Source organism: Pseudophryne corroboree, chromosome 8, assembly GCF_028390025.1.
Source record: "Pseudophryne corroboree isolate aPseCor3 chromosome 8, aPseCor3.hap2, whole genome shotgun sequence".
NCBI classification, from domain to species: Eukaryota; Metazoa; Chordata; class Amphibia; order Anura; family Myobatrachidae; genus Pseudophryne; species Pseudophryne corroboree.
This window is the reverse complement of record NC_086451.1, coordinates 195,052,705-195,196,883: the sequence shown is the minus strand read 5'-3', so window position 1 is coordinate 195,196,883 and position 144,179 is coordinate 195,052,705. Positions and strand designations below refer to the sequence as shown.

Sequence of the window (144,179 nt, the reverse complement as noted above, 5' to 3'; positions counted from 1 at the left end):
AGAATGTCGATCGCCAATTCTGGGGCTATCCCCAAATATGCAATGACTATGGATGTTACAGCAGCATTGGGGGACACCTTTTGTTATACAGAGGCACAAGCAGCAGAGATTTTGTTTGATGAAAATCTACTCAGCGGACAGGACAATGTCACTATGGATGAAGTATACCATAATCTGTTAAGATTAAAGAAGAAAGAAATCGATTATTTATTACATGGAACATCGTTATCAGATTACTATAGAGCAAAAAGGATACCGAGGGGATTCCGGATTAGGAACACCCCAACTATCGGACGGAGTAACCCGGAGTTCTGCCATCGGTGGATCTCTATTTTAAACAAATGTAGTATGGATCTGATTCTATTGGTTACGGAAGAGGCTGGAAAAGAGTTAAAGAAATATCGTACTAAAATTGCGTCTGTGACCTTGGAGCATAAAGAGATGTTGGAGGATGCTAAATTTCTACCGACTTGGGAGAAATTAGAAGCTCAGGTCAATAAATACAAACAGGAACTTATCAACTTTAAAAAGGCCAAACTCCATACAGTCAACATAGACTATGAAGATCACAGAGTCTATCGGTGGCTCCAAGGGATGGAATCAGACCCTCCACGTTATACGAGGAGACGACCCACTTGGAGAGATAGGCGGGGTAGATTTCAGAAAAATCCTAATTCTTCTAATAGTGATAGTGATTTTTACGTGAATGATTCTGATGAACCACGAACCCCTGGTTCAGGCCCTTTAGGGGTGATGACACGGGCCCGCCTGGATACCCCAGGATCAAACAAACAAGACGTGGGGGGCAAAACGAAAGGCTCCGGAAAGCCTCCAACAAATCAAAAGGAAAAGAAAAAGAATTGATTTTTAATTTGTCTGACCGGATTCTGTCTGAGACTGAGATACAGGTTTTAAATAAGGGTCTATCTTTTATCCCTACCAACAAACATGATCAGTTTAAGTGGAAGGTGGAAGAATACCGTTTTGCGAGGAACCTTCGACTAAAAGAACATTTTCAACATAGACCTGAGGTACCCATAACTGATGTTGGTGCAGTAAAGAAAAAAATCCAAATTTGACCCTGTCTCCACTAATCCGGCATTAAAAACCTTTTCAAGACTGCTTGACGAATCTGTGATGAAGTATTCTGCAGTACAACCTAAAATCTTTAAAAACATCACCGAGCAGGAAGTCCAAGCCATCAAAGATCTCCAGTCTTATTCTGACATTACCATCCGCCCGGCGGATAAGGGCGGGGCTATTGTGGTCCAGAATAAGTCTGAGTATATTGCCGAGATTGATAAACAGCTAGCAGATTCTGGGACGTATAAAAAGCTACATAACAACCCCACTGACCGTTATAAGAAGCAATTGGATACTATTTTGGCGACAGCAGAAAGGAATGGTCTTATCGACACACATCTGAGAACATCACTAACACAGGTGGCTCCGATCACCCCAGTGTTATACACATTGCCAAAATTGCACAAGGATCCTGTATCCCCCCCGGGCAGGCCGATTATTTCGGCCAGAGGATCATTGACCCAACCAGTTTCACAGTATCTTGATAGATTGTTACAACCGTTGGTTATGTCACAGGGCACGTTTTTGAAGGACACTACACATTTACTTAATTTACTGGATGGACTAACACATGTACCAACAGATATGATTATGTGCACCATGGACGTAAAAAGTTTATACACCATTATTCCACATGAGGCTGGGTTAAGGGCTGTTAAGGAATTTTTGTGTAACAATCACTTTAAAGGAATGGACATCCCTTTGTTTATACAACTGTTGGAATTTATTTTGACTCACAATTATTTTATTCACAATGGTGATTATTATTTACAGCTCACTGGGTGTGCGATGGGGTCACCGGTAGCCCCCATGTACGCCAATGTGTATATGTTTTCACAAGAACATGCTTTCTTTTTTTCATCCCCTGTGATAATGTCCAACATCATTCTATACCGACGGTATATTGATGATTTGATTCTGTTCTGGGGGGGTACACAAGTAGCACTAGAGTCTCTAATTAAATCAATTAATGATAGTGATACACCTGTTAAACTAACAGCTTGCTTTAGTTCCAAGAGTATTAATTATTTAGATGTGGTTATTGGCATTGAACATAATGGTATCACTACGGGAGTATTCTACAAACCAACGGACCGAAATACTCTGTTAATACACAGTAGTTTCCATCCACCTTCTTTAAAGAGGGGCCTTCCAAAATCACAACTTATAAGAGCAGCACGTATTACTAATGATAGATCTAAATTGGAGTCGGCCTTAGAAGAAGTAGTACAGAAATTCCTGGTACGAGGATATGATAGGAAGAATCTGATGAGGCTCAAAAATGAGGTGATGATGATCCCTAGGGACCAACTTTTGAATCCATGCACGAAGCAAATGTCTAATAAGATTCCGTTGGTTACTGAATATACCACCGCCAGTGGGGTTCTCCCCAGAGCAACCAAGGCCTTATGGCCTATTGTCACCTCTGATAGGGACCTACCAAGTTTTAAGAACAAGACTATCATGCCAAGCTATAAAAGGGGTAGGAATCTCCGTGATCTACTGGTAAAAACTGATGTGACCCCTAAACGAATAACGATCAATACTAAAGGATGCTTAAAATTTTTATCATATGAGACCTGTTGCTACATGGAAACGGGCCCCTGTTTTATACATCCAATTACACGGAGATCTCATCGGATCCAACATTATGTGACCTGTACAACTCATTTTGTAATTTACGCTATCTTCTGCCCATGTGGACTTTTGTATGTAGGTCAGACTATTAGGACATTTAGGGAGCGCATGGCCCTACATCGCTCCGCGATCAGGGGGGCCCTTGATGGGAAGAAAAATGATCAGCCGGTGGCTCGCCATTTTAAAGCGGCTAATCATAAATGATCTGATTTGCGATATAAAATCTTGGATCATGTACCGGTATTGACACGTGGTGGTGATAGAGCGAAAGTACTTGCACAAAAAGAAGCCAGATGGATTTTTATCTTGAATTCACTTACCCCACACGGTCTTAATGAACAAATGCCTTGGAATGTCTTTTTATAATCCACAACCATGTGTATACCTTGTCCTATAGTTCTGGGCACTGTGATAGGCTGCTATGGATGGGATCCTTAATTTAATATAATTTATGTTATGTTTTGTGAACATCTTACTTCTGGTGCCTGTGCTTGGTCTGAAGGGTATTGGAGTGTATGTTTGCTCTATGGTGATTATGATTATCTTTCATGCATGATGACTGTCTTATAAGGTGTCTACTCATATTGCTGCATGCCTTTATTACTCATTCTCCTGTTTTTAATCTTTTAGTACCTTCCTAGTTTTTAGCACTGATGCACTTTCTGGTTAAGTATACGTAACTGTCTCTCTCCAGTGTTCAGCTTCTTGGAGCCGCGGCTGGAGAACACATTGCGTCTGGTTCCCTGGCAACGGTATGACGTCATTGACTCAGTCCCGGAGCGCGTGTGTGGCTCTCCACGGGCGTCCGGAAGTGTGAAGAGGCGAGACCTTACACGAGGTGGCTATTTAGGTGAGTACACTTGTGGTTTCTGTTCTTTGGTTTGTTTTTTGTTTTTTCTTTGTTCTTCTAGCACTGTGCACCTTGAAAAAAACGCCTGTGAGGCGTTGAAACGTCGGTTTTGCTTTCTTGCACTATGTATTGAATTTTTTGGAGCATATTTATAAAAGCTACTTTTCTTTAAAAAAATCCGTGGAGTGCCGCCTGGTCTCTGGAGGGTGATTGAGTGTACATAGCTACACCCAGGGGACTGCATTAACGATATATATATATATATATATATATATATATACAGTTAATCAATTGTGTAAAGGCTATGTATAACTCATTGTGTAGGGAACAGGTCAGTGCTGTGTAAACCATAAAGCCAGAATACATAATACATATGACATATCACTATTAATTCAAGTATCAATATCTGGTTTGTATTTTATTGAATTGAGTATAACTTCATGGTCACCTGGCTTCTTGTTTGTTAGTGACAATGACAACAATTGAGGCAAACAATGGTATTTGCACATGCAATCAGTCAAAGGTCTATCTAACATGGACACAATGCCTGTTTGGACGAAACAATCTGATATGTTTTAGACACTATTTGATTTGTATTCCTGGATGTACAACATTTGAGTGTATGTAAGAAATATTTGCTATTTTGTTACAAGTTGATATTTATTAACAAATGCGTCTTCTGATAGCATGCGTATTTGACGCATGCATCGTAGACGCATCCGTCAGTAAATTCCGTAGTGTATTCTAAATATTGAAACATGCAATTTGACTTTGACAGACCATCCTTTGATAGTAAACAAAAACTATCAAATTTTTCTAATATTAATACATACAAATACAATTGCTCTGTGTGAATAGGCCATTGTCTGATTGTTCCTGATTACCTTCCAATTTCCTGATATCCTGAAATTGGTGAGATTTAAACATACCAGGGATCTATCTATATGGTACTGGTGGATTTTAAGACTAGGGGGTCTAGTTATATTATATTCCTTGTCCACTGGTACCCCCCTCTGTATAATTCAAGTACCTCAAGCTAATTTTAATGGATATGGCACTAATCCCGCATAATTTTGTCTTTCAGGTGCCTATGAGCACACCCAACATTCCGTTTGATTGAAAACCTTACCCACTGATGAATGATAATCACTCAAAGGATGTCAGTCAAATTCAACCTTACTACTTGACTGACATCTCTGGATGCACTCATTTTAAATAATTGGGTCACAATAACTACAAAATACAGTATTCCTCAGACAATAGCCTATCACGTTACCTCCGAACTCCGTAACTACTAGACCTCTGATTTTACTCTGGCTTTAAACAAAGTGATAGGCTGATCCTGGGATCCTATAAAGACATCACTCCTTTCTCCAGAACCAGGTCCAGTCCCACTCTCGACTCCTCAGGTACCCTGGAACCCTCACAAAAATAGAATGTCCTGGAAAAAAATGTTTATCAAAAGAAAAAAAGAAAAATAGAACTAAACAAATCTTGCTTATAGAAAATCCATCTTACAATGACTGATCTTTTTGTAATCCTTTAGTATGCTCAGGTAGTGTTCAACAGTGGCACCTCTCAGTCTCAACAGAACAGATTCTCAAGTGATATTTCTGCGATTTCACTCCCTTTATGTGTTCCTTCCGGACTAGCGACTTTCTTGCAATGGGAAGCGTGGTCCCAAGTCTCTCTCTCTGCTATTTTCACTGAAATCATACTGTCAACAAAACTTGATACGATCCTTCCCACCTGTCTATTAGGCAACCTGAGCATAAGAATAATCACACAGTCTCTTGGTTCACAATCAAGACAGTTAGTAGTTGCCATATCAGGAATCAATAGTTTCAAGTTCTTTGCTAAGTTCTCAAATGCTGGCTCATCTTGATAAGGTACTGTCACCTCATTGTTGTATTTTAAATCATGGTGCGGATCGATCATAACATGAGGTTGTCTTCCAAAAAGCAAAACAAAAATTTCAAAGAGGGTGATAATATAAACGGGGATCTGGGAGTGGTTCCGATGCTACATGACACTTGTGGCAGTGTCTATGACCACAATAGTCCAGTTTCAGCTATCACTTTGCTCCTAATCCTAGGGATACCATTGCTACAACCAAATTTTGCATGATTTTCTTTACAGTTGAAACAGTATTGCCAGTGGCATCTGGAAATGTTTCTACCAAACTTGAAAATACATCCAGTGCAAATACCAATACATTTTTACATTCCTACAGGGTGTTAACTGTACAAAGTCGATTTGTATTACCTGAAAAGGTCAGTCTGCAGGAGGAATATGGGATGGCTCTGTTGGTACTACCTTACCAAATGTTCTTACTCATGCAAGTAAGACAGTTGATTTCCTGCTCGCCTGAGGAGAGAACCCTGGCACACTCCAGTAAACTCTTACCAATTTGCACATACCTTCCTTACTCTAGGTGAGTCAGACCATGTGCCATCTCATCTAAGCTTAGGAGGTATGCTCTGGGGGCTACTGGTTTACCTTTTCCATCACTCCACAGTCCAGAGGACTCTTGGCCATATCCATTCGCCTTCCGGACCTCCTTTTCCTGTAGGTAACACAAATTTTGCATCTCACTTTAATTGGTGTGTGTTTGCAATGTAGAGTACCATGAGCATCACTCCAAAAACATCTCTAGAGTCGGTATATGTATTGGCTGACGCCTCTTCTGCCAACTCGCATGCCCTGGTTAGTGAGACCAGCTGAGCGGCCAGTGCTGCATTCGGCCTGCCCAAGGGTTTCAGCTTCTATAATACCTCAGTCGTCTACAACAGCATATCCTGTGCATAAGTCTCCTGAGTCTGTGGTAACTATCGTCAGTCTAGAAAAAAATCAGGTCTGCGTTCACTAACAGGCTGTCACTTATGTCTGGTCTCGTAGTAAAAGTCTGATTCAGATATTCCATACAATCATGCATATCAGTGTCCATACAAAATTTTCCTTCACCAGTATTCTCATCCTCCACCCTTTGTGCATTACAAGGCACATGCAGTAATATACTGGTGTCATCAGTGACAGCTCCCATTTTGTAACTTGTGCTGATGAGATATGCCGGGTTTGGGCAGAGTTTTGAAGGACCGATACGGCATGTGGTGTATGAACTGTCAAATCATGTATCAGTAATACGTCCTCACTTTTACTTACCAACAATGCTATTTCGGCTACATTTCTTCTACAAGTGGGGAGTGCACATGCCACAGTGTCCAATTGGGCGCTATAGTAAGCTACTGGTCAGCTGGCATCCCCATGTCTCTGTGTTAAAACCCCTATCATGCACCTAGCAGTCTCTGTACTGTGTAACTCCAAATATTTCTCGTAATCAGGCATTTCCAGCACAGGGGCTCTTGTCAAGAACTCCTTTAGCTTCTCAAATGCCAGATCAGATTCATCAGTATGAGAAACCCTTTCTGGTTTGTTTGAGGAAACCATTTCCTGTAATGACAATGCCAAAATAGAGAAACCTGGGATTAAAGTGGTAGTGTCGTGTCCTGTATTCTGTCTTTCGTTAAATGTCTGAGATCTTCATGTGTGTCAGTGTCCTAAGTATTTGACTCTTGTCCTACACAACTGCAGTTTATCCTTTGAGACCTTGTGTCCTGTCTGGAAGAGATGGAACAAAAGTTTTTAGTATCCGCCAGTGAAGACACAAATGTATCGTAGCACAGTAATAAAGTCATCTACATATCATATCAATACCGATCTCATATCAGGCTTAAAGGATAGTAAGCAGTCATGCAAGGCCTGGGAGAAAATACTCAGGCTGTCATTGAAACCTTGGGAGAGTCGGGTCCATGTATTGTACCCCCTTTGTGAAAGCAAAGATGAAGAGAAAACAGTGAAGAAAACAGAATAGAGATTGGTGACAGTAAAGTTAGTAGAGGTGGAGAGGATTTTATTAAACTGACAGCTGGATTGGGCACTATGGGGAATTGATTCTTAACTACTTGGGTTTACCCCCCTTAAGTCTTGCGCTTACTGTGTCACTACTGGTACTACCTCAGCCATCAATCCAGTGTCCTGTCCATTCTCAGTTCATAGGGAACCCAGTATCTACAAGAAAATTTACTCTACCTGTGATGGACATGAATATAGAACAGTGGAATGCAATATTAGTCTTTGAGGAGTATCTAACATACCTTGTACTTCCTGAGCAGGAGTACAATATATGTATTACACATTTAAATTTACACAACAAAATCTCTGTCGAGTAAGTTAGTCAGGGGCCACTGCTGCCAGGAGAAAAGAAAAGAGTTTAGCATCATAGAGGCCCAATTGTAACTTCTGCAGGTTTTGTCAAAGGGTAATGTTGCACTTCTCTCGTTACTCCCATTTGCCGAAATAGTGTTTACCAGTGATCTTCAATCCTAATCCTAACAGAATTTTCTAGTTCTACATAAAGCTTCTAGGTCATGCGAAGTATTAATTTAATCCTTCTCATCCCGTATTAAGGGTCTGTACATGTTCCAACAAACATTACCAAGCTTTTCTAGACAAGGGCATTCCTAGCTGCCCTCATCTCGATAACCTATTTCCTAGAAATGAATACTTCTTAAGTGATAGTTACAAAAAAAGCACCCTGGGGGTTACCCCTTCACTGTCCGCTTTCCTACTGGGAACTACTAATGTGTGGATAGGATATTCTCCATTTATGTCATTACTTTTCTGATTTTTATTTTTGGGTCTTACTATATATGTACTTGAATCTCACCATAATTACCAGTTCCACTGGTCTCAGCCACTTCCCCTGCAGGCTATATCTCCTCATTTACCTTCATTTAGTTGAATATTACTCATCTGAGTGCCTGAGAAATGGCCAAAACCAGAGTTGGGTCATCATCTCCTCCTGAATAACATTTTTGACATACGCTAGTACATAGTATAGGTTACATTACTTTTTCATATTTTTTTACATTTTCTAACTGCTTCCCCATCCACATATGGCGGTGGTGGTGTACCTGCTTTCCCTTTTTTCTTCTTAATGTTGCCACAAATTCAAACAGTTATTATGTTTTCGTTCTTATCTTATATGACTTTGGTCAAACATATTTGTTTTCATACTACCTGCAATACCACTGGATCAAAACCACCAATCATTGGAAATTATATTTCACTCAATCATCGTCATTTTTTCCCAATCATTACCATAAGCAAATGTGTACTTACCATTCCGCATTACCTTCAGACCCTCTAGGCCCTTCACCAACCTGAATCATGGTCGGGTCACTCATTTCACAGAGACAATTTCACATGGCTACGTCCCTACCACCTTGAAGCCGGCAGACCCTTTGGGTCTGTCATGCTCCTGATCCCTACGTAGCATGGTCTCCCTGTATGAACCTCTATTTCCCATTGTGATGAGATAAGAAGTTCCCTGTCAGGAGAGCCGGTGGGCGATTTTCCGAGGACCCCCAAAGACCCCTTCCTCAGTAGGCACAGCTATTCCGACAACTAAGCGAGCAGCGCACGCTATGAGGGAATTGTAATTCTCAATCACGTCCGTAGCTCACCTATGGCCATGCGGACCAATCGTACAGCACAAGGATACTTGTTCTCCTTGTACCCTGCAATTGAGGAAACTGTATGAACTCGGCAGACCCTTTGGGTCTGCTGTGTTCTGGATCTAGTGTCTCTTAGCCAACACTATCGATTTTGGGAGTCAGTTTAACTAGGCTACGCCCCCTGTCCCTGGATAATCGGTTTCAAATGGGCTATGATTCTAACACCCTCATCCTTGAACCTCACTATCGCTTCTTAACTAGTGTCACCTCTAACCAGCTTTTAATGAAGAGTGAATGTGAATGTGAGTCCCAAACAATACCTTCTACCATTAACTTTCAATCTTCACACAAACAATATTTTTCTGTACAGAAAAGGAATCATTTACCAGTGATCGGTAGCATCCCTGTAGAGGTACTACACTTCAATTCATTTTTGCTATTAACTATAATTTAAATGCTATGATTCAGATTGGATAGCTATCTTGCAGAACATACAATGATATAAATATACATACATTTATATAATATATAATATGTATATATATGTACACATTCATTTATTACACTCTATGAAACTCTCATACAGCATATATATATATATATATATATACAGTGGGGGGATAAGGGTACCGGCGACTACTGTTGTGTGAACGCGCAAAAGGTTACTATTAAAAACGTATGATTCATGAGCCAAAAAATATAAAATCGAACAAACAGTTTTAATAGCAGATATAGGTAAGATACATAAAAGGTCATAAAAGATCCAAAAACACGTAAAAAGGGTAAAAAGATAAAAAGGTAAGGACTTAGCTTTTAAAATAGGCAAGGGGGTCACTGCAGGGAACCCAACGCGTTTCGTCACATCAGACTTCTTCACCCTTTGAACATGTAAAGGAGAGATAAATTTGACATAGTGTGTACTGTTTTAAAATTTCACAGGTGTTTAAAAACCAATTTAGGAACTATGCTGGTTCCAAATTTTTAGTAAAAAACTATATTGGTTAAAAACGATAACAATTTAATGAACACACTCCTGCCATACATGCAGGTTACATATATAGACAATAAACAGGCGGCCTCACAAACAGATGACATAGACAAATTATTTTGGGAAACAGAGAGATTATTAACCAAAGAAATTAAAACTTGGTGGGAAATTAAAGGACTGGAACATTATATTGCAGCCAACAGAGTTCCTAGGGGTCTCCGGATACAAAAAAACCCCACTTTTGGTATCGAAGATCAGGAATTTATATCCAGTTGGGATAAAATACTACATGAGTGTTCTATTAACTTAATGAAATTAATTATTACTGAAAAATCTAAGACACTCCAGAAATTGGAAGAAGAATTACTACTGAAAGAAACACTCTTGGTACCCCATAAAGATAAAGAAATCTTCAAGGCTAATGATCTGACCCTCACCAAGAAACTTGAAAGAATTGAAGAAGTCATAAAAGGGAAGGAAAAAAAGTTTCAACGAGATAAACAGGATTATCTTAACAACAGAATAAAGAATTGGAGTAGATTTAATTTAAATAGAACGGAAAAAATTCCGATTTATCAAGATCCAAGAAAGCGAGGCTGGAAAATTACACCCCGCCAACCCAGAATGAGACAAAATCTGGGAATACAGAGAACATACACACCACAACAAAAAAAACTCACCATGACTAATAGATTCACTGCACTCCGACGACAGGACTCAAACAGTGACTCGGATTTTTTATCCCCCGATCCACACACCACCAACCTAGAGTCACAGAAAAAAACGTTCTTCAGGGAACGGTTCAAGAAACCATCACCAATAAAAAGAACCTTCCAAGAAGAAGAGGTACCCGAGGCAGCGGGCGGACAAAACGCGAAAAGGAAATACCAACAGAACTAGAAAATATGTCTAATGGAATCTTCAACCTTTCGCAACACAAACTTAAGGAATCCGAAATTTCACTATTGAGCAAAGGACTAAAATTCGCACCATCAAATCAGATGAATAAGTTTAACACCTTCATAGATCTTCACAAATTCACTAGGAACCTCACATTGAAAAGACATTTTGCGAAAAAGGAAACTGAAAAGAACCCTATTCCTGAATCGAAATCAGGCTTGAAAAGAAAATCAAAATATTATCCGTTGGAATCCAAAGGACATTATATCTCCATATTCCAAGACTTAGTCAAGAAAGACCTGTGTGAACAAGATCTTCCACCCATAAAGCAGAGCAACTTGAAGAACCATGAAAAGCAAGCCCTCAAAAACCTCAAGACCAACCCTGAAATCGTAATTAAGCAGGCCGACAAAGGAGGAGGAGTAGTCATTCTAGATAGACCAGCTTATGAGAAAGAAGCGACCCGCCTCCTAAGCGACATCAATTCCTATAAAAAATTGTCTCAAGATCCCACACAACAATACACTGAAGACCTGAGAACTTTGCTGATACATTACCTACATTGTCATGTCCTGGAGAAAGAAGAATACCAGTTCCTGATGATAACATCTCCAATTATTCCAATTTTTTATTATCTCCCAAAGATACATAAAAATATGACAAATCCCCCAGGTAGACCAATCATTGCGGGTATCGATTCCCTAACCTCACACCTATCTGAATACATCGACCTCTTTTTGAAAAAATATGTAACGGAATTACCATCCTACCTGAAGGACACAAACAGTGTACTGGAAATTGTGAGAAATACAACCTGGAAAGAAACCTATTTATGGGTCACTATCGATGTAGAAAGTCTGTACACGTGTATTATACACGAAACTGGAATTACTGCCTGTAAAAAAATTCTTGATAGGGATACTGGTCTAACTGTTGTACACAAAAAAGCTATCTGTGACTTCATCAGATTTATTCTGAGTCACAATTATTTTAAATTCAAAGAGTCTTTTTATTTACAAACACGCGGAACAGCTATGGGGACTATTTTTGCCCCTAGCTTTGCTAACCTTCTAATGGGTAGTTGGGAAGAAGAAAATATTTTTTCTAATAACATATTTGCCGACCAACTGGTGATTTATAAAAGGTATATTGATGATATACTGATCATTTGGGAAGGGACAGAATCCTCATTTCTTGACTTCTTTCAGAAGATATCTGTAAATAAATACAATCTGAAATTCACAGAGAAGCACAACAAAGACAGGATCGAGTTTCTGGATCTAGTACTTTCATCAAAAGAAACAGAAATCATCACGTGCAATTTTGTGAAAAAGGTTGACACAAACAGCTACCTGCACTATAAAAGCTGTCATCAGAAGAATTGGAAGCAAAACATCCCATATTCACAATTCCATCGGATAAAAAGAAACTGCAGGCGAAAAGAAGACCAGGATCGCCAACTACAGATGTATGCCAATAGATTTGAGGAAAGGGATTATCCTGAAGAAATTGTTTCAAAAGCTCTGGAGAAGATTAGGAACAACTCAACACAAAACGCACAAACTACAAGTAACCAGGCTCCCTCACGGTACTCCACCCCCTTTGTCACAACCTACAGTTGCCATGAAACCATCATCAAACAATCATTAAATAAACATTGGAACATCCTTATGATGGACCCTATCCTTAAGGACATTCTCCCTCCTCAACCACAGATAGTATATAGGAAAAGCAATAACCTGAAAGAAATCCTAGCACCAAGCCTACTGAAAACCAAAACACCTACTTCGACATTGAAATGTCAAGGAAGCTACAAATGCGGAAATTGCATAATTTGCAAACTAGTTCATAGGAACCGAAAAACGTTCTCTAATAACGACAATTCACGAGAATACACCATCAAAACTTTTATCAATTGCAACTCCACTATGGTGATTTATTTGTTGGAATGCACGTGCGGCCAAAAATATGTCGGAAAGACCAAGAGATGTCTAAAAATACGTATTCAAGAACACGTAAGAAATATAAAAAATAAAATTTCAATGCACGCGATTTACAGACACTTTCATGAAGTACACAACTCCAACCCCGATAACCTCACCTTCAAAGGTATAGAAAATGTGACCTTGGGCGAAAGGGGCGGAGATATCTTGAATAAATTGTCGCAAAGAGAAATGTTCTGGATTTTCGAACTGAGAACTATGGCACCTCTAGGATTCAACGAGGGATTTGAAATTGCTCCTTTTTTATGAACCTCCCCCCTCCCCCCTCCCCCTTCTTTAACTTAAATATTTTTATATATTTTATTCAGAATTATATCCTATGCTCTCATTGTTCACTTTTATAACTATTAATGTCTAAACACAACACTTATTACTATAAATATAACACTGCTTCTAAAGCACTTTATCACTAGTCACTTTAAAGTCTCTTTTCCTTTTAAAATCAACTACTTATAATTTTATAAATATTAAGTATTTATGAACATAAGAATTTTGCGTTCCACAGACTAAACTTATTTGGCAAAGATGGCCGTGCATTCCAATAACCGGATATGATGTCGGCGGAAATGGACTGTCCGTATTCTACTATATCATCCAGGCCGGAAATGACGTCGCGCTACGGCGCCTCCTGCGAGATAATACACATATAATTATACTAATACACTAAGCCGCAATGAACGTTTCATATGCCTCTACCAACTAATGCATCGCCTCCCCCGCCTGTCTTTTGCTTGAACTGAATTTTACCGCTGGCGGAAGTGACGCAATGCGTTCCACCACGATAAGCGGAAGTGACGTTTTTTGCATTCCAACACCGCTCTACATGATTTTCCAATACTTGTTCTCTCTATGAATTTATTGTAAAGATATGAGTTACTGTTACTACATCCTCGTTATGTATATAATACAGATATTATAGATATACATTTAAAAAAAAAACCATTTTTTAAATCCAGAAGGATACACAGGAAGTGAGCTCACTTCCTAACATGTGACCACCTATTCTAGTATAAAAATCCTGCAATTCCCACAGTATGTTATCCCCTTGAAGAAGTCCTCATATCAGGACGAAACGCGTTGGGACAGGGACTGGATGCTCACCCCTCTGACTTCCCATCCGTGGACAGATAAGCTATGCTTTTATATTTTATCTTGTACGTTTGATACTTGCATTTACGGATGAATTCTATCCCAAAATTTCTATATGTGGACAGATAAGCCTGCTATACTTAATAATCTTGTACGATTAATACCTACATTTACAACTGAATGAGCTGCTATATACGTCCTTAAACCTTTTTTTTACTGTTTATTGTCTATATATGTAACCTGCATGTATGGCAGGAGTGTGTTCATTAAATTGTTATCGTTTTTAACCAATATTGTTTTTTTACTAAAAATTTGGAACCAGCATAGTTCCTAAATTGGTTTTTAAACACCTGTGACATTTTAAAACAGTACACACTATGTCAAATGTATCTCTCCTTTACATGTCCGGCTTCTAAGAGTCATCTACCAGAAATATCCGCAGCTAAGTTGTTATACTTTGTCTGTTTTATCATCACGTTTATATTCACGAAGAGTGATTCACCGACACTATTAGGCGCTTTTTATACTTCATTTTTTAAATATATATATATATATATATATACACATATACTGAATGTAGCTTCCATAGCAGCCTAATTTGCATCTCAACAAATGTCCACATACTCTTGTTCCAGAGTAGTTCAGCAAGGTCATTAACATTTCAATTACTTAGCCCTTGTAACAGACAAAGGGTTTCACCTTAAACAATAAGCCTGTGTCTACAAGTATTTACACACTCATTATCTCCAGCTCTGAGGCAAAACATAGTATATATATATATATATATATATATATATATATATATTGTCAAAGTCAAAAAAATATTACATAGAGAGAACATACAAACCACACACACATTTAAGTCGCTATACTTGCAAATATGCGCAGCGAGCACAGCAATATATGGAAACACACGCATTTGCTCGGACATGGCACGGAGATGGATTCGGCGCTTGTTTCATACAGTACATGGTTATAATAATGCCAAGCACCAGACATCATGGAGATTTAGAATTAGCTGATGAATTGATGTCATGAATATGTATTATCTGAACAGAACCAGATGCGCCCATCATGTTTGGTATTGAAGCAAGCAGAATGATGTGTGGGTTAGTTTGATGCTGGTTGTGAAGTTGTGGGACATTGCAGCGGATAGATATGATTATATGTATAAAAGCTGGGATCACTTTGTCGGGAACAATGGATGATCAAGCCAACCCTTTACTAAGATTTTTAGGGCTGAACCTGATCAGCATATACAAAGCTAGAGAGACCCCTCCCCCAGGTACTGGTCAAACAGGAAGGTAGTCTTTCAGTGTTGCTGGTTGCATCAGAGAGCAGATGTGATGTGGCTGCACTCAGAACAGAGCTCTCAGAAGCATGGCTGGATCATCGCCAGGCACCAAAGGCTAAGTATCATAATCTCAATATCTCATGGCTGATTGGCATAGAGTAGTTTTAAATGTGTGTTTTGTGGTGGGGTAGTTGTGGAATGATGGGTAAGCATAGAGTGGTTGGTTTGGAGATACAAATGGCTTGGGGATGGTGAGGCTTGCGCAGCTGTGTGATTGTTGGGTGTTTGTGTTGGTGCCCTGTGGAGTCTGTGATGAAGTGGAACATTAGACAACCTGTAGCATAGCATTTGTGGTATTTGTTTGCCTATGGTGATTTAAAATAGATTGTGCTGGTTTGTTATAATATATCTTGTTAATCATGAATAAGACCATGCAGTACTTTTGAATATGTGCTTGTAGCAATGGCAGGCTGATACTTGTGGGTACCTGGTGGTCTGGTCTTGTGATAGCTCATATGCTCTGGTTATTGAGATACTGTGTTTGCTTGAAATTATGAAAGGTGATTTAGATGGTTTGGAATTGTAAAATCAGATCATATGCATTGTTTTGAGGCTTGGACATTTTGGAATAAAATGGAGTCTTGTGTCTTCTGCTATGTGATTGTGGTGTAGCAGAGAGTGCCATGTGTTTGGACCTGCAAATCTAAAATGGCTGCTGCCGGGTGTTTTCCCCTCCCCCTTTCAACCATGTGTTGCAGTCTTGGGAATCATGGGAGTTTTCTCAAAATGGAGTCTAGCTTCCATCCCATGCGGTATTCAGCATTGACTAACTGCACAGCGATTGTCTCTCACATGTGTAGTTTTATCTACAACCATATTGTCTCTTATTTAATGTTATAAGCCATTCTCTCTCTCCTTCCCCTTTTAAAAGTAATTGTGTCTTTATTGTATTTTATGTGTAGTAACTTGGTTAGATATTCTATGTTATTTTGGTAGTGTATAGCTTATATTGTATTATTCTTTTTGAACGTTCATTCTCTCACTAAAGGCGTTAGAACCTTAGACCGATATTTGATTGGTTATTATAAATGCATAAAGGTTTCTCAGAGCGTCATAGTCGCACATACAGCTTTTAAGCTAACAAGGTTACACTGCATTACATCTACACATTGTCACTGCACAAATGTTTACAGTATAAGTACATTTCTTAAGGTATAGTTAAGGGAGTACCCTTGCTGTACTTTTTGCGCCAATTGCGTACTGTGTTCTTTAACCTTTAACGTGTTTTTAATAGGACAAATATATTCAGCTTTAGCAATATATATATATATATATACAAGCAGAGATGAATCGGCACTCTCTCCTATCCCAGTTTTACTGACCTGGTGCCATCCTGAAAAATCCTATACAAAATACATCCAGCAGCGGCGGCACTCACGGGTCTTACTTACAGTCAGTAAAGTGCATAAAGTGCTTTTATTTCATCACTCAGTGTCCGAAGTTTCGGGGCCACAACACCCCTTTTTCGAGGTGATACACCAAACATAAGTGAACACTACATACCTTTTATACAGAAAAAGAACACCCGCGAACGGGACGAGCTCCCAGCCCCGTGCGTGAGACATACTCCCGGCCTGGCTCTGCAGTGCTGTGCAATGACGTACTTCCGCCCTGGAGTCGTGGAGACGTCGGCTTCCTGGAGACCAGGGTTGGTAGTGTCGCCTAGGCAACCAATGCGTACTGGCAACCGGGTGCATGACGGACCCCTCGCCCCGGGCTGGAATGATACAGAAGTGTAATAATTAAATAGACATTTAACATTGTTGTGAAACCATAAATACTTGGGACAGTATCAATCATGTATAATAATAGTTAAACCATCAACAGTACCAATAATACATCACATATGGAAGAACAATTAAAACTTTATATCGAATCAAGAACCTGTAAATACGACCTAGCTGGATGATAGCTGCATGTTCTTTATTACTTTACTGAAATGTACTCCATAAAATTTTATCATTAAGCCCAGCCGGCTTAATGGTGCCGAGGGTGTAGATCCATCTAGCCTCCATCCTTAAGAGGAGGCTCCCCCGATCACCCCCCCTCACTGATTTAGGAACGTGATCAATAATTTGAAATCTTAAGTCGCTTAAAGTATGTTTTTTCTCCACGTAGTGTCTAGCCACAGGTTGGTCAGACACCTTGCCTGAACAACTAATCTATTCAGTGCTTGTCTCTCTCTGGCAGTTCGCACCGTTTTGCCTACATATTGCAAATGACAGGGACAAGTAATAACATATATAATGTACGGTGTAGTACAGGTAAGGACATGTTTAATTTTAAAAGATCTACCTGTCACACTTGAAGTAAAAGTTGGCCCTGTCAATAGACTATTGCAAGTTTTGCACCCTAGGCACCGATAACAGCCAGGTGGTTTGGTTAGAAAATTAGTAACTGGGGAGACTTCAAATCCTGTGATGTCAGTATGCACCACATGATCTTTAATGCTCTTTCCTTTAGTAAAACAGGTGAGTGGTCGTTTAAATTTAAATGTCGGTAAATTCTTATCAGTAGCTACTATAGGCCATAAGGCCTTAAGTGCCCTGGGAACTACCGGACTAGACGTGTTGTACTTAGTAAGTCTTAGTAAGTCTTAGAAGTACAACACGTCTAGTCCGGTAGTTCCCAGGGCACTTAAGGCCTTATGGCCTATAGTAGCTACTGATAAGAATTTACCGACATTTAAATTTAAACAACCACTCACCTGTTTTACTAAAGGAAAGAGCATTAAAGATCATGTGGTGCATACTGACATCACAGGATTTGAAGTCTCCCCAGTTACTAATTTTCTAACCAAACCACATGGCTGTTATCGGTGCCTAGGTTGCAAAACTTGCAATAGTCTATTGACAGGGCCAACTTTTACTTCAAGTGTGACAGGTAGATCTTTTAAAATTAAACATGTCCTTACCTGTACTACACCGTACATTATATATGTTATTACTTGTCCCTGTCATTTGCAATATGTAGGCAAAACGGTGCTAACTGCCAGAGAGAGACAAGCACTGCATAGATCAGCTGTTAAAAGTGCGCTATCAGGCAAGGTGTCTGACCAACCTGTGGCTAGACACTACGCGGAGAAAAAACATACTTTAAGCGACTTAAGATTTCAAATTATTGATCACGTTCCTAAATCAGTGAGGGGGGGTGATCGGGGGAGCCTCCTTTAAGGATGGAGGCTAGATGGATCTACACCCTCGGCACCATTAAGCCGGCTGGGCTTAATGATAAAATTTTATGGAGTACATTTCAGTAAAGTAATAAAGAACATGCAGCTATCATCCAGCTAGGTCGTATTTACAGGTTCTTGATTCGATATAAAGTTTTAATTGTTCTTCCATATGTGATGTATTATTGGTACTGTTGATGGTTTAACTATTATTATACATGATTGATACTGTCCCAAGTATTTATGGTTTCACAACAATGTTAAATGTCTATTTAATTATTACACTTCTGTATCATTCCAGCCCGGGGAGAGGGGTCCGTCATGCACCCGGTTACCAGGACGCATTGGTTGCCTAGGCGACGCTACCAACCCTGGTCTCCAGGAAGCCGACGCCTCCACGACTCCAGTACGTCATTGCACAGCACTACAGAGCCAGGCCGGGGGTGTGTCTCACGCACGGGGCCGGGAGCTCGTCCCGTTCGCGGGTCTTCTTTTTCTGTATAAAAGGTATGTAGTGTTCACTTATGTTTGTTGTATCACCTCGAAAAAGGGGCGTTGTGGCCCCGAAACGTCGGACACTGAGTGATGAAATAAAAGCACTTTTTGCACTTTACTGACTGTAAGTAAGACCCGTGAGTGTCGCCGCTGCTGGATGTGTTTTGTATATATATATATATATATATATATATATATATACAAAAATGAAGTGCAAAGGAGCGCCTAATGGTGTTTAGAGCGAAAGGTGATAAATCACCCTGTGGAACGTGAGAAAGTGTAGAATTACAAAGTATAACTTATCTCTTTACACGTCTTCAATTCTGATGACACTTTGATGCATGTAAAAACAGAAAGAGAAACATAGTGTGTACTGTATAAAACCAGTAACTCTTAATTAGGAACCTAGCTGGTCCCAATAACCGAATAAGAGTATGCATGCCATAGGACGAAACGCGTTGGGATTGGGACTTGCTGCTTAACCCTGAACTTCCCAGAGTGGACAGATAAGCTGTTTTTATTCTATTATCCTGTACGTTTGTTACCTGCATTTGCGTCAGGAATTTTACTTATTCGCCATAATGTTATGAAACTGGGATTTACTGCTTAACCGTGAATGGTCCCAGAGTGGACTGATAAGCTGATTTTATCCATTTATCCTGTACGTTTGTTACCTGCATGTGCTTCAGGACTGTATATTAAATCTATATATTTTTTTATGTCAACATACTCTTATTCGGTTATTGGGACCAACTTATTATTATTATTATTGGGCAACTTAGGTAAAATAAAGCCAGTTTGTGCAAGGGCCTCCAAATTGCCTCTTTTTCCTGCCAGTATACGTATGGACTGTCTGACGTGCCTACGGTCACTCATATAATCCTCCACCATTCTTTCAATGGTGACAGAATCATATGCAGTGACAGTAGACGACATGTCAGTAATCATTGGCAGGTCCTTCAGTCCGGACCAGATGTCAGCACTCGCTCCAGACTGCCCTGCATCACCGCAAGCGGGTGGGCTAGAAATTCTTAGTCTTTTCCTCGCTGCCCCAGTTGCGGGAGAATGTGAAGGAGGAGCTGTTGGCGAGTCACGTTCCGCTTGACTTGACAAGTGTCTCAGCATCAGGTCTTTTAACATCTGCAGACTTGTGTCTGCCGGAAAGAGAGATACAACGTAGGCTTTAAACCTAGGATCAAGCACGGTGGCGAAAATGTAGTGCTCTGATTTCAACAGATTGACCACCTGTGAATCCTGGTTAAGCGAATTAAGGGCTCCATCCACAAGTCCCACATGCCTAGCGGAATCGCTCCATTTTAGCTCCTCCTTCAATCTCTCCAGCTTCTTCTGCAAAATCCTGGTGAGGGGAATGACCTGACTCAGGCTGGCAGTGTCTGAACTGACTTCACGTGTGGCAAGTTCAAAGGGTTGCAGAACCTTGCACAACGTTGAAATCATTCTCCACTGCGCTTGAGTCAGGTGCATTCCCCCTCCTTTGCCTATATCGTAGGTAGATGTAAAGGTTTGAATGGCCTTTTGCTGCTCCTCCATCCTCTGAAGCAAATAGAGGGATGAATTCCACCTCGTTACCACCTCTTGCTTCAGCTGATGGCGGGGCAGGTTCAGGAGTGTTTGCTGGTGCTCCAGTCTTCGGCACGCGGTGCTGAATGCAGAAAGTGGCCCGCAATTCTTCGGGCCACCGACAGCATCTCTTGCACGCCCCTGTCGTTTTTTTCTAAATTCTGCACCACCAAATTCAATGTATGTGCAAAACATGGGACGTGCTGGAATTTGCCCACATGTAATGCACGCACAATATTGGTGGCGTTGTCCGATGTCACAAATCCCCAGGAGAGTCCAATTGGGGTAAGCCAATCTGCGATGATGTTCCTCGGTTTCCGTAAAAGGTTGTCAGCTGTGTGCCTCTTATGGAAAGCGGTGATACAAAGCGTAGCCTGCCTAGGAACGAGTTAGCGTTTGCGAGATGCTACTACTGGTGCCGCCGCTGCTGTTCTTGCTGCGGGAGGCAATATATCTACCCAGTGGGCTGTCACTTGTCCACATGTCCGTGGTTAAGTGGACATTGGGTACAACTGTATTTTTTAGGACACTGGTGACTCTTTTTCTGACGTCTGTGTACATTCTCGGTATCGCCTGCCTAGAGAAATGGAACCTACATGGTATTTGGTACCGGGGACACAGTACCTCATGCAATTCTCTAATTTCACACGTTTAACACCACCGCAGCTGCCAAGACCTGAGTTATCCACTTTGCAGCAGGATGACTGCTGTGATATTTCATCTTTCTCGCAAAGGACTGTTGGACAGTCAATTGCTTACTGGAAGTAGTACAAGTGGTCTTCCGACTTCCCCACTGGGATGGCGATCGACTCCCAGCAGCAACAACAGCAGCGCCAGCAGTAGGCGTTACACTCAAGGATGCATCGGAGGAATCCCCGGCAGGAGAGGACTCGTCAGACTTGCCAGTGAAATGGCCTGCAGGACTATTGGCTTTCCTGTCTAAGGAGAAAATTGACATTTAGGGAGTTGGTGGTGTGGTTTGCAGGAGCTTGGTTAAAAGAGGAAGGGATTTAGTTGTAAGTGGACTGCTTCCGCTGTCACCCAAAGTTTTTGAACTTGTCAATGACTTCTGATGAATGCGCTCCAGGTGACGTGTAAGGGAGGATGTTCCTAGGTGGTTAACGTCCTTACCCCTACTTATTACAGCATGACAAAGGCAACACACGGCTTGACACCTGTTGTCCGCATTTATGTTAAAATAATTACACACCGAAGAGGTGATTTTTTTTGTAATTTGACCAGGCATGTCAATGGCCATATTCGTCCCACGGACAACAGGTGTCTCCCCGGGTTCCTGACTTAAACAAACCATCTCACCATCAGAATCCTCCTTGTCAATTTCCTCCTCAGCGCCAGCAACACCCATATCCTCATCCTGGTGTACTTCAACAGGGACATCTTCAATTTGACTATCAGGAACTGGACTGCGGGTGCTCCTTCCAGCACTTGCAGGGGGCGTGCAAATGGTGGAAGGCGCCACCTCTCCCCATCCAGTGTTGGGAAGGTCAGGCATCGCAACCAACACAATTGGACTCTCCGTGGGGATTTGTGATTTAGAAGAACGCACAGTTCTTTGCTGTGCTTTTGCCAGCTTAAGTCTTTTCATTTTTCAAGCGGGAGGATGAGTGCTTCCATCCTCATGTGAAGCTGAACCACTAGCCATGAACATAGGCCAGGATCTCAGCCGTTCCTTGCCACTCCGTGTTGTAAATTGCATATTGGCAAGTTTACGCTTCTCCTCAGATGCTTTTACTTTAGATTTTTGGATCATTTTACTGAACTTTTGTTTTTTGGATTTTCATGCTCTCTACTATGCCATTGGGCATCGGCCTTGGCAGATGATGTTGATGGCATTTCATCGTCTCGGCCATAACTAGTGGCAGCAGCTTCAGCACGAGGTGGAAGTGGATCTTGATCTTTCCCTATTTTACCCTCCACATTTGTGTTCTCCATCTTTTAATGTGTGGAATTATATGCCAGTAATATATCAATAGCAATGGCCTACTGTACCGTACTGCTATGTATATATATATATATATATATATATATATATATATATATATACTGGTGGTCAGCAAAATTCTGCACTGTCCTCCTACTATATACTGCACACAACTACAATGCAGCACAGATTTGGATAGTATACTTGATGACACAGAGGTAGAGCAATGGACTACTGTACCGTACTCCTATATATATATATATATATATATATATATATATTGGTGGCCAGCAAAATTCTGCACTGTCCTCCTGCTATATACTGCGCACAACTGCAATGCAGCACAGATATGGATAGTATACTAGATGACACAGAGGTAAAGCAATGGACTACTGTACCGTACTGCTACATATATATATATATATATATATATATATATATATATATAGAAACAGAAAAAAGGAAGGCGCACAAATGAGCAAAGTTTGAAATCTTTACTAGTAAAAGAGTAAAAGCTCACGTACATCGAAGTAAAATAATATCGGGAACCCTTCTCCAAAACCCCACAAGAAACGTCTGCGGATCGCACCCAGCAGTGTTTCAGACAGGGGAACTTTTAGCGGTTCGCATTCAGCTGTGCTTCCATCCAAGCACTCAGTCACAATGCATGCGGCTGCTCGTTCAGCACTTGGTGTAGGCGTCCCGACCGGTTTCGTCACAATAGACTTCGTCAGGGGGCGTGTGGCCAAACGGAGTTTCCGTGTAACATTTATAGCACATCAGATATCAATTAGATCTTTCAATAAACTCATCAATGTCACATTCTAATACACTTGTTCCTTTGCGCATTCTATAACCATCATTAAAACAGATTAATTTAATAACAATTCATATTTATAAGAACCGAGGATAATCCATAGCCAATCAGACAGCAATATATTTCATCACCCTTAATTAACTAGACCAGCTGTTCACAGTCTTCACATAAAAATCACCAGCTATTTGTTGCTTTACAGATATACAAATAGTCCATTTGGAGTACTCTCTTTAACCATTTATTATTAACTAATTAGACATAGAGGTATTTTATTTTGCGTCTGTCAGTTTTATGTTTTATCCTTGGCTATAACACATTTGAATAAATCCAAATACATAAATGTACCATTATACAAATATCAGACAAATTGATACAGTCACAATTTTTTTAGTCACAGTTTTTTTACATTATCAAAAAGGTATATCTCTCCACTTAACTACTGATTAATTTTCTATATATATGATACCAATAGTGTATTTCTACAGCACACAGTAAGAGGAAACATTATTCACAAATAAGTGCCAAGGTGTACATATAATAGAAACCATACATGTATGTATAACCACAAAATTTATTCTTAAAAGTAAAGATGAATATAACTAGACATTGAATATTGTACCATGTTATGCATCTCACCATGCACCCTATCGATGTCATGAAGGGGTGAAACACCCAACCAACAAAATAACATCAGTGTGCATGATCATCAGCACTCCATTAGTGCAAAAAAGGAACAATGTCAAAGGTCTCATTAAGCCCATTTGGGCTCAATGTTTTCAGTTTGTGGATCCAGTATGTTTCACTTCTTCCTAGCTTCTTTAAGAGGTCACCACCTCTATCATCTAAAACAACATGTACTATAGGTTTAAAAGAAAAATTGTTTAAATTACCACCTCCACACTCCACGAAATGATGGGACACACTATGATTAGTCATTTTGTTATTTATACTCCTCATATGTTCAAGGATTCTGGTTTTTAACATTCTTTTTGTTCTACCTATATAACTGACCCCACATTTACATTCCAGCTGATATATCACATGGGTAGTTACACAATTAGCAAAGCCTTTTATTTTCCATGATTCTGTCTGTTCCCTATTCCAAATCATCTTTCTATCTTTGCTCATATATTTACATATTTTACAATGGCTACAAGGTGCACATCCGTTCAGATCTCTTAACCAGTTATTATCATCCTCATTTTGTAGATTAGTAGGGGCCAGGGCTGCCTTGAGTGTTTTTGCTCTCTTAAATATTACTTTAGGCTTATCGGGAAGTACTTTATTCAGAACAGGGTCCAGCATTAGGACATCCCAATGCTTGAATAATATACCTTCAATTTGTTTATTCTTAGTATTGAAATTAGTTACAAAAGGGACCATTTCTTTATTTTTCACAATATTTGTATCTTTATTTCTATATTTCAAAAGTTCCTTTCTGTCTAGCATATCGGCCTTATGTTTACATTTTTTAATTATCTCCGTGGGGTATTTTTTCTCCCTAAATCTGTCTGTATATACTGTTGCTTGTTTCTCATACATACATTCATCTCCACAGTTTCTTTTCAATCTTAGACACTGTGAGTATGGAATATTCTGCAGCCAGTTTTTTGAGTGACAGCTAACAAAATGTATATAGCTATTGCTATCAACTTTTTTGATATGAGTGTAGGTATTAATTTTCTTCCCAGGGGTCCATTCACTAGCATCCACAACCAGATCCAAAAATTCAATTTTCTTATCCTGATAGTTCGAAGTAAATCTAAGATTGCTATCATTGGTATTAATATATAACATACATTTTTTTTTTTAAAAAGGACTGACTATTTGAATTGAACGGAGAGAAATATCCTATGCGCAGTTAATAACTGTGGTAAATATATATATATACTAGTGGTCAGCAAAAGTCTGCACTGTCCTTCTACTATATACTGCGCACAACTACAATGCAGCACAGATATGGATAGTATACTTGACGACACAGAGGTAGAGCAATGTACTACTGTATCGTACTGCTATATATATACTGGTGGTCAGCAAAATAATGTACTGTCCTCCTACTCTATACTGCGCACAACTACAATGCAGCACAGATATTGATAGTATACTTGACGACACAGAGGTAGAGCAATGGACTACTGTACCATACAGCTAAATATATATATATATATATATATATATATATACTGGTGGTCAGCAAATTTCTGCACTGTCCTCCTACTATATACTGCGCACAACTACAATGCAGCACAGATATTGATAGTATACTTGACGACACAGAGGTAGAGAAATGGACTACTGTACCGTACTGCTATATATATATATATATATATATATATACTGGTGGTCAACAAAATTCTGCACTGTCCTCCTACTATATACTGTGCACAACTACAATGCAGCACAGATATGGATAGTATACTTGACGACACAGAGGTAGAGCAATGGACTACTGTATCGTACTGCTATATATATATATACTGGTGGTCAGCAAAAGTCTGCACTGTCCTCCTACTATAGACTGTGCACAACTACAATGCAGCACAGATATGGATAGTATACTTGACGACACAGAGGTAGAGCAATGGACTACTGTACCGTACTGCTATATATATACTGGTGGTCAGCAAAAGTCTGCACTGTTCTCCTACTATATACTGCGCACAACTACAATGCAGCACAGATATGGATAGTATACTTGACGACACAGAGGTAGAGCAATGGACTACTGTACCGTACTGCTATATATATATATATATATATATATATACTGGTGGTCAGCAAAATTCTGCACTGTCCTCCTACTATATACTGCGCACAACTACAATGCAGCACAGATATGGATAGTATACTTGACGACACAGAGGTAGAGCAATGGACTACTGTACCCTACTGCTATATATATATATATATATATATATATACTGGTGGTCAGCAAAATTCTGCACTGTCCTTCTACTATATACTGCGCACAACTACAATGCAGCACAGATATGGATAGTATACTTGACGACACAGAGGTAGAGCAATGGATTTCTGTACCATACTGCTATATATATACTGGTGGTCAGCAAAATTCTGCACTGTCCTCCTACTATATACTGCGCACAACTACAATGCAGCACAGATATGGATTGTATACTCGATGACACAGAGGTAGAGCAATGGACTACTGTACCGTACTGCTATATATATATATATATATATATATATATACTGGTGGTCAGCAAAATTCTGCACTGTCCTCCTACTATATACTGCGCACAACTACAATGCAGCACAGATATGGATAGTATACTTGATGACACAGAGGTAGAGCAATGGACTACTGTACCATACTGCTATATATATATATATATATATATATATATATACTGGTGGTCAGCAAAATTCTGCATTTTCCTCCTACTATATACTGTGCACAACTACAATGCAGCACAGATATGGATAGTATACTTGACGACACAGAGGTAGAGCCATGGACTACTGTACCGTACTACTATATATATATATATATATATATATATATATACTGGTGGTCAGCAAAATTCTGCACTGTCCTCCTACTATATACTGCGCACAACTACAATGCAGCACAGACATGGATGGTATACTTGACGACACAGAGGTAGAGCAATGGACTACTGTACCATACTGCTATATATATATATATATATATATATATATATATACTTGTGGTCAACAAAATTCTGCACTGTCCTCCTACTATATACTGCACACAACTACAATGCAGCACAGATATGGATAGTATACTTGACGACACAGAGGTAGAGCAATAGACTACTGTACCGTACTGCTATATATATATATATTGGTGGTCAGTAAAAGTCTGCACTGTCCTCCTACTATATACTGCGCACAACTACAATGCGGCACACCATGAAAGTAAAACTTTAATTTACATACATGCGCACTTGCCAGGCCTGTTGCTACCCGCTCAGCGAAGGGATGCAGTGCAGGGAGGCTGCTGCGACTAATAGGTGCCCCCCCTGCTCTGCATCACTTCCCTACTGCTGCGCTGTCCTGTCCCTCCTGCTGCTACTGCCAGCTGATGTGCCTGTCACTGTATGACAGGCACTGGCAGATGCGCCGGCAGCATGAAAAGCCTCCTCCCCTCCCCTGTGTGACAGCGGTTGTGTACAGAGGAGTGGGTGGAGCTACATGGGACGGAAGGGTGCAGAACTAAATGGGACAGAAGGGGCAGAACTACATGGACCAGGCTGCTGGAGAGACTGGAGAGTAATTACAGTGGCTTAGGTAAGTGGAGGGTGAGAGAGAAATGTATGTGTGTGTGTATGGTGGGGGTATGTGTGTGTGTATACATGTGTTTGTGTGAGGTGTGTCTGTGTGCGCATGCTTTATGGATGCTACTACTGGGGGGGCCATTACATGTAAGGACGCTACTACTATTGTGTGGCGGACGGCATTACATATAAGGACGGTACTACTGGGGGGGCCATTACATGTAAGGACGCTACTACTACTGAGGGGGGGGATTATGTATAAGGATGGTACTACTGGGGGGGCCATTATGTGTAAGGACGCTACTACTACTTGGGGGCATTATGTATAAGGATGTCACTATTACTGGGGGGGCATTACGTATAACAATGCTGCTACTATTACTGGGGGGGGCATTACGTATAAGGATGCAACTACTGGGGGAGCATTACGTATAAGAACAATACTACTCATGGGGGGCATTATGTATAAGAAAGCTACTACTACTGGGGGGCATTATGTATAAGGAAGGTACTACTACTGGGGGCGCATTACGTATAAGGACACTACTACTACTAGGGGGGAATTATGTATAAGGACGCTTCTACTACTGGGGGTGCATTATTTATAAGGATGCTACTACTACTGGGGGGCATTATGTATAAGGATGCTACTACTACTGGGGGGACATTATGTATAAGGATGCTGCTACTACTGGGGGGCATTATGTATAAGGATGCTACTACTACTGGGGGGGCATTATGTATAAGGATGCTACTACTACTGGGGTGCATTACATATAAGGATGCTACTACTACGGGTGGGGCATTATGTATAAGATGAATAAGATTGTGCTACATTGTGGCGTAATTTTAAATGGGGGCACTATTTTGTGGCCATGACCCTTACTTGAGAGCCCACACCCCTTTTTCCGGCGCGCGCCAAAGGAATATGAGAGGGTGCAAATGTATAGTTTGCAGGGGGGCGCCGAACACCCTAGCACCGGCCTTGACACTTACACACTCACATACTTACCTAGTGTCCCACGGAGCCCTTCGGTCCCCTTGTCAAGTAGAATCCACGTGGTACCTGTCAAATAAAAATTATACTTACAACCAATCCAGTGTAGATCTGTCCTCTTCTTATCCGATGTAATCCAGGGACTTGATTAAAATAACAAACCGGAAACTCAATCCATGCACTTAAAGGGGTTCCATGTTTACACATGGAACCCCTTTCCCCAAATGCCAGGACCCCCCGTGACTTCTGTCACTGAAGGTTCCACCAGCCAATCAGGGAGCGCCACATTATGGCGCTCTCCTGATTGGCTGTGCGCTCCTAGCCTGCGGAGAATTGCGGTCTGCGGTAAACCGCAAGGTTAATTGGGGTCACTCTTGCATTTTTCCCCTGTATTTTTACAACCAGTACCGGCTCAAAGAGCCCATTGCTGGTTATGCTTAGGAGGGGGTCCCCACGCAACTTTTTTTTTTTACATTTAACACTTTAAATACTAATCACAATGAAGCCCAGCACGGATCTCACTGATCCGGCCGGGCTTCACTGTGCTATGTCCGACAGTGTTTTACTAATCACTCCTGTAAAACACTGCCCGACAATACGAAGGATATCAACATCGGTGTGAAAAACTCTGCATCTTAGTAAATTACTGTAGATGGATTCAAAAAGTTGCAGTAAAATACATCTGATAAAATTCCAGATCAAACTCCCTCCAAATCGACACAAACATGAATATTAGTAAATATACCCCCAGATGTCATAAGGTTTTGCTGACTGATCTGCGTCACCACCAGTGGGTCTCTTAGGAAAAAAAAATTTTTCCTGGCAGCAGCAGTTGCAGAGAAACTGAAGAAGCTGTTGCCATGTCACGTGACACTTGAGCTGATAAATTGTCCATCAAATCTTTGCATCTCTTCAGATTTGTGTCCATCAGAAAGAAAGACACAGGGGGGGTATATTTACTAATCTCCCGATTTTGACCGTTTTTGACCGATTTGGTGTTTTTTCTTTAAAGTGTCATCTAGGGAATTTACTAAACTCAAATCTCGACAGTGAAGAGGGCATTCATATTTTTTTAGAAGTTAAAGTTAAAAAATACGAATGAATATACACCATCGGTCAAACGCTGCTGTTTAGGTATAGAACTCGGTAATTTACTATGCATTCGGATTTGAAATCTCTACCGTGAAAGTGCATTTTCAGCCGTAAAAAAAGCGAATTGTAAAAAAAGGCAAGAAAAAAAAGACCTGCTTTTGAGAAGCGTGTTTACATGTGTTTCCAATTCTACATTAATCACACCTGCATAAATAAACCAGGGCCAGGAAACTGAACATGGTCAGCAGGTTGTCCAGGTTCCGCGGAGGCTGCGCAGGGCTCGTTTTTTTAGGGGGCATTTAAACTTAAATGCATTGGCTGATGACCAGCTCATACAGATGTTCTGGCTACATACAAACATCATTTTCTGACTGTATGACCTTGTCAAACTGGACCTAGACCATGAGACAGCACGCTCTCGCTCTGTCTCAGGCCTGGACAAACTCCTGGCTGTGTTGCTCTTTATAGCTACTGGCAGCTTTCACGCTGTGACTGGCGATGTAATTGCTATCTCACAGCCCACCTTTTCGAAATTTTTAAATCAGGTGAGTTAACACATACATACTCCTCTATGTCTAAGTTGTGCTTCTGTTATGTAATATAACACAGTTTTGTATTTTTAACAGGTCATGACACTCACCTTATATTTTGTGATGTCCACTCAGGTTTTGGATGCTTTGTATCCACACATAGATGCCTCTATCTGCTTCCCTACCCAGGAGTCGCAGTGGCATGCAGTCAGGGTATCTTTCTATGAGCTTGCTGGAATGCCCAATGTGCTGGGAGCCATAGATTGCACACATGTTTAGCTGAGACCACCTAGGGGCAGCCAATACATTTATACCAATAGACATCTGGCCCACTCAACTACTGTCCAGGTGGTTTGTGTTGCAAATCTAAAACTTATGAGTGTTGTTGCGGGTTACCCTGGCGGCTGCCATGACTCCTTCATCCTCAGTCAGTCATCCCTCTTTGACCAATTTGAGAGCGGACAAATGCCTGATGGATGGCTGCAGGGTATGTTCCAAATTTGTAGTGTGTATGTGTGTTAACCTCAACATCGTCATTCTGTTTCTTAATATTTACCTAAACCACATGTCCTAATGTTGGCTATATCTGTCTTTCAGGTGATGTGTGATATGGGTGCTTATCTTGGCTTCTTACTCCATTGTCCCAACCTCATTCCCCTGCTGAACACAATTACAATAATGCACATAAGTCCACGCGGAATGTGATAGAAAGCTGTTTTGGTGTGCTGAAATCTATGTTTCGGTGTCTGGATAAGTCTGCATGACTTTTGTTGTATAGTCCCTCAAAGGTGACTAGGATTGTGTTCTGCTGCTGTTTTCTTCATAACATGTGTTTGTGTCAACATTTGCCGCATGTTGGGGAGGAGGAGGATGATGATGTTGGTGATGAAGTAAACAGTCAGCAAGTAGAGGAGATAGAAACATCTTGCGATAGTGTGAGTACAGATTTAGGGAGGCTGGTAAGCCAATAACTGATTATGCGTCATTTTACCGGTAAGTCTTAATTTATCTAACTCAGCATTGGCTAACCTCAAACCTAAAATATATGGAGTTATGAATTATGTTTGTGATGCGTTTTTGTTTGATATTAGGCATGTTGTTTACAATTAGTCAATAATATTTTCATATTACACTGTCAGTCAATAACAAATTAAACATTACATATATCGCATTTCAGTAATTTATTATATTAAACACTATAATTATGTTGGCCACAATTCTATAAACGTTATTTATATTTGACAACACTTTTTGTTTTTTTGCTGGCTTGCTCATTTCCTTGTTGTTTTTTTGGTGGCTGCAGAGGATTCTGTTGGCACATTGGGCCGTGTTCTGCTTGATCGTCTAACTGGGGAGGTAACTGGAGTCTGGCTAGGTGTGGTTGTCCCTGAGCTTGAGCCTTGTTGCTGGGCTGCCAACAAATTTATGTTTTGGCTCAGGTTGTTGAGGCTTGCTGTCAGTTGTGTTGTTGAGGCTGTGATGTTGGCGATTATTCTGGACAGGCTTTCTGTGATTAGCTGATTGTTCTGAATTAATTGAATGAGGTCTTGTTGATGGCGGTTTTATTCGTCCATGATGCGTTGACAGCTTCCTATAAGTTGGCTGTTGTCTGCTCTCATTTGCTCCATGGTATTGGCCACTCTGCCAAGTTGTACAATCAGTCTGCCTCAGTTTCTACTCAGTCTAGGTAGATGATGTGGCAGACTGGCAAGATATTGGCTGTGTTTTTGCAGACAGGCATAGTGTTGGGCCTGTTGTGTGGCCCAACTGGACCAAAAGTCTTGTCCCATTTCTGGCTGGGGTGGTGTTGGGCTCAATTGTTGGGTGGGGGTTGTTTGGGGTGGTGGAGTAATGTCAGCCGGCGTGGTTGGCTGGTTCGGAACAACTGCTTGCAGGTGTAGTGTGAAAGTTTGCTGCAAGTCAGTTTCCTGCTGGGTATCCTGGGGCATGATGTCTGGATCTTTATGGGGTTAAAGACAGCCACAATTTAGTTACTGTTGGGCTTCTGGTTTGATTGTGCTTTACGTCAACATGCATTACTTCTTAATATGCATGTAGAAAATTATAAATAGAGTGTGCCCTAAACTTATAATTATATTGGACATTATAGTAAAAACATGTGGCTTCTTTGGTTCCCTACTCATTACAACAATCTTTAAGGTAAATGTTGGACTATGAGCTTTACTCAATTGCCAAACATGTAGAACTGTAAAAATGCAACATTCCACCCTTGACATATTATGTTTAAAGCTTCCTTTTGCCAAACAAACAGAATGCATTAAATGTGTACAACAATACACTCATACATTGTTAAAGGCTGTCAGTCTTTCCCAGTAAACATTTTCAATTATAGTGAAAAAACATATGCTTAAAAATATGGTTGGCAGAAGTGGGCACACCTATTTTGCGCATTTTGTTAATTTGAGATGTGTACCACGAAATAATGCTAACCATGGGGTCAAATTACTAAGATTGAATTTGGATTTAAGATGGGATGTTGTCCATAGCAACCAATAACATTGCAGGGATTATGTTCGAGAAGGTGCTGTATTAATGTTACGGAGAATAGGTTTGGTTGCTATGGCCAACATCACATCTTAAAATGAAGTCCCATCTTAGTAACGTTACCCACATGTGTTTGCTGGTGTGGATTAGTACAAGGATGAGAGTGTGCTTTTTGGCTTTTTTTTGTGTGCAAAAACACTGTGTAAAATGCATTTTTTTTTAGAAAAATTAGGGTTTACTCACCAGACAGCTGAGGGGATTGTGGTTCATCGCTTTGTGGACTGGCCAAAATGACTTCTGGTGGCTGAGCCAACACAGTGGAGATGCGCCGTTGTGGTGGTGAGGATGCGGGTGTAGTTACCGCCTCAAGACGCCGTCTCTTACTACCCATCTTCTGGAGACTGGCAGACCGCTGCGAATGTCGTCTTAGTGGAGTGCGGTGCAATGATGAAGTTCCTATGGGATGCTATAAACATTATAATTCTGTCTTTCTATGTGTTTTCAGAATATGTGTACCCACAAAAATATTACCTGTATCGCCAGCATCCGCATCTCTTGCCAGTGTGGTTTGTGTCATGGCTGTGCTGGCTCTCTTTCGTACTGTTGAAATATGAAATTAGACCTTATGATCATTATATTGTGAATAGATATTTACTCAAAAACCTTATTGTGATGTGGACATATGAAGAACATTATGAAAATTAAACTAAACTTTGCTTATGCTTTTCTGGCTGACTTCATTGGGTGTGTATACTTTAATCATGAACCAATTACAACAACCAATCCATACCCTAAGGTGCAGAATTAACAATATTATACAACTACAAAACCAACTGTGGATGTTTAACACAACAAGAATATTAGTCTGTTAGAAAAAAAAATCTTTGTGACAAAAATAACTCACAACAACCAAATATATTATTTAAAATAATAATAATAATTATGCGGCAATAATCACATCTTGAACACAAAGGCCTATCCACAACAACATACATTAACCATAAATACATTAAAAAAATGGATTAAACATTCATGAAAACACATGAGTCACACTTCATTTAAAGGCACACCCAAAAATTCCAAAAACAAACAAACAAAAAAAAATTAGATGCAGCATCAATGAACTGGGCTTATACAGCAGCACCACTGGAATGGGCTTATACGGCAGCACCACTGGACTGGACTTATATGGCAGCTCCACCGGACATACTTATACAGAAGCACCACTGGACTTTTATGGCAGCACCACTGGACAGCACTTTTATGGCAGTACCCCTGGACTTATACCAAATTACCCCTGGATTTATACAGCAGCACCACTGGATTTATACAGCAGCACCACTGGACTGGACTTATATGGCAGCATTACTGAACTGGACTTATATGTCAGTACCCCAGGACTAATACGGCAGTACCGCTGGACTTATATGGCAGTATACCTGGACTTATATGGCAGCACCACTGCACTGGACTTATGTGGCAGAACCTCTGAACTTATACAGAAGTACAGCTGGACTTATACGTCAGCACCACTGGACTGGACTTATACGGCAGCACCACTGAACTGGATTTATATGGCATCAGCACAGGACTGAAGTTATATGGCAGTACCCCCGGATTAAAACAGCAGTACCGCTGTACTTATTCAGCAGCACTGCTGAACTTACACGGCAGCACCACTAGACTGGTCTTATACTGCTGCACCACTGGACTGGACTCATATGGCAGCACCTTTGGACTGGACTTATACTGCAGTACCACTGGACTGGACTTATATGGCAGCACCACTGGACTTATATGGCAGCACTACTGGACTAGACTCATAAGGCAGTACCCCATGATATATATGTCAGTAACCCTGGACTAATACGGCAGCACCACTGGACTTATATGGCAGCACCACTAGACTTGACTTATATAGCAGCACCACTGGACTGGACTTTTACAGCAGCAACACTGAACATACAATACAGCAGCAATTGAGTGGACTTATATGACAGCACCACTGGACTTATATGGCAGCACCACTAGACTAGACTTATACTGTAGTAACCCTATATTTATATGGCAGCACCACTGGCCTTATATGGCAACACCACTGGACTGAACTTATTCTGAAGTATTCCTGGACTTATACGGCAGTACTCCTGGACTTATATGGCAGCAACACTGGACTGAACTTATACAGCAGTACCCCTGTACTTCTATGGCAGTACAACTGGACTGAACTTATATGACAGTACCACTGGACTTATAGGGCACCACCACTGGACTGGACTTATAAGGCTGTACCCCTGGACTTATATTGCAGGACCACTGTACTTAAATGGCAGTACCCCTGGACTTATACGGCAGCACCCATTGACTGTACGGTAATACCACTGGACTTAAATGGCCAACATCACATCTTAAAATGAAGTCCCATCTTAGTAACGTTACCCACATGTGTTTGCTGGTGTGGATTAGTACAAGGATGAGAGTGTGCTTTTTGGCTTTTTTTGTGTGTGCAAAAACACTGTGTAAAATGCATTTTTTTTAGAAAAATTAGGGTTTACTCACCAGACAGCTGAGGGGATTGTGGTTCATCGCTTTGTGGACTGGCCAAAATTACTTCTGGTGGCTGAGCCAACACAGTGGAGATGCGCCGTTGTGGTGGTGAGGATGCGGGTGTAGTTACCGCCTCAAGACGCCGTCTCTTACTACCCATCTTCTGGAGACTGGCAGACTGCTGCGAATGTCGTCTTAGTGGAGTGCGGTGCGATGATGAAGTTCCTATGGGATGCTATAAACATTATAATTCTGTCTTTCTATGTGTTTTCAGAATATGTGTACCCACAAAAATATTACCTGTATCGCCAGCATCCGCATCTCTTGCCAGTGTGGTTTGTGTCATGGCTGTGCTGGCTCTCTTTCGTACTGTTGAAATATGAAATTAGACCTTATGATCATTATATTGTGAATAGATATTTACTCAAAAACCTTATTGTGATGTGGACATATGAAGAACATTATGAAAATTAAACTAAACTTTGCTTATGCTTTTCTGGCTGACTTCATTGGGTGTGTATACTTTAATCATGAACCAATTACAACAACCAATCCATACCCTAAGGTGCAGAATTAACAATATTATACAACTACAAAACCAACTGTGGATGTTTAACACAACAAGAATATTAGTCTGTTAGAAAAAAAAATCTTTGTGACAAAAATAACTCACAACAACCAAATATATTATTTAAAAAAATAATAATAATTATGCGGCAATAATCACATCTTGAACACAAAGGCCTATCCACAACAACATACATTAACCATAAATACATTAAAAAAAATGGATTAAACATTCATGAAAACACATGAGTCACACTTCATTTAAAGGCACACCCAAAAATTCCAAAAACAAACAAACAAAAAAAAAATTAGATGCAGCATCAATGAACTGGGCTTATACAGCAGCACCACTGGAATGGGCTTATACGGCAGCACCACTGGACTGGACTTATATGGCAGCTCCACCGGACATACTTATACAGAAGCACCACTGGACTTTTATGGCAGCACCACTGGACAGCACTTTTATGGCAGTACCCCTGGACTTATACCAAATTACCCCTGGATTTATACAGCAGCACCACTGGATTTATACAGCAGCACCACTGGACTGGACTTATATGGCAGCATTACTGAACTGGACTTATATGTCAGTACCCCAGGACTAATACGGCAGTACCGCTGGACTTATATGGCAGTATACCTGGACTTATATGGCAGCACCACTGCACTGGACTTATGTGGCAGAACCTCTGAACTTATACAGAAGTACAGCTGGACTTATACGTCAGCACCACTGGACTGGACTTATACGGCAGCACCACTGAACTGGATTTATATGGCATCAGCACAGGACTGAAGTTATATGGCAGTACCCCCGGATTAAAACAGCAGTACCGCTGTACTTATTCAGCAGCACTGCTGAACTTACACGGCAGCACCACTAGACTGGTCTTATACTGCTGCACCACTGGACTGGACTCATATGGCAGCACCTTTGGACTGGACTTATACTGCAGTACCACTGGACTGGACTTATATGGCAGCACCACTGGACTTATATGGCAGCACTACTGGACTAGACTCATAAGGCAGTACCCCATGATATATATGTCAGTAACCCTGGACTAATACGGCAGCACCACTGGACTTATATGGCAGCACCACTAGACTTGACTTATATAGCAGCACCACTGGACTGGACTTTTACAGCAGCAACACTGAACATACAATACAGCAGCAATTGAGTGGACTTATATGACAGCACCACTGGACTTATATGGCAGCACCACTAGACTAGACTTATACTGTAGTAACCCTATATTTATATGGCAGCACCACTGGCCTTATATGGCAACACCACTGGACTGAACTTATTCTGAAGTATTCCTGGACTTATACGGCAGTACTCCTGGACTTATATGGCAGCAACACTGGACTGAACTTATACAGCAGTACCCCTGTACTTCTATGGCAGTACAACTGGACTGAACTTATATGACAGTACCACTGGACTTATAGGGCACCACCACTGGACTGGACTTATAAGGCTGTACCCCTGGACTTATATTGCAGGACCACTGTACTTAAATGGCAGTACCCCTGGACTTATACGGCAGCACCCATTGACTGTACGGTAATACCACTGGACTTAAATGGCCAACATCACATCTTAAAATGAAGTCCCATCTTAGTAACGTTACCCACATGTGTTTGCTGGTGTGGATTAGTACAAGGATGAGAGTGTGCTTTTTGGCTTTTTTTGTGTGTGCAAAAACACTGTGTAAAATGCATTTTTTTTAGAAAAATTAGGGTTTACTCACCAGACAGCTGAGGGGATTGTGGTTCATCGCTTTGTGGACTGGCCAAAATGACTTCTGGTGGCTGAGCCAACACAGTGGAGATGCGCCGTTGTGGTGGTGAGGATGCGGGTGTAGTTACCGCCTCAAGACGCCGTCTCTTACTACCCATCTTCTGGAGACTGGCAGACTGCTGCGAATGTCGTCTTAGTGGAGTGCGGTGCGATGATGAAGTTCCTATGGGATGCTATAAACATTATAATTCTGTCTTTCTATGTGTTTTCAGAATATGTGTACCTACAAAAATATTACCTGTATCGCCAGCATCCGCATCTCTTGCCAGTGTGGTTTGTGTCATGGCTGTGCTGGCTCTCTTTCATACTGTTGAAATATGAAATTAGACCTTATGATCATTATATTGTGAATAGATATTTACTCAAAAACCTTATTGTGATGTGGACATATGAAGAACATTATGAAAATTAAACTAAACTTTGCTTATGCTTTTCTGGCTGACTTCATTGGGTGTGTATACTTTAATCATGAACCAATTACAACAACCAATCCATACCCTAAGGTGCAGAATTAACAATATTATACAACTACAAAACCAACTGTGGATGTTTAACACAACAAGAATATTAGTCTGTTAGAAAAAAAAATCTTTGTGACAAAAATAACTCACAACAACCAAATATATTATTTAAAAAAATAATAATAATTATGCGGCAATAATCACATCTTGAACACAAAGGCCTATCCACAACAACATACATTAACCATAAATACATTAAAAAAAATGGATTAAACATTCATGAAAACACATGAGTCACACTTCATTTAAAGGCACACCCAAAAATTCCAAAAACAAACAAACAAAAAAAAATTAGATGCAGCATCAATGAACTGGGCTTATACAGCAGCACCACTGGAATGGGCTTATACGGCAGCACCACTGGACTGGACTTATATGGCAGCTCCACCGGACATACTTATACAGAAGCACCACTGGACTTTTATGGCAGCACCACTGGACAGCACTTTTATGGCAGTACCCCTGGACTTATACCAAATTACCCCTGGATTTATACAGCAGCACCACTGGATTTATACAGCAGCACCACTGGACTGGATTTATATGGCAGCATTACTGAACTGGACTTATATGTCAGTACCCCAGGACTAATACGGCAGTACCGCTGGACTTATATGGCAGTATACCTGGACTTATATGGCAGCACCACTGCACTGGACTTATGTGGCAGAACCTCTGAACTTATACAGAAGTACAGCTGGACTTATACGTCAGCACCACTGGACTGGACATATACGGCAGCACCACTGAACTGGATTTATATGGCATCAGCACAGGACTAAAGTTATATGGCAGTACCCCCGGATTAAAACAGCAGTACCGCTGTACTTATTCAGCAGCACTGCTGAACTTACACGGCAGCACCACTAGACTGGTCTTATACTGCTGCACCACTGGACTGGACTCATATGGCAGCACCTTTGGACTGGACTTATACTGCAGTACCACTGGACTGGACTTATATGGCAGCACCACTGGATTTATATGGCTGCACTACTGGACTAGACTCATAAGGCAGTACCCCATGATATATATGTCAGTAACCCTGGACTTATACGGCAGCACCACTGGACTTATATGGCAGCACCACTAGACTTGACTTATATAGCAGCACCACTGGACTGGACTTTTACAGCAGCAACACTGAACATACAATACAGCAGCAATTGAGTGGATTTATATGACAGCACCACTGGACTTATATGGCAGCACTACTAGACTAGACTTATACTGTAGTAACCCTATATTTATATGGCAGCACCACTGGCCTTATATGGCAACACCACTGGACTGGACTTATTCTGAAGTATTCCTGGACTTATACGGCAGTACTCCTGGACTTATATGGCAGCAACACTGGACTGAACTTATACAGCAGTACCCCTGTACTTCTATGGCAGTACAACTGGACTGGACTTATATGACAGTACCACTGGACTTATAGAGCACCACCACTGGACTGGACTTATAAGGCTGTACCCCTGGACTTATATTGCAGGACCACTGTACTTAAATGGCAGTACCCCTGGACTTATACGGCAGCACCCATTGACTGTACGGTAATACCACTGGACTTAAACGGCAGCACCACTGTACTTATATGGCAGCACTACTGTACTGTACTTATACGGCAGAACTTCTGGACTAATGCGGCAGTACCCCTGGAATTATATGGCAGCACCACTGGACTGGACTTATATGGCAGTACCACTGTACTTACACGGCAGCACCACTGAACAGTAGTTATATGGCAGTACCCCATGACTTATACGGCATCAACACTGGACTTATATGGCAGCACCACTGGATTGGTTTTATACCTCAGTACCCCAGGACTTATATGGCAGCACCACTGGATTTATATGGCAGCACCACTGGACTGGACTTATACTGGAGCACCACTGGTTATTTATGACAGCACCACTGGACTGGATACATACAGCAGCACCACTGGACTTATATGGCATCACCACTGAATAGTACTTATATGGCAGTATCCCTGGACTTATACAGCAGCACCACAAGGCTAGACTTATATGGCAGTACCCCTGTACCTCTACAGCAGCAACACTGGACTGGACATATACAGCAAATCTAAAGGACTTATATAGAATTACCCCTGTAATTATATAACAGCACCACTGGAGTGGACTTATATGGCAGCACAACTGGACTTATACAGCAGCAACACTTACTGTACTTGATGGCAGTACCTCTGGACCTATATGGCAGCACCCCTAGAGTGGACTTATATGGCAGTACCGCTGGAATAATATGGCAGCACCCCTGGACATATATGACAGCACCACTTGATTGGACTTATGTGGCAGCTCCACCAGACTTATACGGCTGCAGCTCCAGACTGGATTTATACGGCACCACTGAAATGCACTTATACGGCAGTACCCCTGGACATATACGGCAGAACCATTAGACTGGACTTATACGGCAGCTCTACTGGACTTATACGGCAGCACCACTGTAAAGGACTTATATGGCAGCACCACTGGGTTGGTTTTATACCTCAGCACCCCTGGACTTATATGCAGCACCACTGGATTGGTTTTATAGCTCAGTACCACTGGACTTATATGGCAGTACCACTGGACTTATATTGCAGCACCACTGGACTGGACCTATACGGAAGCACAACTGGATTTATATGACTGCACCACTGGACTGTACACATACAGCAGCACCACTGGACTTATATGGCAGTACCACTGAACAGTACTTATATGGCAGTATCCCTGGACTTATACGGCAGCACCACAAGACTAGTCTTATATGGCAGTACCCCTGTACTTCTATGGCAGCACCACTGGACTGGACTTATACAGCAGATCTACTGGATTTATATGGAAGTAACCCTGGATTTAAACAACAGCAATACCGGAATGGATTTATACGGCAGCACCACTGGTCTTATGCAGCAGCACCACTTACTGGAATTTACGGCAGCACCCCTGGACTGGACTTATATGGCAGTACTGCTTGAAAAATATGGCAGCACTCCAGACATATATGACAGCACCACTGGACTAGCATTATATGGCAGCACCACTGGATTGGACTTATATGGCAGCACCACTGGACTTATATGGCTGCTACACCGGACTGGATTTATACAGCAGCACCACTGAAATGCACTTATATGGCAGTACCCCTGGACTTATATAGCAGCACCATTAGACTGGACTTATACGGCAGCTCCACTGGACTTATACGGCAGCACCACTGGACAGGACTTACATGGCAGTACTGCTGGACAAATACGGTAGTACAGCCAGTATTATACGGCAGCACTACTGGACTGGACATATATGTCAGAACCCCTGGACTTATATATCAGTACCCCTGGAATTATATGGCAGCACCAATGGTCTGGACTTATACGGCAGCACCACTGGACTTATACGGCAGCACCACTGAAATCTACTTATACAGCAGTACCCCTGGACTTATACGGCAGCACCATTAAACTGGACTTATACGGCAGCTCCACTGGACAGGACTTATACGGCAGCACCACCGGACTGGACTTATATGGCAGTACCGCAGGACAAATACAGCAGTACTGCCGAACTTATACGGCAGCACTACTGGACTGGACTTATATGGCAGCACCACTGTACTTATACGGCAGCACCACTGGACTGGACTTATATGTCAGAACCCCTGAACTTATACGGCAGCACGACTGGACTTAATAGGCAGTACTGCTGGAATAATACGGCAGCACCTCTGGCAGCAATACTGAACTGGAATTCTAAGGCAGCAACACTGGATTGGACTTATACGGCAGCACCACTGGACTAATATGGCAGCCCCACTAGACTGAATTTATATGGCAGCACCACTTGAATTATACAGTAGCACCACTGGACTGGACTTATACGGTAGTACCCCTGGACTTATACAGCACCACCGGACTGGACTTATACTGCAGTACCCCTGGACTTAAATGGCAGTACCCCATGTCTTTTACAGCAGCACCATTGGACTTATACAGCAGCACCACTGTACTGGACTTATATGCCAGCACCACTGTATATTGGACTTACAAAGCAGTACCACTGGACTTGACTTATATGGCAGCACCACTGTACTGGACTTATACAGCAGTACCCCTGTACTTCTATGGCAGTACAACTGGACTGGACTTATATGACAGTACCATGGACTTATAGAGCACCACCACTGGACTGGACTTATAAGGCTGTACCCCTGGACTTATATTGCAGGACCACTGTACTTAAATGGCAGTACCCCTGGACTTATACGGCAGCACCCATTGACTGTACGGTAATACCACTGGACTTAAATGGCAGCACCACTGTACTTATATGGCAGCACTACTGTACTGTACTTATACGGCAGAACTTCTGGACTAATGCGGCAGTACCCCTGGAATTATATGGCAGCACCACTGCACTGGACTTATATGGCAGTACCACTGAACAGTAGTTATATGGCAGTACCCCATGACTTATACGGCATCAACACTGGACTTATATGGCAGCACCACTGGATTGGTTTTATACCTCAGTACCCCAGGACTTATATGGCAGCACCACTGGATTTATATGGCAGCACCACTGGACTGGACTTATACTGGAGCACCACTGGTTATTTATGACTGCACCACTGGACTGGATACATACAGCAGCACCACTGGACTTATATGGCATCACCACTGAATAGTACTTATATGGCAGTATCCCTGGACTTATACAGCAGCACCACAAGGCTAGACTTATATGGCAGTACCCCTGTACCTCTACAGCAGCAACACTGGACTGGACATATACAGCAAATCTAATGGACTTATATAGAATTACCCCTGTAATTATATAACAGCACCACTGGAGTGGACTTATATGGCAGCACAACTGGACTTATACAGCAGCAACACTTACTGGACTTGATGGCACTACCTCTGGACTTATATGGCAGCACCCCTAGAGTGGACTTATATGGCAGTACCGCTGGAATAATATGGCAGCACCCCTGGACATATATGACAGCACCACTTGATTGGACTTATGTGGCAGCACCACCAGACTTATACGGCTGCAGCTCCAGACTGGATTTATACGGCACCACTGAAATGCACTTATACGGCAGTACCCCTTGACATATACGGCAGAACCATTAGACTGGACTTATACGGTAGCTCCACTGGACTTATACGGCAGCACCACTGTAAAGGACTTATATGGCAGCACCACTGGGTTGGTTTTATACCTCAGTACCCCTGGACTTATATGCAGCACCACTGGATTGGTTTTATAGCTCAGTACCCCTGGACTTATATGGCAGGTCCACTGGACTTATATGGCAGCACCACTGGACTGGACCTATACGGAAGCACAACTGGATTTATATGACTGCACCACTGGACTGTAAACATACAGCAGCACCACTGGACTTATATGGCAGTACCACTGAACAGTACTTATATGGCAGTATCCCTGGACTTATACGGCAGCACCACAAGACTAGTCTTATATGGCAGTACCCCTGTACTTCTATGGCAGCACCACTGGACTGGACTTATACAGCAGATCTACTGGATTTATATGGAAGTACCCCTGGATTTAAACAACAGCAATACCGGAATGGATTTATACGGCAGCACCACTGGTCTTATGCAGCAGCACCACTTACTGGAATTTACGGCAGCACCCCTGGACTGGACTTATATGGCAGTACTGCTTGAAAAATATGGCAGCACCCCAGACATATATGACAGCACCACTGGACTAGCATTATATGGCAGCACCACTGGATTGGACTTATATGGCAGCACCACTGGACTTATATGGCTGCTACACCGGACTGGATTTATACAGCAGCACCACTGAAATGCACTTATATGGCAGTACCCCTGGACTTATATAGCAGCACCATTAGACTGGACTTATACGGCAGCTCCACTGGACTTATACGGCAGCACCACTGGACAGGACTTACATGGCAGTACTGGTGGACAAATACGGTAGTACAGCCAGAATTATACGGCAGCACTACTGGACTGGACATATATGTCAGAACCCCTGGACTTATATGGCAGTACCCCTGGAATTATATGGCAGCACCAATGGTCTGGACTTATACGGCAGCACCACTGGACTTATACGGCAGCACCACTGAAATCCACTTATACAGCAGTACTCCTGGACTTATACGGCAGCACCATTAAACTGGACTTATACGGCAGCTCCACTGGACAGGACTTATATGGCAGCACCACCGGACTGGACTTATATGGCAGTACCGCTGGACAAATACAGCAGTACTGCCGAACTTATACGGCAGCACTACTGGACTGGACTTATATGGCAGCACCACTGTACTTATACGGCAGCACCACTGGACTGGACTTATATGTCAGAACCCCTGAACTTATACGGCAGCACGACTGGACTTAAAAGGCAGTACTGCTGGAATAAAACGGCAGCACCTCTGAACATATATGGCAGCAATACTGAACTGGAATTATAAGGCAGCAACATTGGACTGGACTTATACGGCAGCACCACTGGACTTATATGGCAGCACCACTAGACTGAATTTATATGGCAGCACCACTTGAATTATACAGTAGCACCACTGGACTGGACTTATACGGTAGTACCCCTGGACTTATACAGCACCACCGGACTGGACTTATACTGCAGTACCCCTGGACTTAAATGGCATGTACCCCATGTCTTTTACAGCAGCACCACTGGACTTATACAGCAGCACCACTGTACTGGACTTATATGCCAGCACCACTGTATATTGGACTTATAAAGCAGTACCACTGGACTGGACTTATATGGCAGCACCACTGTACTGGACTTATACAGCAGTACCCCTGTACTTCTATGGCAGTACAACTGGACTGGACTTATATGACAGTACCACTGGACTTATAGAGCACCAGCACTGGACTGGACTTATAAGGCTGTACCCTTGGACTAATATTGCAGGACCACTGTACTTAAATGGCAGTACCCCTGGACTTATACGGCAGCACCCATTGACTGTACGGTAATACCACTGGACTTAAACGGCAGCACCACTGTACTTATATGGCAGCACTACTGTACTGTACTTATACGGCAGAACTTCTGGACTAATGCGGCAGTACCCCTGGAATTATATGGCAGCACCACTGGACTGGACTTATATGGCAGTACCACTATACTTACACGGCAGCACCACTGAACAGTAGTTATATGGCAGTACCCCATGACTTATACGACAGCACCACTGGATTTATATGGCAGCACCACTGGACTGGACTTATACTGGAGCTCCACTGGTTATTTATGACTGCACCACTGGACTGGATACATACAGCAGCACCACTGGACTTATATGGCATCACCACTGAATAGTACTTATATGGCAGTATCCCTGGACTTATACAGCAGCACCACAAGGCTAGACTTATATGGCAGTACCCCTGTACCTCTACAGCAGCAACACTGGACTGGACATATACAGCAAATCTAATAAACTTATATAGAATTACCCCTGTAATTATATAACAGCACCACTGGAGTGGACTTATATGGCAGCACAACTGGACTTATACAGCAGCAACACTTACTGGACTTGACGGCAGTACCTCAGGACTTATATGGCAGCACCCCTAGAGTGGACTTATATGGCAGTACCGCTGGAATAATATGGCAGCACCCCTGGACATATATGACAGCACCACTTGATTGGACTTATGTGGCAGCACCACCAGACTTATATGGCTGCAGCTCCAGACTGGATTTATACGGCACCACTGAAATGCACTTATACGGCAGTACCCCTGGACATATACGGCAGAACCATTAGACTGGACTTATACGGCAGCTCCACTGGACTAATACGGCAGCACCACTGTAAAGGACTTATATGGCAGCACCATTGGGTTGGTTTTATACCTCAGTACCCCTGGACTTATATGCAGCACCTCTGGATTGGTTTTATAGCTCAGTACCCCTGGACTTATATGGCAGTACCACTGGACTTATATGGCAGCACCACTGGACTGGACCTATACGGAAGCACAACTGGATTTATATGACTGCACCACTGGACTGTACACATACAGCAGCACCACTGGACTTACATGGCAGTACCTCTGAACAGTACTTATATGGCAGTATCCCTGGACTTATACGGCAGCACCACAAGACTAGTCTTATATGGCAGTACCCCTGTACTTCTATGGCAGCACCACTGGACTGGACTTATACAGCAGATTCACTGGATTTATATGGAAGTACCCCTGGATTTAAACAACAGCAATACCGGAATGAATTTATACGGCAGCACCACTGGTCTTATGCAGCAGCACCACTTACTGGAATTGACGGCAGCACCCCTGGAATGGACTTATATGGCAGTACTGCTTTAAAAATATGGCAGCACCCCAGACATATATGACAGCACCACTGGACTAGCATTATATGACAGCACCACTGGATTGGACTTATATGGCAGCACCACTGGACTTATATGGTTGCTACACCGGACTGGATTTATACAGCAGCACCACTGAAATGCACTTATATGGCAGTACCCCTGGACTTATATAGCAGCACCATTAGACTGGACTTATACGGCAGCACCACTGTACTTATACGGCAGCACCACTGGACTGGACTTATATGTCAGAACCCCTGAACTTATACGGCAGCACGACTGGACTTAAAAGGCAGTACTACTGGAATAATACGGCAGCACCTCTGGACATATATGGCAGCAATACTGGACTGGAATTATAAGGCAGCAACACTGGACTGGACTTATACGGCAGCACCACTGGACTTATATGGCAGCACCACTAGACTGAATTTATATGGCAGCACCACTTGCATTATACAGTAGCACCACTGGACTGGACTTATACGGTAGTACCCCTGGACTTATACAGCACCACCGGACTGGACTTATACTGCAGTACCCCTGGACTTAAATGGCAGTACCCCATGTCTTTTACAGCAGCACCACTGGACTTATACAGCAGCACCACTGTACTGGACTTATATTCCAGCACCACTCTATATTGGACTTATAAAGCAGTACCACTGGACTGAACTTATATGGCAGCACCACTGTACTAGACTTATACAGCAGTACCCCTGTACTTCTATGGCAGTACAACTGGACTGGACATATATGACAGTACCACTGGACATATAGAGCACCACCACTGGACTGGACTTATAAGGCTGTACCCCTGGACTTATATTGCAGGACCACTGTACTTAAATGGCAGTACCCCTGGACTTATACGGAAGCACCCATTGACTGTACGGTAATACCGCTGGACTTAAACGGCAGCACCACTGTACTTATATGGCAGCACTACTGTACTGTACTTATACGGCAGAACTCCTGGACTAATGCGGCAGTACCCCTGGAATTATATGGCAGCACCACTGGACTGGACTTATATGGCAGTACCACTGTACTTACACGGCAGCACCACTGAACAGTGGTTATAAGGCAGTACCCCATGACTTATACGGCATCAACACTGGACTTATATGGCAGCACCACTGGATTGGTTTTATACCTCAGTACCCCAGGACTTATATGGCAGCACCACTGGATTTATATGGCAGCACCACTGGACTGGACTTATACTGGAGCACCACTGGTTATTTATGACTGCACCACTGGACTGGATACCTACAGCAGCACCACTGGACTTATATGGCATCACCACTGAATAGTACTTATATGGCAGTATCCCTGGACTTATACAGCAGCACCACAAGGCTAGACTTATAAGGCAGTACCCCTGTACCTCTACAGCAGCAACACTGGACTGGACATATATAGCAAATCTAATGGACTTATATAGAATTACCCCTGTAATTATATAACAGCACCACTGGAGTGGACTTATATGGCAGCACAACTGGACTTATACAGCAGTAACACTTACTGGACTTGACGGCAGTACCTCAGGACTTATATGGCAGCACCCCTAGAGTGGACTTATATGGCAGTACTGCTGGAATAATATGGCAGCACCCCTGGACATATATGACAGCACCACTTGATTGGACTATGTGGCAGCACCACCAGACTTATACGGCTGCAGCTCCAGACTGGATTTATACGGCACAACTGAAATGCACTTACACGGCAGTACCCCTGGACATATACGGCAGAACCATTATACTGGACTTATACGGCAGCTCCACTGTACAGGACTTATATGGCAGCACCACTGTGTTGGTTTTATACCTCAGTACCCCTGGACTTATATGGCAGTACCACTGGACTTATATGGCAGCACCACTGGACTGCACCTATACGGAAGCACAACTGTATTTATATGACTGCACCACTGGACTGTACACATACAGCAGCACCACTGGACTTATATGGCAGTACCACTGAACAGTACTTATATGGTAGTATCCCTGGACTTAAACAGCAGCACCACAAGACTAGACTTATATGGCAGTACCCCTGTACTTCTACTGTAGCAGCACTGGACAATACTTAGACAGCAGATCCACTGGACTTATAAGGAAGTACCCCTGGAATTATACAACAGCACTACTGGTATGGATTTATACGGCAGCACCACTGGTCTTATACAGCAGCACCACTTACAGGACTTGATGGCAGCACCCATGGACTGGACTTATATGGCAGTACCGCTTGAATAATATGGCAGCACCCTGGACTAATACGACAGCACCACTGGAACTGGACTAGCATTATATGGCAGAACCACTGGATTGGACTTATATGGCAGCATCACCAAAATTATATGGCTGCTACACCGGATTGGATTTATACAGCAGCACCACAGAAATGCACTTATACGGAGTACTCCTTGACTTATATGGCAGCACCATTAGACTGGACTTATACGGCAGCTCCACTGGACTTATACGGCAGCACCACTGGACAGGACTTATACGGCAGCACCACCGGACTATACTTATATGGCAGTACCGCAGGACAAATACGGCAGTACTGCCGGACTTATATGGCAGCACTACTGGACTGGACTTATACGTCAGAACCCCATAGACTTATATGGCAGTATCCCTGGAATTATATGGCAGCACCAATGGTCTGGACTTATGCGGCAGCACCACTGGACTTATACGGCAGCACCACTCGAAAGGACTAATACGGCAGCACCACTGAAATCCACTTATACGGCAATACCCATGGACTTATACGGCAGCACCATTAAACTGGACTTATACGGCAGCTCCACTGGACATATATGGCAACACCACTGGACAGGACTTATACGGCAGCACCACCGGACTATACTTATATGGCAGTACCGCAGGACAAATACGGCAGTACTGCCGGACTTATATGGCAGCACTACTGGACTGGACTTATATGTCAGAACCCCATGGACTTATATGGCAGTATCCCTGGAATTATATGGCAACACCAATGGTCTGGACTTATGCGGCAGCACCACTGGACTTATACGGCAGCACCACTCGAAAGTACTTATACGGCAGCACCACTGAAATCCACTTATACGGCAATACCCATGGACTTATACGGCAGCACCATTAAACTGGACTTATACGGCAGCTCCACTGGACATATATGGCAGCACCACTGGACAGGACTTATATGGCAGCACCACCGGACTGGACTTATATGGCAGTACCGCTGGACAAATACAGCAGTACTGCCGGACTTATACGGCAGCACTACTGGACTGGACTAATACGGCAGCACCACTGTACTTATATGGCAGCACCACTGGACTGGACTTATACGTCAGAACCCCTGGACTTATACGGCTGCACGACTGGACTTATAAGGCAGTACCGCTGGAATATGACAGCACCTCTGGACATATATGGCAGCAATACTGAAATGGAATTATAAGGCAGCACCACTGGACTGGACTTTACGGCAGCACCACTGGACTTATATGGCAGCACCACTAGACTGAATTTATATGACAGCACCACATGAATTATACAGCAGCACCACTGGACTGGACTTATACGGTAGTACACCTAGAATTATACAGCACCACTAGACTGGACTTATACTGCAGTGCCCCTGGACTTAAATGGCAGTACCCTATGTCTTTTACAGCAGCACCACTGTACTGGACTTATATGCCAGCACCACTGTATATTGGACTTATAAAGCAGTACCACTGGACTGGACTTATATGGCAGTACCACTGGACTGGACTTATATGGCAGTACCCCTGTACTTCTATGGCAGTACAACTGGAATGGACTTATATGACAGCACCGTTGTACTTATACAGCACAATCACTGGACTGGACTTATAAGGCTGTACCCCTGGACTTATATGGCAGGACCGCTGGACTTAAATGGCAGCACCACTGGACTTATATGGCAGCACCACAAGACACAACTTATATGGCAGTACCCCTGTACCTCTACAGCAGCACCACTGGACTGGACTTATACAGCAGATCCACTGGACTTATATGAAAGTACCCTGGAATTATAAAACAGCACCACTGGAGTGGACTTATATGGCAGCACCACTGGACTGGACTTATATAGCAGATCCACTGGACTTATATGGATGTACCCTGGAATTATACAACAGCACCACTGGAGTGAACTTATATGGCAGCACCACTGGACTTATATGGCAGGATCTCTGGATTTCATGGCAGCACCCCTGGACTGGACTTATATGGAAGTACCGCTGGAATAATATGGCAGCACCCCTGGACATATATACGACAGCACCACTGGACAAGCATTATATGGCAGCACCACTTGATTGGACTTATATGGCAGCACCACCAGACTGGATTTATACGGCACCACTGAAATGCACTTATATGGCAGTACCCCTGGACATATACGGCAGCACCATTAGACTAGACTTATACAGCAGCACCACTGAAAAGAACTTATACAGCAGCACCACTGAAATGCACTTATATGGCAGTACCCCTGGACTTATACGGCAGCACCATTAAACTGGACTTAAACGGCACTCCACTGGACTTATACGGCAGCACCACTGGACAGTACTTATACGGCAGCACCATTGGACTGGATTTATATGGTAGTACCGCTGGACAAATATGGCAGTACTGCCAGACTGATATGGCAGCACCACTGGTCGGGACTTATACGGCAGCACCAATGGACTGGACTTATACGGCAGTACCTCTAGACTTATACGACAGCACGACTGGACTTATAAGGCAGTACCACTGGAATAAGACGGCAGCACCTCTGGACATATATGGATGCAATACTGAACTGGAATTATAAAGCAGCACCACTGGACTGGACTTATATGGCAGCACCACAGGACTTATATGGCAGCACCACTAGACCGAATTTATTGTAGTACCACTTAAATTATATGGCAGCACCACTGGACTGGACTTATACAGCAGTACCCCTGTACTTCTACGGCAGTACAATTAAAGTGGACTTTTATGACAGCACCACTGGACTTATACAGCACCACCACTGGACTGGACTTATAACGCTGTACCCCTGGACTTATATGGCAGAACTGCTGGACTTAAATGGCAGAACCCCTGGGCTTATATGTCAGCAGCCCTTGACTGGACATATACGGAGGTACTGCTGGACTTATATGACAGCACCACTGTACTTATATGGCAGCACCACTGTACTTGACTTGTACGGCAGAAACTCTGGACTTATGCGGCAGTACCTCTGGAATTACACGGCAGCACCACTGGACTATGCGGCAGTAGCCCTGGAATTATACGGCAGCACCACTGGACTGGACTTATATGACAGCACCACTGGATTGGTTTTATACCTCAGTACCCCTGGACTTATATGGCAGAACCACTGGATTTATATGGCAGCACCACTGGACTGGACTTCTACGGTAGCACCACTGGATTTATATGAATGCACCACTGGCCTGTACACATACAGTACGGCAGCATCACTGAACATTACTTATATGGCAGTATCCCTGAACTTATACGGCAGCACCACTAGACTAGACTTTTATGGCAGTACCCCTGTACTTCCACGGCAGCCCCACTGGACTGGACTTATACAGCAGATCCACTGGACTTATATGGAAGTACCCATGGAATTATACAACAGCAATACTGGAATTGATTTATACGGCAGCACCACTGGTCTTACACAACAGCACCACTTACTGGACTTGACGGCAGCACCCCTGGACTGGACTTATATGGAAGTACCGCTTGAATAATATGGCAACACCGAGAACATATATGACAGCACCACTGGACTAGCATTATTTGGCAGCACCACTGGATTGGACTTATATGGCAGCACCACTGGACTTATACGGCTGCTACACCAGACTGGATTTATATGGCAGCACCACTGAAATGCATTTATATGGCAGTACCCCTGGACTTTTACGGCAGCAACATTAGACTGGACTTATACGGCAGCTCCACTGGATTTATACGGCAGCACCACTGAACAGGACTTATACAACAGCACCACCAGACTGGACTTACATGGCAGTACCGCTGGACAAATACGTCAGTACTGCCGGACTTATATGGCAGTACTACTGGACTGGACTTATACGTCAGAACCCCATGGACTTATATGGCAGTATCCCTGGAATTACATGGCAGCACCAATAGTCTGGACTTATACGGCAGCACCACTGGAAAGGACTTATACAGCAGCACCACTGAAATCCACTTATACGGCAGTACCCATGGACTTATATGGCAGCACCATTAAACTGGACTTATATGGCAGCTCCACTGGACTTATACGGCAGCACCACTGGACAGGACTTATACGGCAGCACCACCGGACTGGACATATATGGCAATACCGCTGGACAAATACAGCAGTACTGCCGGACTTATATGGCAGCACTACTGGACTGTACTTATACGGCAGCACCACTGTACTTATACGGCAGCACCACTGGACTGGACTTATATGTCAGAACCCATGGACCTATACGGCAGCATCACTGGACTTATAAGGCAGTACCGCTGGAATAATATGGCAGCACCTCTGGACATATATGGCAGCAATACTGAACTGGAATTATAAGGCAGCACCACTGGACTGGAGTTTACTGCAGCACCACTAGACCGAATTTATATGGCAGCACCACTTGAATTATATGGTAGCACCACTGGACTGGACTTATATGGAAGTACACCTGTACTTATACAGCACCACCAGACTGGACTTATACTGCAGTGCCCCTGGACTTAAATGGCAGTACCCCAGGCCTTTTACAGCAGCACCACTGGACTTATACAGCAGCACCACTGTACTGGACTTATATGCCAGCACCACTGTATATTGGACTTATACAGCAGTACCACCAGACTGGACTTATATGGCAGCACCACTGTACTGTACTTATACAGCAGTACCCCTGTACAACTATGGCAGTACAACTGGACTGGACTTATATGCCAGCACCAGTGGACTTATAGAGCACCACCCCTGGACTGGATTTCTAAGGCTGTACCCCTGGGTTTATATGACAGGACCGCTGGACTTAAATGGCAGTACCCCTGGACTTATATGGCAGCACCCCTTGACTGTACTTATATGGTAATACCGCTGGACTTAAACGGCAGCGCCACTGTACTTATATGGCAGCACTACTGTACTGGACATTTACGGCAGAAAACCTGGACTTATGCGGCAGTACCCCTGGAATTATACGGCAGCACCACTGGACTGGACTTATATGGCAGCTCCACTGGACTTATACGGCAGCACCACTGAACAGTAGTTATATAGCAGTACCCCTGGACTTATACGGCAGCAACACTGGACTTATATGTCATCACCACTGGATTGGTTTTATACCTCAGTACCCCTGGATTTATATGGCAGCACCACTGGATTTATATGGCAACACCACTGGACTGGACATATACTGGAGCACCACTGTTTCTTTATGAATGCACCACTGGACTGGACACGTACGGCAGCACCACTGGACTTATATGGCAGCACCACTGAATGGTACTTATATGGCAGTATCCCTGGACTTATATGACAGCACCACAAACAAGACTTATATGGCAATACCCCTGTAACTCTACAGTAGCACCACTGGACTGGACTTATACAGCAGATCCACTGGACTTATATGGAAGTACCCCTGGAATTATACAACAGCACCAGTGGAATGGACTTATATGGCAGCAGCACTGGACTTAAACAGCAGTACCACTTACTGGACTTGATGGCAGCACCCCTGGACTGGACTTTTATGGCAGTACCACTTGAATAATATGGCAGCATCCTGGACATATATGACAGCACCACTGGACTAGCATTATATGGCAGCACCACTGGATTGGACTTATATGGAAACTCCACCGGACTGGATTTATACGGCAGCACCACTGTAATGCATTTATACAGCAGTACCCCTGGACTAATATGGCAGCACCATTAAACTGGACCTTTTCGGCAGCTCTATTGGACTTATATGGCAGCACCACTGAAATCCACTTATACGGCAGTACCCCTGGACTTATAAGGCAGCACCATTAAACTGGACTTATATGACAGCTCCACTGGACTTATACAGCAGCACCACTGGACAGGACTTATACGGCAGCACCACCGGACTGGACTTATATGGCGGTACCACTGGACAAATACGACAGTACTGCCAGACTTATATGGCAGCACTACAGGACTGGACTTATACAGCAGCACCACTATACTTATACGGCAGCACCACTGGACTAGACTTATACGTCAAAACCCCTAAACTTATATGGCAGTACACCTGGAATTATATGGCAGCACCACTGGTCTGGACTTATACATCAGCACCACTGGACTTATACAGCAGCACCACTGGACTGGACTTATACGGCAGTACCTCTGGACTTATACGGCAGCACAACTGGACTTATATGGCAGTACCGCTGGAATAATACGGCAGCACCTCTGGACATATATGGCAGCACCACTGAACTGGACTTATACGGCAGCACCACTGGACTTATATGGTAGCACAACTAGTCCGAATTTATATAGCAGCACCACTGGACTGGACTTATATGGTAGTACCCCTGGACTTATACAGCACTACCGGACTAGACTTATACTGCAGTATCCCTGGACTTAAATGTCAGTACCCAATGTGTTTTACTGCAACATCACTGGACTTATACAGCAGCACCACTGTACTGGACTTATATGGCAGCACCACTGTATTGTACTTATAAAGCAGTACCACTGAACTGGACTTATACAGCAATACCCCTGTACTTCTATGGCAGTACAACTGGACTGGACTTATATGACAGCACCACTGGACTTATACAACACCATCACTGGACTGGACTTATAAGGCTGTACCCCTGTACTTATATGGCAGGACCGCTGGACTTACATGGCAGTACCCCTGGACTTATACAGCAGCACCACTGGACTGGACCTATATGGTAGTACCGCTGGACAATTACGGCAGTAGTGCCGGACTTATATGGCAGCACTACTGGACTAGACTTATATGGCAGCACCACTGTACTTATACAGAAACACCACTGGACTGGACTTATACAGCAGCACCACTGGACTGGAATTATAAAGCAGTACCACTGGACTTATATGGCAGTACCACTGGTCTGGACTTATTCGGCAGCACCACTGGATTTATACAGCAGCACCACTGGACTGAACTTATACTGCAGTGCCTCTGGACTTATACGGCAGCACCACTGGACTGGACTTATAGGGCAGTACCGCTGGAATAATACGGCAGCACCTCTGTCCATATATGGCAGCACTACTGAACTGGAGTTTTATGGCAGCACCACTGGACTGGACTTAAACGGCAGCACCACTGGACTTATATGGCAGCAACTCTAGACCAAATATATATGGCAGCACCACTTGAATTATACGGCAGCACCACTGGACTGGACTTATACGGTTGTACCCCTGGACTTATACAGCAGCATCACTGGACTTTACTTATAGGGCAGTACCACTGGAATAATACGGCAGCACCTCTGGCCATATATGGCAGCACTACTGAACTGGAATTTTATGGCAGCACCACTGGACTGGAGTTAAACGGCAGCACCACTGGACTTATATGGCAGCAACTCTAGACCAAATATATATGGCAGCACCACTTGAATTATACGGCAGCACCACTGGACTGGACTTATACGTTTGTACCCCTGGACTTATACAGCAGCATCACTGGACTTTTACGGATTCACCACCGGACTGCACATATACTGCATTACCCCTGGACGTAATTGGCAGTACCCCATGTCTTTTACAGCAGCACCACTATACTGAACTTATACAGCACCACCACTGGACTGGACTTATAAGGCTGTACCCCTGGACTTATATGGCAGTACCACTGGACTAAAATGGCAGTGTTCCTGGACTTATACGGCAGCACCCCTTGACTGGACTTATACGGCAGAACCGCTGGACTTCAACTGCAGCACCACTGTACTTATATGGCAGCACCACTGTACTGGACTTATACAGCTGAACCCCTGGACTTATGCGGCAGTACCCCTGGAACTATATGGCAGCACCACTGGACTGGACTTATATGGCAGCACCACTGGACTTATATGGCAGCACCACTGAACAGTACTTATATGGCAGTACCCCTGGACTTATACAGCAGCAACACTGAACTTATATGGCAGCACCACTGGATTGGTTTTATTTCTCACTACCCCTGGACTTATACGGCAGCACCACTGGATTTATATGGCAGCACCACTGTACTGGACTTATATGGGAGCACCACTGGATTTATATGACTTCACCACTGGACTGGACTCATGTGGCAGCACTACTGGACTTATAAAGCAGCACCACTGAACTGTACTTATATGGCAGTATCCCTGGACTTATACAGCAGCACCACAAGACTAGACTTATATGGCAGTACCCCTGTACTTCTATGACAGTACCACTGGAAATGTTTTTTTATTTGAAATATTGCAACCTTCTCACATTATTATTTACAAATTTGCAAATAAATAAAATTCAAAAATAAACATTCTCAAAATTTTCTATTTGTACCAAACACTTTCTTTTTACATTTGACATATAACCAAGTTCCTTCTATCCCTTCATATTTAAGCCTTGATTCTAACAACTTCCTTAAAATTACTGTTTCCAAACCTAGCCTCCTCCTACTCCCCCCTCACCTGTTCTTGAGCCCATGCATTATTCACTCACACTTCCTTTCATTCCCCACCACCTTCATTCATTCCACTCTCTTTCACCAACACACTCACCTTTCACACCATTCACTCTACATTCACCCTGGACAAAACAAACATTTAGATGAAAAGCCAATAACAAATCCGGGTAGCTCTTTCAATGTATGGGACATGGAAGTGAGTTTGCAAGACCCTCTTCCCCAACTCCTTCCTACTGAGATCTCTTAACTCCCCCACTCTCAAACCCCATCGCCCAATAACTCTCAAGCACTGGATCATGTAGATCGGGAGGTAGCCTCTACTGGCCCGAAGACTTTTCAAGCGACCTCCTTCTATCCATGCTTCGAGAAAGGGGTATACCTATTCCCAAAAAAACGTCTGCCCACTGAGTGGGGGTCTCTGAAAGCAGACACCCAAAATTCATCTTTAAAAAAGTTGTTCTAAAAAACACCACCGGGTTGACCATCTGTAGTCCTCCCTCAGTCCTCGCTTTGCATGCAATGCCTCTTTTGACCATGTTCATTTTGTTTCCCCACAACAGCAGGAAAAACAAAGAGCCAATTTTAGACCACAGTGGTTGTGGTAAAAAAAACCATACATAACTGACATATAAAAACAACGGGATCAGATAAGTTTTGCACAAGTCAACCCTTTCCCTTAGAGAGAATTTCCATCTTCTCCAGCTCTTTACTTTCCGGGTCGCCTCTTCCAGCTTCTATTCCCAATTATTTGTGGCATAATCGCCTTGATCAAATCTTACACCTAGAATCTTAATTTGCTGACTGGCCAAGGGGAGGCTGTCCGGAAGGCTAAATGCTCTACCTTCCTCCCCCATCCAGAAAACTTCACATTTGTCCTGATTTATCATGGAGCCTGAGGCTCCAGAGTATTCACCTATCAGTTGGTCCACGTCACAAGCCTCTGTCCCTGATGACAGAACCACTGTGACATCATCAGCATAGGCAGTTACCCTTAGTGGCTCACCATGGACCAGCTGCACCCCTCCCACCATGCTGTTCTCAATTCTCCGAATGAAAGGATCAATTGCAAACACGTAAAGAAGAGGGCTCAGGGGGCAACCCTGATGGACTCCCGAGTTTACCACAAAGGTAGGCCCTACCCAACCATTAACAAGTGGGAAGCTCTCGGGCTTGCTGTACAATGCACGTAGCCAATTTACCAACTTAACTGGAATGCCATACCTTTCCAGCAAAGTCCATAGGTACTCATGGTTGACTCGGTCAAAGGCCTTAGACTGATCCAATGCCAGTAAGTATTTCCCCCACTTCTCAACTTTACAATGCTGAGAAGTAGAGAGCAATTGCCCGGAAAATTTCATCAGCCTATTGGATATGATTTTTGCCAACACTTTTCTGTCTGTATTGAGAAGTGCTATGGGGCGCCAGTTCTCAATACGGATCGGGTCCTTACCTTTAAAGAGTAATATAAGTGCAGAAAGTCTCATGGAGGGAGGGAGTTCACCCTCTGCCAGATCACTATTAAAAACCTCCACAAGATGAGGTGCCAGGATGTCTGAGAATTATTTGTAAAACTCGGCTGTTAAGCCGTCTGGCCCAGGTGTATTTTTTGGTGTTAATCCACCAATTGCTTCTCCGACCTCCTCCACAGATATCTCACTCTCTAAACAGTCAATTGAGGCATCCGGTTTCACAAGACCTGGTATCCTCCCAAGAAATTCCTCCATCCTTTCTCTGCTAAGTGCCCTCTCGGACAGCAGATCAGTGTAATAAATTCTGATGACTTCCAGGATGCCCTCTCTACCCTCCTGCACGACACCCTTTCCATCCATCAGACCTCTGATTTCCTTTACCTTAATCTTTCGCCTACAAATCTGGTAGGGATCCGAGGAGTGGTACATGCTGTAATCCCTTTCCCGAATCAAAGACGAAAGTCGACTATACTGCAACTGCTGCATCCAAGATTTCACCAGGGAGATTTCCCCATCATCTCCTCTTTCAGAGATCAAGAAATCCAATTTCCTCCTCAAAGCACAGTAGGCACTTTACCACGTTTTTCTTTGCTACCAGCCATTTAAAAAGCTCCGGGTCCTCTCTTTGACCTCCTCCCACCACTCCGATCTACTCCATTCTGCCTCCAACAGTAATTCCTGTGCTTGGAAGAATTCTCTAAAGGATTGTCTTACCCTCTCCTCCTTTAGGAGCTCCGAGTTCAGCCTCCATAGGCCCCTCCCTTTCAAAATGGATTGTGAGGCATTCAATGAAAAAGTCAAGAACCCGTGATCCAAAAATTCTACCAACCTCACCTGTGAAGGTAAAGTCTAAGAAGTTTCTTTAACGAAAAACCTATCTATTCTAGACCTACTCTGACCACTAAAGTAAGTGTAACCCGTGAGGTCTGGATGATGTCGAATATGGACATCAACCAACCCAGCCTGTCTAACCATTGAAACTAAATAGTTGGAATCATAGCCCAGGGTTTTTTTGGCGCCTCCCCTGTCTTTTGGCCTAACAATGGCATTGAATTCGCCTCCAAAAACAACCTGCTGGGCCGTAAAAAGAAATGGTCTAATCTTCTTGAAAAGACATTTCCTTCCCCAGGCTGTTTGAGGCCCATAGATGTTAATTAGCCTTAGGTCATGCCCTCTCAAGGTGAAATCTAAGATCATACACCTTCCGACTTGTAAGTCAATAACCTTGTGCACAGTTACTATGCCGGCAAAAAGTACCGCCACCCCACCACAAGGCTCAGTTGCAAAAGAGACCAATAGGAAAGCCCACCTCTCCACTCGCTTTTGGCTTTGTGGAGGGCAGTCAACCTGCTAACCCGGGTCTCCTGCAAAAACAAAATATCAAAATCCTGGTTGTTAAAAAAATCAAAAGCCATAAACCAAGCCTTATTGGAAAAAACAGAAGCCACATTAATTGTGGCGCATCGTATGGGGTGGAGAGCCATGTTTCTTAGGTGATTGAGTTTCACTACCCATTTTCCCTTATTCACTTCTCCCCTCCACCTCCATCACCATCACCACCACCAACACCACATTCCATTCCTTCAACAGCCTCATCTTCTTTCATACCGGATACCTCCACACCTGAACCAGGATCTGGGGGTTTCCGGGCAAGATCCATTTTAGTCGAATCCTTCTGTATTGGGGATTCCTTCTTTCTCTCCCCAATTTCCTCCTTATTCGATTCTACACTTTCAACGTCCTCCTTTTCTTTCCCTACTAGTGTTGATCCTACTGGGTCCCACTCCAACTCACTTTCTGATTCTTTCCCTGAAACTTCTGCCAGGCTTCCTTTTCTCTCCTTCTTCTTTCTCTCGACTTCCCCACTCCCTTTTTCTCTCTTCTTTACTTTCCTTTGCCTAAGCACTAGCTCTCCTTTTTCTCTCATTATTTCCCCCTCTTCTTCATCCATAGGAGCCCCCCTCAAACCTATTGAAAAGCAGTAATTTTTCTTTCTGCCTGCCTTTTCCCTCCTTTTACTACTAGCTGGAACCCCTCATCCTTCTCTTTCTCCCATTCCTTTCCCTTCTCCCTTTCTCCTTCCAACTTCCATTCCACCTTTCCTTCCTGTACTTTCACTGACCCTACTTGCACATTTTTCTCTCTTTCTTCCATCTCCTTTGCCCTCTTCTGTGTTGCCAACTCCTCTACACTTTCTCTTCTTCTCCTCCATTCCTTTGTTTTTACTGCCTCTGGGCACCTACTATACGGGTGACCTTCACCCCTACATAAATTGCAACAGATTATGTTGCATGCCTTTAAGTGTGGCCCAGTCCATCACATATGTTGCGTTTGACCGCGTCGCATTCATGGCTCAAATGCCCAGGGTCGCTGCACTTAAAACAAGTCTTTGGCTGACCCTGGTAGAACACCTGAATGCGATCACGGCCAATGTATGCGGCGGACGGCAGATGTTTCACACCTTCTCCATTTCTCACCAAGTGCACATTTGCTGACCATGTTCCTCCCCATACACCTAGTGTATAATCAGCTTTTTCCAAGCTTAATACTTTTTCACATTGCCTGCTTAACCAGAATTTGATGTCATTTTCCGGTATTGTTTCATTTCGTACCAATATAGAAACTTTAATACTTTCAATCCTCCCCCTCATAAAAAATGAAAATTGACTGAAGTAACCTCCCTCCTCTAGGTCAGTTAACCTTAAGAAGCACTCCTGCATACCCTATTTGCCATAAAGGCCACATCAAACTCTTTTGATTTTACAGGGTGAATGCAGGAGTACAGTTGCCTGGCTGAAAACCCCAAAGCAAAGAATTCTTTCAAAAAAATCAACCTTTGAAGGAGTCTCCCCTTTTTCATTCCATTTAAAGTGGATTACCTTTCTCTTTCCAAATCCTCCCACCTCTCCTCCATCCCCCCACACATCTTCCCCCTGTCTTGCAGTCAATGCATAGGACATACCTCCTTCCTTGGATGTTCCTTCTTTCTCTGCAACAGGGACAAACACAGGAGCAGGAGAAGGGATGGGGACAAAAGTAGACATCATTTGTTTTCCCGGCACCACATTTTTGCTCTTATCCTTATGCTTAAGCGTTTCAGTACTTAGCAGCTTTGCCGCAGCTCGCATCCTTTCTGGTACTTGTAATTCCCCATAAACTGTATTCACCACCTCGAACTCCAGTTTTGAAAGCAAGCTTTTATCAAGTCTTGGCTGACCATGGACTTCACCGGATAGTTCCACATTTTTATTAATTTTTCAATTTTTATTTATACTTTCATTATTTCCACCTTGTTCACCCTCCCCCCTGAAAAGCCCAAGTGGGCCCCCACCACCCAAACAAATTTCTGGAGTTCCCTCCCCCCTGAAAAGCCCAAGTGGGCCCCCACCACCAAAACAAATTTCTGGATCCACCCCTTGCCATTTCCTCTCCTCCAATGCCAGGGACACTCACTTCGTGCCTGCTGTTCCCAGCCGCTTTGCAGGGTTTCACGCCAGCCGGGACTCCCGCCGCCGTCATCTGCCTTTCAGTCGGGATCCCCGCACTGGTCTTTATTGGCTCCTTGCTCTTGGAGATTACCACTCTAACCGCCACTGCTTGATCTCTCTGCTGCTTCTGCACCACCAGTTTAGACCCGTCTTCTTCTTTTCCTTCGACCACTTGATCACCTTCGCCCTCGGACACCGGCTTCTCCTCTGTTACCATAGCTACCAAGATTTCTTTCACATCAGTGGCCGCGTCACCAGGGTTCCCTTTGCTGCCGCATTGGTCTGCTGCTCCCGGCACCACCTCCACACTGACATCACAGGGAATTCCTCCCTGAGGCCGCACCTCCTGCACCGCTGGCTCCTGCTGCGCTACGGGGAAATCCTTGGCAGATGGCAATGACATTAACTCCTGGTGCGCCGGCATATTTTCAATATTGTTCTCTTTGCAGCTTTTCTCTCGGGAGATCACCATCTTTTCTTTTATACGAGCATGAAACAGTGTCATATCTTCAATTTGATTTCTGTAACTTTGCCTCTCCCATACTTGACTTTTATTCCTTTTTTTTTGCAGCTATAATTCGACTGTTTATTCACTTTGATTCACGTATTAATTCCTGTAGTGACATTCTTGATAGGATTTCCTCAGTGTCAGATACTTGTTCGGATCCTGAATTCTCCTCAGATTCTGACTGTTCTTCCATACTGCTTTCTTCCTCTTTATTAACCCCTAACCCCCCGGTATCTGCAGATTTCTCCCTAGGAGCTGGCATGCCCCAAAGGGTAACCTCTGCTAACTCGGGGGGCTCGGGGGAGGCATCGTATCATGACACTGGTGCTTTATCTTTAAACTTTATTTTTTCCACTAACGGCACCAGCCGCTCACCTCCGTCCTGCAGCTTCCCCCCAATCCCCCCACGGGGACCCCTGTCCATTGCAGCATTTTTACCAGGAACTACACCACCCCCGGGGATATCTGTTGCTAGCACGGGAAGGGGGGCTGCCATGGACAGGGACCCTTCTTGGGATTTCCTTACTTCGTTTAGTGCCGATCGCCGCTCCCCTTCTCTGGACGGACCCGCAATTACTGTTTTTACTTCAGCGGGTGGACCTTCTTTGGCTCTGGGGATCTCCGCTCCCCCCCGCCGCTTGTTTCTAGATACCCCCCCCCTCCTTTGCATGGAGGGGGTGATTTGCTTTCCTCTTGTCTTTAATGGTCCCGGACAATCTGCTCTTGTCTCCTGCATCTTTTCTCTTGCCTCCTTCATAGCGGCTGCTGCCGCAACAACACGGACAGATGCTCTGACATCCTCTTTCTTCTTCCCCCCCTTTTTCATCATGATGATAGGGCATCTCCAGGCACCCCTAAAAGTTTAACAATATAAACCCCAGCCGAGCCCTCCAGGCAGGGGATTCCCCTGCTACAGTTGCCCGCTCCCCGGCTCCCACAGCTGGGAGAGGGGGGCGGGATCACTTGGGTAACCAACAGAGCCCAGGAGCTTCTGCAGACATGTCTGGACTTGTACGGCTGCACCACTGAACTTATACAGCACCACCACTGGACTGGACTTATACTGCAGTAACCCTGGAATTATACGGCAGAACCGCTGGACTTATATGGCAGCACTACTGTGCTTATATGGCAACACCACTGGACTGGACTTATACGGCAGAACCACTGGACTTATACGGTTGTACCCCTGGAATTATTCAGCAGCACCACTGGACTGGTTTTATACTGCAGCACCACTGTATTGGACTTATACGGCAGTAACGCTGGACAAATAGGGCAGTACAGCTGGACTTATACAGCAGCACTACTGGACTGGACTTATACAGCAGCACCACTGGACTTATTCGGCAGCACCACTGGACTGGACTTATATGGCATCACAACTGTAATGCACATATACGGCAAAACCTCTGGACTGACACGGCTGCACCCCTGGACTGGATGTATTCGGCAGTACCACTGGAATAAGACGTCAGCACCCCTGGACATAAACAGCAGCACCACTGGAATGGACTTATACAACAGTACCACTGGACTTAAACGTCAGTACCTCTGGACTTATGTGGCAGTACCCCTGGACTTATACAGCAGTACCCCTGGAATTAAACAGCAGCACCACTGGACTGGAGATATACGGCAGCACCACTGGACTGGTTTTATATGGCAGCACCACTGGACTTATATTGCAGCACCACTGTATTGGACATATACATCAGTACAGCTGGACTTATTCGGCAGCACCACTGAACTGGACTTATATGGCAGAACCCCTGGACTTAAATGTCAGTACCACTGGACTGGACTTATATGGCAGCACCACTGGACTTATACGGCAGCACCCCTGGACTGGACGTATTCGGTAGTACCGCTGGAATAATACGGCAGCACCACTGGACTGGACTTATACGGCAGCACCACTGGACTGGATTATCTGGCAGCACCACTGGATTTATATGGCAAAACCACTAGACCAAATTTATATGGCAGCACCACTAGACTGGATTTATACGTTAGTACCCCTGGACTTATACAGCAGCACTGGACTTTTATGTAAGCACCATCAGACAGGACTTATACTGCAGTACCCTTAGACTTAAATAGCAGTACCCCATGTCTTTTACAACAGCACCACTGGACTTATACAGCAGCACCACTGGACTGGTTTTATACAGCAGCACTACTTGATTTATATGGCAGCAACACTGTATTGCACTTATATGGTAGTAACACTGGACAAATACGGCAGAACAGCTGGACTTATATGGCAGCACTACTGGACTGGACTTATACGGTAGAACCCCATGACTTATGCAGCAGTACCCCTGTAATTATATGGCAGGACCACTGGACTGGACTAATACAGCAGAACCTCTGGACTCATACGGCAGCACCCCTGGACTGGACGTATTCGGCAGTACCGCTGGAATAATACAACAGCACCCCAGGACATAAACAGCAGCACCACTGGACTGGACTTATACGGCAGCACCACTGGACTTATATAGGAGCACCACAAGACTGGAATTATATGGCAGTATCCCTGTATTTCAATGGCAGTACCACTGGACTGGACTTATATGGCATCACCACTGGACTGGACTTATATTGCAGTAACCCTGGAATTATACGGCAGCACTCCTGGACTGGACTTGTATAGCAGTACCCCTGGGATAATATGGCAGCAATACTGTACTTATATAGCTGCAGCACTGGAATAATATGGCAGCACCCCTTGACATATACGGCAGCACCACTGGACTGGCATTATATGGCAGAACCACTGGATTGGATTTGTATGTCAACACCACCGGACTGGACTTTTAAGGTAGTATCCCTGGAATTATACAGAAGCATCAATGGACTTTTACGGAAGCACCACCGGACTAGACTTATACTGCAGTCCCCTGGACTTAAATGGCAGGATACCATTTCTTTTACAGCAGCAACAATGGACTTATACAGCAGCACCACTGGACTGGACTTATACAGCAGCATCACTGGACTGGAATTATAAAGCAGTACCACTGGACTGGACTTATATGACAGCAGCACTGGACTAGATTTATATGGCAGCACCACTGGACTGGACATATACAGCAGTACCCCTGTACCTCTATGGCATTACAACTTGAATGGAGATATATGACAGCACCACTGGATTTATACAGTACCACCACTGGACTGAACTTACACGGTTGTACCCCTAGACGTATATGGCAATACCGCTGGACTTAAATTGCAGTACCCCTGGACTTATATGGCAGCACCCCTTGACTGGACTTATACGGCAGTACCGCTGGACTTAAATGGCAGCACCACTGTACTGGACTTACACGGCAGAAACCCTGGACTTTTATGGCAGTACCCCTGGAATTTATACAGCAGCACCACTGGACTGGACTTATATGGCAGCACCAATAGACTTTTACAGCAGCACGACTGAACAGTAGTTATATGGCAGTACCCCCGGACTTTATATGGCAGCAACACTGGACTTATATGGCAGCAAAACTGGATTGATTTTATACCTCAGTACCCCTGGACTTATATGGCAGCACCACAAGTCTAGACTTATATGGCAGTACCCCTGAACTTCTACGGCAGTACCACTGGACTGGACTTATACAGCACCACCACTGGACTTATACGGCAATACCCCTGAACTTATACTGCAGTAACCCTGGACTTATACAGCAGAACCACTGGACTTATATGGCAATACCCCTGGACTTATATGGCAGCACCACTGTAATTATACGGCAGCACCACTGGACTGGACATTGTTATGCACACCAGTGCCTGCAGGAATGTACTGGTGTTTGAACTGTTATGCACACCAGTGCCTGCAGGAATGTACTGGTGTCTGAACAGAGAGGGATGCAAAACAAATGAACTCACAGACAGACTGGGAAATATGACATAACGTACACAGAAGGTGATAGGGTAACAAAACCAACACAGAGTGAACAGAGAAGCCCAGAGGCTAAGAAACTGGGTGTCTCCCTAGTATTAGAAATGCTCAGATGGAAAAAGCAAGATGTTGTGTTTTAATACGTAGAGAACCCGAAATGCTGTTGCTAAGGGCAACAGCAAAACCCTAAAGGGTTACCAACGGGTGTGGCAGTAAACTTCTTGGTCAGAGATGGAATAATAGACACAAGGAGAGTCTCCACAATCCTAATTCTCACTTGCAGGGCCCAGGTACAGCTTACTGCCACTAAACTGACACATGGACACCCTGCACAGTGAGAGAGGATTAAGCAGGCAGGTCTGAAAGTACAGCCACAAACCTGCTGGGTTCACAGAATATCAAAAGAACCTCAGCAGGCTAAACGACTGACTCCAGTCTTACTGCTAGGTCTGGATTGGCAGAGTGTAGTACCAAATCCCCAGGCCTATTTGCAGTAAGCAACAACAAATACAAAGCTACACAGTACTGGCTAACTTTCAGGAACTGACTAACCAAAAAAGATTCAGCAGCATCTGCTTAACCTGAGAAGAGGCCTTATAAAGCAGGTGCTGTCCACGCCCCCCTCAGACCTCACAGACTGTGAGCACAAAAACCAGCACCGGATCCCCTGCCTGTAACCACTGCACAGCAAAAGACCCGAACCGGAGTATCAGCTGCGCTCAGGTTACTCCGCTAGCACTTGTCTCCCGGTTGCCATGACGACGTGGCAGCACAGGGCAGGAGACCCTAACAGTACCCCCCCTCTGACGAGGGGTCAAAGAACCCCTACCACCGGGTTTATCGGGGAACTGCGAGAAGAAAGAGCGTATCAGTCTGGGGGCATGAAGATCACAACTGCGCACCCACGACCGCTCCTCCGGGCCATACCCCTTCCAGTGCACCAAAAATGACAGCCGACCCCGAACCATCTTGGAGTCAAGAATCCTTTCAACAACAAACTCCCTCTGGCCACGTATCAGAAGAGGGGAAGGTCTTCCTCTGGAAGAAGGATTACTAATCGCCCGTTTTAAAAGGGAACAATGAAATGTTTTATTGATACCCAAAGAACGGGGCAGATCTAACTGAAATGCCACCGGATTGATAACCCTGGTGATCTTATAAGGGCCGATGAACCGGGGGCCTAACTTATGAGATGGCTGTCTCAACTTCAAATTCTTGGTAGACAACCAGACGAAGTCTCCTAATTTGAAGCTGCAGGGTCTTTTCCGCTTATCAAAAACCCTTTTGGTCACTAATGACACAGACACAAGGGCTTTCTTCACTTTCCTCCAAATACCTCTAAGGACCGAAACGACAGAGGAACCACCAGGCATGGAGTCCAGGGGGTCAAAAGAATTGGCCTTAGGATGATGCCCATACACACAAAGGAAGGGAGAGATCCCTGTAGCAGAGTGAGCCGCGTTGTTATAGGCAAACTCCGCCATTGACAGATGAGCAACCCAGTCAGTCTGACACTTGGAGACATAACACCTGAGGAACTGCTCCAAGGACTGGTTCACCCTTTCAGTCTGCCCATTAGACTGCGGATGGTAGCCTGACGACAAGCTGACAGAAATCTGGAGATCGGAACAAAATGCCCTCCAGAATTTGGCCACAAACTGGGATCCGCGGTCAGAGACCACATCAAGTGGCAACCCGTGGAGACGCACAACATGCAGCATAAATAATTCAGACAGGCGTCTGGCCGATGGCAGCCCAACCAGTGGAACGAAGTGCGCCATCTTCGAAAACCTGTCAACGACAACCCAGATGGCTGTCATCCCCGAGGATTTGGGCAAGTCCACAACAAAATCCATTGAAATGTGGGTCCATGGCTTAGATGGAATAGAGAGTGGATGTAATGGGCCAACAGGAACCCCTCTAGGAGTCTTATTTCGGGCACAGATGTCACATGCCCGAACCCACTGATCCACATCCTTAGCCACCGAGGGCCACCACACCGCCCTAGATAGCAACTCCCGAGTTCTGGCAATACCCGGGTGACCTGCCGACTTCTTGGCATGGAATTCCAGGAACACTCGCTGTCTTAACCTAGGAGGCACAAACAAAAGACCTACCGGAAGGTCTGGAGGAGCCTGCACCTGTGCTCTAAGGACTAATGACAAGAGGTCCTGGGTAATGCCCACTTTAATACATGATGGGGACACAATGGGCAACGGCTCCTCGGTGGTCTCCTGGATTGGAGCAAAACTCCGCGAGAGCGCATCAGCCTTGATGTTTTTTGACCCAGGGCGATATGTTATCAAAAAATTAAAGCGAGCAAAAAACAAAGCCCATCGTGCCTGCCTGGCATTGAGACGCTTCGCTGACTCTAAATATGCCAAATTCTTATGGTCGGTGAGAATTGAGACCACAAACTTAGCCCCCTCAAGCCAGTGTCTCCACTCCTCGAGTGCATCCTTAATAGCCAACAATTCCCGGTTACCCACGTCATAATTCATCTCGGCAGGCGAAAATTTACGGGAAAATTAAGCACAGGGATGAAGGCGATTATCAGACACTCCCATCTGAGAGAGCACTGCCCCAATACCCATCTCAGAGGCATCCACCTCCACCACAAAAGGACGCTCTGGATCTGGGTGTCGCAGCACCTTGGCCGAGACAAATGCCCTTTTGAGACGGGCAAAAGCCGCTTTGGCCTCACGAGACCAGTGAGCAACATCCGCCCCTTTCTTAGTGAGTGCCACCAAGGGCGCCACTATAGACGAAAATCCAGCGATAAATCGTCTATAAAAATTTGCAAAGCCCAGGAAATGCTGAAGCGCCTTCAAACTAGTGGGCTGCACCCAATCCAGGACTGCCTGTACCTTGGAACCCTCCATTTGGAAACCTTCTGGGGAGATAATATATCCTAGAAATGCGATTTGCTGAACTTCAAATTCGCACTTCTCCAGCTTCGCCCCAAGCCGGTGGTCTCTGAGTTTCTGGAGGACTAAGCGTACATGCTTCCGATGTTCCTCCAGGGAATGGGAGAAGATTAGGATGTCATCTAAGTATACAACTAAGAATCTATCCAAATATTCCCTGAGCACATCGTTCATGAAATCCTGGAAGACTGCCGGGGCATTACAGAGCCCAAAAGGCATCACCAAATATTCATAATGCCCTGAGTGGGTATTAAAGGCAGTCTTCCTTTCATCCCCCTCTCTTATTCGGATTAGATTGTACGCACCGCATAGGTCAATCTTAGAAAAAATGGTGGCAGTACGAAGCTGGTCAAACAAGACCGAAATGAGAGGCAGTGGGTATGAGTTTTTAATCGTGATACGGTTCAATTCCCTGAAGTCGATGCAGGGTCGCAATGAACCGTCCTTTTTACCCACGAAGAAGAACCCCGACCCAACTGGAGACTGTGAAGGTCTGATAAATCCTTTAGCCAAGTTCTCCTGAATGTACTCTGCCATAGCCTGAGTCTCAGGACGTGACAGGGAGTACAACCTGCTCTTGGGAAGCTTAGCATTCGGCAACAAATCAATGGCACAGTCATAGGGGCGATGGGGAGGTAGTACCTCTGCAACTTTTTTGGAGAACACGTCCGCAAAATCTGCATAACACCCTGGCAATCCTGGCAAACTTAGCTGCGAGAGCCTGACTGGAAGGCTCAAGCAACTCCTGAAACAATCAGTACCCCAACTAAGAATCTCCCCAGAGACCCAGTCAAATTGAGGATTGTGGGCCCTTAACCAGGGTAACCCCAACACCAATGGGGCAAAAGTACAGACAGTCACATAAAAGGACAATTTTTCAGAGTGTGTGGCTCCAATAAACAAAGAAATCTGGCTAGTGCAAGAGGTAATTTTACCCTGGGATAATGGTTCCCCGTTTAACCCACAAATCTCAATTTCCGACGCCAAGGGTACTAAGGAAACAGAGTGTTTCAGGGCGAATTGGCGGTCCATAAAAACTCCGTCGGCCCCACTGTCCACAAAGGCCCCAGTCTTGACAGTTTGACCGAGGATCTTCAAGGTCACCGGAATGATAAAAGTCTTCTTGGGAAATTCTGACTTCTGGCCTGACAGGATATTTCCCATCACCCTCAGGCCCTGAAGTTTTCCGGCTTTTCTGGGCATGATACTACCACATGACCCTTATTCCCACAGTACAAACACAACCCCTGCTGTCTCCTCCGCGTCTTCTCACGCGAGGAGAGGCGGGTAGCCCCAATCTGCATAGGCTCCTCGGAAAATTCCTCAGAGTCTGAGGTTCCCTTGGGAAAGAAGGAAACCTCGGTCTCCCTTTCAAGCCTACGCTCTCTCAGCCGTCTATCCACCCGGATGGATAACTGCATGAGCTGATCCAAGCTATCAGGCAAGGGATATTGTACCAGTTGGTCTTTTATCTGGTTAGAAAGACCTCTTCGGTACTGGTGTCTCAGGGCTGGGTCATTCCACTGGGTATCATGGGCCAACCTCCGAAACTCCGTACAGTAAACCTCAACTGGCCTTCGCCCTTGCTTAAGGATCGAAATCTGAGCCTCGGCTGAGGCCGTCTTGTCAGGGTCATCATACAACATGCCCAGTGCCGTAAAAAAAGCATCAACACTTTTAAGCGACGGACAGTCAGGCTGCAACCCATATGCCCAGACCTGTGGGTCTCCTTGTAGCAAGGAAATCACTATGCCCACCCGCTGAATCTCTGACCCAGAAGACTGAGGCCTAAGCTGGAAATATAACTTGCAGCTCTCCTTGAAACAAAAGAACTGCGAGCGATCTCCAGAAAAACGATCCGGAAGATTTACTTTCGGCTCCTTAACCCCTGAAGGTGCTGCTGCTGCGGGAGCTCCGCCAGCGGCCTGGGAGGTGTGCATTTTAATGGACAAATCATTAAATTGACGAGTCAGGACCTGCACCTGATAGACCACCTGTTGCAACGTATTTTGAGGGTATGCTCCATATTCCCACAAAATTTCAACAGGAGTATTGGGCTGCTGAATATGTTATGCACACCAGTGCCTGCAGGAATGTACTGGTGTTTGAACTGTTATGCACACCAGTGCCTGCAGGAATGTACTGGTGTCTGAACAGAGAGGGATGCAAAACAAATGAACTCACAGACAGACTGGGAAATATGACATAACGTACACAGAAGGTGATAGGGTAACAAAACCAACACAGAGTGAACAGAGAAGCCCAGAGGCTAAGAAACTGGGTGTCTCCCTAGTATTAGAAATGCTCAGATGGAAAAAGCAAGATGTTGTGTTTTAATACGTAGAGAACCCGAAATGCTGTTGCTAAGGGCAACAGCAAAACCCTAAAGGGTTACCAACGGGTGTGGCAGTAAACTCCTTGGTCAGAGATGGAATAATAGACACAAGGAGAGTCTCCACAATCCTAATTCTCACTTGCAGGGCCCAGGTACAGCTTACTGCCACTAAACTGACACATGGACACCCTGCACAGTGAGAGAGGATTAAGCAGGCAGGTCTGAAAGTACAGCCACAAACCTGCTGGGTTCACAGAATATCAAAAGAACCTCAGCAGGCTAAACGACTGACTCCAGTCTTACTGCTAGGTCTGGATTGGCAGAGTGTAGTACCAAATCCCCAGGCCTATTTGCAGTAAGCAACAACAAATACAAAGCTACACAGTACTGGCTAACTTTCAGGAACTGACTAACCAACAAAGATTCAGCAGCATCTGCTTAACCTGAGAAGAGGCCTTATAAAGCAGGTGCTGTCCACGCCCCCCTCAGACCTCACAGACTGTGAGCACAAAAACCAGCACCGGATCCCCTGCCTGTAACCACTGCACAGCAAAAGACCCGAACCGGAGTATCAGCTGCGCTCAGGTTACTCCGCTAGCACTTGTCTCCCGGTTGCCATGACGACGTGGCAGCACAGGGCAGGAGACCCTAACAGACATATACGGCAGAACCACTGGACTTATATGGCAGTACCCCTGGAATTATACAGCAGCACCACTGGACTGGATTTATACAGCAGCACCAGTAGACTAGTTTTATTAGGCAGCACCACTGAACTTATATGGCAGCACCACTGTATTGGACTTATATGGCATTAACGCTGGACAAATACGGCAGTACAGCTGGACTTATACGGCAGCAGCACTGTACTGGACTTATATGGCAGAACCCCTGGACTTATACGTCATCACCACTGGAATGGACTTATATGGCAGAACCTCTGGACTAATACAGAAGCACCCACGGGACTGGACGTATTCGGCAGTACCACTGGAATAATATGGCAGCACCCCTGGACATAAACGGCAGCACCACTGGACTAGACTTATACGGCAGCACCACTGGACTTATATGGAAGCACCATGAGACTGGAATTATATGGCAGTATACCTGTATTTCAATAGCAGTACCACTGGACTGGACTTATATGGCACCACCATTGGACTTATACAGCATCACAACTGGACTAGACTTATACTGCAGTAATCCTGGACTTATATGGCAGTACCGCTGGACTTATATGGCAATACCCCTGGACTTATATGGCATCACTCCTGGACTGGACTTGTAGGGCAGTACCCCTGGACTTATATGGCAGCAACACTGTACTTATACAGCAGCACCACTGGACTGGACTTATACAGCAGAACCACTGGACTTATGTGGCAGTACCCCTAGAATTATAGTACAGCACCACTGGACTGGATTTATATGGCAGCATCACTGGACTTGACTTGACGGAGTACCGCTGGAATAATATGGCAGCACCCCTGGACATATACAACAGCACCACTGGACTGGCATTATATGGCAGATCCACTGGATTAGATTTATATGGCAGCACTACAGGATTTATACAGCATCACAACCAGACTGGATTTATACAGCAGCACCACTACAATGCAATTATACGGCAGTACCACTGGACTTATACGGCAGCATCACTAGACTGGACTTATATGGCAGTACCGCAGGACAAATACGGAAGTACTGCTGGACTTATATGGCAGCAATTCTGGACTGGACTTATACGGCAGCACCACTGGACTTATATGACAGCACCATTGGACAGGACTTATATGGCAGAACCCGTGGACTTATGTGGCAGTACCCCTGGAATTACATGGCAGCACCACTGGTCTGGACTTATACGGCAGCATGATAGGACTTATACGGCAGCACCACTGGACTGGATTTATACATCAGAACCCCTGGACTTATATGTCATCACTCCTGGACTGGACTTGTACGGCAGTACCCCATGACTTATATGGCAGCAATACTGTACTTATACGGCAGCACCACTGGACTGGACTTATACAGCAGAACCACTGGACTAATATGGCAGTACCCCTAGAATTATACAACAGCACCACTGGACTGGATTTATACAGCAGCACCACTGTACTTGACTTGACAGAGTACTGCTGGAATAATACGGCAGCACCCTTGGACATATACGACAACACCACTGGACTGGCATTATATGGCAGCACCACTGGATTAGATTTATATGGCAGCACCACCGGATTTATACAGCTGCACAACCAGACTGGATTTATACAGCAGCACCACTAAAATGCACTTATATGGCAGTACCCCTGGACTTATACGACAGCACCACTAGACTGAACTTGTATGGCAGTACCGCTGGAAAAATACTGCAGTACTACCGTACTTATACGTCAGCACTACTGGACTGGACTTATACGGCAGCACCACTGTACTTATATGGCAGCACCATTGGACAGGACTTATACGGCAGAACCCGTGGACTTATATGGCAGTACCCCTAGAATTACATGGCTGTACCACTGGTCTGGACTTATACAGCAGCATGACTGTACTTATACGGCAGCACCACTGTACTTATACGGCAGCACCACTAGACTGAATTTATATGGCAGCTCCACTGGAATTATACGGCAGCACCAGTGGACTGGACTGATACGGCAGTACCCCTGTACTTATATGGCAGCACCACTAAACTTTTACAGCAGCACCACTGTACCGGAATTATATGGCAGCACCATTAGACAGGACTTATACGGTAGTAACCCTGGATTTATTTGGCTGTTCCCCATGACTTTTACAGCAGCACCACTGGACTGGACTTATACAGCAGCACCACTACACTGAATTTATATGGCAACACCTCTGGAATTATACAGCAGTACCACTGTACTGGACTTATACGGCAGCACAACTGGACTTTACTTATATGGAAGCACCACTAAACTTTTATGGCAGCACCACCTTACTGGACTTATATGGCAGCACCACTTGGACAGGACTTATACAGCAGTACCCTGGAGTTACATGGCAGTACCCTAGACATATACGATAGCACCACTGGACATATACGGTAGCACCACTTGATTGGATTTATATGGCAGTACCCCTGAACTTATATGACAGTACACCTAGACTTATACGGCAGTACCAATAAACTTGTATGGCATCACTACTGAAATGGACTTTTATGGCAATACCCCAGGACTTATATGGAAGCACCACAGGACTTATAAGGCAGCATTACTGGATTGGACCTATACAGCAGCATCATTGTACTGGATGTATACAGCAGCACCACTGGACTGGGCTTGTTAAGCAGCATCACTGGACTAGACATATATGGCAGCACCACTGGACTAGACTTATGCAGAAGCACCACTGTACTTTCACAGCAGCACCACTAAACTGGACTAATACGGCAGCACCACTGGACTGGACTTATACAGCAGCACCACTGGACTGGACTAATACAGCAGTACCCCAGTACTTCTACTGCAGAACTACTGGACTGGACTTATACGGCAGCACCACTGGACTTATACGGCAGCACCACTGGAATGGACTTATACAGCAGTACCCCTGGACTTATACGCAAGCACTACAAGACTTATAAAGTAGCAACACTGGACTGGACCTATACGGCAGCACCACTGGACTGGATTTATATGGCAGCACCACTGGACTGGACTAATACAGCAGTACCCCTGTACTTCTACTGCAGTAAAACTGGACTTATATGGCAGCACCACCGGATTTATATGGCAGCACCACTGGAATGGATTTATACAGAAGTACCCCATGACTTATACGCAAGCACCACAGGACTTATAAGGTAGCAACACTAGACGAGACCTGTACGGCAGAATCACTGGACTGGATTTATACAGCAGCACCACTGGACTGGACTTATACGGCAGCACTACTTGACTGGACTTATACGGTAGTACCCCTGGAATTATACCGCAGTAACCCTGGACTTATATGGCAGCACCACTGGACATACAACACAGCAACACTGGAGTGGACTTATATTACAGCACCACTGGACTGGACTTATACAGCAGAACCACTGGACTAATATGGCAGTACCCCTAGAATTATACAACAGCACCACTGGACTGGATTTATACAGCAGCACCACTGTACTTGACTTGACAGAGTACTGCTGGAATAATACGGCAGCACCCTTGGACATATACGACAACACCACTGGACTGGCATTATATGGCAGCACCACTGGATTAGATTTATATGGCAGCACCACCAGATTTATACAGCTGCACAACCAGACTGGATTTATACAGCAGCACCACTAAAATGCACTTATATGGCAGTACCCCTGGACTTATACGTCAGCACCACTAGACTGAACTTGTATGGCAGTACCGCTGGAAAAATACTGCAGTACTACCGTACTTATATGTCAGCACTACTGGACTGGACTTATACGGCAGCACCACTGTACTTATATGGCAGCACCATTGGACAGGACTTATACGGCAGAACCCGTGGACTTATATGGCAGTACCCCTAGAATTACATGGCTGTACCACTGGTCTGGACTTATACAGCAGCATGACTGTACTTATACGGCAGCACCACTGTACTTATACGGCAGCACCACTAGACTGAATTTATATGGCAGCTCCACTGGAATTATACGGCAGCACCAGTGGACTGGACTGATACGGCAGTACCCCTGTACTTATATGGCAGCACCACTAAACTTTTACAGCAGCACCACTGTACCGGAATTATATGGCAGCACCATTAGACAAGACTTATACGGTAGTAACCCTGGATTTATTTGGCTGTTCCCCATGACTTTTACAGCAGCACCACTGGACTGGACTTATACAGCAGCACCACTACACTGAATTTATATGGCAACACCTCTGGAATTATACAGCAGTACCACTGTACTGGACTTATACGGCAGCACAACTGGACTTTACTTATATGGAAGCACCACTAAACTTTTATGGCAGCACCACCTTACTGGACTTATATGGCAGCACCACTTGGACAGGACTTATACAGCAGTACCCTGGAGTTACATGGCAGTACCCTAGACATATACGATAGCACCACTGGACATATACGGTAGCACCACTTGATTGGATTTATATGGCAGTACCCCTGAACTTATATGACAGTACACCTAGACTTATACGGCAGTACCAATAAACTTGTATGGCAGCACTACTGAAATGGACTTTTATGGCAATACCCCAGGACTTATATGGAAGCACCACAGGACTTATAAGGCAGCATTACTGGATTGGACCTATACAGCAGCATCATTGTACTGGATGTATACAGCAGCACCACTGGACTGGGCTTGTTAAGCAGCATCACTGGACTAGACATATATGGCAGCACCACTGGACTAGACTTATGCAGAAGCACCACTGTACTTTCACAGCAGCACCACTAAACTGGACTAATACGGCAGCACCACTGGACTGGACTTATACAGCAGCACCACTGGACTGGACTAATACAGCAGTACCCCAGTACTTCTACTGCAGAACTACTGGACTGGACTTATACGGCAGCACCACTGGACTTATACGGCAGCACCACTGGAATGGACTTATACAGCAGTACCCCTGGACTTATACGCAAGCACTACAAGACTTATAAAGTAGCAACACTGGACTGGACCTATACGGCAGCACCACTGGACTGGATTTATATGGCAGCACCACTGGACTGGACTAATACAGCAGTACCCCTGTACTTCTACTGCAGTAAAACTGGACTTATATGGCAGCACCACCGGATTTATATTGCAGCACCACTGGAATGGATTTATACAGAAGTACCCCATGACTTATACGCAAGCACCACAGGACTTATAAGGTAGCAACACTAGACGAGACCTGTACGGCAGAATCACTGGACTGGATTTATACAGCAGCACCACTGGACTGGACTTATACGGCAGCACTACTTGACTGGACTTATAAGGTAGTACCCCTGGAATTATACTGCAGTAACCCTGGACTTATATGGCAGCACCACTGGACATACAACACAGCAACACTGGAGTGGACTTATATTACAGCACCACTGGACTAGACTTAAACTGTAGTAACCCTTTATTTATACATTATTACCACTGGATTTATATGGCAGCACCACTGTACTAAACTTATTCGGCAGTGTCCCTGGACTTATACGGCAGTACCCTGTACTTATATGGCAGCACCACTAAACTTTTACAGCAGCACCACTGTACCGGAATTATATGGCAGCACCATTAGACAAGACTTATACGGTAGTAACCCTGGATTTATTTGGCTGTTCCCCATGACTTTTACAGCAGCACCACTGGACTGGACTTATACAGCAGCACCACTACACTGAATTTATATGGCAACACCTCTGGAATTATACAGCAGTACCACTGTACTGGACTTATACGGCAGCACAACTGGACTTTACTTATATGGAAGCACCACTAAACTTTTATGGCAGCACCACCTTACTGGACTTATATGGCAGCACCACTTGGACAGGACTTATACAGCAGTACCCTGGAGTTACATGGCAGTACCCTAGACATATACGATAGCACCACTGGACATATACGGTAGCACCACTTGATTGGATTTATATGGCAGTACCCCTGAACTTATATGACAGTACACCTAGACTTATACGGCAGTACCAATAAACTTGTATGGCAGCACTACTGAAATGGACTTTTATGGCAATACCCCAGGACTTATATGGAAGCACCACAGGACTTATAAGGCAGCATTACTGGATTGGACCTATACAGCAGCATCATTGTACTGGATGTATACAGCAGCACCACTGGACTGGGCTTGTTAAGCAGCATCACTGGACTAGACATATATGGCAGCACCACTGGACTAGACTTATGCAGAAGCACCACTGTACTTTCACAGCAGCACCACTAAACTGGACTAATACGGCAGCACCACTGGACTGGACTTATACAGCAGCACCACTGGACTGGACTAATACAGCAGTACCCCAGTACTTCTACTGCAGAACTACTGGACTGGACTTATACGGCAGCACCACTGGACTTATACGGCAGCACCACTGGAATGGACTTATACAGCAGTACCCCTGGACTTATACGCAAGCACTACAAGACTTATAAAGTAGCAACACTGGACTGGACCTATACGGCAGCACCACTGGACTGGATTTATATGGCAGCACCACTGGACTGGACTAATACAGCAGTACCCCTGTACTTCTACTGCAGTAAAACTGGACTTATATGGCAGCACCACCGGATTTATATTGCAGCACCACTGGAATGGATTTATACAGAAGTACCCCATGACTTATACGCAAGCACCACAGGACTTATAAGGTAGCAACACTAGACGAGACCTGTACGGCAGAATCACTGGACTGGATTTATACAGCAGCACCACTGGACTGGACTTATACGGCAGCACTACTTGACTGGACTTATAAGGTAGTACCCCTGGAATTATACTGCAGTAACCCTGGACTTATATGGCAGCACCACTGGACATACAACACAGCAACACTGGAGTGGACTTATATTACAGCACCACTGGACTAGACTTAAACTGTAGTAACCCTTTATTTATACATTATTACCACTGGATTTATATGGCAGCACCACTGTACTAAACTTATTCGGCAGTGTCCCTGGACTTATACGGCAGTACCCGTGGTTATATGGCAGCAACTCTGGATTGGATTTATATGGCAGCACCACTGAACTTATACGGAAGCACCACTGGACTGAATTTATACTGCAGTACACCTGGATTTATATGGCAGCACCACTGGATTAGAATTATACGGCAATACCCCAGGATTTATAAGGCAGCACCACTGGACTGGACTGATACTGCAGTATAGCTGGTCTTTTATGACAGCACCACAGAACTTATATGGCAGCACCACTGGTCTGGTCTTATAATGAAGAACCACAGGACTGGACTTATATGGCAGTACCCCTGGACTTATACGGCAGTAGCGTTGGACTTATACAGCAGAACTCCTGGACTTAAATGACAGCACCACTGGACTGGACTTATATGGCAGTACCTCTGGACTTACATGGCAGTACCCCTGGACTTTTACGGCAGCACCACTTGACTTTTATGGTAGCACCACTGGATTAGACATATATGGCAGTACTTAAGGATTTATATGGAAGTATCACTGGACTGGACTTATACTGCATTACCCCTGGACTTATATTGCAGGACCACTGAAATGGACATATACGGCATACCCCAGGACTTATATGGCAGCAGCACTGGACTGGACTTATACAGCAGTACCACTGTACTTATATGGCAGTACTGCTGCACTTATATGACAGCACCACTGGACTGGACTTATATGGCAATATCCCTGAATTTATTCATCAACACCACTGGACTTATACAACACTACCACTAGACTTATATGGCAGTTCCTCATGTCGTATAATGCAGCAGCACTGGACGGGACTTTTACGGCAGTACTGCTGGACTTATACGGCAGCACCACAGGACTGGACTTATCGGGCAGTACCACTGGACTTTTATGGCTGCACCACTGGACTGGACTTATACGGCAGTACCACAGAGCTGGACATATATGGCAGTACCGTTGGACTTATATAGCAGTAGCGCTGGACTTATATGGCAGCACCACTGGACTGGACCTATACAGCAGTATCCTTAGACTTACATAGCAGCACCACTGGACTTTTATGGCAGCACCACTGGATAGGATTTATACGGCAGTACCCAAGGACTTATATAGCAGCACCACTAGACTGGACTTATAGAGCAGTACCCCTGGATTTATATGGCAGCACCATTGGATTGGACATTTACAGCAGTTCCCCAGGACTTATACGACAGCACCACTGGACTGGACATATACGGCAGTTCTGCTGGACTTGTATGGCAGTACTGCTGGATGTTTTTTGCAGCACCAGTGGACTGGACTTAAACGGCAATACCCCTGAACTTATTCGGCAGCATCACTGGACTTACACGGTAGTACCCCTTGACTTTTTATGGCAGCACCACTGGACATATACAGTAGCACCACTGGATTGGACTTATATGGCAGTACTCCATAACTTATATGACAGTACCGCTGGGCTTAAATGGCAGTACCGCTGGACTTATATGGCAGCACCCCTTGACTGGACTTATATGGCAGTAATGCTGGACTTAAATGGCAGTACTGCTGTACTTATATGGCAGCACCACTGGATTGGACTTATACGGCAGTACCCAAGGATTTATACGGCAGCACAACTGGACTGGACATATACAGCAGTTCTGCTGGAATTGTATGGCAGTACTGCTGGACTTATTTGACAGGACCACTGGACTGTACTTATATGGCAGTATCCCTGAAATTATTTGGCAGCACCACTGGACTTATACGGCAGAACGACTGGACTTATATGGCACTACCAGTAGACTTATACGGCAGCTCCCCATGACTTATAATGCAGCACCACTGGGCTGGACTTATACGGCAGCACGACTGGACTGGAATTATATGGCAGTACCACTGGTAATATATGGCAGCACCACTGGACTGGACTTAAACGGCAGCACCACTGAACTGGATTTATACTGCATCAGCACAGAACTGGACTTATACGGCAGTAACCCTGGATTTATACAGCAGTACCGCAGGACTTATATGGCAGCACCACTAGACTGGACTCATTAGGCAGCACCTTTGGACTGGACTTATACTGCAGCACCACTGGACTGGACTTATTTGGCAGCACCACTGGACTTATATGGCAGTAACCCTGGACTTATACGGTAGCATCACTGGACTTATACAGCAGCACCACTGGACTTGACTTATATGGCAGCACCATTGGACTGGACTTATACGACAGCACCACTGGACATACAACACAGCATCACTGAACTAGACTTATACTGTAGTAACCCTGTACTTATATGGCAGTACCACTGAACTTATATGGCAGCACCACTGGACTGGACTTATACAGCAGTACCCCTGGACTTATATGGCAGCACCACTGGATTAGAATTATATGGTAATACCCCAGGATCTATAAGGCAGCACCACTGGACTGGACTTATACTGCAGTACCCCTGTACTTTTACTGCAGTACAACTGGACTGGACTTATACGACAGCACCACTGGCCTGGACTTATAAGGCAGCACCACAGGACTGGATTTATACAGCAGTACCCCTGTACTTCTACTGCAGTACAACTGGACTGTGCTTATACGGCAGCACCACTGGACTTATGCGGCAGCACCACTGGACTTATACAGCAGCACTACTGGAATGGACTTATACGGCAGTACCCCTGGACTTATACAGCAGTACCCCAGGACTTTTACGGAAGCACCACAGGACTTATATAGTATCACCACTGGACTAGACCTATACGGCAGCATCAATGAACTGGGCTTATACAGCAGCACCACTGGAATGGACTTATACGGCAGCACCACTGGACTGGACTTATATGGCAGCTCCACCGGACATACTTATACAGAAGCACCACTGGACTTTTATGGCAGCACCACTGGACAGCACTTTTATGGCAGTACCCCTGGACTTATACCAAATTACCCCTGGATTTATACAGCAGCACCACTGGATTTATACAGCAGCACCACTGGACTGGACTTATATGGCAGCATTACTGAACTGGACTTATATGTCAGTACCCCAGGACTAATACGGCAGTACCGCTGGACTTATATGGCAGTATACCTGGACTTATATGGCAGCACCACTGCACTGGACTTATGTGGCAGAACCTCTGAACTTATACAGAAGTACAGCTGGACTTATACGTCAGCACCACTGGACTGGACTTATACGGCAGCACCACTGAACTGGATTTATATGGCATCAGCACAGGACTGAAGTTATATGGCAGTACCCCCGGATTAAAACAGCAGTACCGCTGTACTTATTCAGTAGCACTGCTGAACTTACACGGCAGCACCACTAGACTGGTCTTATACTGCTGCACCACTGGACTGGACTCATATGGCAGCACCTTTGGACTGGACTTATACTGCAGTACCACTGGACTGGACTTATATGGCAGCACCACTGGACTTATATGGCAGCACTACTGGACTAGACTCATAAGGCAGTACCCCATGATATATATGTCAGTAACCCTGGACTTATACGGCAGCACCACTGGACTTATATGGCAGCACCACTAGACTTGACTTATATAGCAGCACCACTGGACTGGACTTTTACAGCAGCAACACTGAACATACAATACAGCAGCAATTGAGTGGACTTATATGACAGCACCACTGGACTTATATGGCAGCACCACTAGACTAGACTTATACTGTAGTAACCCTATATTTATATGGCAGCACCACTGGCCTTATATGGCAACACCACTGGACTGGACTTATTCTGAAGTATTCCTGGACTTATACGGCGGTACTCCTGGACTTATATGGCAGCAACACTGGACTGAACTTATACGGCAGCACCACTGGACTGGACTTATATGGCAGTACCACTGAACTTATATGGCAGTACCCCATGACTTATATGGCAGTACCACTGGATTAGAATTATCTGGCAATACCCCAGGATTTATAAGGCAGCACCACTAGACTGGACTTATACGGCAGAACCACTGGACTGGATTTATATGGCATCAGCACAGGACTGGACTTATATGGCAGTACCCCTGGATTAATACAGCAGTACCGCTGTACTTATTCAGCAGCACTGCTGAACTTACACGACAGCACCACTAGACTGGCCTTATACTGCTGCACCACTGGACTGGACTCATATGGCAGCACCTTTGCACTGGACTTATACTGCAGCACCACTGGACTGGATTTATATGGCAGCACCACTGGACTTATATGGCAGCACTACTGAACTAGACTTATAAGGCTGTACCCCTGGATATATATGGCAGTAACCCTGGACTTATACGGCAGCACCACTGGACTTATATGGCAGCACCACTGGACTTGACTTATATAGCAGCACCACTGGACTGGACTTATACAGCAGCAACACTGGACATACCATACAGCACAAATTGAGTGGACTTATACGACAGCACCACTGGACTTATATGGCAGCACCACTAGACTAAACTTATACTGTAGTAACCCTATATTTATACGGCAGTACCACTGGCCTTATATGGCACCACCACTGGACTGGACTTATTCTGCAGTATCCCTAGACTTATACGGCAGTACTCCTGGACTTATATGGCAGCAACACTGGACTGAACTTATACAGCAGCACCACTGGACTGGACTTATACGGCAGTACCACTGAACTTTTATGGCAGTACCCCTGGATTTATATGGCAGTACCACTGGATTAGAATTATCTGGCAATACCCCAGGATTTATAAAGCAGCACCACTAGACTGGACTTATACTGCAGTACCACTGGACATTTACAACAGCACCACAGAACTTATATGGCAGCACCACTGGACTGGACTTATATGGCAGTAACCCTGGAATTCTAAGTCAGTAGCACTGGACTTATATGGCAGAACCCAATGTCTTATACGGCAGTACCACTGGACTGGACTTATACAGCAGTACCCCTGGACTTATACTGCAGCACCACTGGACTGGACTTATTCGGCAGTACCCCTGGACTTACACGGCAGTACCCCTGGACTTTTATGGCAGTACCCCTGGACTTTTATGGCAGTACCACTGGACTTTTATGGTAGCACCATTGGATTAGACTTATACAGCAGTACCCAAGTACTTATATGGCAGCACCACTGGACTGGACTTATACGACAGTACCCCTGGACTTATACGGCAGCACCAATGGATTGGACATATATGGCAGTACCCCAGGACTTATACGGCAGCACCACTGGACTGGACTTATATGGCAGTATCCCTGAACTTATTCGGCAGCACCACTGGACTTATATGGCACTACCACTAGACTTGACTTATATGGCAGCACCAGTGGCCTGGACTTATACAGAAGCACCACTGGACATACAACACAGCACCACTGGAGTGGACTTATAAGACAGCACCACTGGACTTATATGGAAGCACCACTGGATTAGACTTATAATGTAGCAACCCTGTACTTATATGGCAGTACCACTGGACTTATATGGTAGCACCACTGGATTTATACAGCAGCACCAATGGACTGAACTTCTACGGCAGTACCTTTGGACTCGACTTATACTGCAGAACCACTGTACTTATACGGCAACACTACTGAACTTATATGGCAGCACCACTGGACTGGACTTATGCGGCAGTACCCCTGGACTTATATGGCAGCAACACTGGACAGGACTTATATGGAAGCAACACTGGACTGGACTTATATGGCAGTACCACAGGGGTGGACTTATATGGCAGTATCCCAGGACTTATACAGCAGTAGCACTAGACTTTTATGGCAGAACCCCTGGACTTATACGGCAGTACCACTGGACTTATATGGCAGCACTACTGAACTGGACTTATATGGCAGTACCCCTGGACTTGCATGGCAGTACCCGTGAACTTTTACGGCAGCACCGCTGGACTTTTATGGCAGCACCACTGGATTGGAATTATACGGCATTACCCAAGGATTTATACGGCAGCACCACTGAACTGGACTTATACGGCAGTACCCCTGGATTTATATGGCAGCAACACTGGATTGGATTTATATGGCAGTAACCCAGGACTTATATGGCAGCACCACTGGACTGGACTTATATGGCAGTACTGCTCGACTTATATGGCAGCACCACTGGAGTGGGCTTACACGGTAATACTCCGGAACTTTTTCGGCAGCACCACTTGACTTACATGGCAGAAGCACTGGACATAAATGGCAGCACCACTTGACTTACATGGCAGAAGCACTGGACATAAATGGCAGTACCACTAGACTTATATGGCAGTTCCCCCTGACTTATAATGAGCTCCACTGGACTGGACTTATATGGCAGTACTGCTGGGCTTATACGGCAGCACCACTGGTCAAGACTTATATGACAGTACCTCTGGACTTATATAACAGTAACGCTGGACTTATACAGCAGAATCCCTGGACTAAAAATGGCAGCACCACTTAACTGGACTTATACGGCAATACCGCTGGACTTATATGGCTGTGCTGCTGGACTTATACAGCAGTACCCCTGGTATAATACAGTAGCACCTCTGTACTGCACTTATACGGCCATACCCCTGGATTTATATGTCAGCACCACTTGACTGGACTTATACGGCAGTACTACTGGACTTATATGGCAGCACCACTGGACTGGACTTTTAAGCCAGTACCACTGGTCTTATACAGCAGCACCACTAGACTGGACTTATACAGCAGTACCACTGGACTTATACAGCAGTACTGCTGGACTTATATGGCAGTACCACTGGACTGGACTTATATGGCAGTACCGCTGGTCTTATACGGCAGAACCACTGGACTGTACTTATACTGCTGTACCTCTGGATGTATACAGCAGCACCTCTGGACTTATATGCCAGCACCACTGTAATGGACTTATATGGCAGTACCCAGGACTTATACAGCAGTACCGCTTGACTGATATAGCAGTACCGCTGGACTTATACAGCAGCAAACCTGGACTGGACTTATACGGCAGTACCGCTGGACTTATACAGGAGAACCACTGGACTGGTCTTATACGGCAGCACCACTGGACTGGACTTATACGGAAGTACCAATTGACAAACACAGCAGTACTGCTGGACTTATACGGCAGCACTACTAGACTGGACTTATACAGCAGCACCAATGGACTGGACTTACACAGCAGTACCCCTAAACTTATTCGGCAGTACTGCTGGACTTATATGGTGGTACCCCTGGACTTATACGGCAGCACTACTGTACTGGACTTATACGGTAGTACCACTGGATTTATACAGCATTGCCACTGGACTTATACGGCAGCACCACTGGACTGGACTTATACAGCAGTAAAGCTGGACTTATACGGCCCTACCCCTGGACTTATATGGTAGCACCACTGGACTTATATGGCAGCACTGCTGGATTTATATGGCAGCACCACTGGATTGGACATATATGACAGTACTGCAGGACTTATACGGCAGCACCACTGGACTGGACATATACTGCAGTACCGCTGGACTTACATGGCAGTACTGCTGGACTTATATGGCAGAACCACTGGTCTAAACTTATACGACAGTACCCCTGAATTCCCTGCCTGAGAGAGTAGTATTGGTGAACTCAGTCAACACCTTTAAGAATGGGTTAGATAAATTCCTATTGGATAAAGATATTCAGGGTTATGGTGTGTAGACACACATTATAGTTAATATAACTAGTCCTAACATAAAAATAACTAGTCCTATAATAAGACTGTATAGGAGATCACAAATAGGTTGAACTCGATGGACAATTGTCTTTTTTCAACCTTAGTTACTGTTATTCGGCAGCACCACTGTACTTATACAGCAGGATCCCTGGACTTAAACGGCAGTACCACTAGACTTATATGGCAGTTCCCCATGACTTATAATGCAGCACCACTGGACTGGACATATACGGCAGTACCGTTGAACTTATATGGCAGCACCACTGAACTGGACTTATACGGCAGTACCCCTGGATTTATATGGCAGCAACACTGGATTGGATTTATATGGTAGTAACCCAGGACTTATATGGCAGCACCACTGGACTGGACTTATATGGCAGTTCTGCTCGACTTATATGGCAGCACCACTGGAGTGGGCTTACACGGTAACACTCCGGAACTTTTTCGGCAGCACCACTTGACTTACATGGCAGAAGCACTGGACATAAATGGCAGCACCACTTGACTTACATGGCAGAAGCACTGGACATAAATGGCAGTACCACTAGACTTATATGGCAGTTCCCCCTGACTTGTAATGAGCTCCACTGGACTGGACTTATATGGCAGTACTGCTGGGCTTATACGGCAGCACCACTGGTCAAGACTTATATGACAGTACCTCTGGACTTATATAACAGTAACGCTGGACTTATACAGCAGAATCCCTGGACTAAAAATGGCAGCACCACTTAACTGGACTTATACGGCAATACCGCTGGACTTATATGGCTGTGCTGCTGGACTTATACAGCAGTACCCCTGGTATAATACAGTAGCACCTCTGTACTGCACTTATACGGCCATACCCCTGGATTTATATGTCAGCACCACTTGACTGGACTTATACGGCAGTACTACTGGACTTATATGGCAGCACCACTGGACTGGACTTTTAAGCCAGTACCACTGGTCTTATACAGCAGCACCACTAGACTGGACTTATACAGCAGTACCACTGGACTTATACAGCAGTACTGCTGGATTTATATGGCAGTACCACTGGACTGGACTTATATGGCAGTACCGCTGGTCTTATACGGCAGAACCACTGGACTGTACTTATACTGCTGTACCTCTGGATGTATACAGCAGCACCTCTGGACTTATATGCCAGCACCACTGTAATGGACTTATATGGCAGTACCCAGGACTTATACAGCAGTACCGCTTGACTGATATAGCAGTACCGCTGGACTTATACAGCAGCAAACCTGGACTGGACTTATACGGCAGTACCGCTGGACTTATACAGGAGAACCACTGGACTGGTCTTATACGGCAGCACCACTGGACTGGACTTATACAGAAGTACCAATTGACAAACACAGCAATACTGCTGGACTTATACGGCAGCACTACTAGACTGGACTTATACAGCAGCACCAATGGACTGGACTTACACAGCAGTACCCCTAAACTTATTCGGCAGTACTGCTGGACTTATATGGTGGTACCCCTGGACTTATACGGCAGCACTACTGTACTGGACTTATACGGTAGTACCACTGGATTTATACAGCATTGCCACTGGACTTATACGGCAGCACCACTGGACTGGACTTATACAGCAGTAAAGCTGGACTTATACGGCCCTACCCCTGGACTTATATGGTAGCACCACTGGACTTATATGGCAGCACTGCTGGATTTATATGGCAGCACTACTGGATTGGACATATATGACAGTACTGCAGGACTTATACGGCAGCACCACTGGACTGGACATATACTGCAGTACCGCTGGACTTACATGGCAGTACTGCTGGACTTATATGGCAGAACCACTGGTCTAAACTTATACGACAGTACCCCTGAATTCCCTGCCTGAGAGAGTAGTATTGGTGAACTCAGTCAACACCTTTAAGAATGGGTTAGATAAATTCCTATTGGATAAAGATATTCAGGGTTATGGTGTGTAGGCACACATTATAGTTAATATAACTAGTCCTAACATAAAAATAACTAGTCCTATAATAAGACTGTATAGGAGATCACAAATAGGTTGAACTCGATGGACAATTGTCTTTTTTCAACCTTAGTTACTGTTATTCGGCAGCACCACTGGACTTATACAGCAGGATCCCTGGACTTAAACGGCAGTACCACTAGACTTATATGGCAGTTCCCCATGACTTATAATGCAGCACCACTGGACTGGACATATACGGCAGTACCGTTGAACTTATATGGCAGCACCACTGGACTGGACTTATACGGCAGTACCGCTGGTTTTAAAGGGCAGACCCACTGGACTGGACTTATATGGCAGCACCACTGTACTGGACTTATACGGCAGTATAGCTGGACTTATATGGCAGTACCACTGGACTTATATGGCAGTACCCCTGGACTCATATGTCAGTACTGCTGGACTTATACACAGTACCCCTGGACTAATACGGCAGCACCACAGGACTCATATGGCAGCATCACTGGACTGGACTTATACGGCAGTACTGCTGGACTTATACTGCAGAACCACTGGACTGGACTTACTGGACTGGAGTTATACGGTAGTACCGCTGGACTTATGCTGCAGAACCACTGGAGTGGACTTATATGGCAGCACCACTGGAATGGACTTATACAACAGTACTACTGGACTTAAACGTCAGTACCTCTGGACTTATATGGCAGTACCCCTGGGCTTATATGGCAGTACTGCTGGACTTATGCAGCAGTACCCCTGGACTAATACAGTAGCACCACTGGACTGGACTTATATGGCCATAGCCCTGGACATATATGGCAGCACCACTGGACTTATATGGCAGTTTCACTGGACTGGACTTATACGGCAGTACTGCTGCTATTATACGGCAGTACCACTGGACTTATACGGCAGTACCGCTGGACTTATACGGCAGTACTGCTGGACTTATACGGCAGTACTGCTGGACTTATATGACAGCACCACTCGACTGGACTTATACAGCAGTACCGCTGGACTTATATGTCAGAACTACTAGACTGGACTTATACGGCAGCACCACTGGACTGGACTTATACAGCAACACTGGACTTATGGCAGCACAGGACACCACCACTGTGACTGGACTGATGCAGCTCAAGACACCACCAATGGACTGATGCAGCACAGGCCAGCACTGGAATGACACAAAAGAGCAGGTCACCACCCTACATGCTACGCCACTTTCCTGCACAGACACTGAGGACACTCTTCAGAACTGGAGTGACAATGGCTGTGACGCGCAGCTCCTTATATGGAATCCAAAACCCATGAAAATCCGACAGCGGGATGATGATATTTTGTCTCATTCTGGTTTCAGAGTCTGGTCGGAAAACCTGAGCCGTGCTCAGATACGGGCTCGGAGCGTGAAGTTGAGGGGGTTTGGTTCTCAGGAAACTGAACCTGCTCATCGCTAGTATAAACTGGGTCAGTCCTGATTATGACCAGGGATTTTGGTGTAAAAGTGTAAAAGGGGTATAAGCCACAGTTCAATTTTTATAAATAAATACAATTTCTACTGTTACAAGTAATAAATTCCGTAATTCCATTTTTTTTTCAAGAGCTGCATTGGTATATATCTCACATATTGGTATAGAAATCTGATTTAATACAATCAGTGGATGGCATTACTGGACATCACTAAGGTTTACAAAATAGTGAACCATAAAATTCCATCCTGTACAAAATACAATTATGGGTTATACTACAATATATCAGAATTGTAGAATAAAATGAAATTGCATTGCTTATTGTGTTATATGAGGATGAAATTTGGGTTAGCATTACTAGGGCGTGTGTGTGTGTGTATGTACATGCGGTAGAACATGCAGATTGTAAGCTCTGCTGGAGCAGGTACTGATGAGCAGTGCCGTAACTAGACATTTTAGTGCTGTGTGCATTGGCGCCCCCCCCCCCCCCCCATATTTAAAATAGGGCCAGTGCGCTTGACCAAAATGTAGGGGCGTGGCTTTATGGGGAAGAGGCTTAGCAACAAAATAATACCAATTCATATTATGCTGCACAGTAGTCTCCATTATTCAAATTACACCGCGCAGTAGTGCCACTTACACACATTACCCCAGTAAAACCCCTTTTACACATTATGCCAGGTACAACCCATTACACATTATGCCAGGTAGAGCCCAATTTTACACATTACTCCAGGTAGAACCCCTATCACACATTACTCCAGGTAGAACCCCTATCACACATTACGCCAGGTAGAGCCCCTTTTTACACATTATGCCAGATAGAATTCCATTTTACACATTACGGCAGGTAGATCCCACTTTTACACATTACAGCAGGTAGGGCCCCATTTTACACATTACACCAGGGAGAGCCCCCTACCCTTTAGGGTGTAATGTAGTGGAATATAGTGTACTGTAGTGTACTGTAATGTAGAGTAGTGTAGAGTAGTGATTTCTTCTTCCTGTGCTACTGCTGGCTCCTGACCCGGCACTCCCTCTTTACGGGATGTGGTCAATTTACCTACAATCAAAATCCCGAAGGTCAAAATACCAACAACCATTGACCGACGGTCAAAATCCCGACAAGGTCAAAATCTCGACATGGTTAAAATACCGACATTTAAAATATCAACAAGGTCATGATACAAACATTTAAAAAGTTAACAGGTCAAAAAGTCAACATGAGTTTTTCATGATTTTTTCATTGAAACCGACTTGTTCATACTTTACCATCTCAGTGGACCTGAAGGGAGAATATAGGGGGTAATTCTGAGTTGATCGCAGCAGGAAATTTTTTAGCAGTTGGGCAAAACCATGTGCACTGCAGGGGAGGCAGATTTAACATGTGCTGAGAGAGTTAGATTTGGGTGTGGTGAGTTCAATCTGCAATCTAAATTGCAGTGTAAAAATAAAGCAGCCAGTATTTACCCTGCACAGAAACAAAATAACCCACCCAAATCTAACTCTCTCTGCACATGTTATATCTGACCCCCCTGTAGTGGACATGGTTTTGCCCAACTGCTAAAAAATTTCCTGCTGCGATCAACTTGGAATTACCCCCATAATATTGTGCTGAGCTAAGCGAGGCACCGTGCCTGAAGCATGGTGAGCCATGCGAGGGGATGCGGTACAATTATATGGTGTCCATGTCGACCTATGTTGACATAAACACCCTCCAAAAAATGAAAAACTCTTGTAGACTTTTTGAATGTTGGTATTTTAACCTTGTCTGTATTTTAAATGATGGTATTTTTACCTTGTCTGTATTTTGACCTTGTCGGGATTTTGACCATTGGTCAGTTGTTGTCGGGATCTTGATCGTCGGGATTTTGATTGTAGGTATTTCATACTGATCCCCTCTGTACACTGCAATGCCATGGGAGCGCAACACACGGGGGATTCACTGGTGGCCAGTGCTGCTGCTGACTATACACAGCAGAAGGGGAATATCCAGCCACTCGGGGTGTATGTAGGAGGTGCGTCCACAGGTCAAATGCACTGTGGGCAATGCACCTTCTGCACACACGTAGTTACAGCCTTGCTGATGAGAATGTCCAAATATTCTCTATAATGCACTGTATTCTACATCAAATAACTGGTAATAAAATAATAATTTGTTGGTATATGTTTAAAGAGGAGATGTGCACCGGACCATTTTTGCTGGTTTTGGTTCTGGTTCTAATTCATTGTCCGGTTTTGATTTTGCCTAAATGCTGTGACTAGTTTTGGTTTTGTATTTTTTCCCCAATTGGGTCAAAGGCTGCAGCGAGCTGGCTGGTTACTAAGTGACAGAGTAGTGGCACAAATACACAGCAGTTTATCGCACTTCTTTGAAACATTGCCACACAGCAGTGGCAGAAATGAAAAGTGGTACAAGATGGAATTGTCCTTGGATCGTCCCATTCACCCTTTTGTTGAATAACATGATCTGCTGGCATGCCCCCAGTCCCTCTGTCACCTGTGAATAGACGCTGTGCACTCCAATGAGCCCAACTCAAATTAGGAGCACATCTGCAACACTAGTGGTGGAATTCAATTGTTTGAATAGACGGTTGGGTGTCTTTTTTTCCTGTCTATTAGATAGGAAAAAACAGACACCCAACTGACTTTTCAAACAATTGAATACCTCCCTATGAGTGTGACATTATAAAAGAGATTGTGAAAAGCCATAGATGAGTTTTGATAAAGGTGTGAAGTATTCCTATTCCAGTAAAGTCGGAAATATTCTGCATGGCTGGAGATTTTTCAGTCCATTGTATTATGGTCCCTGGCTCCATCTACTGGACTCTCCCAGTATCTACAACTACACAAACCACACCAATGTCATGTTTACACTTGAGCTGATATAAGAACACTCTGTTCTCTTCTGATATTGTACAGCCTAAACAATATTGAACCCAGAGAGATTGTAACTTTCCAAACACACCAGATATTTATTTAAAGCTTTGTGATCCCTTCTATCTGAAAGGCGCGGTTGACTGTAAAATTACCTAATATGAAAGCAGACTTCATGTTATCATATTAAGTAAACTTAAAGGCGTGTACACATGGTGAGATTTATCTGTCCAATCTGTCTGGTGAGAACGAAAATCTGGCAATGGATGAGAGCAAATGACAAGCAACCATTTTATCCCAAACACTGGAAAATGGATTAAAACTATTGATTTAACACATTTTTCCAAACAAACTGATTTAACCTATTTGTTTGAACAACCATTGTCTATTTTCCAGTGGTTGGGAGCAAATGGTCTATTGTCATTTGCTCTTATCCATTACCAGATTTTTGTTCTCACCAGACAGATTGGACAGATAAATCTCACATTGTGTACACACCTTTACATTTTTAGTTTGAAACAATTTGTTGTTATTTATAGCATAGCATTTAAAAACTTTCCATGAAGATAGTTAATATATTTGTACTGCAACAGATACATATTAAACTAAAGAAGCTGACCCAGCATTGAGTGCTCTGCCTACAGGTAACAGCACCTATAATACAAGTGGATTATTTTGTTTCCTATCATTGTGATACACTGTAATGTTTTCTTTTAGTATCTCTATGATACAAACAAAAATGCAGCTGGTATAACTTACCTCCGTATGGTGAGGTCTAGCAGTGTCTCTCCCCTCAGCAGTGTCCTTACCTCTCTGGCGAGATCCAGCACTGTCTCTCCCCTCAGCGGTGACCTTACCTCTATGGTGAGGTCCAGCACTATCTCTCCCCTCTGCAGTGTCCTTACCTCTCTGGCGAGGTCCAGCGCTGTCTTCCCCCTCACCTGTGTCCATACCTCTCTGGGGAGGTCCAGTGCTGTCTTCCCCCTCACCTGTGTCCATACCTCTCTGGCAAGGTCCAGCGCTGTCTCAATGAAATTAAGGTCTGAAGAGTTTCCTGGCCATAAACACAAAATTTCGATGTTTTGTTCCCACAGGAACTCAGTTATCACTTTTGCCTTATAGCAGGGTGCTCCATTATGCTGGAAAAGCATTGTTTATCACCAATCTGTTCTTGGATTGATCGGAGAAGTTGCTCTTGGAGGATGTTTTGGTACAATTCATTAATTATGGCTGTGTTCTTAGGCAAAATTGTGAGTGACCTCACTCCCTTGGCTGAGAAGCAACACATCACATGAATGGTCTCCAAATGCTTTATTGTTGGCATGACACAGGACTGATGGTAGAGCTCACCTTTCCTTCTCCAGACCAGCCTTTTTCCAGATTCCCCCAACAATCTGTAATGGGATTCATCAGTGAAAATAACTTTACCCCGGTCCTCAACAGTCCAATCCATGTACATTTTGCAGACTATCAGTGTGTCCCTGATGTATTTTCCTGGAGAGAGGTTGCTTCTTTGCTGCACTTCTTGACATCCTCCAAAAGTCTTCGCCTTACTATGCGTGCAGATGAATTCACACCTGCCTGTTGCCTTTCCTGCGCAAGCTCTGCACTGGTGGCGTACCAAACCCACAGCTGAATCAATTTTAGGAGATGGCCCTGGCACTTGCTGGACATTCTTGGGCACCATAAAGCCTTCTGCACAACTATTGAACCTCTCTCCTTGAAGATCTTGATGGTTGATTTATGTGCAATATTACTAGCAGCAATATCCTTGCCTGTGAAGTCCTTTTTGTGCAAAGCAAAGATGACTGCACGTTTCCTTGCAGGTATGTCTTTACGTAAAGCCATATTTAAAACCTGATATATGGGAAGATATTCAAGAGGGGACTGTAAATACTGTTGAGATGTTATGGGTAGAAATTGCATGCGGGGGTAAAGGAATAAAAAAGTTAGTATTGGGGTTATGCTATAGGCCGCCTGGTATTAATGTGTTTTATGAGGAATTGTTACTGAAGCAAATTGAAAGAACAGCAGGAGTAGGAGACATAGTAGTGATGGGAGATTTTAACTATCCAGAGATAAATTGGAAAAACGATTCATGTGATACTGCTAGGGGTAATATGTTTTTAAACACACTAAATGAAAACTACTTAGTTCAATTAATCGAGGAACCAACTAGGTACAATGCAATCTTAGACCTGGTATTAACAAGCAATGGGGAATTGGTATCAAGTATTATAGTAGGGGAGCCCATAGGAAACAGCGACCACAATATGGTCACATTCAATATCAGTTTTCATAAACAGTCCTACACTGGCTCAACTAGGACTCTAAACTTTAGCAAAGCCAACTTTGACATGATGAGGGAAGCTTTAAGGGACATTGAATGGGAAATTTTCTTTCAAGGAAAAACTACTATGGAGAAATGGGATGTATTGAAATCACTGCTAGTTAAAAATACTCGCAAATTTATTTCCACGAGCAGCAAAAAATGGAATAAAAATCCCAAACCAATGTGGCTTAACAAAAAGATAAAGGAACTAATGGGCAAAAAAAGGCGAGCATTCAAAAAAATACAAATCTGACGGGATTGCGGAGTCATTTCAGCACTATAAGGATTATAACAAAATATGCAAAAAAGAAAAAAGAGCGGCTAAAGTAGAAACTGAAAAACTATTAGCAAAGGAAAGCAAAGCGAATCCCAAGAAATGTTTTAAATACATCAACAGAAAGAGATTAAAGGAGAGTATAAGCCCTTTAAAAGACGAGTTGGGAGTCTTAATCAAAAATTATAATGACATAGCGGACAAATTAAATGATTTTTTTTCTACGGTATTAACAAGAGAGGACCAAATGCAAGGACTAACACACAATCTCAACAAAGATAATGTCCCACTGCTAAATGCTTATTAAAGTAAGGAGGTAGTCTGTGACCAAATAAAAAAAATTAAAGATTAATAAGTCACCTGGTCTCGATGGAATTCACCCGAGGGTTCTTATGGAGCTTTACTCTGAACTATCAAGACCGCTATTTTTGATCTTCAAAAATTCAGTTATATCAGGTGTGGTTCCCAAAGACTGGTGTATAGTGGAAGTAGTGCCAATATTCAAAAAGGGAAGTAAAGCTGAACTGGATAATTAAAGACCAGTTAGTCTTACATCTATAGTGGGGAAAGTATTGGAAGGTATTCTAAGGGATAGTATTCAGAAGTTCCTTGAAGCCAATAAGGTCATCAAAAGGAATCAACCTGGATTTGTGAAGGACAGATCATGTCAAACCAACTTACAGTACTTGGCTTTTATGAGACAGTAAGTGATCAGGGTAAGGAGGTGGATGTAATTTTTTTAGACTTTGTCAAAGCTTTAGACACAGTACCACACTTATCTGTAAGCTACAAGAAATAGGGCTAGGGAGCACAATATGCACTTGGGTCAGAAATTGGTTAGATAATAGGGAGCAGCACATTGTGGTTAATGGATCATTTTCACATTGAACTGAAGTGCTAAGTGGTGTGCCACAAAGGTCTGTACTTGGACCACTTTTGTTCAACATTTTCATTAACGACCTAACAGTAGGTCTAGAGAGCATGGTGTAAATTTTTGCAGACGATACCAAATTGTGTAAGGTTATAAATATGGAGGGGGATGCTGAGTCTCTTCAGAATGACTTAGTTAAAATAGAAGCATGGGCAGCTAAATGGAGAATGAGCTTCAATACAGACAAGTGTAAGGTAATGCACTGTGTGTTAGGCGCCGGGGTCCGCTCGTCGGTGCGGCCCGGCGCCTAGCAACCAGGGACGCCGTGCGCGTACAGCCGCCGGCTCCCTGGCAACGCTAGACGCCGGGCGCACGGAGCCGCTCTGACCCTAGCAACGGGGACGCCACGTTCGGGCCGCGTTCCCCGTTGCTGGGTCTGTTCTAATTGTATCATGGTGTGCTGGCCGTGCAGCATGCAAGCTGCACGGCATTAATTGTGATGACCCAGTTTGGCTCCTGATTGGGGAGCTCACACTTATAAGCACCCTTTGGACTTCTCACAGACGCCGGTGATAGCTTCCTGTTTGCCTTTGTCAGTTGCAGAGAGTTTCCAGTCCTGCTCAATCCGGTTGTTCCTGTCCTCAGTGGTCCTGTACTCGGATATTTGTCATCTATTCCTGGAGTCTGACCGAGCACCTTTAACATCCTGTGGTGTTCGTGAGTCGCGGCGCAGCCGTGTGTTGCGGCTTGTCCGCTTACTGTTTATTATTTAGTTTATTTGTGTTCTGGAGCTTTTGCGGAGGATTCCGCTCCCACAGATCCACTCTGGTATCCAGCGGTGCTGGATAGGAGTAACGGATCAGTGGATCTTTGGTTGTCCTTTTCCCTGGCGGCTAGTCCGCACATACCTTGGTTTAAGTTAGTTAGCTTGTAACCCCTGGCCTGGTTGCTTAGTCAGAGGGCCCCTTGTTATCACCCTGTCTCGGATTTCCCTTTGTCTCCCATTAAGACCTGAGGGGGCATCGGGGTTGGGCAGACATAATCCGCCCTTCGAACGCGGCTGCCATGGGCTCAAGCAACCATAGTCTCGCAGGGGATTTCTGATAACACGGGCGAGACAACGGAGTTAGGGCGCCAGGGGTTACTAGGCTCTCCTGCTCCCACAACCAGCAAATCTTCCCAGTACTCAGACCTCTGCCATTAGATCTCCTCTGGTCTGGAGTACGGGAATCATAACATTATCACCGGCCAGACAAAAAAGAAAATTAAAATTAACAGGAGTTGATTTTTTTTTACTTATTCAGTTGGGAGATTTTTGTCGGCCTCATGAATCCCACCGGTGTTGGGCCAAATCCTGGCCAGCTTCTAGTTAGTCAGATTCAAGAACTTACTCAGATGGTTCAGGATCTGTCCCTCCGGGTGAGGTCACAGGAAGATCTGTTACGGACTTCCCCGAGGGTCATTCCTGAACCAAAGATGCATCTGCCTGACCGTTTTTCTGGGGATAGAAAACAGTTTTTTAATTTTAAAGAGTCTTGTAAACTTTATTTTCGTTTAAGACCAGTCTCCTCAGGTACGGAGGCTCAGCGGGTTGGAATTATTATTTCTCTGCTTCAGGGGGATCCTCAGACCTGGGCTTTTGGTTTAAAGACAGACGATCCAGCCTTATTGTCTGTAGACGCCTTTTTAAAATCGTTAGGGCTACTGTATGACGACCCTGATAGAGAGGCGTCCGCTGAGAGTCAGTTGCGTGCTCTCAGACAGGGTAGGAATCCCGCAGAGATTTATTGTACGGAGTTTCGCCGTTGGTCGAACGACTGTGGATGGAATGACCCAGCCCTGCGCAGTCAGTTTCGCCTCGGCTTATCTGAATCTATTAAAGACAGTCTCCTTCAGTATCCCGCTCCTGAGACTCTCGATAAACTCATGGAGCTCTCTATTAAGATAGATCGTCGGCTCAGAGAGCGGAGGGCTGAAAAAGGAGCGTCTGTTGGGTCTACTCCTTGTGTTTTTTTCCATCCCTGTGGACATGGAGGAGCCTATGCAGATAGGTCTCTCCAAATTGTCTCCTGAAGAAAGAACCAGGAGGCAAAATTCTGGTCTTTGTTTATACTGTGGAGGTAAGGGACATTTTGCCCGTAGTTGTCCGAACAAGTCGGGAAACTTCCTGACCAAGTGAGTTGTGAGGGGGTTCACTTTGGTCTGCAGCTTATCTCCTCAAATAATTCACTGTTAGTTCCTGCTAAAGTTTCCTTTGGCAGCCTCTGTTCCTCGGTCTCTGCTTTTGTGGACAGTGGAGCTGCAGGGAACTTTATGGATTTAACATGGGCCAAGGCCTTAGGTATTCCTCAGTTAACCTTGGGTAGGTGTGTCACCATGCATGGTTTAGATGGGAGTCCCTTGTCCAATGGGGTTATTTCTCTCTGTACACCTCCTGTTTTACTTTCGGTAGGAGCTCTACATTCTGAAAAGATTGAGTTTTTCCTTACCCATTGTCCAGCAGTTCCTGTGGTTCTGGGTCACCCTTGGCTGGCCTTTCATAATCCCATCATTGATTGGCAGTCGGGGGAGATCTTACAATGGGGTACCATCTGTAATAAAGAATGTATTACGCTTCCTATCCGAGTAGCTGCCGCCGTTCCCGCACCCATTCTGTGGAATACCAGGATTTTGTTGATGTATTTTCCAAGGGCAATGCGGATATTCTGCCTCCCCATAGGCCTTATGATTGTGCCATTGAGCTAATTCCTGGTGCCACGTTGCCTAAAGGAAGGTTATATGCATTGTCTGGTCCTGAAACTGTGGCCATGAATGAGTATGTGAAAGAAAGCCTTGGGAAAGGATTTATCAGGCCATCCAAATCCCCTTTAAGTGCAGGTTTCTTCTTCGTAGAGAAGAAGGATGGTTCTCTCAGACCCTGCATTGATTTTAGAGCTTTGAATAAAATCTCAGTAAAGAATACTTACCCTCTGCCGCTGATCTCTGTCCTCTTTGATCAGCTACGTTCGGCTGTGATTTTTTCTAAGATTGACCTGAGAGGAGCATATAACCTCATCAGAATCAAGTCAGGGGATGAGTGGAAAACGGCATTCAGTACTCAGTCAGGCCACTATGAGTATCTGGTCATGCCATTTGGCCTGTCTAACGCTCCGGCAGTCTTCCAGGATCTCATTAACGATGTGCTCCGTGAATTTCTTGGAAGGTTCGTTGTAGTCTACTTAGACGATATTTTGATATATTCTGATTCTGTAGAACAACATGTTTCCCAGGTGCGTCAAGTTCTAAAAAAATTACGTGAAAATCACCTGTATGCCAAGCTGGAGAAGTGTGAATTTCATGTTACGGAGGTATCCTTTTTAGGGTACATTATTTCCCCTCGGGGATTCTGTATGGAACCAAAGAAGCTCCAAGCCATCCTTAGTTGGGCGCAACCCACCAACTTAAAAGCAATTCAGCGCTTTTTAGGGTTTGCGAACTACTATAGAAGATTTATTCACTCTTTCTCTGACCTAGTTGCTCCCATTGTGGCACTAACTAAGAAGGGAGCAGATCCTACCAATTGGTCACGTGAAGCTGAGTTATCTTTTCAGGCCTTGAAACAAGCCTTTGTCTCAGCCCCTGTCCTCAGACATCCCAACCCAGAATTGCCTTTCATTGTTGAGGTTGATGCCTCGGAGGTTGGAGTGGGGGCTATCCTATCTCAGAAGGATCCGGATTCCCTTGAATTACATCCTTGTGCCTTTATGTCCAGGAAATTCTCATCTGCAGAATCCAACTACGATGTTGGTAACCGGGAATTGCTGGCTATTAAATGGGCTTTCGAGGAGTGGAGACATTGGCTTGAAGGAGCGACTCATACTATTTCAGTTTTGACTGATCACAAAAATCTTCAATACATTGAATCAGCTAAGCGACTGAATGCCCGGCAGGCTCGTTGGGCTTTATTTTTTACTCGTTTCAAATTCATTATCACCTTCAGGCCAGGTTCCAAGAATACTAAGGCAGATGCCCTGTCACGCAGTTTTCTTCCAGTTCAAGACAACAGTCCTGTTACTCCCATACTGCCGTCCTCAACCATTCGGGCAGGCCTCACACAGGATGTATTTACCCAGTTAAAGCTGCTTCAACATCAAGCTCCTGGAAATACTCCTGCTGGTCGTCTTTTTGTCCCTGAGTTTTTGAGAGCAACTGTTTTGACGGAGTTTCATGATAGCAAAGTTGCCGGGCATCCGGGAATCGCTAAGACTTTGGAATTAGTCTCCCGCTCAGTATGGTGGCCTGGTCTTTCCAAAGACATTAAAGAGTTTGTTTTTTCGTGTCAGGTCTGTGCACAGCATAAAGTTCCCCGTTCTTTACCCATCGGTCAACTTATGCCCTTGAATGTTCCTCTTAGGCCATGGTCGCATATCTCCATGGATTTTGTGGTGGACCTCCCTCTGTCAGCCGGATGCCGAGTCATATGGGTGGTAGTGGACCGTTTTAGTAAAATGGCCCATTTCATTGCTCTTCCCCGATTGCCATCTGCCCAGGGATTGGCAGTCTTGTTCCTCCGCCATGTTTTCAGACTCCATGGCTTACCCACTGATATTGTTTCTGATCGGGGTCCACAATTCATTGCACAATTTTGGAAGTCTTTTTGTGCTTCATTAAAGATGAAGTTATCTTTAACGTCCGGCTATCATCCCCAATCCAATGGGCAGACTGAGCGAGTTAATCAATCTCTAAAACAATATTTGCGTTTGTACTCGGCCAAACTCCAAAATGACTGGTCGGAGTTTCTTCCATTGGCGGAGTTTGCTTATAATAATGCCTGTCATTCTTCCACCAATGTGTCTCCATTTTTTGCAGTTTTTGGTTTTCACCCCAGAGCTAATTCATTTTTTCAACATTCCTCTGTCTCCTCACTGGCCCTGACCTCTCATCTTAAACTTATTTGGAGAAAAGTGCACCTGGCTCTCAGAAAAGCGGCATTCCGGGAAAAAAGATTTTCTGACAGGCTCCGGCGGCCGTGCACTTTTAAAGTAGGAGATAAGGTGTGGTTGTCGACTCGCAACATTAAACTTCGACAAACCTCAGCCAGATTGGGTCCTAAATTTATTGCACCATTTCACATTATCAAAAAAGTCAATCCAGTTGCTTTCCGGTTACGTTTACCAAAAACATTACGGATCGGAAATACCTTCCATTGCTCATTGCTGAAACCATATGTTTCGTCCAGTAGATTTCCTTGTAAAATATCTCAGGGGAGATCACCTATAAATGTACAGGGTCAGCAGGAGTTCTTAGTGGAGAAGGTTCTCGATTCCAAGTTGTCCAAGGGTCGGCTTTATTTTTTGGTACATTGGAGAGGTTATGGGCCAGAGGAAAGGTCTTGGGTCCTGGATGAGGATCTTCATGCCCCGAGGCTCAAAAGGGCATTTTTTCGAGAATTTCCTCAGAAACCTGGCTTTAGGGGTTCCTTGACCCCTCCTCAAGGGGGGGGGTACTGTTAGGCGCCGGGGTCCGCTCGTCGGTGCGGCCCGGCGCCTAGCAACCAGGGACGCCGTGCGCGTACAGCCGCCGGCTCCCTGGCAACGCTAGACGCCGGGCGCACGGAGCCGCTCTGACCCTAGCAACGGGGACGCCACGTTCGGGCCGCGTTCCCCGTTGCTGGGTCTGTTCTAATTGTATCATGGTGTGCTGGCCATGCAGCATGCAAGCTGCACGGCATTAATTGTGATGACCCAGTTTGGCTCCTGATTGGGGAGCTCACACTTATAAGCACCCTTTGGACTTCTCACAGACGCCGGTGATAGCTTCCTGTTTGCCTTTGTCAGTTGCAGAGAGTTTCCAGTCCTGCTCAATCCGGTTGTTCCTGTCCTCAGTGGTCCTGTACTCGGATATTTGTCATCTATTCCTGGAGTCTGACCGAGCACCTTTAACATCCTGTGGTGTTCGTGAGTCGCGGCGCAGCCGTGTGTTGCGGCTTGTCCGCTTACTGTTTATTATTTAGTTTATTTGTGTTCTGGAGCTTTTGCGGAGGATTCCGCTCCCACAGATCCACTCTGGTATCCAGCGGTGCTGGATAGGAGTAACGGATCAGTGGATCTTTGGTTGTCCTTTTCCCTGGCGGCTAGTCCGCACATACCTTGGTTTAAGTTAGTTAGCTTGTAACCCCTGGCCTGGTTGCTTAGTCAGAGGGCCCCTTGTTATCACCCTGTCTCGGATTTCCCTTTGTCTCCCATTAAGACCTGAGGGGGCATCGGGGTTGGGCAGACATAATCCGCCCTTCGAACGCGGCTGCCATGGGCTCAAGCAACCATAGTCTCGCAGGGGATTTCTGATAACACGGGCGAGACAACGGAGTTAGGGCGCCAGGGGTTACTAGGCTCTCCTGCTCCCACAACCAGCAAATCTTCCCAGTACTCAGACCTCTGCCATTAGATCTCCTCTGGTCTGGAGTACGGGAATCATAACACTGTGGTAGCAAGAACAAAAATAACAGCTACATACTAAATGGGGCAATATTAGGGGATTCTGTACTGGAAAAAGACTCAGGTGTTCACATAGATAGCAAACTAAGCAGCAGTAAACAAAGTAGGATTGCAGCAAAAAAGGCAAATAAGATATTAGCATGCATAAAATGGGGAATTGATGCAAGGGATGAGAGTGTTATACTCCCATTATATAAATCACTAGTGAGGCCACATCTTGAATACTGTGTACAATTTTGGACACCATACTACAAAAAGGATATCCCGGAGCTAGAAAGGGTTCAGAAGCGGGCGACCAAACTAATTAAGGCTTGCAAGGCTAAGCATGTTTACACTGGAAAAGATGAGACTAGGAGGGGACAAGATCAACATCTACAAATATATAAGGGGACAATACACAGAGCTTGCGCGGGACCTGTTTTTGGTAAGATCAGCACAAAGGACACACGGACACTCGCTTAGGTTAGAGGAGAGGAGATTCCACACAAAGCAGCGAAAAGGTTTTTTACACAGTAAGGACAATACATGTTTGGAATTCCCTGCCTGAGAGAGTTTTAATGGCGGACTCAGTCAACACCTTTAAGAATGGGTTAGATAAATTCCTAATGAATAAGGATATCCAGGGTTATGGTGCATAGTCAAGCACTATAGTTAATAAATAAAGAGGAATAAAACACAATGGCTGACATCAGCACCAGACAAAATTTAGTCCAAAAGTAATACTGCATAGGAGGCCACAAATAGGTTGAACTCGATGGACAAATTGTCTTTTTTCAAGCTTAGATACTATGTTACTATGTAACCATGGTTAACAGAGGGAGAACTATGTTTTCAAGAACCACAGTCCTTTTAAAAATTCCAGGGGCTAATTCAGCATCAGCTAGAGAAGTGTGGAAATTGCTATTTGCCGACGGTGCGTGCATGCGCAAGGTCTTAAACTGTAATTGCACATGATTGCAGTCTAAGAGCCGGCAGGGGCAGCGAAACCGCATTTTGTGGTCGTCGATGCACCATTTAGGGTGCGTGGGCTGGACAATGGAGGTGTGTCCAGACTGTGGGGTGGGCCACGGCGGCTGCATGACAACACATGCAGCCGCTGCAACCCAAAAGATGGCTGCCCGCCGATTGCCTTTGCAGCTAAACAACCCTAAACATGCTAGAGCATCAATGTCTTGTGATGCGCTCACATTTTTGTGGATGGGCAGGACCCAGCCTGTGGGGCGGAATTGCCAAGTGCTGGCCATCTCTCTGCATGTTAGAGTAATGGTTAATAGGTGTGCCATTTTTCGCACATCTACAGCTCATGCTGAATTAGGCTCTCAGTCTGTTATTCTAATTCAATCAGCATGACAGAGTAATCTCCAGCCTTGTCCTCATCAATACTCTCATCTGTGTTGAGAGAATCACTGACATGATGTCAGCTGGTCCTTTTGTGGCAGGTATGAAATGCGGTGGAAATGTTTTTGGGATTAAATTCATTGTCATGGCAAAGAGGGACTTTGCAATAAATTGCAATTCATCTAATCACTCTTCATGACATTCTGGAGTATGTGCAAATTGCCATCATATAAACTGATGCAGCGGACTTTGTGAAATTAATATTTGTGTCATTCTCAAAACTTTGGGCCATGGCTGTATTGTTTATAAATGAAGCCCTAAACTCCATCCCAACTCCATCATATTTATGTTCCTTTTCCTGCAGATTAGGTGTTCTGTTTGTCTGACTGCAACTTCTAACTGTACTCTTCCAGAAGTGAAAGCTGTATCCAGGGCCGGTGCTAGGGTGTTCGGCGCTCCCCTGCAAACTATACATTTGCGCACTCCCATACTTTACAAAGGGACAGCGCACATAATGCTTTTACACATAATGCTCCCTGTAGTAGTGCCGCTTACACACGTAATGCCCCCCTGTGAGTCCTCACCGAACAGGATATTTCCCTTAAAAGGGAGTACCTCCAGGGTTTTTCTAGAATCCAAATCCACAGACCAGGATCTCAGCCACAATATCCGGCGAGCCAGGACTGACGTAGTAGAAGCCTTGGCTGCCAGAACACTGGCATCAGAAGCCGCATCTTTAATATAGTGAGAAGCTGTGACAATATATGATAAGCATTGTCTAGTATGGTCAGAAGAGATTTCAGCTTCCAACTCTTGGGTCCAAGCTTCAATAGCTTCTGCAGCCCATGTCGCTGCAATAGTGGGCCTTTGCGCAACACCCGTGAGGGTGTAAATCGCTTTCAGACAACCCTCCACATGTTTATCCGTAGGCTCTTTCAGAGACGTGAGGGTAGTGACAGGTAGAGCTGAGCAAACCACCATCCTTGCCACATGCGAGTCCACTGGAGGAGGTGTCTCCCAATTTTTAGACAGCGCTGGAACAAGGGTATAACGAGCAAGCAGCTTCTTGTGAGGCACAAATATCTTACCTGGATTTTCCCAGGATTCCTAATGTATATCAACCAGGTGATCAGAATGAGGCGAAACTTGTTTAACCACCTTCTGACGCTTGAATCTATCTGGTTTCTTAGGAGGAACGGATGGCACGGGATCATCCATAATTTGTAGAATCAACATAATATCCTCCAATAAATCAGGAACATCCACTTGTGAACTACTATCCCCATCAGTATTATCAGTGTCAGAATCTGTGGGGTCAGTGTAAACGCCATCTTCATCAGACGAAGTGTCAGTGACAGCAGTGGATTGTGAGGAAGTAATGGCCCGCATAGAGGACCCCTTGGTCTTAGGCGAGCGAGGGTCAGACTTTTTAGTAGTCAGTGACTGGTTCAATTTCTTTAACTGAGCGGACAAGTTATCTGCTCACGGCGGATTAACCACGGGGACCACATACGGTTGGACCGACATAGGAGGTCAAATAAGGGGCGTTAGTTTAGTAACTAGCATAGTTAATAGTGTGGAGAAAGTAGCCCACGGCGGGTCATTCTGGACCCCCGTTGCCACAGTCCCATTGGGGGGCAAGGAACCCCCAGAACCAAAGCCCTTGGCTGCTATATTTTCCTCAAAGGTATCCGCGGCTTCAGCACCACTCCCAATGTATTCAGCCCCAGAACCATTACCCTCATAAGCAGACATGTTAGAACTTGCAGTATAAGGTAACACAGTGCAATTTGTCAGCAGCACAATACCTGACCCAAACCCCTGCACAGTGTAGTCAGCACTAACAGGGATTCGGGAGAGATATGGTGACTAAAATCACAGAGAAAAATACAATAAAAGTATATCTTGTGAATATCCTATATTATAGTCTAATAAACCTGACGCACCTAGCCCCCACAGGTTACAGAATATAGGGATAGCAAGCTGAGTGAGAGACACGAAATGGAAGTCACCCAGCAGGCCAATGCACACACAAATAGTCACAGTTTGTACAATGCAGACTTTATGACAAACAATAATACTGCACTGGACTAGCTTATATATATATATATATATATATATATATATATATATATATATATATATAGCTATGTAATCAATAGATATAACACTGCACAGTAAAGACTGGATGTATATCACAGGGTAATTGTACCAAATAACCCTGACCAAATGCACTCTTTCTTAACTATCACTGTCTAAACGACATGTAGAATAATTAAGTGTCTTGTAAAGGCACAGTGCTGACTGTCAGGCGGCTTTACAAAGGAGGATTTGCCCAAGCAGTCCCAGGAACAGTGTAGCTGAGAGAAATGGCTCCCAAACACTGACTGGGAGTGAGGGAGAGAGAGATATGCAGCTCCAGGGCGGGAACATTTACTGTAAATGGCGCCCTGGGGCTGGGGGAGGGACTACAGGTCTAAGCCCTATCACCCCTGCTGGACATAACCACCGGTACTATGGGCTTATATAAAACAGTTTATAAGAGAAACCGACCTGTGCCCGCGCCCTGGTGGTCTAGTGGGGTCACCTGTACTGTCACAGTGTCCACGCCAGCGCGCGCAGCCCGCCTCCCACCGGCCGCGCTGGATCGCGATGAAGCGCGGGGCCCGCAAATGGGACCCACTTACCACCTCCCGAAGCGTGGCCATGCGATCCTGGAGAGCCCCAGCCGTGTGTGTCTAACGAGAAAAATAAACGGAGCCTCCTGCTGTAGTTACCCGGCAACCAGGACACGGGAGTGTACAGCGCCGCTGGGGAGTGATGGAGCTGCAGCAGGAAATGTCTCCTGACATCTAAACTCTGCTGCAGCCCTTGTAGTCTTCACTTTTTTCCACAAAAAAGCTTTTTCTTAGGGCTGCCAGGAGCAGACCCTCTGTTAAGCGCCTGCTATCTGCAGCACCAACTACAAAACTGAGCTCCTGTGCAGGGAGGCGGGGTTATAGAGGAGGCGGCGCTATGCATCTTGGGAACAGTCAAAGCTTTTGAGCCTCTTGGAGCCTCGGATCAAGATCCTACTCTACACCCCAATGTCTATCCTTGTAGAGCCCAGTGTACCCCGCAGCAGAAAAATCAGTTTTCAAATAGACCTGCTTTTTGGAAGCGTATTCTGATAGGCATGCATTGATCAGTGAGATCCATGCATGTCTATCTGTGGGAAGGGGTATGAAAGTGTTAAAAATCAAATAAAAAAATTGTGTGGGGTCCCCCCTCCTAAGCATAACCAGCCTCGGGCTCTTTGAGTCGGTCCTGGTTGTAAAAATACAGGGGGGGAAATGCGTAGGGTCCCCCCATATTTAAACAACGAGCATCGGGCTCTGCATCTGGTCCTGGTTCAAAAAATACGGGGGACAAAAGATGTAGGGTCCCCCGTATTTTTCAAACCAGCACCGGGCTCCACTAGCCAGAGAGATAATGCCAAAGCCGGGGGAAACTTTTATATAGGTCCCTGCGGTCGTGGCATTAACCCCCCCAACTAGTCACCCCTGGCCGGGGTACCCTGGAGGAGTGGGGACCCCTTAAATCAAGGGGTCCCCTCCCCTCCAGGCACCCAAGGACCAGGGGTGAAGCCTGAGGCTGTCTCCCCCATCCGTGGGCAGTGGATGGGAGGCTGATAGCTTTTGTGTAAAAAATAGAATATTGTTCTTTGTAGGAGAACTACAAGTCCCAGCAAGCCTCCCCCGCAAGCTGGTACTTGGAGAACCACAAGTACCAGCATGCGAAGAAAGAATGGGCACGCTGGTACCTGTAGTTCTACTACAAAAAAAATACCCCCAAAAAAACAGTAGACACACACCGTGAAAGTAAAATTTTAATTACACACACTTACACACTCACATACTTACCTACATCCAATGCTGCGATTCACGTCCACTTCTCCAGTAGCATCCACGGGGTACCTGGAAAAATAAAATTATACTTACAACCAATCCAGTGTAGATCTGTCCTCTTCTTTCTCAATGTAATCCAGGGACTTGTTTAAAATAATAAACCGAAAATCCCGATCCATGCACTTAAAGGGGTTCCATGTTTACACATGGAACCCCTTTCCCAGACAGCCGGGACCCCACGTGACTTCTGTCAGTGAAGGTCCCGCCAGCCAATCAGGGAGTGCCACGTCATGGCGCTCTCCTGATTGGCTGTGTGCTCCTTGCCTGTCAATCAGGCTCAGCGCAGAGGCTAGAATGGAGGATCACGTGACCCCAATTAACTTTGCGGTTAACTGCAGACCGCAAAGTTTCCATCATAGGCTATAATGGAGGACTGCGATCCTCCATTCTAGCCGCTGCGCTGAGCCTGATTGACACCGGCTGTGGCATTATCTCTCTGGCTAGTGAAGCCCGGTGCTGGTTTGAAAAATATGGGGACCCCTACATCTTTTTTCCCCCGTATTTTTTGAACCAGGACTGGACGCAGAGCTCGATGCTGGTTATTTAAATATGGGGGGACCCTACGCATTTTCCCCCCTGTATTTTTACAACCAGGACCGGCTCAAAGAGCCCGAGGCTGTTTATGCTTAGGAGGGGGGACTCCACGCAACATTTTTTTTTCTATTTTTAACACTTTTCTCACTGGTCCGGCCGGGCTTCATTGTGTTAAGTCTGGCAGTGTTTTACTAATCACTCCCGTAAAACACTGCCTGACAATACGATTAGCATCGACATCGGAAAACACAATTTACTTTATCTCGGAAGCTTAGTAAATTACACGATCAAAATTCAAAAAGTTGCAAAAAAACCCACGACCGATATTAATTGAGATGAAACTCCCACCAAATCACCACAAATACGAACCTTAGTAGATATACCCCCTTGAGTGAACGTATGAACTTCAGGCAGAGTTGCAATTTTACTCTGAAACCATACCGACAAGGCTGAAATATGAACCTTGAGGGAGGCCAGACGAAGGCCTAAGTCCAGGCTCTGTTGCAGAAAAGCCAAAAGTTTGGCAGTACTGAACTTGTATGCATCATAATTCCTTGTCGCACACCAGGTGAAGTAAGAATTCCAGACCCTATAATAAATCTGAGCCAAAGCCGGTTTACAGGCTTTCAACATAATTTGAATGACCGCCTCAGAAAACCCTTGGCCCTCAGAACTGAAGCTTCAAGAGCCATGCCGTCAAAGCCAGTCAGGCCAGATCCTGGTAGACACAAGGGCCCTGAACGAGGAGGTCTGGGCATTGCGGAAGTAGAAGAGGACGCTCTATCAAGAGACCCTGTAGGTCTGAGAACCAATGCCGTCTGGGCCACGCTGGAGCGATTAGAGTAGTAATCCTCCTTCTTGCTTGAACTTCCTTATTACTCTGGGCAGGAGTGACACTGAAGGGAACACGTATGGCAGCCAAAAGTTCCATGGAATTGCCAGTGCGTCCACGAACACTGCTTGAGAATCCCTTGTCCTTGCTCCGAAGGCCGGAACCTTGTGATTGTGTCGAGACGCCATCAGGTCTACATCTGGAAGGCCCCACTTGTCCACTAGGAGTTTAAAGACTTCCGGATGAAGGCTCCACTCTCCGGCATGTACATCCTGATGACTGAGGAAGTCCGCTTCCCAGTTAAGGATCCCCAGAATGAACACTGCTAGAAGATTCTTTGACACTTCCCGTATCGTCATGCGGCTTTGAGTGCTGCCGTGATGATTTATGTACGCCACCATGGTAGCGTTGTCCGACTGTACTTGAACAGGCCTGTTCTGTACCAGATGTAGGGCCAGTTTCAGAGCATTGAACACTGCCCTCAATTTCAGAATGTTTATCGGGAGGAGAGATTCCTCGCTGGTCCACTGACCCTGAAGAGAGTGTTGCTCTGACACCGCGCGCCAACTCCGCAGACTGGCATACGGCGTTAAGAGGACCCAGTTGGAGATCTAGAAGGGACGACTCCTGCTCAATCATTGGTCCTGTAGCCACCAGCCCAGTGACAGGTGAACTTCCGGAGTCAAGGAGATCATGTGAGTCCTGATCCGGTGAGGCAGTCCTTTCCACTTGAAAAAGATTAACCTCTGCAGAGGGCTGGAATGAAATAGAGTGTAAACTACCATGTTGAAAGCTGACACCATGAGGCCTAGTACTTGCATTACCGAGTTTATCGACACAAGTGGGCGAGATAGGAAGCATCTTATCCTGTCCTGAAGTTTTAGGACCTTCGCCGGAAACAACATCAACAACCATTGGTTGTGTGTGTCCAGTAATGTCCCCAGGTGCACCATGCTCTGAGCAGGGACCAGCGAGTATTTCTTCCAGTTGATGAGACACCCGTGGGCTTGAAGGAATTGGACCGTCAGTTCCAGATGACGGTGGAGAACCTCTGGGGAGTTCGCCAGGATCAACAAGTCGTCCAGATACGGCAGGATCCTGATAACCTGATGGTGGAGCAGAGCCATCATGACCACCATGACCTTGGTGAAGATTCTCGAAGCCGTGGTTAGACCATAAGGTAAGACCCAGAATTGATAATGTAGGTTGCCAATAGCACACCACAGTTATTGCTGATGCGACATGGCAATAGGTATATGTAGATAAGCATCCTGTATATAGAGGGATACCATATAGTCCATGGGCTCCAAGGCCAGAACAATAGAGCAAAGAGTTTCCATACGGAATTTGTATACCTTCACAAATTTGTTGTAAGACTTGAGGTTGAGAATGGGCTAGGAGGAACCATTCGGTTTCGGGACTAGGAACAATGTGGAATAGTACCCCCAGAGGAACAAACACTATCACCACCAAATGAAGAGTTTTTGCTTTTACCAGGCATCTGAAGTGGTCTGTAACCATACCTGGGCAAACTGGGGAGGCCCGCCCCGTCATGCAGCAGGCTTGTCTGGGTTGGAAGCAGGCTGACGGGCAGCCCAGGAACATTTAGGTTTGGGCTTGGGCTTAGAGGTTTTGGAAGTGCACGCCTGCTTCGGGTACACCTGACCCTTTGCTTTACTTGGAGGTCGAAAGGAACGAAAGGTGGTACTCTTAGCCTTCGGAGCTGAAGGATTGGTACTCGGCAAACATGCAGTTTTAGCAGATGCTAAGTCAGCAACAATCTTGTTTAGTTCTTCCCCAAAAAGGATAGCTTCCGTAAAGGGGATCACCTCCAAGGTCTTTTTAGAGTCCAGGTCCACAGACCAGGACCGCAACCACAGAATCCGGTGAGCCAGAATGGACGTAGCAGACACTTTGGCTGTCAAGACACCGGCATTAGAGGCTGCCTCCTGAATGTAATGAGAGGCTGTGGTAATATATGAACGACACTGTCTGGCATTATCAGAAAAATTAGAAAGTAGCTCCGCTTCCACTTCTTGAACCCAGGCTTCAGTAGCTTTTGCAGCCCAAGAAGCTGCTATAGTAGGTCTATACACAGCACCCGCAAGAGTGTAAATAGACTTCAAGCAACCCTCCACACACTTATCTGTCGGTTCCTTCAGAGAGGTGACGGTAGTAACAGGCAGAGTAGATGACACCACCAGACGTGCAAGATGTGAGTCCACCGGCGGTGGTGTTTCCCAAATTTTACTTAACTCTGTAGCGAGAGGATAACGAACTAGCATCTTTTTAGACAGGGAGAATTTCTTTCCTGGAGACTCCCAGGATTCCTGACCTATGTCAACTAAATGGTCAGAATGTGGCAAAACTAATTTAGTGACCTTCTGACGCTTGAACTTATTGGGTTTCTTAGATGTATCTGGAGGTTCAGAATCATCATCAAACTGAAGAATCAGTTTTATAGCCTCCAAGAGGTCAGGAACATCCACCTGTGTAATAGATTCCCCATCAGAAGCATCTGCCTCAGTGTCTGAGGGGTTAGTATGTACGCCATCTTCATTGGATGAAGTATCCTAAACATGCATGGATTGTGAGGAAGTAATCTCCCACTTAGATGACCCCCTGGGTCCTAGGAGGGCAAGTGTAAGGTTTTTGTTTAACCAAAGACTGATTTAATTGCTGCAGCCGAGTGGACAGTATATCTGCCCATGGCGGATTAACTGCAGGGAAAATATGTGGCTGCAATGGCACAGGAGGTCCCACAGGGGGCACAAGTCTTGTTACTAGCAAAGTCAGTAGATTAGAAAAAGCAGCCCAAGGTGGGTCTTGGTGTGCCACTGGTGCTGCAGACTGACTGAGGGTTATAGAACTGCCGGTAACTGGACCCACAGCTGGAATATTTTCCTCAGATAAATCCGTGGCGTCAGCACTGCATGACGCAGGATCAGCCACGGATCTTCCGCCCAGTATAGCAGACATTATTGGAAACGTAGCCTTAGGGCGTAACAGTACAATATAGCCAGACAAATTACTTGACAAAAAATCCCTGTGGAGTGTGACTGCAAATGCAAAGCACAAACAGAGGATTTAGGTGGTATATGGTGACTGAAATGCACAGAGAAAAATACCAAAGTAGTATATCCTGTGAACACTATATATATATATATATATATATATATATATAGAACCCTGATGCACTCAGCCCCCTTCAGGGTGCAGAATATAGGGATAGCAATATGTGTGAGATACACGGAATAGGAACCACACAGCAGCTATTGGCACACACAGTCACATGTACAATGCAGAAATTATTACAAACAACAATAAAACTGCACTGGACTAGCAATACTAAGTAAAGCTATGTATGTATAGAGATATAACAATGCACAGTAAATACAGGATGTATATCACAGGATACTTGTACTAAATATCCCTTTAGTTATGCACTTTTTCTTAACTAACACTGTCTAAATGACATGTAGAATACTTAAGTGTCCTGTAAATGCACAGCAGGTGGCTCTACAGAGGAGACATTGCACAGCAGTCCCAGGATCAGCACAGCTCTGTGTAATGGTGCCCAAACGCTGACAGGGAGTGAGGGAGAGAGGTGCAGCTACAGGGCGGGAACATCTGCTGTAGATGGTGCCTGGGGCTGGGGGAGGGGATACAGGTCAGAGCCTTATCCCCTCTGCTGGACTTCACCTGGTACTACAGGGCCGATATCAAACAGATTTTAAGAAATCTGACCTGTGCTCCTTGCCTTGGTGGTCTAGTGAGGTCCCTGCACGGTCACAGTGTCCACGCCAGCGGTGCTGTCCGCCTCCTATGATGCGGCCATGCAATCCAGGTGAGCAGCGATGGTGAGCATGCCTGATGGAACTGGAGCGCCTCCGCTGTAAGTACCCGACAACCAGGACGTGCGAGTATACAGCGCCGCTGGGGGGAGGTGAGGGAGCCACAGCACGATATGTCAGACTGACATATAGCACTTTTAAGTGCCTGTGCTGCGGCCCTTGAAGTCTTCTTTCTTCAAAAAAGCTCTTTTGAGGGCTACCTAGTGCAGCCCTCCCTGTTAGCTGCCTGCACTACAGGGACCAACTTACAAACTGATCTCCAGTGCCTGGAGGCGGGGATATAGAAGAGGCGACGCTATGCATCCTGGGAACAGTCAAAGCTTTTAGCCTGTTGGTGCCTTGGATCAAGATCCAACTCTACACCGCAATGTAATTCCCTGTGGAATCCAGTGTACCCCGCTGCAGAAAAATAAATAAATATACAGTACACAGATACTGTATACATACACTGTCACTCTCCTTCCTTCCACTTACCTAAAGAAGGTTGGCAGGCGGGAGCTGTAGCATGTTATCCCCCTGTGTTGCAGGCTGCAGCTGGATCCCATGTAGCTCTGCCCCTTTTCCCTGTGTAGCTCTGCCCCGCTTTAGATCCGCACACTGTCTGTAACAGGTAAGGGGGAGAGGAGGCTTCATGCTGCCAGTGCCGCTGTCTGTCAGAGTGCACTGTGACAGGTGCAGCCAGTGCCGTGACTAGACATTTTAGTGCTGTGTGCAAGAAACAGCATCGGCACATATACAAACAGGGCCAGCGTGCGCTCTAGGCGTGCACAAAAAATGTAGGGTAGGGGCGTGGCTTCATGGGGAAGGAGCGTAGCCATAGAGCTCCCTTTTACACATTATGGCAGCAAAGCCCCCCTTTTTACACAGGGGGATGCGGGCTGCGGGTTGTTCTGCGCTTTGTATGTCCCCCACAGACTCACGTTTGGCGCAGACGGGAGACTGGGCAATAGCATTGCTGGGCTCCATAGGGTGTGCTGCGGTGGGGGACAGGGAGAAGTGCCCAGTGCAGCACAGCTTTAACGTTATGCCCAGCACCAGGTCTCGGGAGTCCGGACAGAGGGGGCAGAGCGTGCAGGCATTCAGCTGCAGCGCACGGCTGCACAGCTACATGTTATCAGTCAGAAAGGGAGCCAGGGCTTGGGTGCTCTCCTCCTCGGGCAGCCGCAGTGCTGCAGATACAGTAACTGGCGGTGATGGCTGGCTGGCGGGCAGTAGTGTGGCAAGGCCTGGCGGGTGCGTGCAGAGATTTTTCCACCTCACAGCACATTGCGCTGTATGCAATGCACCACTCGCCTATAGCTAGTTACGGCACTGGGCGCAGCAGCCGGCAGCAGCAGGGACAGCAGCTCAGCACAGGGATGCAGAGTAGGGAGAGTGCCTCTCCAGCCTGGCGCCTCCCTGCTTTGCATCTCTTTGCTGAGCGGCCAGTGCTGGGCCTGGGTGCAGGGTGTGCAGTGTGGGTCCCCCTGGACTCAGGGGCCCATGTGCACCGCACACTCTGCACCCATTATAGATACACCATTGCAGTATTTGACGACTGAGGTTTAAAGTATAAGCATATTCTTACTGTGTTTATTTAAAAGGTTTAAAGGTTATCGACTGTGTGTGCGCTCGCTGTGTGTATTCCGTACACTCAGCGCAGCGTGTGTACGCAACGTGCGTACCACGTACGGTACTCTGTACGCAAATAGCGTGCAAAGTGCGTAGCACGTGCACGTGGTCTAGCGGTCATAACGGCTCCACGGTATTAGTACATAGCTTTATGTTTAAAGGTAATATTTGACATTATCAATTGAGGGCTCGTCCGGTCCTCCTCTTATCCGCAGCCTAGCAGGACAAGGCAGACTTTTATCTATCAGCAAAGGTCGGGAAGGTAGTATCCCCTGTTAGCCATTTGGTGGTCGGGGATACAGTAGTGCTGATTAGATAAGCGTCTGCTCCGCTTGGTTCTAGGGATGCTGGTGGGATCCGGATCCGAAAGGTAAGAATGTAAAAGCTATTGGTTTTTAAAAAAATCTGTTTAATTTCTGTTTTGTGTAAATTGCACACGCAACACACGCACGCATTTGTATTTCATTTGTGTATTTTCGCATATCCACCTCTCTGTTTGCCATTAGCATTGATCACGTGCTGGGAAATTTGTTGCTATTTCGTGAAAAGTAAAAGTAATATTTAAGGGAGTAATTGTAAAACACAAACACACAGCCTGACCCGGTTATAAAGGTTTATACAGAAGATACTGTGTGGTGCTTGGTAAGCGATCATAAGTTAAATATCGTTTACATTTATAGAAGCGTGTTATTTGTGTTGCTGTGGACGTATCCGGCCTGTGTATACGTGTCTCGAGCAGCGTGCGAGACTGCGTATGCAACGCAAAGGCCTACACACGTGGCGTATATTACGCAACGTGCGTACAGATACGCCCACTAAATACAAATCACACGATAGCATTGTTTTAGTTTAGGAGAAGGTAGCCACGCGATAATAACACAAATTTGTTCAGTTTTCCAAAATTTAGTTTAAAAGATCCTTCTCCTGTTGCATTATCTCTGGGATTAGCCTGCCTCACCTGAATGAAAGAAATTTTCTGTACAGAAAAATCAAAGAGTATATGAGTGAGCAGGAGTGAGTGTGCAAATAAAGTTTTTTTGTGAACCCATAATTCGGGATCCCATCGGAGACCACACCAGGTGAGTGGACACTTGGTGGCGTGGGAGTGGCTTTCTCACGTTAACATTGTATAAGGTATAAAGGAGCAATTAGTATTACAGCAGACCAAAAGGTCGGCGAAAGTCAGAAATCCGTTTAAGGTAAGTAATGAAGTTCTGAAAACCCTGACTTAAGAAAGGTCAGAGGTAGTGAGCGCAGCCCCGGGGGTTTGCGTAGTACCCATATAGACCCGTTTTGAGAATACGCTCCGGCTGAGGTTTCGTAGCCTAAACAACCGATTCCGTTGGTCGTTCGGCGGATAAGTAATAACTACTTATACGCAGTGTGACTGGACCGCACGCTACTGTGTACATTAGTTAGTTCACCTTGATACCCACTAAATTTGCTGCGGGATCATAGACGCTAATTGTACAGGTAAATGTGATTTGTGTAGGTTTTTGTTATTTTAAGGGAGTTTCGCTGTTCACTCAGGAAATCTCCAACAACTGATATTTACTGGGAGGGGTAGCATACTCCCACACGCTCTCAGTAAATAGAGGTTACAAAAGAACCAGAGATTGGGTACTACCGGCACTGGACACAGGGCTTGGTGTATTGGCCAATAGGGGCGTGAGTGGGTGAAAGCGCTCGGAGAACTTTCACCGTCGCCTTACCACTGAGTAATTTGGTTTTTGTAAGGATTAGCTGAGAAGGCAATACCTGCAATGAATGGGGGCCAGTTGCTCAAGTAAGGGACGATCAACAAGGGTTCACATTGATATATGTCGGCCCAAAGGGTCGGCGAGGTACATAATGTGTGAGAAATATGGATCACACGCAGAGGTCTTGTGCAATGAGTGGGAACGTATGACTGTGAACGATGGGGAACAGTTCCCCAGGGTAAGCAGTTTTAGTCCTGAGGTATTGCAAAATCTAAGGAGAAGGATATGTCTGATAAAATCCGGGAAGCAACGGATTAGACATTACGATTATTTACAGTTATGGCAACAGGAAGGTGAGATACAACGGGGATTAGCTCAAGCAGCTGGTTCCAACTCTGGCAGGAAACTGATAGCCACAGCACCACCACCACCATACATAACAGGAGAGAAAATGGCTACAGAGAATGGCATACTGGTATATGATAAAAGGGCACTTAATAAATGTATTAACGATAAGAGTAAAGTAGATAAGTGTATTGATGCTAATGCTAACCCGTGCAAGTTGTATCCCATCTTAAACTTCTCTCAGGACGGCGACCAGGAAGTTGAGCCCACAACGATATCAGCACTCTCTTTAGCAGCCACCATACAAGAGACTACAGTGGGCACGGCCCAACCAGTAAGAGCAGTAGCAAAGGCCCCTAGTGGAGGGATAGGTGAGGTCGTGTCCACGGGTAAGTACGGAACTGTACACTATACAGAAACAATTACACCACACATTGTAGAAGAAACACAGAGTGATGTAATTGAACTTAATCCTGTCAGGGTGATCGCAGTCCCAAATGGAAAGACTGATGCTCTGGGAGTCACTCCCATCAGGAACATTGCAATGCATTGCCCCTAGTCCCGGACAGAATTAAGGACAGTTATGTCTGAATTTCCAGATCCAAGGAAAGATCTAGCCGCATGCCAAAGGTTCATTAAAGAACTAGGTAACGCCACTGAACCCACTAACAAAGATTGGCGGACAATACTGCGGGCATGTTTGCCCTCTACTATTGACCCTTTGAAATTCATTTCTGATTGTAAGTTAGACGAAGAGAGACCTCTCACTGATGCATACAATCAGGAAAATGTTAAACAGATCAATATGCAGTTAGGAGCATATTTCCCAAATGTTGTCAAGTGGAACAAAATTTTCTCCATTAGACAAAAAGAAGGTGAAACTGCTTCTGACTATTTCCATCGTGCATTAGAGGATATGGCTAGATACATGGGAGTTGTAGACATTGAGGAAAATGTGCACCATAGGGAAGTAGCGGTTTCTGTATTAATGGATGGTTTAAAGGAAGTGTTGAGAAGTAGGGTACAAGCCACTCAACCTAACTGGAGAGGTATGTCGGTGGCTGCTTTAAGAGAGACCGCTGTTGGGCATGATCGGAACATCGTTAGACACAGGGAGTCACAGGGCGATAAGCTGATGGCAGTAAGTATACAGGCCCTTACAACAAGGCCACCCCAGCCTAAGCCCCAGACCCCTGACGGTAAGTCGTATGTGGTAAAATGTTATAACTGTCAGAGGGAAGGACATTTTGCACGAAACTGCACCTATAGAAACCCACATAAGGTATATCGACCCCCTAGACCAGAACATGACACACAGTATGACGCAAGCAAATGGGATCAGGGACTGCAGAGGAGGAGTTATGAGCCACATACAGGGGAAACAAAAAGGTACCCACCAAGAAGAGACTGGCAGGTCTCTGAAAATTCTCTGTTGCCCCCTCACATGTTGTAGCTGCCAGCGCGCTGCGGGAGGGCCACAACTTACAATAGGGGTCAGGCCACACCTGTAGTCTGCAGCCAGTGAAATTAATCGCGAGCCTTGGAAGTGAACCCGAGGTCACAATTGATATAGCTAGTAGATCACTACCTTTCCTTGTAGATACGGGGGCGGCCAAGTCAGTGTTAAATTCAACGGTGGGTATGAAGACCACTGGTAAAACAATTCCAGCAATGGGAGTAACTGGAGTAGTACAACACTACCCTTTAAGCAAACCAGCAGAGATTACGATAGGGCCTTTGCAGACCAAGCACTCCTTTTTGCTAGCTGCATCGGCTCCGACTAATCAACTCGGGAGAGATTTACTGTGCAAGATGGGGTGCGTCATATATTGTACTCCTGGAGGTGTTTTCTTAGGTATACCTGAGAATCACGCTCAGGAAGTGCAGGATATGCTAGACTCCCCTCAAAGGTTAATGTCACACACTGCTGTTACAGACAGGTGTCCATCCAAGGTAGAGGACATGATCTCCCAGACACCGGAGTCACTTTGGACCAAGGATGGACAAGACACTGGATTGATGGAAAATGTAGCTCCTGTAGTAGTTCAAGTAAAAGATGGTAGGATAGCTCCAAAAATCCCACAGTACCCTCTGAAGCCAGAGGTGGAGTTAGGAGTTTACCCAGTAATAGAGCGCTTGCTACAACAGGGCATTCTGGTTAGGACGTCCAGCACTGCCAATAGTCCCATCTTCCCTGTGAAAAAGAGTGGGGGGAGGGGTTACAGGCTAGTGCAGGATCTAAGGGGGATCAACAAAATAGTTGAGAGCCAATCCCCGTAGTGCCAAATCCAGCTGTCATCCTTATGCAAATCCCTCCCACTGCAAAATTTTTCACTGTGATTGACCTCTGCTCCGCTTTCTTTTCAGTCCCTCTGCACCCTGACAGCCAATACTTGTTTGCATTCACATACAGAGGAGTACAGTACACCTGGACTCGTTTACCACAAGGTTTCATTGACAGCCCAAGTATTTTCTCACAGGCTTTGCATGATTGTTTACAATCCTTCCAACGTGAAAGCGGATCAGTATTAATACAGTATGTAGATGACTTACTGCTGTGTTCTGATTCACTCGAATCGTCCTTGAGAGACACGAAACAGCTTTTGTTTCATCTTTCTGATACGGGACACAAGGTTTCAACGGATAAGTTGCAGTTATGCCAGACCAAGGTAAAATATTTGGGACATTGCTTGACACAAGGACTGAGACACCTCACCGCTGATAGAATACAGGCGATTCGCGACATGACTCTGCCACAGACCCAGCAACAGATTCGCACTTTCCTAGGAATGTGTGGGTACTGCCGCAACTGGATCCCAGGGTTTTCCATACTAGCCTTACCTTTACAAGAGATGGTCTCATCAAACAAACCAGATCGGATTTCGCACACAGACGAGTCCGAACTGGCATTTGAGAGACTCAAACAGTGCCTATCGCAGGCACCAGCATTAGGTATGCCAGATTATGGGAAGCCCTTTGAACTGTATGGTACGGAGAGTGCTGGGTGTGCGGAAGGTGTTCTAACCCAGAAACATGGTGATGCCAGCAGGCCGGTAGCCTACTACAGCGCTCAGCTAGACACCGTAGCACGATCCCTCCCCACATGCTTGCGAAGTGTTGCCGCGATAGCATTGCTAGTGAGTAAAAGCGAAGATGTAGTGTTAGGACACAACCTGACCATCCATGCACCTCATGCAGTGTCAGCCTTACTGAATTCTGCCCAAACCAGACACGTCTCATCAGCACGGTTTACAAGGTGGGAATTAGCACTAATGGCCCCTGTAAACATCACCATAAGGAGATGCAGCGCACTAAATCCTGCAACGTATCTCCCAGGTATGCCTGGAAAGGCACAAAGGGTGGGGGATGAGAGTGATGGTGAAGGAGGATTTAGTACAGACACTGACACACATGATTGTATGGAATATTTGACCCAAAATTTCACTGCAAGACCTGACATCAGTGACAACCCACTGGAAGGTGTAGATTTTACTTTTTTACACTGACGGTAGTTGCCACAGACAGACGGACTCGGGAGACTTGTGTACTGGATATGCAGTCGTAGATGACAAAGATAGCATAGAAGCGGAACCCCTGGGCCCACCTCACTCAGCACAAGTTGCTGAGCTGGTCGCCCTAACCAGAGCGTGTGAATTGGCAAAAAGGTAAGTCAGCCAATATCTACACTGATTCTAGGTACGCCTTTGGAGTAGTGCATGATTTCAGGGCCCTATGGCGCCTCAGAAATTTATGACGGCAGCTGGCACACCCGTGGCGCATGCAACCCACATCAAAAGACTTCTAGCAGCGATACAGGAACCAGACAGAGTGGCTGTTATCAAGTGTAAAGCCCACACATACAGCCAAGAACCAGTGTCACTTGGTAACAGCCGGGCAGATGAAACTGCTAAATCAGCAGCCAGTACCCCCAGACAGACATCACACAACTGATGGCATTCAATACCGTCACAACACGGAAATTGAGTGAAATGCAAAATTTGTGTTCCCCACAGGAAAAGGCAGTCTGGAGGTCAAAAGGATATGGCCAGGGGTCCTCAGGACTCTGGACAGATGGACAGGGTAAGCCAGTGGCACCCAGAGCATACCTTCCAAGTTTAGCTGAGGTGGCACATGGTCTGACTCATCTAGGCAAAGAAGGTATGTGCAAGTTGGTAAGAGCCTACTGGTGCGCACCAGGATTTTCTTCTCATGCAGGTAAGAGAGCAATGACATGCCTCACCTGCTTGAGGAAGAACATTGGAAAGGCAATACCAACAGAACCATCCCATATCCCGCCAACGGACGGCCCTTTTCAGGTAATACAAATTGATTTCATACAATTGCCACCTTGTAGGAACTTAAAGTATGTATTGGTTTTTTATTGATGTGTTTTCAAATTGGGTAGAAGCATTCCCTGCTGCCACAAATACTGCTACGTTTAATGCAAAGAAAATTGTGCAGGAATTTGTGTGCAGGTATGGTATCCCTAGGATAATTGAAAGTGATAGGGGTACCCATTTTACAGGTGAAGTCTTTCAGGTAATGTGCAAATTAATGGGAATTAATAGTAAGCTGCTTACTCCGTACCGCCCACAGGCGAGTGCGAAAGTGGAAAGAGTAAACAGCACTATTAAGAACAAGTTGAGCAAAGTAATGGCTGAAACTGGATTGTTGTGGCCAGAAGCTTTGCCACTTGTACTGTACAGCATCAGAACCACTCCCAGGTCCCCTCTTAATCTGTCACCCTTTGAAATTCTTTTTGGTTGACAACCGCATGTAATGATTGACCCCCAGGATGATTTGAAATGTAACAATGAAGTAACTGTAAAGTATTTGGTTAAGATGATCAAGCAGTTGAGGAATCAAAACAGCAATATAAAGCTAGTGATTCCTGATCTGCCAGACAGTAATTGTCACGACATTGAACCTGGGGATTATGTAATGATTCGCAATTTTCTACGCTCAGGTTGCCTGATTGACCGGTGGGAAGGACCGTACCAAGTCTTACTGACCAGCACGACAGCATTGAAGGTTGCCGAGAGAGAGACTTGGGTCCACTCATCCCACTGTAAGAAGGTCGCTGACCCAGAGAGAGCCCGTGACAAAGAGCAGAGTGTGGAGGAAACCATATCACTGGAGTGTCTGTTCCGGGAAGGTTGAGAGGCAGGACTGTTGTCACGGCACCTGAGCACAGAGAACTACAAGACCAGAGGCGCTTGTCGTGCCAAGTTTTCTTTCCCTCCTAGTTATTTTCTTTTCCCCCATTACAACTCTTTCTTTCTCCTCCTGCAAGATGGACTTGCCCCAAGAGACTGCAGTCCGTGTTTTCCTGTTGACCCTGTTGTTGACCAGAGCAGTCTGTTTCGGTGAGAGTACCAGTGAGGTCGAGAAAGGATCTGGAATGGATTCTGATGACAAGGACGGACTCGTAGAATTCCAAGAGCAACACAATCACAGAGCAAAGGCGAATATCAGAAAACGATATGGTAGTCATGACACTAGTAGACATTGTGAAGGATTGTTAGCTGAAGAGAACTGTATCTGTAGGAATTGTGACAACATAGTTGAGAACTGGTGCATCCAGAGATGTCAGTCCAGCATTAGTATCAACATGGACAGACATCCATTGAGTGATTATCACTCATTAGTGGGTAAGGTTTTAAACCAAACGGAATGCTGGGTGTGCTCACAAGTACCTCAAGGTCATAGGAAGTCAGGACTAGTGCCATACTCTTTAACGATAGATGAGGTACTTGAATTAAGGGGAGGGAGACCGGTGGACAAGAAATTTTATATTTCTAGCCCTCCTAGTTTGAAGCTCCACCAATACCATGTGGATAAGTCCTTAGTATGTTTTAACATTTCCAATCCCCGAAAGCCGGGAAATTAGGAAGTGACATAGAACAACTAAACCATGACATTCTCACACAGAGCCGATAGAATGCCTGTAGATTCAGAGCTTATACGCCAAATAGCCAACGGTGGGAGATATTTTCAATATAGGTACACTTTAGGAAGTAGGATCATGCGGGTTGGAGAAGTTTCACCAGGATACTGTGCGCATATCATACAGCCTGATACGTGTACTAGACAAATGAGAGAGTTAGGGATAGGATTTTTCACCTGGAAGGTTTGTAATATGGTGATGTCATATTCTGTCCCATATGTCCTCCCCGATGATGCATATTTCATATGTGGGAGGAAGGCGTATAAGTGCCTTGCCCCAAACTCAGAGGGATTGTGTTACATTGGAAGAGTGTTGCCAGAAGTGATGACCATTACCCATGATAAAATGAAAGACGTCCACCGCAATGCTCAAGCTCCTTACACTCACACCCATTCCGAACACATTTTAAAGAGACACCTCATAGATAGGACAGAGCACGCAGCCTCTGATTTGATCCACGAATCCACCGGGATTCAACTCCTACTCGCGCTAGATATCACCCGTACCGCCAGAGGAGTTATAAATTTTAGGTATATTACCGCGCTAGCGAACCTGATAGACAATATCACGAGATGTATGATGACACCTTCAGGTATACCGGGAGGGAATTGCAAGCTTACAAAACAGAACTGATCCAGCACAGGATGGTTCTCAATTACATCACAGCGGTGACAGGCGGGTATTGTGTCACCCTAGCAACTCAGTATGGTGTGAAGTGCTGTACATATATCACAAACAGCACTGAGGACCCGACCGAGGTCATAGATCAAAAGATGGACGATATCTTGCAATTGAAGTGGGAGTTCCGAAGGAGGCACAACCTTACCCTTACTTCTGTGAGTAATGAACTGACCGGCTGGGTATCATTGTTGAACCCACGCAGTTGGTTCTCAGGTTTAGGAGAATGGGCTCAAAATGTTATCGTGACTGTAGGGAAATTTCTCCTTTGTATCCTAGGAGTTGTCATAATGATTGGTTTGATATTTAGATGTGTTCGAATTTTAATGAATTGCAAATGCAGTACCAAATTGATGAGTTTGAGGAGCGAGGGCATTGTTACAACAACTGGTTTAATTTATGACCCATTAATCGAGACAATGTTGTGATAAGACGTGATTCCACGGTCCGTTTCTTTCACCCGTTTCTCCTTTGTTTTTCTCCAAGGTAAAAAGACATCCACTCGGAAGAAGATTTGATGACCCTTTATACAGACCATTGATTAACTTTTTCACAGGCATTTGATGAACTTTTAGAGACTTTAACTTTTATGGACACTTGAAAAACTTTGCTTGCCACTTACAGCAAAGATACAACAACCCGGACAAGGCATCAACAAGACATCCAAGGACAATCACATACAATATCATATGAATGCATTTATAACGCATGTTTCTTATCTTCATCTCTACGACCTTCAGGTAGTGACACACATAGTCAACAGGTGATATAAACACACATATTAGCACTCACATATTTTTTCCCTTTCATGTATCATCAACTAATGTGCACCCCATTTGTTGGAACTAAAAGCCGAAAAGAGCTTGGTAGAGTTTGTTAGCCCACTTACAGACCCTTAATACGGGATAAGAAGGATTCAATGTATACATCGCAATACCTCGAAGCTTATTTTAGAACATGTACGGCACGATGATACATGACCCCTCAGACATGAATTTCATACATACATGCTTTTTACTATCTCACTAGGTCATACATTTCCCACCTTCTCCTCTCCTCCCTACTCCCAATCATATATATATATAGGTATTTCACGGTATTATATATTTTTCTGCTTAATTGTTTAGATAGTGGCAGTTATTGTTGACTGCCAAAGGGTGGACTGTCAAAGTCGAAAACTATCATGATTCATATGCCTTGTACTAACCCCTCATGCACATGCCCACTGCTCGTGCACTCAGTCTGCCGTGCGTGCACATATCCGCAATTTGCGTAAGATCACACCGGCGATCACGCGCGTGGTATGCGCATTTACGGTAGAGTTTGTGAGTGTGTAGCGTGCGATTCGATCGTAGCATATTTAACCCAAATAGAGTATATTGTAGATAATATTCCCCTAGACAACGTCAGCGAGTATGTTTAGTTTAAACGGTTCCTGGACAGAGAGATTCCTCTTTACATGATAGGAAGGGTCAGATACAGGTTGAACGGTGGTGTCTAGTATCCAGCTGTAGGGTATGTTAAGGGTAACATTTCGATGCTAGTTAGGAAAGGATTGCTCGCTCCTGCGTATAGTTATGTACAAAAGTAGTTTATGGACATTTACTGTATTTGCTGTAAATTACACATGCGGCGGGAATCCTGAGGATACCTCCCACCTGGGCAGTTGGGGAAAGACACAGCCCACCTGTTCAAATCCACCTATGACCTTTGATATAATGTGGAGACACATTCCTGTGTCCAATGAACAATGAGATTATAGGGACCATTGTATTGTGAATGTATGTTGTGTATATAAAGACCACCATTGCCTGGCCAGACACTCACTCTCTCTGAAAGCTGTCTCCCTGAATGCTGAGGACTGGACTCCAGGTCGCGCTTGCAAATCATCCCCACGTATGTATTATTCTCTGTAGCCATTTTGTTATCCATATTGTGTTTGCCATTTGCTCTCATTCTGTTTGCTCGTGTTTGCTATTGTTCGCTATTGTTCATATTATTCTTCGTTATTCTGTTTAGATTTCCCTGTTAGTTTGTAGTGTATAACCTGTATTGTGTTTCCCCTTTTCTCTAAACCTTCCACGACGGTGTTAGAGCCGGTGTGGTTTTTAAATCCAAACAAGGTCTTGCGTTTTCACTATTTACTGCTAAGGGCTCTCTTAGCGTATTAATCGCTCATACAGTATACACATTGTTAAAGATTTTAAGCGTTACACCATTGCAGTATTTGACTACTGAGGTTTAGAGTATAAGCATATTCTTACTGTGTTTATTTAAAAGGTTTAAAGGTTATCGAATGTGTGTGCGCTCGCTGTGTGTATTCCGTACACTCAGCGCAGCGTGTGTACGCAACGTGCGTACCACGTACGGTACTCTGTATGCAAATAGCGTGCAAAGTGCGTAGCACATGCACGTGGTCTAGTGGTCATAATGGCTCCACGGTATTAGTACATAGCTTTATGTTTAAAGGTAATATTTGACATTATCACACCATAATGACGTAAATTGAGGTGTGCTGCAAGACCACACCCCCTTCCCACAAAACCACACACCCTTTTTGGGTGCACGAGCAAAGTCCTACATCCATTTGTTGGGAGGTATTTTTAAAACTAACAGATCATGCTTTCAACATTCAGAATGTTGACAGCATAATGTCGATATGGTCTGAATGTCAACATTCATACCACGTTGGCACGTTCAGAATGTTGACATTTAGAAAGTCAACAATGGGATTTTACAATTTACATGTAAATCTAAACCTAACATGAAACTCTAGCCCTAACCATAATTGGAGCCTAATTATAACCCTAATCTAACCTTGAAAACTGACATGTTTTATGTTGACATACTGAATGTCTAAATTCAGAACATGCCGACAGTATCTCACTGACATTCTAATTGTCATCAACATTCCATCAACCAGATTACTGCATACCGCAAGAACAAAAGAACAGAACAGCAAGACATTTGTGGTAATAAAATGAATGCTTTCTTTACAAAAACAAAATAGGAACTAGACTTAAATAAACAAACAAAAAAGACAAGGGAGCGCCCAGGGGCTCAAACCCAGAGGATTACAGAAACAATATTCTGGAATCTGAAGAAGTAACTGCTGAGCTATAGGCTGGCCTGAGTAACAGCTTCCCTGTGTGCGTACATGTCTCTTGCTCAGCCTGTAGCCAGCGTCATCAGGATAGCCTGTACTAGGAAATACTAAATGGAATGACACTGGTGACTGGTCTGCATTACTGCCAATCAGGGGCGTCAGAACGTTTTTGGGTTGGGAGGGCAAGATAAAATCTCTGTTTGGCTCCCCTAGCTTCTGGCAACACCATAGATGGGTCGCTTGCACCTGTATGGAACTCTTTGGAGCAGCTGGGAGTGAGTAGCCCCTTGTACACATTACACCTGGTAGAGCCCCTTATAAACATTATGCCAGGTAGAGCCCACATTGCACCTGGTGGAGCCCATTACACACATTGCACCTGGTAGAGTCCATTATACATATTATACCAGATATAGCCTATTATACACATTACGCCTGGTAGAGCACATTACATATTACACCAGATATAGCCCATTATACACATTTGCTAGATAGAGCGCCTCCTCCTTCTTATTGCTCCTCTCCCTATTCCTTCCCCACAACCAGCAGCTATGCTGCTGCTTACCTCTGCTGTCACGAGCAGCACGTCTCCGCACAGTAATCTCACACCCCACAGGGGGAGAGCAGGTGAGAGGCACATGGGGGGAGAGGCACACGGGAGGTGAGATAGGAAGAGAGCAGGTGAGAGGCACACAGGGGGTGAGATAGGGAGAGAGTAAGTGAGAGGTACATGGGGGAGAGAGCAGGTGAGAGGTACACGGGGGTGAGACAGGTAGAGATCAGGTGAGAGGCACACGAGGGAAAGACAGGTAGAGAGCAGGTGAGAGGTACACAGGGGAGAGATAGGGAGAGAGCAGGTGATAGGTACATGGGAGGGGAGGCAGGTGAGAGGCACACGGGAGGAGAGAGCAGGTGAGAGGCACACGAAGGCAGAGACAGGGAGAGAGCAGGTGAGAGGCACACGGGGGAAGAGACAGGGAGAGAGCAGTTTAGAGGCACACAGCAGAGAGGCAGGGAGAGAGCAGATGAGAGGCACACGGAGGGAGAGGCAGGGAGAGAGCAGGTGAAAGGCACACAGGGGGAGAGGCAGGTAAGAGGGACACGGGGGGAAAGACAGGGAGAGAGCAGGTGAGAGGTACACGGAGGGAAAGACAGGGAGAGAGCAGGTGAGAGGTACACGGAGGGAGAGAGCAGGTGAGAGGTACACGGAGGGAGAGAGCAGGTGAGAGGTACACGGAGGGAGAGAGCAGGTGAGAGGTACACGGAGGGAGAGAGCAGGTGAGAGGTACACGGAGGGAGAGAGCAGGTGAGAGGTACACGGAGGGAGAGAGCAGGTGAGAGGTACACGGAGGGAGAGAGCAGGTGAGAGGTACACGGAGGGAGAGAGCAGGTGAGAGGTACACGGCGGGAGAGAGCAGGTGAGAGGTACACGGCGGAGAGACAGGGAGAGAGCAGGTGAGAGGTACATGGGAGAGAGCAGGTGATAGGTACACGGGGGAGAGGCAGGTAAGAGGCACATGGGGGAGAGGCAGAGAGTGAGGAGGTGAGAGGGACACGGGGGAGAGGCAGGGAGTGAGCAGGTGAGAGGCACACAAAGGGAGAGACAGGGAGAGAGCAGGTGGGAGGTACACGGAGGGAGAGAGCAGGTGAGAGGTACACGGAGGGAGAGAGCAGGTGAGAGGTACACGGAGGGAGAGAGCAGGTGAGAGGTACACGGGGGAGAGACAGGGAGAGAGCAGGTGAGAGGTACATGGAGAGAGCAGGTGATAGGTACATGGAGGGAGAGGCAGGTGAGAGGCACACGGGAGGAGAGAGCAGGTGAGAGGCACACGGAGGGAGACAGGGAAAGAGCAGGTGAGAGGCACACGGGGGAAGAGACAGGGAGAGAGCAGGTGAGAGGCACACGACAGAGAGGCTGGGAGAGAGCAGGTGAGAGGCACACGGAGGGAGAGGCAGGGAGAGAGCAGGTGAAAGGCACACAGGGGGAGAGTCAGGGAAAGAGGAGGTGAGAGGGACACAGGGAGAGAGGCAGGGAGAGAGCAGGTAAGAGGCACACAAAGGGAGAGACAGGAGGAGAGCAGGTGAGAGCACACGGAGGGAGAGTGCAGGTGAGAGGTACACGGAGGGAGAGAGCAGGTGAGAGGTACACGGAGGGAGAGAGCAGGTGAGAGGTACACGGAGGGAGAGAGCAGGTGAGAGGTACACGGAGGGAGAGAGCAGGTGAGAGGTACATGGGGGAGAGACAGGGAGAGAGCAGGTGAGAGGTACATGGGGGAGAGACAGGGAGAGAGCAGGTGTTAGGTACACAGGGGGAGAGGCAGGTGAGAGGCACACAGGGGGAGAGGCAGGTGAGAGGCACATGGGAGGAGAGAGCAGGTGAGAGGCACACGGAGGGAGAGAGGGAGAGAGCAGGTGAGAGGCACACGGGGGAAGCGACAGAGAGAGAGCGGTGAGAGGCACACGGAGGGAGAGGCAGGGAGAGAGCAGGTGAAAGGCACACAGGGGGAGAGGCAGGTAAGAGGCACATGGGTAAGAGGCACATGGGGGAGAGGAGGTGAGAGGGAGACGGGGGAGAGGCATGGAGTGAGCAGGTGATAGGCACACAAAGGGAGAGACAGGGAGAGAGCAGGTGAGAGCACAAGGAGGGAGAGAGCAGGTGAGAGGTACATGGGGGAGAGACAAGGAGAGAGCAGGTGAGGTACACGGAGGAGAGAGCAGGTGAGAGAGCAGGTGAGAGGTACGCAGGGGAGAGAGCAGGTGAGAGGTACACGGGGGAGGGACAGGGAGAGAGCAGGTGAGAGGCACATGGGGGGAGAGGCAGGAAGAGAGCAGGTGAGAAGCACACGGGGAGAGAGAGCAGGTGAGAAGCAGGGAGAGAGTAGGTGAGAGGCACACGGGGGGGAGAGAGCAGGTGAGAGGCACACGGGTGGAGAGGCAATAGAGAGACACATGGGGGAGATAGGAGGTGAGAGGCACACGGGGGGCGAGACAGGGAGAGAGCTGGTGAGGAATCGAACTCATGCCGCAGCAGCCTGGCTGGATAAAATTAAATCAACTGTAGTGTGGAGCAAATAGGATTTTGATACCTACCGGTAAATCCTTTTCTCCTAGTCCGTAGAGGATGCCGGGGACCACATCAAGACCATGGGGTATAGACAGGATCCGCAGGAGACATGGGCACTCTTAAGACTTTTCATTGGGTGCGAACTGGCTCATTCCTCTATGCCCCTCCTCCAGACCTCAGTTATAGGAACTGTGCCCAGGGAGACGGACATTTCGAGGAAAGGACTTACTTTAATACTAGCGGTAAGATACATATCAACTCACACCCTCAACCATGCCGCACACATGGCATTCAACATAACACATGCCAACAGGCATGAAACAATTGCAGCAACATGCTGAAACTAAGATAACACAACTTGTGTAACCCGAATAACTAAACTGCAGGTAAAGTACGCACTTTGACGGGCGCCCAGCATACTCTACGGACTAGGAGAAAATGATTTACTGGTAGGTATCAAAATCCTATTTTCTCATACGTCCTAGAGGATGCTGGGGACCACATCAAGACCATGGGGTTTATACCAAAGCTCCAGTGTGGGCGGGAGAGTACGGATGACCCTGCAGCACCGATTAACCAAACTTTAGGTCTTCATCGGCCAAGGTGTCAAACTTGTAGAACTTAGCAAATGTGTTTGACCCTGACCAAGGAGCTGCTCGGCACAGTTGTAATGCTGAGACCCCCCGGGCAGCCGCCCAGGATGAGCCCACCTTCCTAGTGGAATGGGCCTACACCGACGTCAGTAACGGCAATCCAGACGTAGTATGAGCTTGCTGAATCGTATTTCTGATCCACCGTGCAATAGTCTGCTTGGAAGCAGGACACCCAATTTTGTTGTGAGCATACAGGACAAACAGTGCCTCTGTTTTCCGTATACGAGCCACTCTAGCAACATCGATTTTCAAAGCTCTCACCACATCTAGAGATTTTGATTCAGTGAATGTGACAGTAACTACTGGCACTACAATAGGTTGTATATAAATACAGCTGGAGATAAATCTCAAACTGTATAAATCTGGCGCTATAGATAATAGTAATAAATTAACCAACTGGTAATCGATACAAAAATAGTGAAATTACGGCTGCTGAGCAAAACAGCTGGCTAGGCTGAAAAACACTATGAAACACAAACAAAAGAAATGCTCTGCGCTCCCAATCACTTAGAGTTAATTGACCAATCAATTAGAGGCAGTCTATCATGGAGAATAATTGACTCAATGAGGCTTGACCCTTTTTTAAAAATATTTTATCAAACAATTAGATACCACATAAACACATAAAACAAACAATACATGAAAAATTGACAATTTAAAAATTCAGAGGTTAATACCTCTAGCATATGTAAGCAGAAACACTGTATCTATAATTATAAATGTGCTATTAAGACAGTATACAATGTAACTAAAGTGCAAAATTGAATATTTTGAGAGAGAAGCTCTCTATCAGAATGTAAATTGATTCTACCACTGGCGTCCCAGTATAAAATCATATATACTGTCCACAGAAGGCTCCGCAAAAACTAGTATGGGACTATTAAGGCAAAACAAACAATGATAGTTACCCCCGTGCTGGTTCCTGGAGTTTATCACAGGGTCCTGTATGCAAATGCACGAGGTAGATGTAATGATTTTTAGTTAATGCCTCAGTGATAATTGGAAGGCAAACTTGCTGAAGTGCTCTCACCTTCGTTAGAGAAGCCGGCAATTGACCATATGATGATATTATATTAGGAACTTCCCAACAAGGGATGTGATTGATTCAGCTGGTGATAACAGTGTGGTAAGGCAAGTCTGCTGATGGCTGATGATAAAGTGGTCTCACTGCGGAGATCCGTTCGTATCCCTAGTCGCGGCAGTTTCCAAAAATTACAATGCCGTGTAGCTGGAATCACCTTTTGCCTCACTGCAGAGGTACGGTTCCTGAAGGTCACTTGGCTGCAGTGTAAACGCCAGAAGGTGCCGGGAGCCGAGAAGCTAAGGAGCCTGTCTGCCAAATATCAGATGTCCAATAATGAACTCGTAGAAGGGGGCGTCAACGCGTTTCGTCTCCTAGCAACGGAGACTTCCTCAAGACGAATACCCTCCTACTGAGAGCTGCAGTATTTATACCTAACTGATTGCACAAATTGATTCTGATGTGTTAATTGGTAGTCACATTGAAATAAAACTTATTCCTAATATCACACATAAATTAAACTAAATAGAGAAAAGATTACTCATAATTAGAATTAAATAATCATAAAGAGTCAAGAAGCATTGAGTAAAGAGTAACAATAAATCATACATTGAATAAATAAAAAATAATAAGAGATCATAAAGAACCTGCCTTTAAATATTTAGACTGATCAGATCTTAATTAGAGCGACTATAGAAACACAGAGAGGAAAGACCGACAATAGTTTAACCCTCTCTACACTTAGACAGGGGTAATTGAAATAAATGTGCATTGATTTTAATAAATTTGATCCTTATTGTGCTACACAGTTTAATTCTACTTGTTTATTATTACCAAGTATAAAAAGAAATAAATATATTAAGTAATTCTACACCCGCATGAGTACATACAGTACGAATTTAAAAATATGTATGTGCACAATATTTCTATGTTTTTCTTAAAGTGAGATGAAACGAAAGTTCTTTAACTATTATATTCATGTTCAAATTCATTATATAATTCTTATATCTATGTGAATTCAAATAAGATATAATAAAGTAAAAAAAAAAAAAAACTCTATAAATATATCTTATTTGAATTCACATAGATATAAGATATTATACTGGCGGGGGTAGGGCTGTGCCAGCAGCATTTTATGCCCCCTTTTAGCCAGTTTGAAGTATATTTTTGCTGCCCAGGGCACCCCCCCCCCCCCCCCGCGCCCTGCACCCTGCAGTGCCTGTGTGTGTGGGCAGCAATGGCGCGCTGCGCTCCCGCCAGCCGCGCCGCACCTCAGCCGTCACTTACTTGATAGAAGTTCATTCTTCTCATACTCACCTTTCTTCTGACTTCTGGCTCTGCGAGGGGGGCAGAGCCGGCCCTAACCAATATGATGCCCTAGGCAAGATTTTGGCTGGTGCCCCCTAGCACCACTGCTGGTTCTGCCTCTGACCTTGCACCTCTTTCCCAGCACCATTACCTCTCACCCATAGCAGTCCTTGTACCCCCTATATTTTAAATATGAACAGTTCGCACATTTGACGCACAGCCCAAAAAGGGGCATCTTCTTGCTGGGAAGGGACATGTCCACACAATAGTAACCCCAATTCCAATTACGCCACACAGTACTGCAACTTTATTCACATTTTATCTTTCGGTAGTGTCCATAATTTATATTATATCCCACAGTAGTATCACTTTACCTTATAAACGTTACTCCTCACAGCAGAGCCCCTTATTCACATTACATCACACTGAATTGCTCCTTATTCCCATTACACCACACCTTATTGCTCTTTATTCACATTAGACGACACAGTAGTGCCCTTTCTATTTGCAACGCCACATAGTAGAGCACCTTATACACATAATGCCACACATTAGTAATGCATTTATACACAATTCCACACAGTAATGCCCCTTACACATAAGAGACACATTAATGTCCTTATAAACATAATGCACCTTACACATTATGACAACCTTTATTAATGCCCTTTTACACATAATGTCCCTTACACATATGTCGCACATTATTAATGCCCTTATACACATAATGACACACATAGTGCCCCCTACACATTTGCTGCACATTATTAGTGCCCCTATACACATAATGACACACATACAGTAGTACCCTGTTACACATATGCCGCACATTATTAATGCCCTTATACACATAATGACACACATAGTGGCCCTTTACACATATGTTGCACATTATTAATGCATTTTTACATGACACACATAATGCTCCTTACACATATTCTGAACACTACTGCACAACCAACCCACTCACATGCACACAGCACTCACACTTCCACTAACACTGTGACCTCTGCCTCTACTTGGATACAGATGTGTCCTCACAAATCTTGCATCAATGCTAACGTCGGGCACTTTTTTTTTTTATGAAAATGCATCTTATTTGCATTGCTATGTGGCTAGGATGCCCTAGCAGCTTCTGCTGATTAAACTGATATGCAGCATGCCTATATACTGTGTGAGACTGTGGCTGTATCTGCATATGAAATGCTACAGACAGAATATAGGCATGTTGCATATAATTTTAATCAGCAGAAGCTGATGATGCCCCTAGGCATATCAAATGCCCTAGGCAATTGCCTAGTTTGCCTATGCCTATGGCTGGCTCTGGAGGGGGGTGACGGCGTGCTGGGGGAGTGAGCATCTAGACATGGCTAGCGTTCAATACCCTTCAGGAGCTAATGGTGTCCTGTCAGCCAGAAGCAGAGCCATGAAACTCTTTAGGAAGTTGGTTCTGCTTCTGTCCCCTCAGTCCCACGAAGCAGGGAGTCTGTTGCCAGCAGTTCTCCCTGAAAATAAAAAACCTAACATAAGTCTTTTCAGAGAAACTCAGTAGAGCTCCTCAGAGAGCATTCAGTCTGCCTGGGCACATTTCTAAAACTGAGGTCTGGACGAGGGGCATAGAGGGAGGAGCCAGTTTGCATCCAATAAAAAGTCTTAAGAGTGCCCATGTCTCCTGCGGATCCCGTCTATACCCCCATGGTCTTGATGTGGTCCCCAGCATCCTCTAGGACGTATGAGAAAATAAGTTTATGAATTAATGTATGAGCCTCATGCAGCATACCTAAATAATAGGACCCTGGGATATGATAGCGCTGGCGGCCAACGCGTTCCAACTGCACTTTCTCCACTCAAATGTGGCGTCCTGCCCCAGCACAATTTCCGCTTATTGTAATGAGCGGCGTGACGTCATGACGCCCCGACCCTCATTTCATATGCACTGAAGACTAACCGGAGGAAGAGCCGCGCCTGCAGCAGCACTGATCACTGTGATCAGTGAGTGCTGTAGTTAGTTATACAGTAGGGACAGAGCCTCTATCGCTTCTAGAGCGCCCTTTATATGCAGCGCCACTCAGAGTCAGCAATCATAGTGTGCGACACAGTGATAATACAGCGCGGGCAGCGCTGAAGCTGTCTTGCGGCGGCTGCGGGTCTGGGTGGATGCGGATGGCGCCTCTCATATTTTGGGGGGAGTGAGCTGCCCCCTTGCCTCCCCCATTCTGACGCCCCTGCTGCCAATGGATTATACAGGGAGGAGGTACGTCCCTAGCTTGTGTACACTACTATAGTATCTCCCTACTGTGATGAGAGCCCCTTCTTGTGTAACTACATGTCTCCTGCAGTCTGTAGTGTGTGTCACCATCATCAAACGAGCCAGCTAGTGCCGGCAGCCCAGAGCCGGTTTATACTGTAGCTTCGGGTAGAGTTGCCACCAGGGGCGGATTGGGAACAAAAAGCGGCCCTGGAAAAATTTGTACTAGTGGCCCCACATGGGCAGCACCAGAGGTGAAAGGTCTAGCAATGGGCCATGGCAGCAGCACCCTCCCCCAAAAACTTTCCAGATAGTGGGCATGTCCAGCATCAAGGGGGAAGTTAAAAAGAAATAAAGTTAAATATTATGAGCACATTATATGATACACCTTCAGAATTTCGCAAACTGTATCATTCTTTAGAAATATATATTTTCTTGCTTATTACACCAACCGTATCCCAATCACTATTCACTCAGTCTTATATGTCAGCCAAGCAGGCAGACAGAGCATACACTAGATCATCTGCAATCACAGGCTAAGTGGCAAAGTAATTTTCATATATGCAAATTATTTAGCATCTTATTCATTATGTCTATAAAAAGGACCACATGTCCTCAAACAAAACAGGCCCACCGGGAATCTTCCCTGTGAACCCTATGGCCAATCCTCCTCTGGTTGCCGCGCTAATTATACTGGGAGGTGGTACATCCCTAGCATGTGTACACTGCATAAACTCCAGTATGAAGCATTTCAGAACTTGGCCACATTAGCTAACACCATCTTAAGATGGCGTTAGCCATTGTAGCCTATGGGCTACATGGCCACTCGCGCATGTGCTGTCTCATCACTAGGCATGCACAGAAGGGCCACAGATTAAAGTAAAGCAATCACTGATGCGATTACTTTACACATCGCAGGGATAAATTCTATTTATCAGGTCTGAACCCAATAAATTATAAATGGCCCCATAGCCAGGATACATAAAATCACATGCCCTCCAACTGTACCTTTTTGGTACAGTCTCATTTTCTTATGGTCTGTACTGGCCTTAAGGGGCTTCAGTGGATTCAGTGTCTCCCTATTCCTATAGACTCCTGTAGCAACACCACGGGGACACGACCCTTTACTAGTGGCCATGCTCCCTTTTCCTAATACGTATCGATTTTTTGTTACAATGTTGGGGGGTATGAAATCACGCAGAAACCACTTGTTACTGCATAATTTTATAAAAAATGTGATTGATAAATTTGCACCTAAAAATAACTAAGCATGCTTTCAACGGAACACAGTGTAATGATTAAGACAGTTGTGGCAATAAACTGTGATTAGCTGCTTGTAGAAAACAAAGTAGGAAATATAGAAAAACATATAAACCAAAAAAAAAAAGACCAGAGAGCGCCAGCGGGTATCAAACCTGGAGGATTGACAGAAGCAAATATCTGTAAACCAAGAAGTAACCGCTGAGCTATAGGCTGGCCCAACTCCTCTGCTCCTATGTGAGTATATTACCCCTTTCACATCGCAAAAATAACCCGGCATATTGCCGAGTTTGAGCCGTGTCAACCCGGTTTGAGGTGCAGTGTGAAAGCGCCATTATGAATTTACTGTGTCAAACAACCCGGTATTTCAATCCGTGTAAAAAGAAGGATCCTACACGGTTCGGAACCGGTTCATTTGGCAGTGTGAAAGCCTCAGACCCGCTATATTCAACCCGGTAATCTTAAAAAGGAGGTGATAGGTTGTCTCCCTGCATGATGTCACCTGTCTGAACCCGGAAATAAACAGGCAGCACGCTTTAAACAGTGTGTTTTTATTTTTACTACATTCACAGTGCTACATTGCTACAGTGCTTGGAGAATATGGCAAACTGGAGTGCAGATGAGGTTAGGGAGCTGTTATGGGTAAGAGGGGAGTCTGAAATCACCCACCAAATGACAGGGACTGTTAAGGATGCAATCACGTACAAAAACATAACAAAGATGCTTGCAGCCTCTGGATTCCACCGTACCTCCCAGCAGGTAATCAATAAACTAAAGGCCCTTAAAAGGAATTTCCATAAGGTCCACGACCACTGCTGAACAAGCTACAGAATGTGAGAAGCTCAAATATCCTCTCACAGGTTGAATCCAATAGCAGTACAGCTGAGACTATCATAAAGTCTATAGAGACATGTGCTATGTCGGCCATGATTGCTGCACTACTGAGCACTCCCCAGCCCCACCTTGTAATACCTTTCAAACCTCATCAATAGGAGACAGAAAAGTCAATTTATAATGACATCACAAATGTTTTCAAAGGGTGAACCGGGTTCAGTGTGAAAGGCACCAACCCGGGTATAACCCGGTAATAACACGGCTCCATACTGCGATGTGAAAGGGGTATAGCGTGTTCAGACCCGGGTCGGAAGCGTGTTCAAAAGCCAGTTCTTTACCGGATTAGCGATGTGAAAGCGGTATATGTCTCTGACACAGCTTGCATTGTCACCAGCATATCACGTTGATAATGTCAATTATTATCTTTAAACATAAAGCTATACTCAATTAAGGACTAAGTACGCTATTTGCGCACTGAGTACCGTAGGGGTACGCACTTAGCATAGCAGACGCTAGGCCGTGGGCGTGACGCACGAGCGATGCGTACGCTCACGGATTCACGCTTCGTACCAAGCACGCTATAGGCGTATCGAGTACCGTACTGCTACGCTATTGGCGTAGCGGACGCTGCGCCGTGAGAGTGAGACACGAGCGGCACAGACGCTCACAGAATGATATACAGTAAACCTTGTTAATTAAAACACAGTAAGAATATGCTTATACTCTAAACCTTAGTAGTCAAATACTACAATGATGTAATGCTTAAAAACCTTAACAATGTGTATGATGTTTGAGCGATTGAGACGCTAAGAAAGCCCTTTGCAGAAAAGTGAAAACACAACACCAGGTTTGGTTAAAACCACAGCAGCTCCAACACCGCCGTGGATTATTCAAAGAAAAAAGGGAAAACAGTACAAGTTATACACTACAAGCTAACACAGAAATCTAAAATAATAACAGAGAAAATATTGAACAATGGCGAACAATGGCTACGGAGAAATATACATACGTGGGGAATCTTTTGCATGCGCGACCTGGAATCCAGTCCTCAGCTATTCAGGTAGAAAGCCTTTAGAGACATGAGGCTGGCCAGGCAACAGTGGTCTTTATATACACAACATACATTCACAATACAATGGTATCTGTAATCTCATTGTTCATTGGACACAGGGATGTGTCTCTACATTACAGCAAAGGTCATAGGTGGATTTGAACAGGTGGGCTGTGTCTTTCCCCAACTGCTATGGTGGGAGGTATCCTCAGGATTCCCGCCGCATGTGTAATTTACAGCAAATACAGTTAATGTTCATAATCTACTTCTGTACATAACTATACGCAGGAGAGAGCGATCCTTTCCTAACTAACATCGGAATATTACCCTTAAAATACCCTACAGCTGGATACTAGATACCACCTTTCAACCTTTATCTGACCCTTCCTATCATGCAAAGAGGAATCTCTCTGTCCAGGAACAGTTTAAACTAATCATACTCGCTGACATGGTCTAGGGGAATATTAACTACAAAATGTACTATATGGGTTAAATATGCTACGATCGAGTCACACGCTACACGCACAAAACTCCGCCGTAAATAAACATATCACGTGCAGGGTTGCCGGAGCGACTCCCACGCAAACTGCGTATCACGTACAGGATCGCTGGAGCGACTCCTACGCAAACTGCGTATATGTGCACGCACGGAGGACTGAGTGCACGAGCAGCGGGCATGTGCATGGGGTTAGTGCAAGGCATATGCATCATGATATTTTTTGACTTTGACAGTCCACCCTTTGGCAGTCAACAATAACTGCCACTATCTAAACAATTAAGCAGAAAAATATATAATACAATGAAATACCTATAAATGATTGGGTGGAGGGAGGAGAGGAGAAGGTGGGAAATGTATGACCTAGTGGGATAGTAAAAGCATGTATGTATGAAATTCATGTCTGAGGGGTCATGTATCATCGTGCCGTACATGTTCTAGATAAGCTTCGAGGTATTGCGAAGTATACATTAAATCCTTCTTATCCCATATTAAGGGTCTGTAAGTGGGCTAACAAACACTACCGAGCTCTTTTCGGCATTTAGTTCCAACAAATGGGCTGCACATTAGTTGATGATACATGGAGGGGGAAAATATGTGAGTGCTAATATATGTACCTATATCACCTGTCGACTATGTGTGTCATTACCTGAAGATCGTAGAGATGAAGATAAGAAACATGTGTTATAAATACATTCATATGATAATGTGTGTAATTGTCCTTGGATGTCTGTTGAAGTCTTGTCCGGATAGGTGTATCTTTGCTGTGAGTGGTAAGCAAAGTTTTTCAAGTGTCCATAGAAAGTTAAAGTCTCTAAAGTGTCTCGCAAAGTCTGTGAAAAAGTTCATCAAAGGTCTGTGGAAATGTTCATCAACGGTCTGTAGAAATGTGCATCAAAATCTTCTTCCGAGTGGATGTCTTTTTACCTTGGAGAAAAACAAAGGAGAAACGGGTGAAAGAAACGGACCGTGGAATCACATCTTATCACAACATTGTCTCGATTGATGGGTCATAAATTAAACCAGTTGTTGTAACAATGCCCTCGCTCCTCAAACTCATCAATTTGGTACTGTGCTTGCAATGCATTAAAATCCAAACACATCTAAATATCAAACCAATCATTATGACAACTCCCAGGATACACAAGAGAAATTTCGCTACAGTCACGATAACATTTTGAGCCCATTCTCCTAAACCTGAGAACCAATTGCGTGGGTTCAACCATGAAACCCAGCCGTTCAGTTCATTACTCACAGCAGTAAGGGTAAGGTTGTGTCTCCTTCGGAACTCCCATTTCAATTGCAAGATATCGTCCCTCTTTTGATCTATGACCTCGGTTGGGTCATCCGTGCTGTTTGTGATGTACGTACAGCACTTCACATCATACTGAGTTGCTAGGGTGACACAATACCCGCCTGTCACCGCTGTGATGTAATTGAGAACCATCCTGTGCTGGATCAGTTCCGTTTTGTAAGCTTGCAATTCCCTCCCAGTATACCTGAAGGTGTCATCATACATCTCGGTGATATTGTCTATCAGGTTCGCTAGCGCATTAATATACCTAAAATTTATAACTCCACTGGCGGTACGGGTGATATCTATCGTGAGTAGGAATTGAATCCCGGTGGATTCGTGGATCAAATCAGAGGCTGCGTGCTCTGTTCTATCTATAAGGTGTCTCTTAACAATGTGTTCGTAGTGAGTGTGAGTGTAAGGAGCTTGAGCATTGCGGTGAACGTCTTTCATCTTATCATGGGTAATGGTCATTACTTCTGGCAACACTCTTCCAATGTAACACAATCCCTCTGAGTTTGGGGCAAGCCACTTATACGCCTTCCTCCCACATATGAAATATGCATCATCGGGGAGGACATATGGGACAGAGTATGACAACACCATATTACAAACCTTCCAGGTGAAAAATCCTATCCCTAACTTTCTCATCTGTTCAGTACACGTATCAGGCTGTATGATATGCGCACAGTATCCTGGTGATACTTCGCCAACCCGCATGGTCCTACTTCCTAGAGTATACCTATACTGAAAATATCTCCCACCGTTGGCTATTTGGCGTATAAGTTCTGAGTCTACGGGCTTTCTGTCGGCTCTGTGTGAAAATGCCATGGTTTGGTTGTTCCATGTCACTTCCCAATTTCCCGGCTTTTGGGGATTGGAAATGTTAAAACATATTAAGGACCTATCCACAAGATATTGGTGGAGCTTCAAACTAGGAGGCCTAGAAATATAAAATTTCTTGTCCACCGGTCTCCCACCCCTTAATTCAAGTACCTCATCTATTGTTAAAGAGTATGGCACTAGTCCTGACTTGCTCTGACCTTGAGGTACTTGTGAGCACACCCAGCATTCCGTTTGGTTTAAAACCTTACCCACTAATGAGTGATAGTCACTCAATGGATGACGGTCCATGTTGATATTAAGGCTGGACTGACATCTCTGGATGCACCCGTCCTCAACTATGTTTTCACAATTCCTACAGATACAATTCTCTTCAGCTAACAATCCTTCACAATGTCTCCTAGTGTCATGACTACCAGATAGTTTTCTGATACTCGCCTTTGCTCGGTGATTGTGTTGCTCTTGGAATTCTACGAATCCATCCTTGTCATCAGAACCCATTCCAGATCCTTTCTCGACCTCTCTGGTACTCTCACCGAAATAGACTGCTCTGGTCAACAACAGGGTCAACAGGAAAACCCGGAACGCAGTCTCTTGGGGCAAGTCCATCTTGCAGGAGGAGAAAGAAAAAGTGGTAATGGGAGGTAAAGAAAATAATTAGAAGGGAAAGAAAACTGGTGCGACAACCGCCTCTGATCTTGTAGTTCTCTGTGCTCAGGTGCCGTGACAACAGTCCTGCCTCTCAACCTTCCCGAAACAGACACTCCAGTGATATGGTTTCCTCCACACTCTGCTCTTTGTCACGGGCTCTCTCTGGGTCAGCGACCTTCTTACAGTGGGACGAGTGGACCCAAGTCACTCTTTCGGCAACCTTCAATGCTGTCGTGCTGGTTAGTAAGACTTGGTACGGTCCTTCCCACCGGTCAATCAGGCAACCTGAGCGTAGAAAATTTTGAATCATTACATAATCCCCGGGTTCAATGTCATGACAATTACTGTCTGGCAGATCAGGAATCACTAGCTTTAGATTGCTGTTTTGATTCCTCAACTTTTACTCACTAGCAATACTATCGCTGCAACACTTCGCAAGCATGTGGGGAGGGATCGTGCTACGGAGTCTAGCTGAGCGCTGTAGTAGGCTACCGGCCTGCTGGCATCACCATGTTTCTGGGTTAAAACACCTGCCGCACACCCAGCACTCTCCGTACTGTACAATTCAAAGGGTTTCCCATAATCTGGCATACCTAATGCTGGTGCCTGCAATAGGCACTGTTTGAGTCTCTCAAATGCCAGTTCGGACTCATCTGTGTGCGAAATCCGATCTGGTTTGTTTGACGAGACCATTTCTTGTAAAGGTAAGGCTAGTATGGAAAACCCTGGGATCCAGTTGCGGCAGTACCCACACATTCCTAGGAAAGTGCGAATCTGTTGCTGGGTTTGTGGCAGAGTCATGTCGCAAAACGCCTGTATTCTATCAGCGGTAAGGTGTCTCAGTCCTTGTGTCAAGCAATGTCCCAAATATTTTACCTTGGTCTGGCATAACTGCAACTTATCCTTTGAAACCTTGTGTCCCGTATTAGAAAGATGAAACAAAGGCTGTTTCGTGTCTCTCAAGGACGATTCGAGTGAATCAGAACACAGCAGTAAGTCATCCACATACTGTATTAATACTGATCCGCTCTCAGGTTGAAAGGATTGTAAACAATCATGCAAAGCCTGTGAGAAAATACTTGGGCTGTCAATGAAACCTAGTGGTAAGCGAGTCCAGGTGTACTGTACTCCTCTGTATGTAAATGCAAACAAGTATAGGCTGTCAGGGTGCAGAGGGACCGAAAAGAAAGCGGAGCAGAGGTCAATAACAGTGAAAAATTTCGCAGTGGGAGGGATTTGCATAAGAATGACAGCTGGATTTGGCACTACGGGGAATTGGCTCTCAACTATTTTGTTGATCCCCCTTAGATCCTGCACTAGCCTGTAACCCTTCCCCCCACTCTTTTTCACAGGGAAGATGGGACTATTGGCAGTGCTGGATGTCCTAACTAGGATGCCCTGTTGCAGCAAGCGCTCTATGACTGGGTACACTCCTAACTCCACCTCTGGCTTCAGAGGATACTGTGGGATTTTTGGAGCTATCCTACCATCTTTTACTTGAACTACTACTGGAGCTACATTTGCCATCAATCCAGTGTCTTGTCCATCTTTGGTCCGAAGTGACTCCGGTATCTGGGATATCATTTCCTCTACCTTGGATGGACACCTGTCTGTAACAGCAGTGTGTGACATTAACCTTTGAGGGGAGTCTAACATATCCTGCACTTCCTGAGCGTGATTCTCGGGTATATCTAAGAAAACACCTCCAGGAGTACAATATATGACACACCCCATCTTACACAGTAAATCTCTCCCAAGTAGATTAGTCAGAGCCGATGCAGCTAGCAAAAAGGAGTGCTTGGTTTGCAAAGGCCCTATCGTAATCTCTGCTGGTTTGTTTAAAGG

The 144,179-nt window shown here is 44.9% G+C and overlaps 1 protein-coding gene across 1 annotated transcript; it reads right to left on the bottom strand.

Moving 5' to 3' along the window:
* Positions 1-31,528: 31,528 nt before the first annotated feature.
* On the bottom strand, positions 31,529-137,406 carry LOC134947600 (polycystin-1-like protein 3). Its single transcript, XM_063935610.1, has 8 exons — positions 137,321-137,406; positions 37,983-38,051; positions 37,695-37,907; positions 35,665-35,733; positions 35,377-35,589; positions 33,349-33,417; positions 33,061-33,273; positions 31,529-32,272 (listed from the first exon to the last, which is right to left on the bottom strand). Exons 2-8 carry the CDS (start codon positions 38,026-38,028, stop codon positions 31,980-31,982), a joined length of 1,116 nt encoding a protein of 371 aa, XP_063791680.1. The 5' UTR covers positions 38,029-38,051; positions 137,321-137,406; the 3' UTR covers positions 31,529-31,979.
* Between the last annotated feature and the right edge of the window lie 6,773 nt (positions 137,407-144,179).

Coding starts and splice junctions, on each gene's coding strand:
- LOC134947600 (XM_063935610.1), bottom strand. CDS start 38,028: ATGACACAAACCACACTGGCAAGAGATGCGGATGCTGGCGATACAG. Junction 37,908..37,982: donor TGCGGATGCTGGCGATACAG/GTAATATTTTTG, acceptor AGCATCCCATAG/GAACTTCATCATCGCACCGC. Junction 32,273..33,060: donor ACAATCCCCTCAGCTGTCTG/GTGAGTAAACCC, acceptor AACCCCATAAAG/ATCCAGACATCATGCCCCAG.